The sequence below is a fragment of the Trichosurus vulpecula genome, chromosome 1 (assembly GCF_011100635.1).
Source record: "Trichosurus vulpecula isolate mTriVul1 chromosome 1, mTriVul1.pri, whole genome shotgun sequence".
Lineage (NCBI taxonomy): Eukaryota > Metazoa > Chordata > Mammalia > Diprotodontia > Phalangeridae > Trichosurus > Trichosurus vulpecula.
This window is the reverse complement of record NC_050573.1, coordinates 500479094-500623272: the sequence shown is the minus strand read 5'-3', so window position 1 is coordinate 500623272 and position 144179 is coordinate 500479094. Positions and strand designations below refer to the sequence as shown.

Sequence of the window (144179 nt, the reverse complement as noted above, 5' to 3'; positions counted from 1 at the left end):
TATATAAGACCCAAAACATGGTCAGGCTCATGTACTCTTTTCCTGACCTTTAGTCAGAGGGTTAGTCGTGGCTGGGGGTCTGTTACCCAGTCAGGCCCACAAAGACAAGAGTGTTTCCTGGTTTGAGGAGTGCCACTGGCTGATGCAGTAGGGATAAATAAATGAAGGAATAAAAGGAAATAAAATAATAAAGGAATTAGAGGCTAGGGTTCTAATATATTAATTAGGCAAACCTATTACAAAAGCATTTGAGTTAGGCCGTTATGACCACACGGTGCCTTAGGATAAGCGGGCCAATGGTCATTATAACCCCTTCTTTCTCAGGCTATTACCTCTACACTGGCTATAGTCCTCTGTTTCCTATGTGAACCCTTTGGTGAATGAAGCCTCAATCTTGTTTTACTCCAACTGTCTGCCTGCTTTCTCCTACTCACATATTGCTGAATGGAGCTGGAAGAAATCATGAAACTTCTGAAAACTGAGTCTTCTACAAAATTATATTACATAGTCTTCTATTCCTCCCTATCAATTAACAATCCCATTCCCCAAAGCAACTTTTCCAATCCATATCATCTCTACTCAAGTCTCCCATAGCACCCCCTCTCTCCACATTCTTGACTGAGGGCCTCATCTCATTGAAAAAATGGAGGCTGTTCGTCAAGATCTCCCCTTTTCCATCTCATCTTCTGTCACCCCGACATCTCTCCCCACCATCCTCTCCTTTACTCTGATCCCTGGTGAAGAGGTAGCCCTTCTCCTTGGCAAGGCACAATCTCTCTACATAAACCCTTGATCCCACTAACTCCCATCTTCTCCAGCAGGTTGGCCCCATTATCACCTCCACTTTCTCTCTTATCTTCAATATCTCCCTATCTACTGACACCTTCCTTGCTGCCTGCAAACATGATCAGGTTGCCTACATCCTTAAAGAAATCTCACCCAATCCTACCATCCCTGCTAGCTATCATTCTATATTTCTCCTCCCCTTTGCAGCTAATCTCCTTGAAAAAGCTCTTTATACTAGGTGCTTCCACTTCCTCTACTTTTTCTCTCTTCTAAACCCTTTGCAGACTGGCTTGCAACATTGTCATTTAATTGAAAGTACTCTCTCCAAAGTTACAATAATCTCTTGACACATATGTATATATGTATTATTACCTATACGCATAAGAGAACATCTATATATGTATTTTTATGAGTGTGTGTATGTGTCCATACAAATATAACACACATGCATATATACACACACTTGTCTCCCCCATTAAAATGTAAGCTTCTTGTGAGCAGGGATTTTTACATTCTTTGTACTTGTATCCCCAGTGTTCAGCACAAAGTAGGCACGTAATAAATCCTTAGTGATTGAGTGACGGATTGATGGATGTCAGCCAGTAAAAAGCTTGGAGATGTAAGATGGAGGGTCATTTATGAGGATTAGCAAGAAATTCCATTTGGATGAATATGAGAAAGGTTATAATAATGAATAAAATTGAAAGGGAAGTTGAATAGAGTTTTATTTGAAAATAGCTATGTCTTCCCTAAATTTTCTGTCCTCCAGGCCAAGTATTCCTATTTTATTTAAACAATCCTAACGTGGCATGAATGCGAAGACTCTTTACCATTCTAATAGCTCTCCCCTGGACAGTCACCAAGTTAATAACATCTTTTCTATAACGCAGAACCCAGAACTGAGTACAATATTTTGTCTGACCAGGATAAAGTACAGTAGGACCATTATGTCAATATTTCTGGACATTCTTAATGGAGATTGAGATCCAAATCAGAATTACATTGTTAACTCACATTGGGCTTACTGTTCACTAACCCCCAAGATGTAATCTTAATGACCAACCCAAACCCCAATGATAACTTCAACACCTTTGAGACGTCTTCATAATCTAGATTTTCCAACTTTCATCATTTTTGTTGCTTTTCAGGGGATTTTATCTAAGTGCCCATGCTCATTTTGAGCAACTGGGTCCAAAGTAATGAAAATGGTTTTTTTAAGTGTCACAGTGTTTAACATAGTAGAAGAATTTCCTGGTGGTTTCTGTTCATAAAATTCAAGAAAATAAATAGAGTTTGGACTTTACCAGCCTTACAACTGATTTATTTACTAAAATGTTCAGCCAGAGTGGACTAGATACTTCATGGGGCTGATCTGGGAGAAAAAAAATGTTCTTTCTTTAATCCACATGAAGAGTGATCAAAAGTTCAGTGACCAATAAATACTCTGGCCAAATTTCTGCACTCCAGATGAAAACTTCAGGCAAAAGAAAACCTGTAGCATATTAGACGTCCTGTAAAAGTTACATTTATGTGAAATTATTTGGTAGCCTTATGAAGGGGTGAAGTGGTGGGAGGAGTAAGGCAAAGGAGACCAGATGTGAACATAATCAGAAACACCACTACACTTGGCACTAAAGGATACCTTTGTTAGAAAGAGTAGCAAGGAGTCAAGGATTTTGTGAATCAAAATATGCCATCACCCTGAAACTTCTAAAGAAAATCTTTGAAAAGCAGAGTAAAAATACAACTTGAATGGGACTAAGCAAATGTAAAGTATGTTAACTACATATAACTATAACAGTGCATATTTAATGAAGAGAGTAAGATCCATAAATGAAGGAAGGTCCAAGTCACAAAATCTTAGAATTAGACACTATACCTTAGGGATGATCTAGGCCTTATTCATTATAATAAACCAAGGTAAATCAAGTCCAAGGTGGTATGTTTGCTTATAGGGCTACCACTTTTAGCTATACCCACACTTCTCTATAGTCCCAAAATATTTGAAATCCTAACCTAACATGGTAGCAATATTCCACCAAGTCCCCTCCTCAGTGAAATATACAGTCATTTGAAAGAGGTAAATCCAACCATCCAGATAGAAAAACAAAGTGGATAAAAAATGTAAGAAGTAGTTTGGAGCCAAAGGCCTTTTACTCCTTCCTTTGGCAACAGATCGAAGGCCCACAACTCAGTCCAATTTCAAATGGCAGTGGGCCAGAAGTAGGAGGTATGGCTAAAGACTACACAGAATATCTACTTTGTTGCCATAAATGCCCATAGAAAGGGGGTATTTTCCTCCTTGCATCCTCGAGCATTCTTAGGAGAGAGTAGGTTAAGGGGACAAGCTCCCAAACTTTAAATACTAGCAGATGCCAGTATTTACAACTTAGTATGGCTTGTCAGGATGATTTTTTCTTCAGTCACACAGTTCTCTGTCCCTCTACCAACCAATCACACACTTTCCCATCAGCAAAAACCTCCCACTTCCATTCTAGTCAATAAAAATAATTTCTCATTACAAAAAAATAAGGGCAGCTAGGTGGCACAGTGGATAGAGCGCCGGGGCTGGAGATAGGAAGACTCATCTTCCTGAGTGCAACTCCAGCCTTAGACACTTACTAGCTGTGTGATCCCGGGCAAGTTGCTTAACCCTGTTTGCCTCAGTTTCCTCCTCTGTCTGACCAGGATAAAGTACAGTAGGACCATTATGTCAATATTTCTGGACATTCTTAATGGAGATTGAGATCCAAATCAGAATTACATTGTTAACTCACATTGGGCTTACTCTTCACTAACCCCCAAAACGTAATCTTAATGACCAACCCAAACCCCAATGATAACTTCAATACCTTTAAGACATCTGTCTTTGCCAAGAAAACCCTAAATGGGGTCACAAAGAGCCAGGCACGACTGAAAAAATGACTTCAACAACAACAACAAAAAAAAAAAAGTCGAGGATCACCAATCTAGCTGATCCCATTAATTTTACCCATGAGGAAACTGAGGCCCACTGAAGCTAAGGAACTTGCTTACGGACACAAAAATACAGAGTTGTATTTCCTGGCCTCTTCCTGCCCATAGGGTGAGAGATACCATTTCACTGACTACACCCTCCTCCCTTCTCCACCATGACACAAAGCAGTTCACCTCCACATTGTCCTCTTCTCGTTATTCTTTTGCATTTTATCTTATTACTGATCTTGCCTTGCCAAGGCTCTGCCTTGGACTACTCTCACCATCTGCTCACTGTCTTTGTTCCTACTCACATGCTTCTGAACAAAGCTAGAAAAAAATCACAAAACCATGCTGACAAGATGTACTACGAACGTATGTCATGTAATTTCAACCGGGTCCTCACTGTGGCAAGACAATCCTTTCACACCTTCCTAATGGACTCAATATCCCATCACAACAGATTTTCTCAATCTTTTCGTCCCCGCTCAAACCTCCCATGGCTCTCCTTCCTCCAATCATTTCTGCTAAGATCTTTATATTGCTATATTACTTTAGAAATTGGGTCCAATACCTGAGAGCTCCCTCTTCTCCTCATCTCACATCACTCAGATGCTTTCTATGTCCATCTCCTCCTTCACCCCTGTCTCATATGATGAGGTAGGTGGACTTCCTCCTTGGTTATTTTTGGTGCGGGGGTTCTTTTGGCCTTCCTCCTTGACAAGGCTTACCCCTCTACTTGTAAAAACAATCCCATTCCCTTCCATCTTCTCCAGAAGACTTTCACATCTATCATCCCTACTTGCTCATTTATCTTCATTCTCCTCCTGTGTACTGGGTGCTTCTCTGTTGGCGACAGGCATGCCCATGTCTTCCCCTTCCTAAGAAAGCCTCACTTGAAGCAGTTCTTGTTGTGGGAGCAAAGAACTGGAAATTGAGGGGATGCCCATCAACTGGGGAATGGATGAACAAGTTGTGGTATATGATTATAATGGAATACTATTGTGCTACAAGAAATGATAAGCAAGACAATCTCAGAAAAACCTAGAAAGACTGACATGAACTAATGCAGAGTGAAATGAGCAGAACCAGGAGAACACTGTACACAATAATAGCAATCGTGTACAATGAACAACTATGACTGGCTTAGCTATTCTCAGCAATACGATGATCCGAGATGATACCAAAGGGCTCATGATGAAAAAATGCTATCTACCTCCAGAGAAAAAACTGATGGGAGTCTGAATACAGACCAAAGTACAGTTTAATTTTCTTTTCTTTATTGTTGGTTCATATTTTCTTACACAAAATGACTAATATGGAAATAAGTTTTACATGATTACACATGTATAACTCATCAGATTGCTTATCATTTTCAGAAGGAAAGAGGAAGAAAATTTGGAACTCAAACATTTTTAAAAGAATATTAAAAATTAATTTTACATGTAATTGGGGTAAAAATAAAATATTGTTTAATAAAATACCCCCCCAAAAAACAACCCTTACTTGATCTATCCATCCTCAATAACTACCATCCCATATCTCTCTTCCTTTTCATGGCTAAACTCTTTGAGAAGGCTTTCTACAATTGATGCCTCCACTTCCTTTCTTCTTACTCTCTTTACTCTCTCCAGTCAGGTAATCAACCTCACTATTGACCTCTCTCCAAAGTTACTAATGATCTCTTTATTCCCAAATCTAAAGGATCTTTCTCAATCCTCATTCTTCTTGACTCCTCTGCAGCCTTTGACACTGTTGATCATTCTCTTTCCCTTCTGGGTTTCTGGGACACTGCTCTCTTCTGGTTTTCTTCTGATCTTAACAACACTCCTTCTCAGTCTCCTTTGATGGATCTGCATACAGATCATACCCACTAATGGTGAGTGTCCCCGAGAGCTCTGTCCTGAGTCCTCTAGTCTTCTCTGTCCATGGTGATCTCGTCAGTTCCCATGGATTCAATTATCATCTCTGTGTTAATGATTCTCATATCTATTTATCCAGCTTTTGAGTTTCTTCTAATCTCCATATCAAGCTGCCTACATGACATCTTGAACTGGATGTCTTACACTCAGTACATTGAATACTGAACTTAATATCTTAATACAAGGAGGAAATGCAAAAGAAGTGGAGAAGAGTTTGATACTTTTAATTGAGCATATGAAAAGCAAAGGATGGGAAATTAACTCTGCAAAGATTCAAGGACCAGCTCAAACTGTAAAATTTGGGGGTATACAATGGAATAAAGGACTATAAGAAATTCTCCCCCAAGCTTAACAGAAGTTTCAAGATTTTCTTATCCCAACCAATAAGTAGGAGGCACAAAAGTTCATAAGACTGTTTGGATATTGGAGGCACCACATTCCACATCTTGAACAGATTTTGAAACCCCTATATAAAGTTACCAGGAAAAAATATGAATTTGATTGGGGATTTGAACAGAGTAAAGCTTTTGAAGAAGCCAAAGCTGCTATACAATTGGCTCTGGATTTATGGCCTATGCAAAGTGGCCTGGTGGAATTACAAGTGACTGTACAAGACGACTATGGGAACTGGAGCTCATGGCAGAAACAACAAAGCCAAAATGTACCCTTAGGATTTTGGTCAAGGAAACTACCTTCATCTGGATTACAATATACACCTTTTGAAAAGCAGTTAGCTGCATATTGAGCTTTGGTAGAGACTGAACAACTGACTCTGGGCTCTGAAGTGATATTAAGTCCCAGAATCCCAATTTTGACTTGGGTAATGAGTACCCCAGCATCTCACAGATTGGACATGTGCAAGAGGCTAGCATAATTAAATGGAAATGGTATATTCAGAATAGATCAAAAACAGGCAAAAGTGGAGTTTCTGCTCTACATGAATCTATAGCAAGCATTGACATTGATGGAAATGACAAACTCTCTGAACCAAAGCAACAGTTGATACAATCCTTGGTAAAATGGAATGACAGATACGGTGGATTGACTGAGGAACAGAAGAAACATGCATGGTTTACTGATGGGACAGCAAAATATTTGGGCCACAAAAGACATTGGAAAGCAGTAGCCTATAACCCATGTACTAAGAGAACTCTGGAAAGCACTGGGATAGGTGGAAGTAGTCAATATGCTGAACTGATGGCAGTACATCAAGCTATTAAAACAGAGAAAAGAGGACAGTGTCATATATTCACTGGTTTGTGGGCAGTAGCTAATGGGTTAGCTACATGGATGCAAATGTGGAAAAACCAAAATTGGGAAAATCATGGTAAACAAGTTTGGGGCAAAGAATAATGGGAAGATGTATGGGACATGTCTTTGGTTACTAATTTGTCAGTTTTTCATGTAGACGCTCACGTGGCCCTCACTACGCCAGAACGTGAGTACAATGCACATGCTGATTGACTAGCAAAGATTGCTATTGAACATATTGTCCCTATTCTGACACCAACTGATGATCTACCACTAGCAAAATGGGTCTACCAAATGGCCGGCAATTTAGGGGTCCAGGCCACACACCGGTGGGCACAAGATCAAGGTACTAGTATCTCTTATTCATTGTTAAAGCAAGTATCAGAGGAATGTCATATATGTCAATTGGAAAAGGAATGGACTGTTCCTCAGGTAGTAACTGGAGAAATAGCAAGGGGGAAAGTTCCAGCCAAGATTTGGCAGATAGATTATATTGGACCACTACCCCAAGATAAAAGATATAAATTTATATGTACTTGTGTTGACACCTACTAGTGGCTTGTCCTTTAAAGAATGCAACCCAGAAAAACACCTGTAAAACTCTAGATATTATAAGTCTATATTATAGAATCCCAATGAAGATTCAAAGTGATAATGGGTAACATTTCAAAGGTAATGAAATGAAGAGATATTGTGTATTGAAGAATATAAAGTGGATATATCATATTCCATGTTATCCAGAAGTATCTGGATTGATAGAAAGAATGAATGGATTTTTGAAAGAACAGTTAAGAAAATTAAGTTCTAATAATTCATATCAACGTTGGAAGGATAATTTGTTCACTGCTTTATGTAATTTGAATAATAGACCATTAGGAGGAAGTACACTTCTAGCCAGAATGATGACCCCAAATCTGCAAATTAGAAAACAGCAAACACATAAGATCCAAAATATTGAGTACTGGTCTGTGAGGGAAGATGTCCTGCCACTGTATCCAGGAACACCTGGTTTGGCAGGATATGACTTACATTGTTTAGATGACTTTTGGTTGGATAGAAAAGAGATAAGAAAAATCTCTACTGGGATATGTATGAGAATAACTAAGAACAATTTTGGAAGGATATTACCTAAACCAGGATTACTAGCTCAGGGAATATACATACTGGCTAGAGTGATCGATTCTAGTTATCAAGGAGAAATTATTGTGACACTCCAGAATTTAGGTGAAGAACCTATACAGTTGTGTAAAAATGATACAATAATTCAATTGATTATTATTCCTTGTGAAACAATACCTCTTGTGAAAAGTGATCCTCCTTCCAGAATAACTGTCAGAGGAAAGAAGGATTTGGTTCTACCGTAGAATAAAATTGGGAGCTAAAGTATGGGTAAAGGGGAAGCCGGACGATGTTCCAGAGACTGCAGAAATGATAGCACATGGGAAAGATAACACTGTAACAATAGTTTACCCAGGAAAAAATAGTTATGAAATTGCACCCTTGACTCATGTATTCTGTCATGAATGAGGCTATGATAGTCTCTTTGTTTCTTTTTGGTTTTTATCTATTAAATTTGTTTGTGAGATTTGTTTCCTCCAGGTTTAGTAGCATCCACATGCAGATGCTTGATCACTTAAGCCAGATGTCACCCTCTGAAGGGTTCAGATGTCACCTCTGGACCTGTTCACGACTGTGATGTGTCATCCCTGGACCCGGTGCCAACTGAGTTCCGGATGCCAGCTTGCTAAAGAACTGACCTATTGAATAGGACTCAGTCTCTTGGGGCAGGGACAGCTCTATGTCCAGTTTCAGCAGGAAGAAGCTTTGGAGGACAAGACCTTCATGCCTTACCACAAGATTTTGAGCCCCATTCATTCGAGGGTGGAATGATGGCATTGTTTTACATGCTTATTTTGTGTCATCCCTGTTATATTGTTGGGTAAAGTTCTGTTGACACCAGTTATCCCAGAATTCTCATTGCCCTGTGTAATGGAAAAGAAGATCTTGGGTCTGAATGTATTAGCAATTTAGATTTGAAGCTCTTTCCCACCCATTAATAGGCCATGTGACCTGCTTATGTCACAGGAAGCCTAAGTGGTGGAAGGAGCTTCCTGGCAGGAAAAGGAAGTTATGTCACAGGAAATGCAGAGGGAGGGGAAGAGAGAGAGAGAGAGAGAGAGAGAGAGAGAGAGAGAGAGAGAGAGAGGTATTATGGCTGTTAATGACTGTTGTGACTGTTAGAGCTGAGGTCATGAAAGTTGACCTCTGATATCTGAACAGACTGACACCTGTAATGTGAGTTTGTTTTTGGGAAGACCCCAGCAGGAGGTCTGAGAGGTTTTGGGATGGCGAGGCTCCATGCTGTGATATTATGTATTAGATGCTTCACTGCTGTGATGAATTGGGCAGATGGCTTGTGGGGTATAGTCCTCTGGTATCTGAATCAATGGTTTACTTCTTCTCTCTTCTATGTGGAGAGTCTCGTATACTTTGCGATATAGAACCACATAGGCATTTTGACAATTATCATCTACATTGTTATTACTGCCTTACTGACACACTGCCCTACTTTAATACTAGAGAATTGATACTGGTGGCCCAGTAGAGAGAACACTAGGCTTGGAGTAAGGAAAATCTGCGTTCAGGGACAAACTTCACAGGGTTGTTTTAAAGATCAAATGAGGTAATATTTGTAAAAGTGCTTAGCACAGTGCCTAGTCCATAGGTGCTACATAAATGCTTGTCCCCTTCCCTTTGTTCTCTCCCCACCTCTCACTTCAAAGACCAGAAGCTTCACTGAAATGCTTGCTTCTCTACATCACCTGCGTCTTGCTTACTTATGATCCATTAGGCTGTGTACAAAGACTCCAAAATTGTGGCTTTTCTACCTATCCAATTTAAGAGCTTATAAGAGTTATTCATTTTTTAAAACTCTCAAATCATAGTATCATTTCAGAATCCCCTCAGCCAGTACAAACCCTAGTTTTTTTAGACCAAAGTACAAGTCTCTGTCCTGTTTAATTCTATTCATTCCAAACTATTCATTGACTTCCTTCATTGCAATCATTCTGTATACAATTAATGAAGAGATATGAGTCATAGAGCACTTATGACCATAAGTACTGCATACTTATAAGACAAAAATCAAGAATTAGAAATAGCTTAAAGAAATAAATAAGGTAAAAAGCGTTTGCCAATTGCCAACATAGGGGAAACAGGGAGGAAAATGCAACATTCACTGTCCTTTTGTTAATTTCAAGAAGTGACCAGCAGTAGTATCAGTCCATGCCAGTTAAATACCCCTTTCTGTGAAGCATGAGTAGCCTAAGCCACAAGCAGGAGAGAGCTCTAGACTTACCACCACCCTCCAGTATTAGTCTCCTTTCAAAACACTCACTTGCTCCTCTCCAGACCTGATCCGAACTTCACACTCAGCTTCCTTAGTTCAGCTTTCTTTCAGTAAAGTCTTGCCAATCTTACCTTCCAGACAAGAGGAAATTACAATGTTACTTTCCAGATGTCCATGTAGACATGCTCTGGAATGTTTGTTGTCAAGACATTCTCTGTCTGCAAAGGAGCAGTCTGCCTCAAAGCCTGGCGATATTTCTCCCTGGGTTTGGAATTTAGCAGTTCCCTGCAAAATCACCCGGTGATGCACTGAGAATCTGGAATTAATATACCACAGCCTCAAACAGAACAAAGATGATTTATCTTGTGCTCCTGGTCTCTGGCATCTTAGCATTCTATCCAGAGCAAATATATGTGCGTATATATGTTGTATGTGTGTGTGTGTGCGTGTGCACATGCATGCATGTATGTGTCTATGCATTTCATGCAGGAGACATAACACAAAGCAAAGCATCATTTGATAGGCTGCTTCAGTGACTAAAAGTCTAAATTACATATAGGATATAATATATATGCAAGTCACAGTGGCACATGCATATCCCTATAACACTAGGCAATATGTATAACCTCAAGTAAAATTAAAGGATGAATAATATCAGTTGATCTGTAAAATAAAATGCGCAGCAATAACAAGGTATGTGAAAATCACTAAAAGCAAAGCTATGCATAGCCAGCAGACTAAGGTAGCTACAATACAGTTAAGATACTAACATAAAAGCAAATAAACATAAACCAAAAAAAATGAAGCAGAAGCACACTTAATATATGCAGTAATTACATATGCATAAATTAACCTATCCAATTACATTCAAGGCACACACACAATAAACATTAGCAACATTATATGGTTACACATACGTGTATACAACTGTTTCTCCAGTTTCCCCTGGAATATCATTGTCCAGTCATTGGTCAAACAATCCTAAGTATTCTGTGACCTATTGACCTGTCCACCCCTATACCTGAGCTACTTGATGGTTCAGCCTGATCATAATCTTCATCAAAACTATAGTCCCTCCTATCTCCAGCCATGAAGTCTCCACTTGGGTCATTCCTTTTCCCGCCTTTCCACCAGATACATGGATTCTCATGAGGGTAGATCTCAATGGTGGATGCCGAGCAGTCTCATCACTTCCTTCCCTTAATAGACCTCTCTCCAATCACAGATACTCTCCCTTCCCTCTTTACCATCCCAATGCCTCGCTCCAGATTTACCCACCCCTTCCACTGTACTCTCTGAAAAATCTGCTTGATAAACAGCATATTTGCTTTCATCTTTAAACTTTTTCTTTCTCACTCCTTTCATCTTTCGCACTCAATTTACCGCTGGCTCTCTTCTGAGGAAACTACCTCCCTGGCCTGATGACACTTTCAATCACGCCCTCTGACTCACTGGTCATGGCAAGAAAGTTGGAGTATTCTTTGCACCCCATTACTGTTTCCAGATTCTCCTTTTACCACCACCTCTTAGTATCCTCTTCTTTGAGCTCCATGATATTCAAATTTGTCACCCACTCCAGATCAAGATGGCCACTATCTATTGACCCTCTGAGATATTCTTCTTCTTCCTCATTGGGTTTCTGTCTGACTCACAATCTTTCTATCTCAGCTCCTGCCCTCATAATAGGGACTTCAACATACATACTGATGCTCCCTCAAATACCCTGACCTCCTAATTGCTGAATCTACTCGATTCTCAACACGCGTAAACAGTATGTACATGTTTTCTTCCCCATTAGGGTATGAGATTTTTGAGGCTAGGGACTGTGCTTTCATCTTTCTTGCTATCCCCGGTACTTAGTACAGTAGCTGAAACATAGAGCGTACTTAATAAATACTTGTTGACTGACTACTTATATGTGAACTTGTAGTGGGATGAGGCTAGCTAGCAGTGTTACTGTTAGGTAGGGTGTGTTTGTACCATTGAGTCCCTAGAGCTGACATCAGAAAACATGGTGCCTCTAGGTTCTGTCCACTTCCATCATTGAAACTGATTGTTGGATCAGAGCCTTTGAATGATTGGTAGGCAGTCTCTTTCACTCAAAGCATGCTGACATGAGTGTCCCTCACCCAATATACCTGATCATCAGGGAGTCCAAATGACTCATCTATTGAAAGGGTGCCTAGACTCCCCAAACCTAGTCTTAGAATGATTTCACATCTACTAACTTTACATCTACCAACGCTATCTCATTTGTTCTATAGACACCAAGATTTCTCAGCAAAACTGCCACTTGTTGAAAGTCTTGAAAACAAACTTGCACATCATACTATTACATAATTCCTTCAGTATGCTCCTGGACTGAAGTTGTAGCAAAGTGCTACCATTCCTTTAACTTTTCTCTCAGTGCACTGGTTATGAGTGTGTGCAATTTCTCCTTCCTCAATGATTCCAAGGCATGAGCCAATAGGCAGACATGTTTCATATGCAAATCACAACATAGGGAATAAAGCCAATGGCATCATTCCTGGTGAGATTTTATACATGTACTAAGAGAGCCATATGTTGGCTCCACTGAGATTTTTGTTCTTGTCTCAGTATCCCTAATGTTTATTCTTGTGCAGTTGAAATATTCAAGTTGCATGTCCCCTTGATGGTGGTAAAGTGTTATTTTTCTCCATCTTTATGCTAGCCAGATTGAACTGTAGTGTGCTTGGGCTTTCAAAGTCTCTGTTTTGGTCTGAATGGATCTTGGCAAGAAGGATTTCTAAACTAGGAAATACGTCTCCAACAATACTTTAGCAATCATGAAAGTTTTTTATTCCTGGATGGGTATGCCTATATAGTCAGTCACTCCCAATATATATCTTGTATTCTTACTATTGACTTCCAGAGACACCAACAAAGATAAGTTCCAAATGTCTGCTAGTTCTTATGTTCTCCAAATATGCTATATAAGTTGGTAGCACTTTTCTTTGTGTACAGCAAGCACAAGTCTCACACCGTTGTATGACTTTGGCCAATGAAATCAGTCGCTTGCTAGTTCTAGGGTCCTTTCTTGAACTATTCATGTCCAAAATCATCATGTAAACTTTTCATGGCCATAGAGAAATTTCCACTGGGCAGCACCACCCACTTTCTAGTACCACATGGGGAATTAGAGATGCTTTATTGCTGTAACCAGAATGGCCTTTGTTTTCTTTGACTCAATTTATCTCAGTGAGCTTTACTAGGTGCTAAGCCCCAGGCCCAAACCCCATTAGATCTTAATGTAATCCATGTGGACGTGAACCTCCCAGGGTCCTAAGGGGAGGGGCCAACTCAAGAACCAATCACCAGAGCCTGAGCTCTGGTGATTCAGACAATGTTTGATGATGTCTGAAGCCCTATAAGAAGGGAGGACAGAGCCATTTGTGTGGGGCTCTGGAGATGGTATTGATGAGGAGACTCCGGGCAGCTGTAGCTAAGGAGCCCTCCAGCTTGTAAACCCGGATGCTGAGATTTTGTTGAACTCTGGTAACTATGTGTTGGGATTGAATCAGACAAAGTCTATTGATGTTTGTAATTTGTTTGCATTTTGTTTTGAAGTTCAGGGTGCTGGTTTTTTCCCCTGAACTAACTGAATGATATTTGGATTAAAAGTAAGCTTGTCAACCCCTTCACCTTGCTTTCCTTAATTAAGTAGATCAAAAGAACCTGTGCTATTGGCAGCTTTCCAGGTGCTGGCTGTGGGTGAATCTTATACCCCCACAGAAGCTGCTAGCCGGATTGTTGAAACAATTGTGTGGCTCCAATTTCTGCTGTTGTCTCCATGGTGGTTTCATTTGATCTGCGTCTTGTGAGTTACCCTTCAGGTACATTGTACCTCCTATTCCTGCATTGAGAACCCAGCTGTCATCTTGTTAAGTTTCTGTCTAAATTGCTCCTTCCATTTTTCTGGTATCAGAAAATGCCCAGAGTCAAATTTCTCTAGATCTTCAAAGATTGACCTATCAGAACTAAGGTTTCCACTGACCTGTTGACACTAGAAAATTCTTTGGGAAACTCCAGGATTATTTCTGTGTATCTCAAGTAAGAGCAATTTTTGATAGTTTTCCAAGGCCAAATCCTTTTAGAGGCTATAAAGGCATTTTACTCAAATATTTTTCCTAACATGAATAGAACATATGCTCACTTAGACTCTTCTGTCCAAGACAGTACAGTTTATTCCCTCAATCTTCATTGTCCCCTCCATACAAGATCTTATGAATTCGGGAAAATTCCCATTAAGAACTACCTATGAGGTCGTGCCCATTGTTTACAGCAATTGGAGTAACCTCCCTCACTGGGCCCATCTCCTTTTCCTGAAGCTCGTCCTATAACCCACAGCTTAGGCATCCCCAGCACTAGTCTCTTCCAAATTGCATGTAGTCTGTGTGGGGCCATTGTCTCTGTAGTTGTAATAGAAGATAACTCTGTCTTTTCAGTTTTCTCCAGAGAGCAAAAAAGAAGAAGAACCTCAAGGGTAACTATGAGCAAACGTGGGAAAGAAGGGGATCTTGTTCAGCTGTGCCCAACTCTTAGGGATCCCATTTGGGGTTTTCTTGGCAAAGATATTGGGGGTTTTCCATTTCCTTCTCCACTTCATTTTCCAGATGAGGAACTGAGGCAAACAGGGTGAAGATTTGCCCAGGGTTATATAGCTAATGTGCCTAGGCCAGATTTGAACTCATGAAGATGAGTCTTCCTAGCTTCACACCCAGCATTCTATCCACTGCACCACCTAGCTGGCCCTTATACCAAATGCCAAATTGTACTACCAAACAATAACCATTAAAAAATTATTTGGTGCTAATTTCAAAAAGGAAATGTGGATCAGTAGAACAAATAAGGTACATAACATACAGAAATAACGAAACACAGTAATGTAGGGTTTGATAAACCCAAAGCCCCTGGTTTGACAAAAACTTCTGGGAAAATTGGAAAGTAGACTGGAAGAAATTAGATTTAGACCAACACTTCACATCACACACCAATATAAGCTCCAAATGAATACATGACCTACACATGAAAGGCACATCATAAACAAATCAGAGGAATAAGGAAGAAATTTTTATGGACCGATATATAGGGAAAGAATTAATGACTAAACAAGTGATAGAATCATACAAGATAAAATGGACAATTGTTATTATATAAAATGACAAAGCTTTTGTCCAAATAAATCTAATATGGCAGAAATTAAAAGGGAAACAAGTAATTAAGAAAAAAATCTTTGCAGCAAGTTGCTCTGATAAAGGAAATAAGAAGCAACTCCAGTATTTTTGCTAAGAAAACCCCAAATGGAGTCATGAAGAATTGTACATAACTGAAAATGACTGAACAGCAACAAAGCCCTGATAAAGATCTTATAACCAAGGTAAATGAGGAACAGATTCAAATTCCCAAGACATTCCCCAATAGATAAATGGTCAAAGGATATGACCAGGCAGTTTTCAAAGGAAGTAATCCAAGCTATCAATAACCATAATGAAAGCAAAATGCTCCAAATCACTAAATAATTAATAAAGAATTATTAATATAATGGTGACATATTATTAAGAAATACAAATTAAGGCAACTTTGAGGTTCCTCCTCATATCTCTCAGACTGGCAAAGATGATAAAAGAGAGAAATGATGAATGTGGAGGGGCTGTTTTGGGTACTATATGCTAGTGCACTGTGGATGGAGATGTGAATTGGTCCAGGTATCCAGGAAAGAAATTTGTAACTATGGCCAAAAGGTTACGGAAATAGGCATACCCTTTGGCCCAGTTATACTACTACTGAACCTATAACCCAAAGAAATCGAAGAACACACACACACACACACACACACACACACACACACATTTGTAGTATTCATGGTAGCCCAAATTGGAAATGAAGAGTATATAGTTCTATTGGTGAATGGCTAAACAAATCATGATAGGTGAATGTAATGTTATTGTTCTGTAAGAAATGGTGAAATGAACAGTTTTCAGAGGAAATCAGGAAGAGCACTATGAATTGATGCAGAGCAAAATGAACAAAATCAGAACAATGTATATAATGATAACAATATTATAGAGGGAAAAAAACTTTGAAAGACTTCTGGAACTCTGTTGGATATGATAAGAAGCCACTAATCCAAAAGAATGAAAATAAAACATTCTACTTGCCTCCTAAAAGAGGAGAAAAAATACACATTTTCGGACATGACCAACATGGGGATTTGTTTTGTGAGACTGTGCAGCTATGTATTGAAGGCTTTATTTTTTTGTATTTGTTCTTTTGTTTATTTGTTGGTGACATGGAGTAGTGAGGAGAATAAGATTTTAAAAAAAAAAGAAGAGGAAAAGGAAACCAAAGTGATATAAAAATGAAAATGTCAATAGCTTTTATTTGTGGGTGATCATAAAAGGAAACACAAAGGTAAAAAAAATAAAGCTAGAACTTTCCCCTTAGGCTGGTCATATGCCTCTGTTGCAAATCATCATTATTTCTCCAGAGAAGGAGAAGGGAGAATTCTCCCTCCCCACCTTGCCTCCCAGTGCTTCTTCTATATTCCAGTCTAAAAGTCCAAGAGAGAAAAAGCATATTGAACAGAGGCCAAATCATTTCACAACTCCTTTTTTGCTCTTCCAACAGTATTCTGTTCCCTGCTGCTCCCTTCCACCTCCAATCATCCCTAGTTTATGATCAAAAGATTCCCTGAACACTCTTTCAAGGTGCCAGGGCACGTGTCTATCTTCATGGAAGGTGCTCTTCCAACGAAGATCCATGCCCTATAACCTCATTGGGCTGATTAAGGGACTCATCAAATTAGTAGAGGGCTCCTCTGCTAGCCAGCCCTCCCCCTCACTACTGATTACTTTCCTCAATGAACTTACATTCATATTTGGGGAGGGGGGGTGGAAGAGGAAGATTTAAGATGCTCCCTGATAAGTAAATAGAAAATATATGCAAATAAATGCAAAGTAATTCTAGGAGTACAATTGAGGGAATTTGTAGGAGATTGTTCTTGAGCTGAATAGTGAAGAGAGCTAGGAATTCTGAGAGGTGGAGACAAGGAGGAAGAATATTTCAAACATGAAGTCTAGCCTTTGCAAAGATTGGGCGATGGGATGTATCTGGGGAACAAGTGGGCCAGTGTGGGATGGAACCTTGGTATGTGAGGAAGAATATTGTGAAATGGGTCTGAAATGACAAATTGAGTCAGACTGCATTGGGTTTGCCAAGTGAATTTGTATTTTATCCTAGAAGCGATGGGAAGTTGTAGAAGACCATTGATGAAATGGTCAGACCTGCATTTTAGGAATCAAACAGTCAACATGAATTTATTAAGTACCTATGTGCCAGCTAAGTGGCGCAGTGAATAGAGTGCCCAACCTAGTGTCAGCAAGACCTGAGTTCAAATTGGCCTCAGACACTTAGCATCCATGTGACCCCAGGCAAGTCACTTAATCTTTTTTGCCCCAGTTTCCTCATCTGTAAGATGATCTAGAGAAGGAAATGGCAAACCACTGCAGTATCTTTGCCAAGAAAACCCCAAATGTGGTCACAAAGAGTCAGACACAACTGAAATGACCGAACAACAACCTAATATATGCCTAGAACTGTGGGTACAGAGACAAAAACAAAAATTCCTGCCCTCAAAAGGCCTGTAGTCCCTCGAGGGAAACAATATGTACATGAAATGAGGGGAGGAGGGGTAATAAGCAGCAGGCTCCCCTGGTCTGCTTGGCTGACCTTCTGACTTGGCTACTTCTAGGGAAATGTGCCTCAGTTTGGTATGAGGCAGCAAATCCAGGGTGGTCTCTTGGTTTTACACCCTCTCCTTATGACAAGAGGATTAGAGTGCTGTAGCCCTTACAAAGGAGAGACAGCTTCTAGCTCCATCTTTTCCTTAGTCTCTGGAATGCAACTCTCACTCCTTCAGCTTCTGACTGGAGGTGGGGTTAGTGCCCTGGCCCCTAACCCTGACAAGGATGGCATCTGTAAAAAAATGGCAGCTACAGAGGGGCTCATCTAGGTGAGTTGAGCTTGAGTCTTGGGTCCCAGATTGCCTTTTATATTTTGGGTATTCATTTCCTGAATATAGGTGAGAAGACATTGATCCTGGGATGGTCAATCTCCAGCGTTGGAGGCAGACTTGTGAGAGCCAACTTACACCAGGAGGAGGTTCCACATCCCAGAAGATGACCAACACCAGGAGGAGGAGAAGGAGCCCAACCCTGGCCAGAAAACAGTGACCTAGAGGGAATTGTTTGGATAGGGCAAATCTGAGGTCAAATGTCAAAGATCAATTCTGCAGTCTGGCAAATTGCTTCAGGTACAAGTTTCAACATCCTAGAAGATATAGTAATTATATCACAGCCACCACTTGCCTCAAGTTTTTCAGATGCGTGCTTGTGTGCCTCTTGTGTTTAGCACTGCTTTTGTCCTATGCTTGATCTACGTTAGAATTTAAGTACCTTTCTAAGAATTTGAGGATCTTTCTACTCTTCTCTTTGGGAGACTCCCTAAACATGAACCACACTCAAGCTGTAAATGATTCTCTCTGGGGTGGAATTGTATTGAGATAATAAGACAAAAGAGTCTTTCACTGGAGCTCAAGATCCCCTAGTTTTAAACTCAGTCCATGTACACAGATACAAAGTTGAGAAGACAGTCTTAAAGGAGAGGGAGAAGGCCTGTGACCCAGCCCACATGGACCTAGCACCAGTTATTTAGTATTATATACAAATAAAAGCAGATACAATATATACGTAAACATGTATGTATAATTAGTATACATATATGTATAGTTATCTAATTAATATAATTGGTATATAATTATAATATGTAATTATAAATATATACCCATTTACGCACATGTTTATAATTAGTTGATTAGGATAATTAGTACATGTGTAATTAGTTAATTAGAAGGGAGTCACTAACAGCTGGGGGAGAGGGAATCAGGAAAGACCTCATGTAGGATGTAATATTTGCTCTGAGCTTTGAAGAAAACTAGGCATTCTAACAGGGAGAAGTGAGAAGAAATAGGCTTGGTGGGCAGCCTATTCAAAGGCACAGAGGAAGGAGATGGAATATTGTATGTGAAGGACAGCAATTAGACCAGTTTGGGTAGAATATGGTACACATGAAGGCAATAGGAAGCTACTGGAACTCAATGAATAGGGGAGCAATATGGTCAGACCTCCATTTAAGGAACATTACTTTTATAGCTATGTGGAAGATTTATTGGAGAGGGTAGGGGAATGGAGGCAGGAAGATCAATTAGGAGGCTATTGCAATAGTCTGGGTGAGAGGTATGGAAGGTCTGAACTAGGATAATGGCCCCGTGAGTCAAGAAAAGGGGAGGTAAATCAGATATTTTGTTGAGGTAGAACTGATAAGGCTTGAGAGCTGATAGCCAATAAACATTTAATTAAATACCTACTATGTGCCAGACACTATGTTAAGCACTAGGGATACAAAAAGAAGCAAAACACAGTCCCTGCCCTCAAGGAACCCACAATCTGATGTTTTCTAGTATATGGAGGGGGAGGGGTGAAGGACAGTGATGACTCCTAGGTTGCAAACCTGGGTCATCTGAAGGATGGCAATACCCTTAATGGAAATAGGGAAGTTAGGAAGAGTGAAAACTAACTTCCAAACAAATAGAAAGTTAATGTTCATCTTGTCCTAACTTTAAAGCAAAAGAAAATAGTGGGGGCACATATCTGTTTGCCTCAATCTGTTGTTATTCCTTTAACTAGAACAAATTTATGATCATTTATGTCAACCATACAGGAAAAGTGCCATTACTACTATAGTGGTTTAAATGAGATTTCCTATTACCAGAAACTAAGAATATGAATAGAAAATAATTTTCTTGGATTGTCATGAAATGTAACAGGAGACATAAATTTCTTTTACTGATTTATTTATACTTTATTGATCTCTGCTCCATATCAATGCCCATTTTATCCCTGGGTATTACCCAGCCAAATGTGGAGTAAGAACATTCAGTGGCTTTACGTGAATGTAATACCATAGTCTCCACAGAGATTAAGTACATTATTTAGTTCTGAATGCTCATAAATAATAAGATGAAAAACAATATAAGAGGATTTAGAGCTAGAGAGTATATTAGAAATTATCTGCCCTTAGGGATCCATATCATGTGGATTAAGATCAATGTTATTTAGTTAGTAGGGATTTGGCCTCAGAAAACAAAACAAAGTCACTGTTAGAGAATGTAATCTCCTTGAGGGCAGGGATTGCTTTTCATTTATGCCTTTGTCTCAATAACTCCAAGCACCAACGCACTTGCTCATAGTAGGCACTTGATAAAAATTTGTGAAATCAAGTCGAATTAAATATCATTCTTTGACCAAGAAAATAAAATTCCATACTCATATACTTTTCATTCAATGATCTGTAAACACTCTGCCATTTTTAATTAGGTCTCTGAGAAGCAGTCATGCATCTCTGTTTCGAAGAGCAGTCATGCATCCCTGTTTCGAAGAGCAGCTAAGTGACTTGCCCCATAGTGTCAAAGTGAACCATTAAATTCTTTAAGGGAGGGAGAGGAAAGTAATTAAAATTTTGACTATAAGAATTAGAAATATGACTATTTGACAATTTAGGGTCTGAATTGAGGTTTTGTAACCCAATTTGGAGTTTGGAGCTATGCATTTAGTATGGAACAGAGCTTGTCTGAAAGAAATAATAATCCCCAGGAAGATATATGCCTAGTAAAGGCAAGCTGGCATGTCCCAGTCCCGGAGGCCAGAGAGCAAACTGGTAGTCTTCTTTCCTTTCCCTCAGAAGGTAGTACATACCATAATTGACAGGAAAGCCACTGCCCAGGAGGGGAGTGAAGAAAGGGGAAATGAGCCCTTAAGGTCTTCAAAGAAAAAGATGATTGATAACTCCTCTAGCCTTGCTCACCCATATTGCCTGGTGGTTATGTTATTATAAATTCAATCAATAAACACTTAGTAACCACCTACTACATGCAGAGTACTGGGGATGCATAAAAAGGCCCTATCCTTGAGGATCTTACAATCTAATGGGGGAGACAACATGCAAACAACTACGTACAAACAAACTACATATTGGATAAATAGGAAACAATCAAGAGAGAGAAGGCACTAGAATTAGAAGGATTAGGAAGGGCTTCCTGTAGAAGGTGGGATTTTACCTTGGACATAAAGGAGGCCAGAGAAGCCTGGGGGGGGGGGGGTAAGAGATGAGGAGGGAGAGCATTCCAGGCATATGGGACAGCCAGTGAAAATGCCTGGAGTCTAGAGATGGATTGTCTTATTCAGGGAAGACAAAGGAAGACAGTGTCACTGGATCAAAGAGCGGATGGAGGGTCCAGGGGTGTAAAGTGTAAGAAAACTAGAAAGGTAGAGGTGGGCTGGGTCACAACTGACTCTGAGTGCCAAATGATGTTTGATTCTGGATGTGAGAGGGAGCCAATGGATTTTTTTGAGAAGGGGGAATGACATGGCCAAATCTGCCCTTTTAGCAGCTGAATGGAGGATGGACTGAACAGAGGAGAGACTTATGTCGGGCCCACCAAGCAACAAGGAATTGCAATTGTCCACACATGAAGAGAAGAGGACTTGTACCAAGATGGTAGCAAATTTCCTCTTTGCCTGTACCAAGATGGTGACAAATTTCCACTTTACCTGTATCAAGTTGATGGCAAATTCCTTTTGTCTCTCCCTTTTAGAATTCCTACTTTCATTCAAATTCTACCTCCTTCTTGAAATTATGTTTATTTCATTTATTTACCTGTGCACATGCTGTATCTCCCAGCAGAACATAAGCTTCTTGAGGGCAAGGACTACTTTTGTTTTTGTCTTTGTATCCTCAGCACTTGGTTCCATTACTAACACATCATAGACTCTTTTACTCCTTTCTTTTGAAGGTGGGAAGTCAGGGCAATTGGGGTTAAGTGACTTGCCCCAGGTCACACAGCTAGTAAGTGTGTCAAGTGTCTGAGACTGGATTTGAACTCAGGTCCTCATGACTCCAAAGCTGGTGCTCTACTCACTGCACCACCCAGCTACTCCCATATTGTAGACTCTTAACAAATGTTTGCTAGGTTGAATTGAGTCAAAATTGCCTTATCTAATATAGAATATTAGATCAATGTCAGATAGTAATATCTAACATTAGATGTTAACTGTTAGTACCATCTAATATATCTATTAATATCTAATATTAGATATCAATATCTAATATCTCTATTAACATCCAATTGATTGTGAACTCCATTAGGGGAGGGATTATGTCTTTCCAAAGAGTACCGTTGATAATGCTTTGCACATAATAAAAGTCACAGTCAAAAATATTTATTGAATAGTATTGAATTGCATGAATCTGCATGTAGTAGGTGCTAAATATTTATCAAGTGACCACCAAAAATCTATTTTATGGCCATTTAGTCCAACCTTCTAAAACACAATATCCTATACCAGGATCCTTCTTGGAAAGGAGGTAAGAGATTAAGAAATCAAAGAAAAAGAGGGTGATGGAATGCTCTGTGATTTCCTCAATGATCAAATCCTTAAATCCTTACTATTCTATCTTTGCGGTTACTGACCATCTCAGGCCAATCATGTATAAATGTGACTATGCAATATTGTACAACAGAAAGACCTAAGTTCAAATCCCATGTCTGCCACTTGACTTCTTATGTGACTTTGGAAAAGTCATTTTACTTTAATGGGTCTCAGTGTCCACCTTTGTAAATTGGCAGGATTGAACAAGATCTGGGGTTTTAGCCTTCTGTGTGTCATAGACAGACTCTTTGGCAGTCTGGTGAAATCTGTGGACCTCTTTTCTAAATAACTTTTTTTTAACATGCCTAAAATAAAATGAGAATTATTTTAAAATATATAATATACATATACATATACATACATACATGTGTATGTACATACAAATATAAAGTCATGGACCCCAGGACCAGATTACCTCTAAAGTTATTTCTAACTCTAAACCTGATGATCTCACCAAGACAGTATAGAACTGACAAGATAATGTGGTTAGCGTCAGGACAAACGCTAAAGCATTACAATTTGGTTCAAGAAATCAAGCAGGATATCACTTAAATCACAAGATGTAAGCCTGGACTTTCCCAATAACATGCTCTAGGGGAGGGGAAAATACAGGTGGCCAGCAATAAGCAATGATTGTATTTGTAGACAGAAGTTAAATGTTAGATTGAGCTGAATATTGGGGCAGATAGTACAGTACAGTGGATGGAGCACCCCAGATCTGGAGTCAGGAAGGCTCCATCTTCCTGAATTCAAATCCAGCTTCAGACACTAGCTGTGTGACCCTGGACAAGTATTTGAACCCTGTGTGCTTCAGTTTCTTTATCTGTAAAATGGGGATAATAATAGCATGTACCTCAAAGGGTTGTCGTGAGGATAAAATGAGATATTTGTAAAGTGCTTTATAAACATTAAAGCACTGACTTTTTTTTTTAATATCATCATTATTGTTAGGGACCACATTTCACTCCCTGTTAACCTACAGGGCCTGTCTCTAATCCAATTACACTAATAATCTCCTACTCAGCCTTCTCTCTCACATTCCCAACTTCCCCTATCTCAAGGTAGCTGTGATGAAACTACTACCAAGCAGCAGCCATTGGGAAAATGGTGGAAGGGAGGGGGGTGTAGCTGGAGCAGAGACTAGTAAAAGACTCGATCTCTCTTTCTATGAGGTCCACAAGATGAGGTAAGAGGGTATGGAATATGCAGATTTTATTACATTATCTTTCTCCTCCAACCTATCCCATTTCCAATCCATGACAGCTATTATTCTCAAGGATACCACTGTCCTTCCAAAGTTATCAACCTCAGTCTCACCTCCAACTCTCCCTCACTCCACCTACCCAATCAGTTGCCAAAGCATCTCTCTCATTTGTCTTCGCAACAGCCTAATTCAGACCCTACTCAACTCTCCAATGGACTTTTGCAATAGCCTTCTAACTGATCTCCCTGCCCCAAGTCTTCCTCCACTCCATCCTATCCTCACACAGCAGCCCAAATCATTCTAAAGTGACCATTTTTCTCTTATCATCTCCAGTATACTCCAATGTTTCTATTGCCCCTAGGATCATATTATTTCATTTTTATCTGATACTTTTAAAAAAACTTCTATTTCTGTTTATTAGCACTGTAGTACGTGTATAATTCATAGAAATAAATGTACATACATATTGGGCAAGCGCTCACAATTTTTTTTCCTGATTGGGGGGTGGTGGTGGAGGGCATTGTCCTAGCAAAAGTCTGCAGATTATTGTTCTATTGAAGGCAGGGACTGTCTTTTGACTCTTTATAGCGCCAGTGCTTTTGGCATAATGCCTGGCACATAATAGTAGTAAATAAATGTTTTTCTTAAAGCCACTACAACATTTCTAAGCCTCTCCCTAAACCTAACCACCAAATGCCCCTTCTCCGGAACTCAAAACAACTCCATTTCTCAGGAGCATGACCAAGCAACATACTAACCTAGAATAGAGCTAGATTTGACATCAAGGTGACTGAGTTCAATCCTGACCTCTGCCACTTACTACTATATGGGCATATATGGGCATGTCACTTCACCTCAGTGCCTCAGTTTCCCCAAGGTCCCTTCCAGCTGTAAAACTATGATTCTACAGAGTCTAATGGTAAGGCTTTACAGTTAACTGCTGATGGAGAGAGTGGGAGAGAAGGAAAGTCTTTTCTGCCTTTTCTAGAGCAGAATGAGATAGCCACTTCCATACTTTCAGATCCTCTCAGCCTTAGATCCAAAGCCCTGCAAGCCAGAATCCATCTTTTACATACCAGGACTCTGGGCATCTAAAACTCCTGCAATCAAAAACAGCTTCTTGTCACCTCTCTCCTAACAAGTTCCACCTTTCTGAGCAGAGAAAGGAGGTCAGGTGGAGGCGCCCATGGGAGCCAGGACCCCCAACAATACAAGTCAGGCAAAAGGGACTTAGCTGGAGACGAGGAGCCACCACTCCCAGCACTATCCCCATCCCTGAGCTCCCAGGCAGGGGCTGTGGTGGGTGTGCAGGGCATTGTAAGGGGCCTTTCAAGCAGATGGGAGGAGCTCTTTTCCTCCTAATGTGGACCAGAACCCTACACACAGACACAAGCAAGTACATTTGCATTTTCCTAGCACCCCATTCCCATCCCAGGGATGTGTGCAGAGTTTGCAACCAGAAGAAATCCAGAACCTCTCCAGGTCATCTGGAATGAAGAAACCAGGGAAAGGGAGGTAGAACAGTCCCAGATCAGATCCGGGGTGGGGTCACAGTTCATCCAAAGGCTGGCCACTTCTCATACCCAAATCCCTACAAAAGGTGACCCTCCTCAAGGCCCCCTCCTCCTTATCATCTCCTCACTCAATAAGTGCGGGCCAAAAACAGGCCCCAGACTGCCATAAACTGTGGGCTCAGCTCCCTGCGCCTCTGTAATATTAATGGCATCAAGGTTTCACACTGGTTCACCTGGCTTCACATAGCCCTAAAGTCAACCACCCCCCATCCCCCATTCAGGCAAAACCCACAACACACAGACACTCTCTGTCTCTCTCTGTCTCTCTCTCTGTCTCTCTCTCTGTGTTTCTGTCTCTCTCTGTCTCTGTCTCTCTCTGTCTCAGTCTCTCTCTCCCTCCCTCCCCCCCCCCCCCCCCCGCCTATCTCTCATCTCTCCCTTCTAATCCTCCGTGTCCCTTTCCCTCTCCCCCTCTCCCGCCACCCCGGCCAAGCTCCGCTAGCACAGCCGCATCTCCGAGCAGCAACACAAAAAACAAACTCTTCCTCAACCACCCCCCTTCCCAAGCCCAGTGTCGGTCCTACTCTTTTTCTTCTCCCCATTCCGGGGGTTCCCCCGGAGCCTAAAGAGTTTGCCCCTTTCCGAGCCCCTCCCTCGGACCTGGGAGCTGCGGTTCCCCCAGCCCTCACCTGACAGTCTCAGCAGCTGCGGCGGGACCTGGGGAGAGCCGAACCTCTCAGGAAACTTGAAGGTCCTGATGGGAGATTGCTTAGCCCTGGGTCTGGTGGCTCCTCTTTTATGCCAATGTCCCAGGCTAAGCCTGCCTGGTCCCACCTCTCATCTTAGCCACTGGCTGTGCTGGGATGAAGGGGTGGGGCCACTGGTGGGTCAGAGACTGCCTGGGGAGTGATGCTTCTGTGTCTTCCACCTGTCTGGTTTTGCTGTTGCCTTATGGGTGGAAACTCAAAGGGTTTGGGAGAGGTGAACAGGAGGGCTTTGGTGATCCTGTAGACTGCTTTATCTTACTTTGCCTGTAGAAGGTGAAAAGGGTCGAGCCTTCTCCTAAACAGCCTCTACCTGGCTGAGGGTTAGAGTTGGGAAGTGGGTGGAGGGAGGAAGGAATAGCCTTGTCACCATGCACCACTGAAACCAAAGGCTTAGCCGAGGTGACCCGGATAAACCACTTGAATATTCACTAATGCGTTGATTTCAACATTTAGAGAATAATTGTAGACTTAGAGCTGGAAGGAATCTTTCAGCCCTGAATTTTATGTATGAAGAAACTGAGGCTCAGGATCTAAGTAACTTGTCCAAGGTCAAACAGCAAAGGCAGCACTATGATTCAAACCCAGACCCTCTCACTCCAAATTCTGAGATTTTCTGTATGAAGACTCTAAGCCAGGACACAGGAATCTGAGTCCCCAGGGAATGCAACTGTGGAGGGGGATGATATCTGTGAGTAGACAAATAAAATATGCTCTAATTAATGAGAAATGCACCAGAGAGGTGTAACCAAATTGACCACTTTCTCAAATCGAGGTTTGGATGTGAGATTGGGTCAGAGACAGGCTTTCTTGTAGAGATGGCATTGGAAATGAACCCAGTGGGATGAAGAGGGTTTCAGTGGGCCATATGGTGGGGACAGCTTCTAGGCATAAGAAAAGGTGGGCAAAAGTTTGGAGGTGGAGGTGGGAAAGCCAGGCTTTTGTACTGGGAGCTGTCTTCTCCAGTAGATCCCTCTTCTCTCACTAATCTCCAGTTACTCCCTGTCCATTGGCTGCTTCCCCTGGTGACCACCAAAGTGCCTGTGTCCCTCTTATCTTCAAAACACCTAAGTGTGATTCCTGCCAGCTGTTATTCTATATCTTTCTCCTCTTTCGTGGCTAAACTGCTTGAGAATGCCATCTACAATTGGTGCCTCCATTTCCTTTCCTCTCACTCAGGTCTTAACTCCAAGCAGCCCGGCCTCGGGCCTCATCATCCAACTGAAGCTGTTCTCTCCAAAGCTGCCAGTGATCTCTTAATCTTGCCACATCTAACAGCCTTTTCTCAATCATTATCTTTCTTGACCTCTCTATGCAGCCTTTGACGCTGTCCGCCTCCCTCTTCTCCTGGATACTTTCTAGGTTTTCATGCCACACTGCTCTCTTTTGGTTCTCCTCACTGTCACACTGCTCCTTGTCAGTCTTCTTTGCCTGATCTTCCTACACTCCATGCCCTGAGAGGGTCCCCCAAGATTCTGTCCTAGCTCCCCTTTTCCCTCTTTACTGTTTCATTTGGTGATCTCATCAGCTCCCATGCTTTCAGTTATTATCTCTCTGTAGTTGTCTGTCAGATCACCTGGTCCAGCCCCAACCTCTCTGTCAGCTTTCAGTCTTATATCCCCAAATGCCTTTTAGATATCTTGAACTGGATCCCTTAGACATATTAAATTCCCAAACTGAACGCATTACTTTTCTCCCAAACCCTCCCCTCTTCCTAACTTCCATATTACTGTTAAGGGTTCCATTCTCCCATTTGCCCAAGCTCAAACCCTAGGTGTCATCCTCTACTCCTCCCTCTCACCTCCCATAGCCAATGAGTTGTCAAGTCCTGTCAGTTCTCCCTTCATAACATTTCTTACATATGTCCCCTTCTCTCTTCTGACATTGCCACCATCCTGGTGAAGGTCCCTTCTCCCTTCTGACATTGCCACCATGCTAGTGAAGGTCCTCATCACGTCAAGCTTAGACCATTGCAATAGGCTGATGGTTGGTCACTCTGCCTCAAGTCTTTCTCCACTCCAATCCATCCTCGATTCAAGCTGTCAAACTGATTTTGCTAAAATGTAGGGCTGACCATCTCACCCCACCATCTGGCAATAAATCCTCTGTCTTTTAAAAATCTTTCATAACCTGGCCCCTTCCTGCCATTCCAGGCTTCTTATACCTGACTCCCTCCACATACTCTGTGAATCAGGGACAGTAGGTTCCTTTGTGTTTTTTGAGCTCAACACACCATCTCCCAGCTCTTTGCACTTTCACTGGTTTCTTCCATGCCTGAAACTCTCTTCTTCATCTCTGATTCTCAGCTTCTTTCAAATTTCAGCTCAAGTCCCACTTTATGCAAGAAGCCTTTCCCCGTCTTCCTTAAACTTCTTTTCTCCTCTATGTGATTATCTCCAATCTATCCTGACTATATCTTGTTTGTGGGACAGGTAGGTGGCACAGTGGATAGAGCACTGAGCATGGAGTTGGAAGGACTCATGTTTCTGATTTCAAATCTAACCCTAGATATTTACTAGCTGTGTGACCCTGGGCAAGTCACTTAACCCCATTTGTCTCAGTTTCCTCAACTGTAAAATGAGCTGGATTAGGAAATGGTAAACCACTCCAGTATCTTTGCCAAGAAAATCCCAAATGGGGTCACAATAAGTTGGACATGACTGAAATGACTCAAAAAGGCAAGACAAGATCTTTTGTTTCTACCTAGCATGTTATCTCTCCCATTAGAATGTGAGATCCTTGAGAGCAGAGACTCATTTTTCCCTTCTTTGTATTCCTGATGCTTATCACCGTGTTGTATATGTTGTATATGCTTAAGAATTGCTCACTGGGGACTCCTTTACTCAACTTCAAGAGCTAAATCAGTGGTGGGACTTTGCATGTGAGGAAGCTCCCTACACTGAAGCAATCACACATCAGGACCAAAACCAACCAAACAAGCCAAACTCTGGGCTCAAGATAGTGCTTTGTACTAGGTAGTGGTTTCCTATATATGTTACAGGAATAACATCTGTAGGTGCCCACCTGGGCTAGGCTAGGTTTTCCCTAAAAGGTATTGAAAAGGTCCTTGATACCGAAATGGTGACAGCCTAGAATCCTGTTATGTAAATATCTGGGTGGCAGAGTGGGTAAAGCCCTGGACTTAGAGTCAGGAAGACTTGAGTTCAAATTCTCCCTCAGATGCTTACTAGTTGTGTGACCCTGGGGCAGTGGCATCCTTTGTGTTTCTTCAGCTCAACACAAGTCACTTAACCTTTGTCTTCTTTAGTTTCCTCACCTGTAAAATGGGGGCTTATAATGGCATCTACCTTGCAGGGCTGTTGTGAGGATCAAATGAGAAAATATGTGTCAGTGCCTCACACATAGTAAGTGCTTGATAAGCACTTGTTCTCTCCCTCCCCTGATCATTTACGTACAAAAGCCCAGTGAAGGAGAAGACAAAAATGGAATCACTTTGCTTGTCAGGCTTAACAGAGGCATCTCACCTGCAAGACACCTTGGAAAAGTCAGAGACTATGAGGTCACACCCCAATAAATCAATGTCATATCCATGATGAATATTCTTTACATGCTCTCATTAAGTAAACATTTTGTGAAATGTTAGTTGGTCTGTGAGTGATTCATTTCCCGAGCTGCCAGATTGGCCTGAGAATATTTGTCTCAAGTTGGATGGATTGCATTAGACTGAATTCATCATGGCTGAAGTGGGGGAACGGCCATGTGGAGGAAGTAGATCCCTGGGTGATGGGATGGCCTAATGCATTTTACTGCCTCAAGCCATGGAGTTTCTGTCATGCTTATGACTGAATACCATAAGGGACCCTGCAGTGAACCAGGGGGAATGGAAAATAATCTATCTGTAGGCATTTATTCACTAGAGAGAGATGTAAATGGGCTCTGAGTCTTTGAGAACCATACACTAGAAAATTTCACTGACAGACAACATGGAGGGCTAGAGATTTTCTCTGATCCCTTAGACCTCTCCAACTTCTCCAGAACAGAAATTATGTTCCAGTGATAAAGAAACTTAAGTTGTCTCCATAATTTAGTTTACCTAGAATTGAAACCAACAAAGAAACCCATGAACTGATGTCTTCCCTGAGCTCACTCATCATCCCTGTCCCATTCACTTGTCATGCTACTGATCCACACGAGCTCCTAAGAAAACCCAGACATTCACCCTATCTTCTCTCTCTCTTTCTAGGGCCATTGAGATCTGGGCTCCAGGCTAAAGAAGCCAGCTCTGGCCTGGACAGAGAGCCAGTGAGCCTCTGCAGTACCCCTTATAACAGAAGGTCATTGGGGCCACAGCCAATGCTGGGGTTGGGAGCATTCTGCAGGACAGCCAAGAACAGAGGGAAAGGGATAGATGTCCAGGCTTGAAATAGAGTGCAACAATACATCAACTTCTGGAAGCCCAGATGGCAGATTAAGAAGTAAGTCTCTCTCATTCTCCATTGTTGACCTCTGAAAGCCCAGAAAATATCACCCCAGGAAAAACCCTGGAACACCTGAGCCAGCATAAAAGTGGGGTGCAGAAGTCATTCAGCCCAGAAAGCTTGGGGGACTAATAGGAAAGGTCCCTATCATTCTGGGGGAAGGGGAGCAGTACAGGATGGGAGGTGTCCCAGCAAGTCAGCAGCCAGAACCACCTCTGCAAACCAAGGGGAGATCTTGAGCCCCAGGGTGGTGGAGCAGGCAAGCAACAACACCAGAACATGCTGAATACCTCAGCACAGGAAGGGGAACCAGCTCTGAAAACAACCCTGAGCACCTGTGGGCAGGTGGCCTCCAGTAACCAAAACTCAGGTGCTTCAGCACAACTCCAGGAGGCACAATTTCAAATGTCCTCCAGCAGTCAAACCTTCCAGTGCTTTAAAGAAGCCCAGGTGAGTAGGCGTCCTCCAGGGGCCAGACTCCCCATCCCCACCTTGAGAGCTCCAGTGTTGCTGATCCCAGCTGAGCACTAGGTAAGCTGCCTGACCCCTACAGCCTCCAGCTGCCAGCACCTGAGGCCCCAGCACACAAAGCCAGTGACGAGGTCCTAGGCTTCCAGCACAAGAAGCTTGGGCCAGTGCCCCCTGAGCTCCTGCTAGAGAGCTCAACTTTAAAAGCCAGGAAATAGGCAAACACCATGAGCAAAAAACAGAGATGGACAATGACCATAGATTCTCATTAAGGGGACAGGGTAGATGAAAACACATATTCAGAAGAGGACAACGTTGTCAATATACCCACATCTGAAACCTCAAAGTGGGATATGAATTTGTCTCAAGCCCTAAAAGCCTTCTTGGAAGAGCTCAAGAAGGATTTTAAAAGACAAATAACAGAGGTAGAAGGAAAATTTGGATAAGAAGTGAGAGGTGTGCAAGAGAGAGTCAATAGCTTGGGAAAGGAAAGAGAAAGATTGATTCTAGAAAATAAGTCCTTAAAAAATACAATCGGCCAAATGGAAAAGTACACTGACAAAAACATCTCCTTAAAAAGCAGATTTGGCCAAATGGAAAAGGAGGCACAAAAACTCACTGAAGAGAACTCCTTAAAAAAAATAAAATGGGTCAAATGAAAAAGGAGGTACAAAAGCTAATAGAAGAAAAAATTCATTAAAAATTAGAATTGGCCAACTGGAAGCTAGTGACTCTATGAGACATCAAGAATCAATCAAATAGAAACAAAAGAATGAAAAATAGAAGAAAACATAAGATGCCTCGTTGGTTAAAAAAAAACTGACCTTGAAAATGGATCCAGGAGAGACAATTTAAAAAATTATTGGTCTACCTGAAAATCATGAGGAAAAAAAGAGCCCAGGCAGCATTGTTCAGGAAATCAACAAGGAAAACTGCTTTGAGATTGGAGAACCAAAGGATAAAATAGTCTTCAGAAAAATCCATCAATCACCTCCTGGAAGAGATCCCAAATTCAAAACACCAAGGAATATTCTAGCCAAATCCCAAAATTACCAGGTCAAAGAGAAAATACTGCAAGCAGCCAGAAAGAAATTATTTAAATATCATGGAACCACAGTCAGGATTATGCAGGACCTAGAAGCTTCTACATTAAAAGATTGAAGGGCATGGAATAGGATATTCCATAAGGCAAAGGAACTTGGATTAAAACCAAGGACCAAATACCCAGTGAAACTGGGCACAATCTTTCAGGGGAGGAGGTGGACATTCAATGAAATAAGACTTCCAAAACATCCTGATGAAAAGACCAGAGCTCAACAGAAAATTTGATCTTCAAATACAAGACTCTAGGGAGGCATAAAAAGGTGAACAGGGAAGAAAAAAAACATTATTAATAAGTACAAACTGTTTACATTGCTACAAGGGAAGGTGACACTTGTAACTCATGAGAACTGTTTCTTTATTATGACATTTAGAAGGGGTATCCATACACCGAGGGAATGGGAACAAGTTGACTTTGATGTGATAACAAAAAAATCTAATAAAGTGGTGAAAAGGGATTGTACTGGGAGAAGAGGAAAGGAGGAGACAGACAAAGGTAAATTACATCACATGAAAAGGCACAAAAACCTATGACAGTAGAGGGAAAGAAGGGAGGGAGATGAGCATTGTTTGAACCTTACTCTCATGAGATTTGGCTCAAAGAGAGAATAACACAATCAGATAGGTATAGAAATCTTGCCCTATAGGAAATTAGGAGGGGAAAGGGGAAAGAAAAGGGAGGAGGTGGATAGAAGGGAAGGAAGAAGTACTAAGGGAAAAGGGGAAGAAAAGGGAGGGGGCTGATAGAAGGGAGGCAGTAGTCAAAAACAAAACTTTAGTGAGGAGGGAAAGGGAGAAAGGAGAGACAAAAACAGAAACAGGGTGGAAAATAGGCTAGAGAGAAAGACCCAGATAGTAATCATAATAAACATGAATGGGATGAACTCTCTCATAAATATAGCAGAGTGGATTAAAAACCATAATCCTACAATACGTTGTTTACAAGAAACAAATTTGAAGCAGAGGAATATACACAGAGTGGAGGAGAATATGTTATGCTTCAGCTGAAGTAAAAAAAAAGAAAAAACAGGAGTAGCAATCCTGATCTCAGATAAAGAAAAAAACAAAAATAGATTGAATGAAAAGAGATAAGGAAGTGTAACACCAATGTGATACTTATAGCAGCTGCTATGAATATGCATGCGAATTTCCAGGGTTGTTTTGCAAAATATAATAAGCTCTCTCCCTCCAAGACAAAGCCAAAATATTTATTCAGATACCAGAAAGCAAAATATAGCATGGTGATAAAAATGTTTGTACACATCACCAATCCAGGGAGCACTGACCTCTTAAAGGTTCTTTAAGTTCCCCTAGGCAAACAAGTTCCCCTAGGCAAGTTCTTCCCTCTGCCCATTTCTCCCTCTGCCCATTTCTCTCTCCACCCATACCTCTCCCTCCAAGCAATACAACATATACTGTGTCCAATCAAAGACTCTTGATCAAAGGCACTTGATTGGCTTAGTGCCCAGAAGCTTGGAAATCAGCACTTAATTGGAAAGGTGTGGAAATCCCTGTAGCCCAGAACCTAATTGGTTTTGCATCAGGGCTCCACAGAAGACCTATTAATGGGCAAGGAAGTTCTTATACCCCATTAGCCTTACAGGAAGAAAAATACATACTGCTAAAATGTACCACAGACAATGAAGAAATGTCATTACTAGCATCCAGATTCTTAGAGGAGAAGTTAAGGGAGTTACAGGAAGAAATAGACAACAAAACTGTACCAGTGGAGGACGTCAACCTCTCAGAATTAGATAAATGTAACCACAAAATAAATAAGATAGAAGTTAAGGAGATGAATAAAATTTTAGAAAAGTTAGATATTGTTGGTCTCTGGAGAAACTTGAATGGGAATAGAAAGGAATATACCTTTTTCATGGTGGTTTATGGCACCTACACAAAAATTGACCATGTATTAGGGCTTGAAAACCTCACAATGCAATGCAGAAAGACAGAAATATTAAATGCCACCTTTTCAGGTCATAATACAATAAAAATTACATGTAATAAAAGGCCATGGAAGGACAGACTAAAAATTAATTGGAAACTAAATAATCCAATCCTAAAGAATCAATTGGCCAAGCAATGAATCATAGAAACAATCAATGACTTCATCCAAGAGAATGACATTAATGAGACATCATACCAAAACTTAAGGGATGCAGTGAAAATGGTTCTTAGGGGAAGGTTTTTATCTCTAAATGCTTGCATGAATAAAATAGAGAAAGAGAGATCAATGAATTGGGCATGTAATGAAAAAACCTAGAAAGAGAACAAAATAAAAATCCCCAAGTAAATACAAAACTAGAAATTCTCAAAAACCAAAGAAGAGATTAATAAAATTGAAATTAAGAAAACTATTGAACTAACAAATAAAATTAAGAGCTGATTTTATGAAAAAAGTAATAAAATAGATAAACCTTTGGTTAATTTGGTTAAGGAAAAGAAATAAGAAAAGCAAATTACGAGTATCAAAAATGAAAAGGGGGAATTCACTACCCATAAAGAGGAAATTAAAACAATAATTAGGATTTATTTTGCCTAACTGTGTGCCAATAAATCTGACAATCTTAGTGAAATGGATGACCATTTACAAAAATGTAAATTGCCCAGATTAACAGAAGAGGAAATTAAATAAATAACTCTATTTCAGAAAAAGAAATTGAACAAGCCTTCAATGAACTCCCTAAGAAAAAAATCTCCAGGGCCAGATGGATTTACAAGTAAATTCTATGAAACATATAAAAAACAAATAATTCCAATACTATATAAATTATTTGGGAAAATAAGTAAAGAAAGAGTCCTACCAAATTCTTTTTATGATATAAATATGGTGCTGATACCTAAACTGGAAAGGGCCAAAACAGAGAAAGAAAATTATAGACCAATTTCCCTAATGAATATAAATGCAAAAATTTCAAATAAAATTATTAACAAAAAGATTACAGCAACTTATCTTGAGGATAATATGTTATGACCAGGTAGGATTTATACTAAGAATGCAGGGCTAGTTCAATATTAGGAAAACTATCAGCATGATTGACCATATCAACAACAAAATTAAAAGAAATCATGTGATTATCTCAACAGATGCAAAAAAAGCTTTTGACGAAATAGAATACCCATTCCTATTAAAAACACTAGAGAGCGTAGGAATAAATGGAATCTTCCTTAAAAATGATAAGTAGAAGCTGTATAAAACCATCAGCAGCCCTTATGTGTAAGGGGAATAAGCCAAAAGCATTACCAGTAAGATCGGGGTGAAACAAGGATGTCCATTATCACCACTGTTATTCAATATTGTAGTAGAAATGTTAGCTTTAGCAATAACAGAAGAATAATAAATTGAAGGCATTAAAATAGGCAAAGAAGAAACAAAGCTATCACTCTTTGCAGATCATACGATGGCATACTTAGAGAATCCTAGAGAAAGAAGTAAAAAATTACTTGAAATAATAAGCAACTTTAGGAAAGTTGCAGGATATGAAATAAACCCACATGAATCATTGGCATTTCTATCTATTACTAACAAGGCCCAATAGCAAGTGATAGAAAGAGAAATTCCATTTTAAATTACTATAGACACTATAAAATATTTGGAAGTCTACCTGCCAAAACACACCCAGGAACTATATGAACACAATTACAAAACACTTTTCACACAAATAAAATCAGATGTAAATAATTGGAAAAATATCAGTCTCTCACGGGTAGGCCAAGCTAATATAATAAAAATTACAATCCTACCTAAATTAATTTACTAATTCAGTACCATGCCAATCAAACTACCAAAAAATTATTTTACAGGGCTAGAAAAAACAATAACAAAATTCATGTGGAAGGACAAAATGTCCAGAATATCCAGGGAATTAGTGAAGAGAAATGCAAGGATAGGTGGTCTAGCTGTACCAAATCTTAAATAGCATTATAAAGCAGCAGTCATCAAAACTACTTGGTACTGGCCATGAGACAGAGCACTGGATCAGTGGAATAGGTTAGGTACACAGGACACAATAGTCAATGACTATAGTAATCTACTGTTTGATAAACTCAAAGATCCCAGCTTCTGGGATAAGAACTCACTATTTAACAAAAACTGCTGGGAAAACTGGAAAATAGTATGGCAGAAACTGGGCATAGACCAACACCTTACATTGTATACCAAGATAAAGTCAAAATGGGTACAAGATTTAGATATAAAGGCTCATACTATAAGCACGAGGAGAGCAAGGAATAGTTTACCTGTCAGATCTATGGAGAAGGGAAGAACTGATGACCAAAGAAGGGATATAGAACATTATGAATTACAAAATGGATGAATTTGGTTACATTAAATTGAAAAGTTTTTGCACAAATAAAACTAATGCAACCAATATTGGAAGGGAAATATAAAGCTGGGAAACCATTTTTACCACCAGTATCTCTGATAAAGGACCTCATTTCTAAAATACACAGAGAGCTGAGTAGAATTTACAAGAATACAAGTCATTCCCTAAATGTTAAATGGTCAAAGGATATGAACAGGCAAATTTCAAATGAAGAAATTAAAGCTATCTATAATCATATGAAAAAATGCTCTCAATCACTATTGATTAGAGAAATGCAAATCAAAACAACTCTGAGGTACCACATCACACCTATCAGATTAGCTAACATGACAAAACAGGAAAATGATAAATGTTGGAGAAGATGTGGGAAAATTGGAACACTCATGCATTGTTGTTGAAGTTGTGAACTGGTGCGACCATTCTGCATAGCAATTTAGAACTATGCCCAAAGGGCTATAAAACTGTGTATACCCTTTGACCTGGAAATACCACTTCTAAGCCTGTATCCCAAAGAGATCATAAAAATGGGAAAAGGACCCACATATACAAAAATTTATAGCAGCACTTTATGTGGTGGCAAAGACCTGGAAATTGAGGGGATGCCCATCAATTGGGAAATGGCTAAAAAAGTTGTGGTATATGAATGTGATGGAATACTATTATACTATAAGAAATCATGAGTAGGCTGACTTCAGAAATACCTGGAAAGATTTATATGAAGTGATGCTGAGTGATGTGAGCAAAACCAAGAGAACAGAGGACACAGTAACAGCCACATTGTACGATGACTGATTTTGATAGACTTAGCTCTTCTCAGCAATGCAAGGATCTAAGAGAACTCCCAAAGGCTCAAGAGGGCAAATTCTGTCCACATCCAGAGAAAAAATTTTGGAGTCTAAAAGCGGATGAAAGCATACTGTTTGCTCTTCTTTTCTTTTGTTGTTTTGTTTTGTTTCTTCATTCTTGTGGTTCCTCCTTTCAGTTCTAATACTTCTTTACATCATGAATAATGTGCGAACATGTTTAATATGAATGTATAAATAGAGCCTATAAAACAGATTGCATGCCATCTTAGGGAGGGGGGAGAAGATGAATGGGGAGATAATTTAAAACTCAAAATCTTATATAAGTGAATGTTGAAAACTAAAAATAAACAAATTAATTATATATATAAAAGAGAAATAAGAGTTCAACACCACATTCCACCCCGCCCCCATCCTCGGCTACCTCCTCCCAGAAACCCAGAGACACAAATTACAAAAATCAATCGCATTGTATCAGTCCTCTGAATTGCCAGTGCCTGGCCAGAGAACTGAGGAGCAAAGGAAGCAGACTGTATACCAGCATAGGACATTGTGTGTGTGTGTGTGTGTGTGTGTGTGTGTGTGTGTGTGTGTGAGTCTATGTGTATGTGTGTTTGTGTATGTTTCATAAGTATTCAGCATCTAGCTGGGGCCAGTTCTATTCATCCAAATGTCATGTGAGACAGAGACCTGGGCTAGTGCACTATGAACTGCCCAGTGTAGAAAGAGGCTGAGACATTTTGAGATTCATTCCCCAAGGAACCTACCATCAGAGAAGAATGAGCAAGAGAGTCAGAAAGTGAACAATAAGGGGAAAAAAAGATTGAAATTACCAAAGTTATCAGAAAGAGGAAAACTCAAAGCCCTTGAACATAAACAGATAAATAACCAAGGAAAACAAAAACAGTAGAAAGAAATATGACCTTCAAATCTAGAAAACTAGTTCATACCTCTATGAATAAATGTTGCAAAATAAAGGAAAATTATCTTGTTTGATGAAGCAGAAAAACCTGTGGAATTTGAGGCGAGCGAACATCAAAACACAGCACACAATTCTTTGTTTTTGTTTTTTTGGTTTTTTTTTTGCAGGGGGGAAGGCAGAGCAATTGGGGTTAAGTGACTTGCCCAAGATCACACAGCTAGTAAGTGTGTCAAGTGTTTGAGGTCACATTTGAACTCAGATCCTCCTGACTCCAGGGCCAGTGCTCTACTCTCTGCACCACCTAGCTGCACCACAGCACACAATTCTTGAATGATTTAAAAGAGAAATGAAAATTTTGAGAGCAGAATTCATGGGCTGCACAGTAAAAATAACAAACACACTAGAGATCCTGGAATCTGCAATGGCAAATCTCACCGAAGAAATAAAAGAGAGAACAATAACTAGGGAATGCAAAACACTGAAGTGGAGGACAATCGAGAAGAAGAAAAGATAAAACGATAACATTAAAAACATTCTCACTACCCATGCAAAACATACTGATTTTGAAGAAGGGCTACATAGAAACAACCTAAGGATCACAGATTCCAAAGAAGAATATGACAGGACAAAAAACAATTAGCAGTATAAAGAAGGAAATGATAGAAGGGAGTAGCCAGAACTTCTGAGTATGGAGAATGAAATGCCAATTGAAAGAATTCATAGAGTGCCTCCAAAACAAACAAACAAACAATAAAACCCAAGCCTCCAAACTTGAAGACACGTGATGGTTAAATTTAGCAATCCCATTCAGAAACAACAAGTTCTATAAGCAAAAATATGAGAAAGACCTAGAAACATAAAGGAAAAGAAACACAAATGACACAAGACTATTTTGCACCCATTAGAAGATGCAGGAGAGAATGGAATAACGTGTTCCAAAAAGCAACGCAGCTCAGGATGCAGCCCAGGGTGACTTAACCTACAAATATGAGTTTACTCATAGATTTAAAATGGTGGATGTTCAATAATAAGTATTTGAAGCATTTTTTAGAAAGAAACCTAGACCTGAAGGTACTATTTGCTTCTCAAATATCCCAGAAAACAGGAATTCAGGAAGGATGAATAAATGCAGCAGAGGGAACTTGGTGATATGTCTCCTACAGGTGAATTGAGGATTTTTTCTGAGGGACTACATTAGAAAATGGGCAGTCAGGTGGCACAGTAGATAAAGCACTGGGCTTGGAGTCAGGAAGACTTAAGTTCAAATCCCGCCTCAGATACTTACTAGCTGTGTGACCCTGAGTGAGACCTTTACCTCTGTTTGCCTCAGTTCCTTCATCTGTAAATTGAGCTGGAGAAGGAAATGGCAAATCATTCCAATGTCTCTGCCAAGAAAACCCCAATAGGGTCACAAAGAGTGAGACACGATTGAACAACAACAATATTACAAAAATGGGAGGATGAATGAAAAGGGAAGAAGGGAGTGTGTGATATGCAGAGGTCAAATCAAATTGAGGCTTAGCAATGAGGAGATAGTAAACCTGATGGTCTTAAGAAGAGAAGAACCTGCAGGGGAGTGGGTGAGGAGTTTAGGAAAAGGATTGAAAAGGGAGAGGGAAAGGAGGGAGGCCTTTAGTAGTGGGTGGGGATTCCAGTGATGAAGGCTTCTCTGGGTGAAGAGAGATATTCTGTGAAGGGAGATGGGAACCTTGTACTGAGGGTGGTCTATAGCATTTGGTGCTTGAAAAGACCACCTGTTCTACCTTGGGAGGGAGGCAATTGGAAATCCTGAGGGCAACTGGCGCCTGAGAGAGTTGAGAAGATTTTGAAGCCAATGGAGAAACAAAGGTAAATAGGGGAAAGGGATAGTTCTGTGGCAGGCTGCAAAATCAGCATCCCTACCATGTGGAAGTTTCTTCTCTGTCTCATGGAGGAATTGTCTATGTTCTGGGAGTAAGGCACAGTGGAAAAGGGGAATCTTCTGGGTAATCTCTACAAGGTGGTGGCTGAAACTGCCAAGAGGGGAATAGCTCAGAATGGACACCTTAGAATTTATGGCTTCATAAGGAATACAGAGAATAGAGAGGGACTAGATAGTTATAGAGGCTAGAAACCAGAGCATGAGGGCCTAGAGCAGACAGAAAGAGAAGATGAATAATGAAGGGAGTGAGAGAAACCCTCTCCGGAAAGGGAGGCCAAAAACGACATATGAAAAAATAATGAACAAGACAAGCTGGAGGGGAGGAGAGGAAGTGGGAATGTATTTGACTGAGAGAAAAAAGAGAAGAATTAAACGATCACATAAAAGCAGGAAAGAAATTGGAACTAATTAGCAGGACCCCAAAGAGAGAGGGGTAACTAGTGAGAAGAGAGTAATCACCAGTAATCACCAGAGAGCCATTGGGAATAGGACACCTTAAAATGGATAAACCAAAATAACTTAAGGAACATAATACTGTGCTTACAGCAGAAGAAGGTAAAAAATTATACCTCAAAAAAACCCATATTAGAGACCAATGGAGGGGAATACAAACATAATGTTAACAATTTTAAATGTGAATTTGAAGATTAGATAAGAAAACTAAATCCAATAATCTGTTGCTTAAACGAAACACACTTATAAAACAAAGATAAACACAAAATAAAACTATGGGGATGGAAAAAAATTTAGTATGTTTCAAGTGAATCCAAAAAGCAGAAGTTTCAATCATGCTCTCTGACAAAGCAAAAGCAGATATTCAGAAAATTAAAAGTCATAATAAACAAGAAAACTTCATTATGTTGAAAGGAATCATAGACTGTTGCCTGGTTTCTTAACCAATATTAGCAATCAATTTATGTGCTCCAAATGCCCTACGATTCAAATTCATAAAGGAAACATTAGCCGAGCTACAAGAAAACTTAGACAGTAGCGTAGTTCCATATGGCAACTTCTCCATGGTGCTTTTGATATATCATTGATTGACATAAGAAATTAAATGGGAATTTGGGGAGAGTTTTGTGGAAGCTGTAGAGAACACACAAAGGTCAGTAGATGACACAGAAAACTTTTATAATCTCAGAAATGCATGAAATATATGTATAGTATTTGCATAATATCCACGTATTTACCTTTTAATATTATAATAATTCAGACATCTTCTCTGGTTTGAAGGGAGAGCCAAAAAATTTTACATAGATTTTCCAGATCGAGGAGGCACTGTGCCCCTAACCCCAGTGATATGGTAGGGATACTTGTAGTGACAGGAGACTAAGATATCCACACCCTTTAAACCAGAGACACCATTTGAGAGGCCAGTGAAGGGCTGTGAACCTACTTGAGACTCTTTGATACAGGACACTGGGGGAAGCACTTGGAGGGGCAGTGTCTGAGTCTCTCTGGTATTCTAGAGACTTTCCCAAAGTTGGGGATATGGACAAATGGGCCAATTGCACTCTATTTGATTAGCTGAGGACAGGGATGTGCGGTGTCCGTTTCAAAATAGAAGCAACTGTTTCTCTCATCCCAGAACTCTCTCAATGGAAATTCTAGGAAGGGGCAAACGAGAGACCTTTGGGGAGTGACCACTGGCATGGCCCTGGATGTCTCCTCACCCCACCCCCAACCCTGGCAGAAATGGTGACTGCTCTCACTGGGAAGTTAGAGCAGAAACCTTGCATTAAATGCCACTCTGGTCACCTCTTGTTTTGTGTCTCATTCCCTATTTATATTGCGATGAAGAAAATCTCAAGAGGGAGAAGAGACAGTCACTAAATGATGAAGCAAAGACTCCAGAACAGTGAAGCAAAGGAGAGTCGAACATAATTAAATACCTTTAGTTTTGTAATCTAGTCACCAAAATGCACACTCAATTTCATGGCAGTGGCTAACTCGATAACTTTCCATCAACACATGATATTTCAGGCACTAACAACTGCCATGCACTATTAACACTAGGACTATTTTCTTACGGTTACCCTTTCCACATTGAGATTTTCCCCACTGCGATTTTGATATACTGTGAGTGGGCATAAGAAATTAAACAAGAATTTGGGGGAGTTTTGCAGATCCTGCAGCCAACATGCAAAAGCCAGCAGATGAAACAGAAAGCTTTAGAAACTCAGAAATATATAAAATATATGTATAGCATTATATAATATAGCCTAAGATCAACTACTTAACCCAAATTTAACAATAAGGTAATGTAAGCATCCCACAAAAGAAAAAGAAAAAAAAAAGCTCTGACTTTTTCCCTGCTACAAAGGGAGGGTCAAAAAATTTTACGCAGATTTTCAAGATCTTGGAGATGCTACTCCCCTAAATCCCTCAATGCGGAAGGGATAAGTAGCATTACACATCTGTGTAATTGCCTTATGTTCACTTTTTCTGTGAGAACATCCAAAGTGTTTATTCTGTGTCTTCTGCATGCTGGATTCTGTGCTAAGCACTTTTAAAAGCAAAACAAACTGACCATCTGTCCTAAGGCACTCTCTGATTCAAAGAAACATTAGGGAGATATGATCAGCTGAACTATGAGACAAAATAAAATTCCTTAGCTTCTGTCTGACTTAGAAGTGTCCTTTTCCTCAAAATGATTACCCTGGAAGAGCTGACCCAGGGACTCTAAGAACCCCCATCTCTAATTGGGAATGTTTTTCATCCTCCGCCTTTGTCCAACTCCAGAGTGGGATTTCAGGCCATAGCACTGATGCATAGGGATGTGGAAGAGGTGGAGATGGGCCCAAAACTTAAACCACAAAGCCTGCTCTTCTTTTTCTCCACTGCTCTGGTTCCCAGTGCTAATGCTGGGCTGATTTTAGTCTCCTGTGAAAATGCTGTTTTCTAATTTTTACCACAGAGCCCCCACTACCACCTATCTCCTGAGGAAAAATGCCCAAGATTCCCAGAACTTACTTTTTCATTGAAATGTGACTCACTTCTGTTCTTTCCAATAGCCAGATAACCTAGTATTAGCTACATGGAAATATTTCTTTTTAACCACTGCCTACCTCAGTCTGCCCTCCCTTCTATCAGCCCCTCCCTTGTCTTCCCCTTTTCCCTTCCTACTTCTTCCCTTCCTTCTATCCACCTCCTCTCTTTTCTTTCCTCTTTCCCCTCCTTTTTCTTATAGGGTAAGTTAGATTTCTATACCTAGCTGATTGTGTTATTCCCTCTTTGAGCCAAATCTCATGAGAGTAAGGTTCAAACAATGCTCATCTCCCTCCCTTCTTTCCCTCTACTGTCATAGGTTTTTGTGCCTTTTCATGTGATGTGATTTACCCTTGTCTGTCTCCTCCTTTCCTCTTCTGCCAGTACAATCCCTTTTGACCGCTTTATTAGATTTTTTTGTCATCACATCAAAATCAACTTGTTCCCACTCCTTCGGCGTATGGATACCCCTTTAAATGTCATAATAAAGAAACAGTTCTCATGAGTGACAGGTAACATATTCCCATGTAGGGATTGTAATGGCAAGCAAAGTAGGACTTTTTGTTGTCTTTTGTTTTAGAGTGCTTCTCAGCACTAAGGCAATCAAGTGCTTTTGTTTGAGTCTTGCCTTTGCTTGTAGGAAGGCCCATACGCTTTTGCTAATTAGGTCACCAGAGGTATGAAGTCCTTGGACCCTGAAAAAGGGTAGATATACTCTGAGATTAGTATTTTGTTTTGGGGCTGTGATTTGACCAGAGGAGACTCTGGGTAGCCCTTAAGGAGCCCCTGGGCTTTGAAAACCCAGATGTTGGTGCTTCTCTCTCTCTCTGGTAACTATGTATGTATTGCTATGGACAGACAGAAGCCCTGTCTGCTGATTTGTGTTATTTGCTCTGTTTATATAATTTTGGCTTGTAATTTCTGTTTGTGTTTTTTCTGAAGTTCAGGGTGCTGATTTTTTTTCCCCTGAACTAAGTGAATGATATATGTATGTTTAATTAAAGTAAGGTTGTTAGCCCCTTAAAGTTGCTTTCCTTAGAAAAGCAGATCAAAGAACCTGTGCTAGATCAGACACCTGTGTGCTGGTGTTATTGGCCTTACACAGCCACAGTAGCAGCAAGTAGCATTGATGTTACAGGGATGTAAATAGTTTGCCCTTATTGAATAACATGTTGTTGTTTTTTCTTTCCTCTTTACCTTTTTATGCCTCTCTTGAGTCTTGTATTTGGAGATCCAATTTTCTGTTGAGCTCTGATCTTTTCATCAGTAAGGTTTGGAAGTCCCCTATATCATTGACTATCCATCTCCTCCCTTGAAAGATTATGCTCTGTTTCTCTGGGTAGTTGATCCTTGGTTTTAATCCAAGTTTCTTTGCCTTGTGGAATATCTTATTCCACACCCTCCAATCTTTTAATGTAAAAGCTGCAAGGTCCTGCATAATCCTGATTGTGGTTCCATGATATTGAAATTACTTCTTTCTGGCTGCTTGCCGTATCGACTCATTGGCCTGATAATTCTGGCAATTGGCTACCATATTCCTTGGCATCTTCAATTTAGGATCTCTTTCAGGAGGTGATTGGTGGATTCTTCTGATGACTATTTTAAATTCTGGTTCTAGGATGTCAGGGAAGTTTTCCTTGATGATTTCTTGGAAGACACTGTCCAGGCTCTTTTTTTTATCATGGCTTTCAGGTAGAGCAATACTTCGTAAATTATCTCTCCTGGATCTATTTTCCTGGTCAGTTGTTTTTCCAATGAGGCATTTTACATTTTGTTCTATTTCTTCAATCTTTTGATTTTATGTGATTGATTCTCAATGTCTCATAGAGTCATTAGCTTCTACTTGTCCATTTCTAATTATTAATGCATTGATTTCTTCAATTAGCTTTTGTACCTCCTTTTCCATTTGGCAAATTCTACTTTTTAAGGAGTTGTTTTCTTCAGTTGACTTTTTTTTTCCACTCGGCTAACTGTATTTTTTAAAAACTTGTTTTCTACAGTCAATTTTTGTCCTTCCTTTTCCAAGCTATTGACTCTCTCTTGCACACCTCTCATTTCTTTCCCCAATTTTTCTTCTACCTCTCTTGTTTGACTTTTAAAATCCTTCTTGAGGGGCAGCTAGGTGGTGCAGTGAGTAGAGCACCAGCCCTGGAGTCAGGAGGACCTGAGTTCAAATCCAGCCTCAAACACTTGACACATGTGCTAGCTCTGTGACCTTGGGCAAGTCACTTAACCCCAATTGCCCTGCCAAAAAGCGAAATAAAATAAAATCTTTTTTAACTCTTCCAAGGAGGCTTTTTGGGCTTGAGAGCAGTTCACATTCCCTTTTGAGATTCCAGATATGGGTATTTTGACAACATTGACAACATTTTTGAATTTGTGTTTTGATCTTTCCTGTCCCCATAATGAGAATCTATGGTCATTGTCCATCTCTACTTTTTGCTCATGGTGTTTACCTATTTCTTGGCTTTTAAAGTTGAGCTTTCCTGCTGGAGCAAAGGAGACACTGACCCAAGCTTCTTGTGCTTTGTGTGCTGGCAGCTGAAGGCTGAAGGGGTCAGGGAGTTTACTTGATGCTGAGCTGGGGTCAGTAACACTGAAGCTCTAATGGTGGGGGTGGAGAGTCTGACCCCTGGAGGACACCTGCTCGTCCAGGCTGCTCTGTTGCACCAGGAGGTTTGTCTGCCGGAGAATGCCTGCCTGCCTGAAGTTGTGCTTCTTAGAGTGAGGCTGAAGCCAAGGGATGTTTGGCTGCTGGAGAACATCTGCCCTCAGGTACACATGATGGCTTTCAGAGCTAGAATTTACCAGTTCCCCTGCCTTTGCCAAGGCACTAGCGGGGTCCTGGTAGTGGTGCTTGCCTGCTCCAACACCCTGGTGCTTAGGATCTCCCCCTGATATGTGAAGGTAGGGCTTGCTAGGATGCCTCCCATCCTGTACTACTCCCCTTCCAGCAGAGCAAGAGGGACCTTTTCCTTTCATCCCCCAAGCTTTCTGAGCTACAAGACTGGTGCACTCCATCTTTCTGCTGGCTCAGCTCTTCCAGGAATTTTCCTGGGGTGATATTTTATGGCTTTTTAGAGGTTGATGAGGGAGAGTGAAAGTGATTTGCTGGGTACACTACCATCTTGACTCCCAGAAGATCCTCTGGAATTCTTATTTGAAAGGAGCTATTCTAATTTTGCTGTTACAAATGAAGAGACGAAACAGAGGATCCCAAGATGATAGATTTAGAGCCAGAAGGGACCTTGAGAGGTCATGTAGTCTTATCCCCTCATTTTGGAGATGAATGCAAATGGAAGGCCCCAGAGACATTGTCACTTATCTAATGCCCCACCTGTAGGACATGGGGATGAGGTGGGTTGTGGTCCATGAGGAATTCTTGGCATAGATACTGAAGTGGTTTGCCATTTCCTTCCCCAGAAGATTAAGGCAAATAGAGGTTCAGTGACTTGCCCAGCATCACACAGCTAGTAAATGGCTGAACTGGATTGGAATTCAGTTCTTCCTGACTCTGTTCTATCCACTGAACCACCTAGCCATCTCCAAGGCAAACAGAGGATGTCACAGGCCCAGGGTCATGCACTTAGTAAGTGTCTGAGTCCAGATTTGAACTCAGGTTTCCCTGACTCCAGACCAAGAACTCTATCCACTGTGCCATCTAGTTGCCTCTAAGCCAGGGCAGAATATACATTTATGTGGTGCCTACTGTATACCAGGCACTGTCAAGCACTTTGCAAATGTAATCTCATTTGATATCCCAGCAAGATGTTTTCCCCATTCCACAGTTGAGGAAACTGAGGCAAATAGGGTTAAATGACTTGCCTAGGGTCACATTGCTAGTAAGTGTCTGAGGTCACATTTGAACTCAAGTCTTCCTGAGTCCAGTCCTAACCCTCTTATCACAGCACCACCTCACTACCTCATACATGGCAGAGCCCAGATGAAAACCCAGATCACTGAGACTCTAAATCCTGAATTATACAGTTCTCACATTGTATTTTTGCCCATTCTGTGACAGAAGCAACAAGACAATTAATTGGAAGTCATAGGATCACAGATTTAGAGCTCAAAAGGACCTTAGAAGTATCTAGTCTAGTCCCTTCACCATATTCCAGAGGAGGAGACTTGAAGCCCAGAGATTCAGCCACTTGTCCAGTCAATGCCCTTAGTGCCCAGCAGAGGCTAGACTGAAGAGCCCAGCCCCTCTGATTCCACAGGGAGCATTCTCTGAACCAAGGCCTGTCCTATCAGACAAGTCACTTTGGGCAGTGGCTCTGCTGAGTCTCATGAGATTCCTCATCTGTAAAACAAACAGATTGGAGCTGATCATTCCCAAGGACTATTTGAGCTCTGAAGGTGATGGTGCTTTGTTTTCTCTTCCACTCCTTATGGCAGAATGCTCTTGTTCCTGCTGACTGCTGTTACTTAGCTTGGTATGGTGACTGACTGCTGGGCCTGAAGTTGAGAAGACCCAAGTTCAAATCCTATAGTGGATACTTTATTAGTGAGGTGACCCTAGTCAAGTCATTTTCTTAACCTCTTTTGGCCTCAGCTTCCCTCTGTAAAATGGGGATAATAGCACCTACCTCACAGGGTGTCATAGAGTCATTTCAGTCCAGTCCTACTCTCCATGACCCCATTTGGAGTTTTCTTGGCAAAGATACTGGAGTGGTTTGCCATTTTCTTCTCCAGTTTCTTTTACAGATGAGGAAACCGAGGTAAATAGGGTTAAGTGACTCACCTAGAGTCACACAGCTAGTAAGTGTCTGAGGCTGGATTACAATTCAGGCCCTCCTGACTCCAGGCCTAGTGCTCTATCTACTGCACTACCCAGCTGCCCCTCACAGGGTGGTAACATTATATCCTTACTTCTCACCTGGGTGCACTACTCTGGGGCTTCTCACTTTTCTACCATGCTCCTAAGTCAAATACCTTCCCTTGCACTCTTCCTACCCCTTTTCCACCTTACGTTTGTCTTGTCTTCGCTAATTAAGATTGTAAACTCCTTGAAGGTAGGGCCTGTCTTTATTCTTACTTATATGCCCATCACTTAGCCTGGCACATAGTAGATACTTCATATTTACTGATTAACTGAATATTAAGAATTTTGGCATCCTTTTAAAGTATTACATAAATATGAACTATGTGACCTTCTAAGATTCATTCCAACTCTAAGATAAAAATTGTCATTTTACTCAAAGACCTTAAGTTGGTGATAGAAAAGATGCAAAAAAAATCATGTTTAATAGCAGCTTTCATTATAAAATTATGGTTAGGTCATCTTGAAAAACTATGAACTGAAAGATGGCTCATGTCAGCTCTATGTCACTTTAAGCCCTATACATCTATTTTTACAATTAGATCTAAACCATATTGAGAGTCAGGGAATGAACCTATATATTGATTACCAATGACTCCTGAAAATTGGCATATACTTTCTTATGTTTTGCTTTTCAAGGGACTGAAGTAATGTCAAAGCCACACCCAGACCTATTGATTTGCACTTCAGTCAGTATGTTACAATGAAGTAGGGTAAATATGTTGGATTAAATCCCAGAAACCATCTGTAGCCACTGACTGACTCTCCATCCTAGGAACAAAAACTAAAAACCTAACTCTCTTCTCTCCTGTTACAACACTGAAGGGATTCAGCTCTCCCAAAGTTCATATACAGTTAACCAAGTTTTATTTTAAAAGGAAAAGCTTTATAATGCAATTTTAAAGTGAAAATTTATAAGTTTTTGAAATAAGCAATATTACAAGCTATTTATAACAAAGTGGTATTTACATCTTACAAAGGTAAAAATGTCAGAAGAAACTCAAATTACAACTTGGGTCCTGGGCGATTCAAGTGTGTGATCCCAAACGATGGTCAAGTCCCATGTCTCTGTGAAGCGGTCCTCCTTCAGTCACATCATACTTCAGGATAGGTGGCTGCTGTTGCTATTCCACAGTGGTTATTCTTGTTCCTGGCCATTAAAATGTAACCATTGTCTCCCCAATCTTCACCCCAGCTGAAAAGAACACGAAGTATTAGGTTTCAGAGTACCATTCAAAAACACATTTTAACTTTAGGGGTGCAAAGCATCCTGATACATAATGTTACTGAATTCAGAAAATGAGGTGGACCTTTCAGAAAGCAATGAAAATACTCGCTGCTGACAACTTTGTGGTCGTTTAGTGTAATCAACTTACTTGTGGCCAACTCTTCATGACCCCATTTTTAGGTTTTCTTAGCAAAGATACTGGATGGGTTTGATATTTCCTTCTCTGGCTCATTTCCCAGATGAGGAAACTGAGGCAAACAGGGTTAAGTGACTTGCCCAGGGTGACACAGCTAGGAAGTGTCTGAGATCCTGTTTGAACACAGGTCCTCCTGACTCCAGGGCCAGAGCTCCCTATCTCTAGGGCCACCTAGCTGCCATATTCCTGACAACCACTCACTCAACAATAAGCACGCTCAGGTTTTCCGAGTGAAGTGCTTTTCCCTTAGCAGTTTGTAAGCAAATCTGACAATAATTGTGACAATAGCTAGACAACAGGAAATCTTTTGTATTATCAAGTCATCAGTGGTCATGAAAACTATGAGGAACCACTGGGGAACTCTCAATCTACTCTGGATCCTAAAACCAGGGCCCCTTCTACCCACGAACATCCCTTCTCCATTTCATGGGATCCCAGGAACTCCACCCTTCCTCCTTTTCCCTCTTTCTTCAAAATGAAATAACTAGAAACTGGCAACAAGCAGGTCAGTGACATTTCAGGCAAGACATTGGTTTACCTGTTCTTGACAATCCAGTAGGTCATTCCATTTTCTTCAGCAACCCCATAGCCCACAGCCAGCACAGCATGATTGAGCTCGTGCCTATCACATTCTGGTTCATAATAAACACCTAGGATATTCAAGTGAAATATGAACTTGAAAAATTTTTAACTAGTGAATAACAATAATATGGTTACTACATTGTTACACAAATAATGAAGAAAAAATGCTTACCAGAACCATAGAACCGGAAGGATATATGTGATGCAGCGATAGCAACAGAGATGGGCCCCACGGTTGCCACAGCCTTTGCAAGAGCACCTTCGTGCCCTGATGGGATGTTCACATATCCAGTGATATTAGCAGTGGAGTTTTCTGGCCGATAGTGACAGTCACCATCCTTTTAAAATGAAACAGATAAGAGGTTTGGTTTACTATTATCAGTGGCATTGCCCAGATGAATTTAAAATTGATGGTCATGAAATTAATAAATCTATGGGCAATGTTCTCCCATCAATTTATCAGATGAACAGCTCAAGAAGAGAGCTGGATGTCGGCGAATAAAGGACAATTTGAAAGTCACGTTGAAAGAAGGCAGCATAGTGTAAATCAGAGGGCTGATAACATTCCTACACATCTCTCCTAAGTCAATGTACATCCCGCATGGATTCTAATGTATGGTTCAGTGGCCCACATTTCTACTTGGGTTTGATACCACTGGCATAAAACAACCAATTCATTAACAACTCTAAGAGCCTACTAGATGTAGCATAGCCCAATGAGACCAAGGTTCAAATCTAGCTCTCCCCTTACAAGCTATGTGATCATGAGACTGAGGTGGAGAGGTTATCAGAAAAATCAAGATAATAGCTCCCCCAGACAGGGCTGTTTGAGGATCAAATGAGATTAAAGGAATAACATGCTTTGTAAACCTTCAGGATGATCTAAATGTCAGTAGCTGTTGTGCAATATTAGATTCAATTGTCATTTAATTCCCTGCTCTTAAGGAGGCACTTCTGGGAGCTAGGGGTCAGGGAGGCCAGAATGGGTTCAGGGTCAGGGAACCTAGGTCCCAATCCAGACTTTGCCACTTACTACTATGTTTGTGATCTTGAACAAGGCACTGTAAAATGAAGATGTCTGACCAAATGATCTGTAATGTGTCTAAGACAACAGAGTCCATATACTTCCTAAGATGTCTTCTCAGTGGGTGATTGTACACATAGTGAAGGCAACTCATTTTAAGTGTTAATGTATCTTGGATTCAGCTGTAGAATTTTTTTTAGTTAGGAATGTGGGGATTTAAGTCCTCAGTCTTTGCAGCCCTCCTCAACACCCATCCCCCAAACTGAGACTCTCCTCTCAAATATAGCTAAACCAAAATAATGGGGAATCCAATAACTATATTTACCTTTCCTTCATAGGGATAGGATTCCTCTGTATCAATGCCTCCATTTTCCTTCACATAGTCAAAGGCAGTAGTAATGTAGCCACCATCACAGCCTCTGTTGCCTTCCCTCCAAGCACAGTCAACCAAATTTTGTGGACTAAGTGAAACAAGTTGGCCTGTCTTACGGAACCACTGGCCTTCCAGGGAACCAGTTGCACTAAAAGCCCAGCAAGAACCACAGAAACCCTGAAAAAGTCAAAAGGAAGTACTGATTAGTTTACAAGATAATCTTAGTCATCTTTATAAGACAGATCTAAATGGTTTTAAATATGGAAGGGAACTCGGTCACAGATCTGAGATGAAGTCCTGTTATTTTTATAATCATAAGCATTTATAAATCATAAGCTTCACTGAGTTTTATCTGAGTTATCTATGGATTAAGCCTAAGCAACTTTTAATACCTGATCCTTAACAGGAGTTACATAGCCTTCATTTCTCCAGTCTACAGAATCAGGGATCTGTTCAAAGAGAGGTTCACCAAACAGAGTTCCTTTGGTCTTCCCTTGAAAATTCTCTTGGGTAAAGCTATTCATCATTTGTGTGAATTCCTCATTGAGCTAAAGTGAAGAAAAAAGTGGTTTATATTAAGTACATTGGGAGAAAAAGATAACTGACTATTCTGTATTAACATCAGGTCGTTACAGCACACTCACCACATCTCCAAACTTGTTCATTGCCATCTGGTAGGTGTGTTTACCAGCGCTGTACTCCTGATTGTGCCTTTCAATCATTCTCAAATTCCTCTCCCACATTGTTCTCCTCCAGGTTTCTTCCTTCTGGAAGCAAGTACAAAAATGTAAAGTTCAATAAGCTTCCACTTATATTATTACATATTCAAGTAAAACTATGCTCAGACCAAATGTGCTATCAATAATTTGGTTTGCAGTTGGCATGGTGACAACATCCAAATATTGCCACCCCAGAAGAGTTTCTAAGGTCTGATGCTGCAGACATCTCTACCCTCTGAAATTTTGTGGGAAAAGCAGCAATCTTGAGCAAATGAAGTTCTTATCCATATATCCCCTGGATTTGGGGGAAAGGCCATTTCATTAGTCCACCTTGAACATGTTGCACTCAACACAGATGGGGAAAAAAATAGTTTGAAGGTTACCCCTCCATAGGTCCTTTTGTGTTGCGTCTTCCATTGTTCCCATTTGGCGTCTAAAGTTGGATCAAGTTGTGGAGCAGCAGCTGCTATCCCTAAGCACAGGGAAGCTAAACACAGGTAGAAATTCATGTTTCAAACCTTAAGGGGAAAAAGGAAGAAAGAGATAAAAAGTGTGTATGATTAAAAATCAAGCCAAACCACAAATCCAAACTCTTGTTTCTTTGGAAAATAAACACAATCTTCCCAGTGGAAATACAAAATTCTTTTCACCAAACATTCATATACTATCTAGTTATGTGCTAAGCATTGTGTATGGGGTGGGGTGGAGTGAGGGTAAATACAAGAGATGTAATGCTGATCTAGAGTTTTTCAGAGAGTTCAGATATGGATACAAAAACATTAAAACCAGAGACAATGCTCCATTAAGTGCTAACATTAATAGCACAAACAATAAAAACTGACGCCCAGTTCAAAAGCAGTAACTGGTTTTAAGAGGTGAAATGTGCCCCTAAATTATATGGCGATGTTTTCCCAATGATATGTGACCACTTGCCCAATATATATGTACATTTATTTCAATAAATTGTATGTGTACTACAATGCTAATAAACAGAAATAGAAGTTTTTTTTAAAGGATCAGATAAAAACGAAATAATATGATCCTAGGGGCAATAGAAACACTGGAGTATACTGGAGATGGTAAGAGCAAGATGGTCACTTTAGAATGATTTGGGGTGCTGTGTGAGGTTAGGTGCTAGACCTAGGGTCAGGAAGAGCTGAGCTGAAATCCTGCCTCAGATACTTAGTGGTAGTGGTAAGGCTGTAGGCAAATCACTTAACCACTCTTAGCCTCAGTTTCTTTGTCTATAACAGCACCTACCTCAAAGGGTTGTTGTGAGGCTGAAATGAGGTATTTCTAAAGCTCTTCGTAACCTTAAAGCACTGGCTCTTTTTTATTATCATCAGTATTGTTAACCACTCAGAAGCTGAGGTACCACATTACACGCCCTGACTGTCAACCTACAAGGCCTGTCTCTAATCCAATTACACTACTAATCTTCTCCTCAGCCTTCTCTCTCATGTTCCCAACCTCCCCTAACTACTACCAAGCAGCAGCCATTGGGGAAATGGGGGAAGGCAGGGAGTTGTAGCTAAATCAGAGACTATGAAAAGACTCTATCTCTCATCTTGATTCCCACAGGATGAGGTAAGAGGGTATGGGATATGCCGATTTTATTGCATTATCTTTCTCCTCTACCCCATCCCATTTCCAATCCATGACAGCTATTATTCTCAAGGATACCACTGTCCTTCTAAAGTTCTCAACCTCAGTCTCATCTCCAATTCTGCCTCACCCCACCTACCCAATCAGTTGCCAAAGCATCTCTGTCATTTGTCTTCACAACAGCCTAGTTCAGATGCTGCTCAACTTTCCAATGGACTTTTGCAATAGCCTTCTAACTGATCGCCCTGCCCCAAGTCTTCCTCCACTCCATCCTAACCTCACACAGCAGCCCAAATCATTCTAAAGTGTCCATTTTGCTCTTATTATCTCCAGTATACTCCAATATTTCTAGTGCCCCTAGGATCATATTATTTCATTTTTATCTGATACTTTAAAAAACTTCTCTTTCTGTTTATTAGCACAGTGGTACGTACATAATTTATTGAAATAAATGCACATATATATTGGACAAGTGCTCACTAATTTTTTTCCTCTTTGGGGGTGGTGGTTGTCCTAACAAAAGTCTGCAAATTACTACTTTATTGAGGGCAGGACTGTCCTTTGACTCATTATAACCCCAGAGCTTAGCACAATGCCTTGCACATAAGAGAGACTAAATAAATGTTTTTCTTAAGGCCACTAAAACATTTCTAAGACTCTCCTTAAACCTAATCACCAAATGCCCCTTCTCCAGAACTCAAAAAATTATCTTACTTAAGAGCATGACCAAGCAACATACAAGCCTAGAATAGAGCTAGATTTGACATAAAGGTTCAATCCTGACCTCTGCCACTTACTACCATATGGGCATATATGGGCAAGTCACTTCACCTCAGGGACTCAGTTTCCCTAAAGTCCCTTCCAGCCCTAAATCTATCATCCTATAGAGTCTAAAGGTAGGGCTTTACAGTCAGATGCTGATGGAGGGAGTGGGAGAGGAGGAAAGCCTTTTCTGCCTTTTCTACAGCCGAGTGAGATAGCCACCTCCAGATTTTCAGATCCTCTCAGCCTTAGATCTAAAGGCCATGTAAGTCAACATCCATCTTTTACAAATACAAGGATATGGAAGCAGGCCACACAAACTCTAGGCATCTAAATCTCCTGCTTCCAAAAACAACTTCTTGCCCGCCTCTCCACCTAACAAGTTCCACCTTTCTGAGCAAGGAAAGGAGGTCAGGTGGAGGCGCCCATGGGAGCCAGGACCCCCAATAACAATGGCCAGGCAGGAGGGACTTGGCTGGAGGCCAGGAGCCACCCCTCCCAGCACTATCACCACCCCCCAGCTCCAGAACATTAGCTGAGGGGTGTTGGCAGGGACCTTTCAAGCAGGCCAGGAGGAGCTCTTTTCTTCCTCTGGAGCAACCTTACACACAGACACAAGCAAGTGCATTCACACTTTCCTAGCCCTTCACCCCCACCCTAGGGATGTCTGCAGAGTTTGCAACCAGAGGAAATCCAGAACTGCTCCAGGTCATAGGGGATGAAGAAACCAGGGAAAGGGAGGGAGTACAGTCCCAGAGCAGATCCAGGAAGGAGTCACAGTTCATCCCGAGGCCGGCCACTTCTCATCCCCAAATCCATCCTCAGTGCCCCCTCCTCCTTATCATCTCCTCTCCCATTAAGTGCAGGCCAAAGCAGACCCCAGACTCCATAAGCTGCAGGCTCAGCTCCCTGCACCTCTGTAATAGTAATGGTAACCAAAATAAAGGCAAGCATTTCTTAAGCACTTTTTAAGATCCACAGAGGACTTTACAGATGCTCCCCCATTTGAACTTCCCCACAACATTCCTTGGAAATAGATGCTATTAATTTGTCTTGGTTTCACGGCGGTTTCACATTGGTTCATCTGGTTTTACAATGTCCTAAAGTCAACCACACACCCCCCCAATCCAAATACACACACACACACACACACACACACACACACACACACACACGCACACACACACCCAACACAGCCGCATCTCCCAGCACCAACAGCAACAACAAACTCTTCCTTAACCATCCCTCTTCCCAAGCCCAGGCTCTGTCCTCTTTTTCTCCTCCCCTTCCCCCGGGGTCCCCTGGAACCTAAGGACTTTGCCCCTTTCCGAGTCCCTCCCTCAGACCTGGGAGATGCAGCTCCCCCAGCCCTCACCTGAGCTTCTCAGCAGCAGCGGGACCTGGGGAGAGCTGGACCTCTAAGGAAACTTGAAGGTCCTGATGGGAGATTGCTTAGCCCTGGGTCTGGTGGCTCCTCTTTTATGCCAATGTCCCAGGCTAAGCCTGCCTGGTCCCACCTCTCATTCTAGCCACTGGCTGTGCTGGGATGAAGGGGTGGGGCCACTGGTGGGTCAGAGACTGCCTGGGGAGTGATGCTTCTGTGTCTTCCACCTGTCTGGTTTTGCTGTTGCCTTAGGGGTGGAAACTCAAAGAGGTTGAGGGGAGGTGAACCAGAGGGCTTTGGTGATCCTGGAGGCTGCTTTATCTTACTTTCCTTGTAGAAGGTGAAAAGGGTCAAGTCTTCTCCTAAACAGCCTCTACCTGGCTGGGGGTTAGAGTTGGGAAGTGGGTGGGAGGGAGGAAGGAATGGCCTTGTCACCATGCACAACTGAGATCAGCGGCTTGGCTGAGGTGACCCGGATAAACCACTTGACTATTCACTAATTCACTGATTTCAACATTTAGAGAATAATTGTAGACTTAGACCTGGAAGGGATCTTCCAGTCCTACATTTTATGTATGAAGAAACCTAGGCCCAGGGTCTAAGTGACTTGTCCAAGGTCAAACAGCAAATGGCAGCACTATGACTCAAACGCAGGCCCTCTCACTCCAAATTCTGAGATTTTCTGTATGAAGACTCTAAGCCAGGAGATTTACAAGACAGGGATCTGAGTCCCCAGTGAACTAAACCCTGGAGCGGAATGATAGTTATGGGCAGAAAAATATAATATGCTCTAATTAATGAGAAATGCACCAGAGAGGTGTTACCAAATTGACCACTTTCTCAAATCGAGGTTTGGACGTGAGGTTGGGTCAGAGGCAGACTTCCTTGTAGAGATGGCATTGGAATTGATCCCAATGGGAAAGAGAGGGTTTCAATTGGTCATGTGGTGGGGATAGCTTCTAGGCAGAAGAAGAGTGGTAAAAGCTTGCAGGTAGAAAAGCCACCCTTTTGTACTGGGAGCTGTCTTCTCCAGTAGATCCCTCTTCTCTCATTAATCTTCCGTTGCTCCCTTTCTACTGGCTGCCTCCCCTGGTGACCACAAAAGTGCCTGTGTCTCCCTTATCCTCAAAACACCTGCACATGATGCCTGCTAGCTGTCATTCTACATGTCTCCTCCCTTTCAGTTGCTAAACTGCTTGAGAATTCCATCTACAATTGGTGCCTCCATTTCCTTTCCTCTCAATCAGGTCTTAACTCCAAGCAGCCTGGCCTCGGACCTCATCATCCAACTGAAACTGTTCTCTCCAAAGCTGCCAGTGATCTCTTAATCTTGCCACATCTAACAGCCTTTTCTCAATCATTATCTTTCTTGACCTCTCTATGCAGCCTTTGACACTGTCCGTCTCCCTCTTCTCCTGGATACTTTCTAGGTTTTCATGCCACCCTGCACTCTTTTGGTTCTCCTCACTCTCACACTGCTCTTTGTCAGTCTTCTTTGCCTGATCTTCCTACACTCCTTGCCCTGAGAGGGTCCCCCAAGATTCTGTCCTAGCTCCCCTTTTCCCTCTTTACTGTTTCATTTGGTGATCTCATCAGCTCCCATGCTTTCAGTTATTATCTCCCTGTAGCTGTCTCTCATATCACCTGGTCCAGCCCCAACCTCTCTCTTAGCTTTCAGTCTTACATCCCCAAATGCCTTTTAGACATCTTGAACTGTATCCCTTAGACATATTAAATTCAACATGTCCCAAATTGAACCCATTACTTTTCTCCCAAACCCTCCCCTCTTCCTAACTTCCATATTACTGTTAAGGGTTCCATTCTCCCATTTGCCAAAGCTCAAACCCTAGGTGTCATCCTCTACTCCTCCCTCTCACCTCCCATAGCCAATGAGTTGTCAAGTCCCGTCAGTTCTCTCTTCATAACATTTCTTACATATGTCCCCTTCTCTCTTCTGACTATGCTACCATGCTGGTGAAGATCCTCATCACCTCAAGCTTAGACCATTGCAATAGGCTAATGGGTGGTCACTCTGCCTCAAGTCTTTCTCCATTCCAATCCATCCTCAATTCAAGCTGTCAAACTGATTTTGCTAAAATGTAGGGCTGACCATCTCACCCCACCATCTGGCAATAAATCCTCTCTTTTAAAACCTTTCATAACCTGGCCCTTCCTGCCTTTCCAGGCTTCTTAGACCTGACTCCCTCCACATACTCTGTGAACCAGTGACAGTAGCTTCCTTTGTTTTTCTTGAGCTGAACACACCATCTCCCAGCTTTTTGCACTTTCACAGGCTGTCTTCCATGCCTGAAATTCTCTTCTTCCTCATGTCTGATTCTCAGTTTCTTTCAAATTTCAGCTCCAGTCCCACTTTCTGCAAGAAGCCTTTCCCTGTCTTCTTTAAACTTAATTCCTCCTCTATGTGATTATCTCCAATTTATCCTGACTATATCTTCTTTGTGGGGCAGCTAGGTGGTGCACTGGATAGAGTGTCAAGCCTGGGGTCCACACTTCACATCTGACCTCAGACACTTCCTAGCTATGTGACCCTGGGCAAGTCATTTAACCTTGTTTGCCTCAGTTTCCTCATCTGTAAAATGAGCTAGAAAAGGAAATGGCAAACCACTCCAGTATCTTTGCCAAGAAAACTCCAAATGGGTTCATGAAAAGTTAGACATGACTGAACAACAACAACATCTTACTTGTACATAGTTGTTGGCAGGCTATTACAAACTCTCTACCCTCCATTAGACTATGAGCTCCTTGAAAGCATGGACTGTGTTTTGTTTTCTTTTGTTTTATTCTTAACTTTCTTTGTATCCTCAATGCTCAGCTTAGTGCCTTGCATGTAGGAGGCACTTAATAAATGCTAGTTGGTGAACTGACTGGGACTCTGCTAGTTTCACTGGAATTTAGAACACACAGATAGTAGTATGAGAGGAGGAAATTGAGGGGATTAGAACAGCAAATGGTAGTGGAAATTGAGAGAACCACACTGACTCCAATTCTGGAGCTAGCTCAGTTCCATTTCTATTCCATTATGGGCCTAGTTCAATTTCTGTCTTGTAAGAAAACTTTATTCCATTGTGTGAATTGTGAGAGATTTTCATTGCATTATTTGAACCTAATCCTGTGTGGCTAGGAAGCTGGACCTCCTCTCCCTACTGCTTAGAGACCCTTAGCTTGAACAAATTCTAGGTCTTCCTGACCAGAAAGCTCATGCAAAGATTGATGCAAGTTCTCTCACAATTTTACATTTCAAGCAACCCCTATGTCTTATCTGAAAACTGGCTCTGTTTTGGTCAATCAGTTATTGCTTCCATGTTCCTTTGATTGAATACTGACACTTGAGGGGAGTGGGACACCTCTTATTCTGATTTCAGGGAATTGTACCTGTTTGATCTCCCCCTCCCAACTTGCAAAGTCCCCAATCTTTCCTCCCATTAGAAATCAGAGTGCCTGATTTTGTATCCTGGTTAACTGTTTTCTTTTAGTTATTTGGTCTAATTTAATAAATTATTTTTAAAGCGTAAAAGCCTGTCTCCCCTTGTATTCAGGGGTCCATTGCCAAAGTTGAGGGACCTGGAACTTATTTGTTAAACAATTGGCATGTGTTCCTTGATAAAGTCATACAGGCAGAAGTTCAAACCTTTGCTTCCCCAGTCGTTTCATCTCTCACCCACCAGGGATAAGATTGGATTGCCAATCAGATTGTGGAGGGCCTTGAAGGCCAGATGAAGTGGAATCCATTTGAAAAAAATAATGAATCAAGAGAGTCCAATGACTCAAGTCATATACCATAATATCTCCTTGAGAACAAGTCACTTGTACTCTCTGTGGAAGAAAATAAACTTCCTTATCTATTAAATTAGACGGTTCGAATAGATAATCTAAAGTCTCTTTTAGACTAAAAAATTCTATAAGGAATTGTATTTCTTAGGTAATTGGGAATCACCAAAGTTGAGGAAAGCATAAAGAAAATTATGAGTCTTTAGAACGGGACTGGCAAGGAGGGGATTGGGGGAGAAATATTGCAGAGAGGGGATGAACAGGATTAAACTGACCAGATGGGGAAGATAAGGGAGAGAAAAAGGTCAAAGGTTACACTTTAAATGCAGGTTTGGAACATGAAACACTGGTTGAATGACAATGACAGTCAGGAGGAACAGCATTTTGGGGAAAAATTCTGAATGTGGGTTTGACGTGGTTTTAGATACAGTTAGAGGAGAGCTGCCTCCTCATTGGCATACCTGCCTCTGATTTCCCTTCTCTTTCTTCATTGTTCTTCATAGCTCCTTTTTGCTATTATTATTATTATCTAATATTATTTCTATTATTATTATTATCTGCCACCTAGCTGCCAATCTGATATTCCTAAAGTGCATATCTACCCATGTGAGAGAACTTAATATTACGCCATCATGCTAATGACTAATTATTACTTTGTAGATACCCTTTCCCTTCTATTTTGGTTGAGACCCATCTTCTGAAAAGGTCAGTCACAGTGTCTGAAGGGTTGGTGGAGTGATGAGATTACTCCTAGCCCCCAAGGCACCTCCTTCTTTGGTGGGTAGGGCAGGACTCACCTCTCCCTCTTAGAATGTGAATTCCATTCAAGGCTGAGCTCAGGTACAACCTGCTACCTGACCCTGATCCTCCTAGTTATTAGTGTTATCTACACCCTCATACCCCTATGCAGCCTATGACCAAATACCTAACCCAAATTTTGCAATAAAGTAATGTAAATACCCCAACAAAGAAAAAGAGAAAGGTTTTGACTTCTCTGGTATGAAGGGAGGGTCAAAAAATTTTATGCAGATTTTCTAGATCTTGGAGGCTCTGTGCCCCTAAGCCCGTCATTGTGGAAGGGATAAGTGTACTTATGTGTTGTGAAATTAAGAAGCATTAGAAGCCTGAATCCTTGCCCTGTGTTCAGTGCGCATTATTTCATTCTTTCTGTGTGAACATCTAAGTATTTATTCTATGTCTTTTATGTGATGGATTCTGTGCTAAGCACTTTTAAAACCAAAACAAACTGACTAAGGCACCGTCTGATTCAGAGAAACATCAGGAAGATATGACCAGCTGAACTACAAGGTAAAGTAAAAATCCTTAGTTGCTGTCTGACTCAGTGTCCTTTCCTCCCTGTGGTTACCCTGAGAGAGCTGACCCAGGGACCCTAAGAACCCCCATCTCTATTGGGAATGTTCTTCATTCTCCCCTTTGTCCAACTGTAACCTAGGACTATCCTAACTTTGATCCAGAGTGGGTTTTCAGGCCATTGCACCGATGCCTGGGGAGGTGGACAAGGGGGAAATGGATCCAAAACTCAGACCTCAAAGCCGTTTCTCCTTTTTCTCCACTGCTCTTGTTCCCGCTGCTAATGCTGGGCTTATCTTAGTCTCCAGTGAAAATGCTCTTTTCTAACTTTTACCACAGAGCCCCCACTTCCACCTGTCTCCTGTGGAAAAACGTCCAAGATTCCCAGAACTTACTTTTTCATTGAAATGTAAGTGACTGACTTCTGTTCTTTCCTATAGCCAAATTACCTCATGGAAATATTTCTTATGAGATCTATGTGAACAGAAAAGTGGCTCTGGAGTGAAAAAGATTAGGAACACTTTTAAACCCTTATCCAAGGTAGAAATGGGGGCAGCTAAGTGGTGCAGTGGATAGAGCACCAGCCCTGAAGTCAGGAGGACCTGCATTCAGTTTTGGATTCAGCACTAACTAGCTGTGTGACCCTGGGCAAGTCACTTAACCCTGATTGCCTGGTGGGGGGGAAGTAGAAAAGTAAATAAACAAGCTCATCCCCAAGGCTTACAAAAGAAAGGAAACAGAATGACTTTGGAGTCAACTCAGAACCTAGAAGTATCTGCCAGATTTGATGGTAGCAGGAGACCTTGCCCCTCTGGTTCCTGACCCTTACTCTCTCTACCTTCAATCCCAAAACTCTGAGCTCATTTTCCATTCCTCACACCAGAGTCCTTATATTACCTGGCTGATGAGAAACATCAACCTCATTCTCCATTGGAGCAATAGAAGACACACATTGCTGGTATCCCAAGTTGAATAGCTAAATGCTTTCCTCCATAAAAACATTTTACTTAAATAAGCAATAAAACAATCTAGGTTCCTCTATCTATTACTTTCTAATTCTATGAGTAAAGAAATCTCATTTTATACCTCTGAGCCTCAGTCTTAAATCTGTTAATACCTGATCTTAATACCTGTCTTAGAGGCCACTGTGAGGATTAGATGGTGCTCAGCAAACCTTAGAGCTATACATAAATGTAAGCTGCCATTATCACTAGAGCACTGTATTTCGGCTCCATTGTGCACAGTCTGTTTCTTCTGCTTTTAGCTTTACCCCAGGATTATAACCCATGCTTCTCTTTCCTTTTTTGTGGATCCTGTGAGGTCACAATTATTCTTCTTGCCATAAAATCTCCAGTTCTGACGCCACGAGGGAAAGTTTAAAAAAATTGAATAGAGAGTTAACATTAAAGGATATTTGTCAAACTTTATTAGTGTAGATGTGTCATTTCCAGGAACATGGTGATGAGCGTTTATTTAAAGGAAGACTCTTACAAGGTGGAAATATTCTGTTAAGAGACACAAGTACTTCACTCTAAGCTTTAACAGTATAGTTGAGCATTTAAAGAAATCTGAGCACAACAGCAATAAAATTAAAGAAATATCAACTGGAGAAAAATATTGGTGGCAAACAGGAAAGGTATAAACTTGATATCTAAAATAGATAAGGAAATATTTTTGAATAAAATATCAGCCATAGGTTAGGTGCACAAGACATAGTAGTCAATGATTATAGCAATCTACTGTTTGATAAACACAAAGAACCCAGTTTCTGGGATAAAAACTCACTGTTTGACAAAAACTGCTGGGAAAACTGGAAAAAAGTATGGCAGAAACTGGGCATAGATCAATGTCTGATATCGTATACCAGAATAAAATCCAAATGGGTACATGATCTAGGTATAAAGGCTGATACTATAAACAAGTTAGAGGAGCAAGGAAGGGTTTATCTGTCAGATTTATGAGGAATGGAGGAATTTATGACCAAACAAAAGATAGAGAACATTATGAAATACGAAGTGGATAATTTTGATTACATTAAATTGAAAAGTTTTTGCACAAACAAAGCTAATGCAACCAAGATTAAGAGGAAAGCAGAAAACTGGGAAAGAATTTTTACAACTAGTTTCTCTGATAAAGGCCTCATTGCTAAAATATATAGAGAACTGAGTATAATTTACAAGAATAAAAGCCATTCCCCAATTAATAAATGGTCAAAGGATATGAACAGGCAATTTTCAGAGGAAGAAATTAAAGCTATCTATAGCCATATGAAAAAATGCTCTCGATCGCTATTGATTAGAGAGATGCAAATCAAAACAACTCTGAGGTACCACATCATACCTATCAGATTGGCTTACATGACAAAACAGGAAAATGACAAATGCTGGAGAAGATGTGTGAAAGTTGGAACACTAATTCATTGTTGGTGGAGCTGTGAACTGATCCAACCATTCTGGAGAGTTATTTGGACTATGCACAAAGGGAAAAATGAGCGTACCCTTTGACCCAGCACTATCACTTCTAGGGCTGCATCCCAAAGAGATCATAAAAATGGGAAAAGGACCCACATGTACAAAACTATTTATAGCAGCTCTTTTTGTGGTGGCCAAGAACTGGAAATCGAGGGGATGCCCATTAGTTTCTCTATTTTATTCATGTAAGCATTTAGAGATATAAATCTTCCCCTAAGAACCATTTTCACTGTAGCCCATAAGTTTTGGTATGTTGTCTCATTATTATCATTCTCTTAGATGAAGTTATCAATTCTTTCTATGATTTGTTGCTTGACCCTCTCATTCTTTAGGTTGAGATTATTTAGTTTCCAATTAATTTTTAGTCTAGCCTTCCATGGCCCTTTGTTACATGTAATTTTTATTACATCATGATCTGAAAAGGAGGCATTTAATATTTGTCTTTCTGCATTGGATTGTGAGGTTTTTATGCCCTAATACATGGCCAATTTTTGGTAAGTGCCATGAACTACTAAGAAAAAGGTATATTCCTTTCTATCCCCATTCAGTTTTCTCCAGAGGTCTATCATATCTACGTTTTCTAAAATTCTATTCACCTCCTTAACTTCTTTCTTGTTTATTTTGTGGTTAGATTTGTCTAGTTCTGAGAGGGGGAGGTTGAGGTCCCCCACCAGTATAGTTTCATTGTGAATATCTTCCTGTAACTCCCTTAACTTCTCCTCTAAAAATCTGGATGCTATACCACTTGGTGCATATAGGTTTAGTACTGATATTACTCTATTGTTTATGGTATCTTTTAGCAGAATATAGTTTTCTTCCTTATCTCTCTTAATTAGATCTATTTTTGCTTTTGCTTTGTCTGAGATCAGGATTGCTACTGCTGCTTTTTTTACTTTAACTGAAGCATAATATATTCTGGTCCAGATTTTTCCCTTTACTCTGTGTGTATGTCTGCTTTAAATGTGTTTCTTGTAAACAATGTATTGCAGGATTGTAGTTTTTAATCCACCCTGCTATCTGTTTCCATTTTATGAGAGAGTTCATCCCATTCACATTCACAGTTATGATTAATATCTGTGTCTTTCTCTCCATCCTATTTTCCCATCTGTTTATGCTTTTCTTTCTCCTTTCTTCCTTTCCTTCCTCACTAAAGTTTTCCTTTAGACCACTGCCTTCCTGAGTCTGCCCTCCCTTCTATCAGCCTTCTCTCTTTTTTCTCTTTTTTCTTATTACTTCTTCCCTCCCTTCTATCCACTCCCTCCCTTTTCTTTCCCCTTTCTCTTTGGACTTCCTATAGGCCAAGTTAGATTTCTATACTCAATTTACTGTGTTATTCCACCTTTGAGCCAAAACTGATGTAAGTAAGGTTCAAACAATGCTCATTTCCCTCCCTTCTTTCCTTCTTCAGTAATAAGTCTTTGCACCTCTTTATGTGATATAATTTACCCTCGTCTGCTTCCTCCTTTCCTCTTTTCCCATTACAATCTGTTTTCACCACTTAATTAGATTTTTTATCATCACATCAAAGTCAACTTATACCCAAACTCTCTGTCTATGTATACCCCTTGTACATGTCACAAGATACAGTTCTCAATAGTTACAAGTGTCATCTTCCCTTGTAGCAATTTGAACAGTATTTCCATCATGTTGCTGTTGTTTTTTTCTTTCCTGTTTACCTTTTTATGCCTCTCTTGAGTCTTGTATTTGAAGATGAAATTGTCTGTTCAGCTACGGTCTTCTCATCAAAAAGGTTAGGAAATCCCCTATTTTATTGAAAGTTCATCTCTTCCTCTGAAAGATTATGCTCAATTTCACTGGGCTATTGATCCTTGATTTTAATTCAAGGTCCTTTGCTTTATGGAATATCATATTCCATGCCCTCCAATCTTTTAATTTAGATGCTTCAAGGTCCTGCATAATCCTGACTGTTGTTCCATGATATTTAAATTGTTTCTTTCTGGCTATTTGCAGTGCGGTATCCTTGATTGGATAATTCTGGCATTTGACTACAATATTCCTTGACATTTTCAATTTGCAATCTTTCTGAGGAGGTGATTGGTGGATTCTTTCAATGACTATTTTACCCTCTGGTTCTAGGACCTCAGGATAGTCTTCCTTGATATTTTCTTGAAAGATGCTGTCTAGGCTCTTTTTTTTTTTTGTCCTACTTTCAGGTAGACCAATAATTTTTAAATTATCTCTCCCAGATCTGTTTTCCTGGTCAGTTGTTTTTATCAGAGGTATTTTATGTTTTCTTCTATTTTTTCATTCTTTTGTTTTTGTTTGATTGATTCCTTATATCTCTTAGAGTCATTAGCTTCCTGTTGGCTAATTCTAATTTTTAATTAATTGTTTTCTTCATTTAGATTTTGTACCTACTTTTCCATTTGGCTCATTTTACTTTTTAAAAAGTTCTTCATTGTACTTTTTTTCCCATTTGGCCAAATGTATTTTTAGGAGTTGTTTTCTTTAGTGTACTTTATTAGCATTTGGTCAGTTGTATTTTTCAAGGACTTGTTTTCCACAGTCAACTTTTGTCCTTCCTTTTTCAAGCTGTTGACCCTCTCTTACATACATCTCATTTATTTTCTTGATTTTTGTTCTATCTCTCTTATTTGGCTTTTAAAATTCTTCTAGAGCTTTTCCAAGAAGGATTTTTGGACTTGAGACCAGTTCGTATTCCCCTTTGAGGGGAATATTGGCTATATTTATAATGTTGTCCTCTTCTGAATTTGTGTTTTGATCTTCCCTTTCCCCGTAGAAAGAATCTATGGTCATTGTCCCTTTCTGCTTTTTTGCTCATGATGTTTGCCTGTTTCCTGGCTTTTAAAGTTGAGCTCTCTTGGGGAGAAAATTTGTAATTCAAACTCCTGTGAAAATCAATGCTGAAAACTAAACACATCAAATAAATAAAAAAAAAGTTGAGCTCTCTTACAGGAGCTCAGAGGGCACTGACCCAAGCTTCTTGTGCTGGGAGCCCAGGACCTGGTCACTGGCTTTGTGTGCTGGGGCCTCAGGTGCTAGCATCTTACCTGGTGCTGAGCTGGGATCAGCAACATTGGAGCTCTCAGGGTGGGGTTGGGGAGTCCAGACCCTGGAGGATCCCTATTCATCCTGGCTTCTTTAAAGCACTGGAAGGTTTGGCTGCTGGAGGATGACTGCCAATCTGGAGTTGTGCCTCCTGCAGTCGTGCTGAAGTACAGGAGATGTTTGACTGCTAGAGGAAATCTGCCCACTGGTACATGTGATGGCTTTCCCAACCTGGTATCTTTTGGTTCTCCTGCCTGCGCTGAGGCACTCAGGGGTCCTGGTGTTGGTGCCTGCCTTTTCCACTACCCTGTGGCTCAGAATCTCCCCCTGGATTGCTGAGGTGGGGCTTGCTGCTGGCTTGCTGGGACACCTCCCATCCTGTACTGCTTCCCCTCCACCAAGATGAGAGGGGCCTTTCCCAATAATCCCCCAAGCTTCCTGGGCTACAAGAGTGTTGCAACCCACCTTCCTGCTGGCTCAGCTGTTCCAGGGATTTTCCTGGGGTGACATTTTCTGGGCTTTCAAATGTCAATAAGGGAGAATGAGAGCAACTTACTTCTTACTCTGCCAGCTTGGCTCCCAGAAGTTTATATTTTATCCCTTAGTACTTTAATATTTCAGACATCTTCTCTGGTTTGAAGAGAGGGCCAAAAATTTTACATAGATTTTCCAGATTGAGGGAGTACTGTGCCCCTAACCCTGATGTAGTAGGGATGCCTGTAGTGACAGGAGACTAAGATGCCCATACCCTTTGAACCAGAAACTCCATTTGGGAGGCCATTGAAGGCTGTAAACCACTTGAGACTCTTTGATGTGGTACACTGGAGAAGCACTTGGAGAGGCAGTGTTTGAGTCTCCCTGGTATTCCAGACAGTTTTCCAGAATTGGAGATAAATGTGCCAATTGCACTCTATTTGATTAGCTGAGGACAGGGATGTGCTGTGTCAATTAAAAATTAGAAACAACTGTTTCTCTCACCCCAGAACTCTCTCAATGGAAATTCTAATAAGGGACAAGTGAGGGACCTTCAGCTGATCATATCTTCCTGGTGTTTCTCTGAATCAGAGAGTGCCTTGGGGCATTTGGTCAGTTTGTTTTGCTTTAGAATGTGCTTAGCACAGAATCCAGCACATGGAAGATACAGAATAAATACTTTTGATGTTCTCACAGAAAGAATGAACTAATGCACACTGAACACATGGCAAGGGTTCAGACTTGTAATGCTACTTAATTGTATAACTTATTAGTACACTTATCCCTTCTACATTGAGGACTTGGGGGAACAGCATGTCCAAGATCTAGAAAATCTGCATAAAATTTTTTGGCCGTCCCTTTGTACCAGAGAGGAAGGCTGAACTATTTTTCTTTTGCTTTTATGGGGTGTTTACAGTACCTCATTGTAAAATTTGGGTTAAGTATTTGCTCATAGGCTTTATACAATACTACACATGTATTTTATGCATTTCTGAGTTTCTAAACATTTTCTGTGTCATCTGCTGGCCTTTGCATGTCCTCTGTAGCTTTTGCAAAACTCCCCCCAAATTTCCATTTAATTTCTTATGCTGACCTACGATATATCAAAACTGCCATGGGTAAAGTTGCCATATGGAATTGTATTGTGTTATTGTCTAAGTTTTCTTGTAGCTAAGTTAATGTTTCCTTTATTAATTTGGATCCTAAGGCATTTGGAACACATAAATTTATTACTAATATTGGTCAAGAAACCAGACAACCATCTATGGTTCCTTTCACCATAATGTTGTTCTCTTGTTTATTTTCCCTTTAAATTTTCTGAATATTTGCTTTCACTTTGTGAAATAGAATGGGTGCAACTTCTGCTTTTTTTAATTCACTTGATACATAATAAATTTTTTTCCATCCCCTCAGTTTTATTTTGTGTATGTCTTTGCTTTATAAGTGTGTTTCTTTTAAGCAACAGAATATTGGATTTTGTTTTTTTATCTAATTTTTTAATTCACACGTAAAATAGTTAACATCATGTTTCTATTTTTCTCCATTTGTCTCTAATATTGAGTTTTTTCAAGGTTTAATTTTTTTTTTACCTTCTTCTGCTGTAAACACAGTATTATGTTCCTTCAGTTTTTTTTCATTCATTTATTTTAAGGTGTCCCATTTGAATGGCTTTCTGTATCAGTAAGGCAGGATTCATGATATCGATGGTGACCATGAATATGCCTGTATAGTTTGGAATCACAAAATATAAGACTATATAGAAGGCAGAAGAAGTAAAACATTTATTCAGACAGCAGAAGATCAAATCCCCAAACCAATAGTTCCACTATGACATAGCAACAATTATATCCCAAACCCAGTAAGTCCACTTTAATGTAACAGTAAGGAAATTAAAACCCAATATTGCAGCAAGGAGCCAAGCCATCCAGTAACCATCCCCTCTGCTAGGGCCTTCCTGTAAACACTCACTCATGAATCCTAACTGTCTACTTGCCTTCATCCTCTCCTCCCGAAGTTCTGAAAGCTTTCAGTTCTCAGAGCCCTTGCAGTTCTCTCTCTCCATCTCTTTGTCTCTCTCTTAGCTCTTCCAGTTCTCTGTCTCTAGCAGCTCTCTCTTCTCTTGAAGTTCTGTCTTCTTTGAAGCTCTCTCTACTTAATGGCTTAATGGCTACCCTCAGGGTACATATACCTTGTTTAGAGCCCAAGGTTTTCATACCTAATCAACAAAAGAGTGTGAGTCTGAGACTTAGCACCCAATCAGCAAAATGAGGATGTGGGCCTTCCTACAAACGAGCTTCCCCTAATCAAGCTTCCCTTAACTAGCTCCACCTGAGGCCTATTAAGGAGATGAATGCAAGGGGAAGATCTTTAATCATGATTAGCACCACACTCTCTTCCTGTCACTGGTGATTTCATTCTTCCCATTAGCTGAAGAAAGGTAAAATAGAGAAAACCCAAGGATCACAGATTCCAAAGAAGAACATAACCAGACCAAAAAAAAAATTAACAGTATAGTGTAGGAAATAATAGAAGGGAGCAGCCAGAACTTCTCAATATAGAGAATGAAATGCCAATTGAAAGAATTTATAGATTGCCTCCAGAAAAAAAAAAAACCCAAGGCTCCAAACTTAAGGATACATGATGGTTAAATTTAGCAATTCCATTCAGAAACAGTAAGTTTCTTTCTTTGGGGTTTGTAATGGTAATCCATTAATAGGCACATGTGACCTACTTATGTCACAGGAAGCCTAAGTCACATGTGGGGGGAGGAGTATGCTGAAATCGTAGGACTGGAAGAGTGGAGCAGGAAATGCTCAGAGCAAGTTAGAACCAGGGGAAGAGGACACAGGCAAGGAGTGAGCTAGGATTTGTGAGTGTTTGTGGGAAGGCCCCAGCAGGGTAGAAGGCTAATGAGATGGCATGGCTCCCTGCTGTGATATTGTATCTTAAATTCCTTGCTACTATGATGAAGTGGACTTACTGGTTTGGGGATTTGACTCCTGCTGGGATGGGTTGGACTTACCGGTTTTGGGATTTGGTTCTCTGGTGTCTGAATAAATGTTTTACTTCTTCTGCCTTCTATATAGAGAATCTGTTATATTTTGCAATACAGAAATACACAGGCATATTCACAACTATCATCAACGTGATTATTGCCTTGCTGATGCAGGTTTTTGCGAATTAGTTCCAGTTTCTTTCCTGCTTTTATGCAATTATTTAATTCTCCTCTTTTTTTTTCTCTCAGTCAAATAGATTCTCACTTCCTCTCCAGCCCTTCATTATTTTTTCACATGTCATTTTTGGCATCTCTTTCCAGAGCTGGTTTCTCTCACTCTCTTCATTATTCATCTTCTCTTTCTGTCTGCTCTAGGCCCTCATGCTCTGGTTCCTAGCCTCTATGACTATCCAGTCTCTCTCTGTTCTCTCTATTCCTTATGAAATCCCAAATGGGGAGGATTCTGGGAAGATGGCAGAGTAGGTCAGAAAATTCCAAGTTCTCAAAATTTTCCCCCACAAAAGAGTTAAAATAGCACCTTAGGGGAAACAAAGTATGGGTAGAAACAAAGAAGAATTGGGGCACAACCAGGATCTTCCTAGGACAATTTGAGAAGATCAGAAGAAAAATCCCAGGACGAGGCTTGGTCCCCAGGAGAAGTAAACATCTTCAGGCTAAGTTAACAACAAGCTGCAAGCCACTTAAACAGCTAGTGGCAAGCCCTGGGGTTAGTTGGTTTAAGAGGCTGCCTTGGCTCCAGCCACAGGAACTTTTCACCCCGGGATAGTGAGAGGACTTGGGCATTTGAGCCCAGGAAGACTGAGGGCAGCTCTGCTGATATGGAATGCCAGACCCAGCTGTGCTGCAAAGAGTAATGGAGATGAGAAGGAACCAGCATACTGCCGGTGAGTGCAGAAGCAGTGAGACAGAAAGCCCCTGGCTTTGGGCACTTATCAGAGGTTGGAGGTTTGGCTTTGGTTGCAGGCTAGAGGGGAGAACTGAAGATCTGGGGCAAGAGGCACCATTTCCCATACCCCAGGGTTAGAAGTGATTACAAAAATCAAGTTATTACCACCAAAAAATGCACAGGCAAAGGAGAAAGAATCCAAACATAAAGACTTATTACGGGAATAGAGATGGCTGGGATTCATCTTCAGAGGACAATATTGAAGTAAAGAAACCCCCAAAGAGTAATGTCAAAGGTCACCTGCTCAAAAAGAATTTATAGAAGATCTTTTAAAAGACTTTAAAAATCAAATGACAGAGATGAAAAAAAACTGAAAAAATAAAAATAATCCAAGAAAAACAAGAAGGTTATGCGAGGAAAGTCAACCAATTAGAAAAGGAGATCCAGAATCTTAAGGAGGAAAATGACACCTTGAAAATTAGAATTGGGCAAAGTGAAGCCAGTGAAATTATAAGAGATCAAGAAATAAACAAAACATGAGATTTGGAGAATAGATCAAGAAGAGAAAATATAAAAATAATCAGAATAACTAAAAGTTACGATCAACAAAAGAATCTTGATATAATAATACAAGAAATAATTAAAGAAAATTGTCCTGGAGCATTAGAACAAGTCAGGAAAGAAGAAATAGAAAAAATCCATCAAACACTACTTAAAAGAGATCCTATGAGGAAAACTCATAGGAATATCATAGTCAAATTCTGAAACCCTCAGTTCAAAATAAAATATTAAAAAGCATCAAGATTAAAACGATTTAAATATGATGGTGCCACAATTAGAATTACACAAGATCTAGCAGCAGAGACATTAAAGGACCACAGGTCTTGGAACACAATATATCAAAGAGCAAAAGACCTGGGGCTCGGGCCAAAAATATCATACCCTGCAAATTTAAGTATTATCTTGAATGATAAAAGGGACATTTGATAAACTTTCAGACTTTCGAAACTCTGTTAAAAAAATCCTGACCTTAATAGAAGATTTGACATACAAGAACCAAGAGAAACACAAGATACTTACCAAAGACTGACTATAAGGAATTCATAAACAGACTGTTTACCTTTTATACAATGTAAAATGTATGTCTAAGATTCTTATTAATAATTGGTGAGTTCATAAGGAATGGGGGGGATAAACCTGACAATGACATGAATTTAAAAAGTAAAACCATTTAGAAACAGTTAAAAAGAGTAACTATTTTATACAAATGAGGTGCAAGAGGAAGAAAGAATACAGAGGAATTAGATGGAGGAGGAGAGCTGGTAGTTCTGGCAACCTACTGTCATTGGGAATGGGTTTAAGAGGGAACAATACATATCAATTTAGAAGAGTATAAAAGTCTTCTACATTTAGAAGAAATAAAATGGCAGGGGTATAGAGAGGAGGGAGAGGACAGAGCGATTTTTAGAGGGGAGAATGAAGGAATAGGTAAAAGGGAGTATGGGAGGGTGTTTAGATTTATGAGAATGGGAGGATAGGGAGGGATCCTTGGAGGGGGGTAGGCAAGTAATAGGAGGTCAAGGTAGTCATAAAGTAGAGGAATCAGGAGGGATAGGAAACAAGAGATATGCACAAATATAAAAACAAAAATCAGGAGCAGAGCATGTTGGGGAAAGTATATGTCTATATGTGTATGTATATATCTATAGCTTTAGAGAAACATATCTAAACTTTATTGTCGCCTTTGGGGGTGGGGTGGGAGAGGGAAAAAAAGAACAAAGTATAAAAGCACACAACAGAGAACAAAAGAAAACTCACAAGGAAACAGAAAAATGGACATTTCTCAACACAACATGTATTATTTATCACATAGACTTTCTTGAAATGAAAATCTATTGTTATGTATTTTGAATCCCCTCTTAAGTTCTGCTTTGCATAGGACATGCTTTTTTTCTTTCTTACTTTGTATTTAAGTTTCAATATTTAAGTTTATGATATGTTTTGTTCCTTTTCTATATTTTGTATTTGTGTTCTGGCCCTTGAGTCTAAAATAAAATTAAATGTAAAAAAAAAAAGAAAAAAAATTTAAAAATGAAATCATAAATTCTAAGGTATCCATTCTGAGCTTCTCCCCTCTTGGTAGTTTCAGCCACCACCTTGTAGAGATTACCCAGAAGATTCCCCTTTTCCACTGTGCCTTATTCCCAGAACATAGACAACGCCTACATGGGACAGAGAAGACATTTCCCACAAGGTAGGGACCTTGATTTTGCAGCCCACCACTGATATATACCTTTCCCCTAGTTACCTTTGTTTCTCCATTGGCTTCAAAACCTTCTCAACTCTCTCAGGTGCCAATTGCCCTCAGGATATCCAAATGCTTCCCTCCCAAGGGAGGTAGAACAAATGGTCTTTTCAAGCACCAAATGCCATAGACCACCCTTAGTACAAGGTCCCCATCTCCCTTCACAGAATATCTCTCTTCACCCAGAGAAGCCTTCATTACTGGAACCCCCTCCCACTACTAAAGGCCTCCCTCCTTCCCTTCTCCCTTTTCAATCCTTTTCCTAAACTCCTCACCCACTCCCCTGCAGGTTCTTCTCTTCCTAAGACCACCAGGGCTATCTTCTCCTCATTGCTAAGCCTCTATTTGATTTGACTTGTGCACATTACACGTGCGCCTCTTCCCTTTTCATTCATCCTCCCATTTTTGTAATATTGTTCAATCGTGTCCAACTCTTTGTGACCCTATTGGGGTTGTCTTGGCAGAGACACTGGAATAATTTGCCATTTCCTTCTCCAGCTCAATTTACAGATGAAGGAACTAAGGCAGAGGTAAAGATCTTACTCAGGGTCACACAGCTAGTAAATATCTGAGGCACGATTTGAACTTAGGTCTTCCTGACTCCAGGTCTAGTGCTCTGTCCACTGTACCATCTAGCTGCCCATTTTCTTATGTAGTCCCTCAAAAAAATATCAGCAATTCACCTGTAGGGAAGGTATCACCAAGTTCTTTCTGCTGCATTTATTCATTCTTCCTGAGTTCCTGTTGTTTAGGATATTTGAGAAGGACATAACACCTTCAAGTCATGTTTCCTTTCTAAAAACTGTTTCAAATGCTTATTATTGAATGTCCATCATTTTAAATCTATGAGTAAGCTCAGATTTGTAGGTTAAGTCACCCTGGGCTGCATCCTGAGCTGTATTGCTTTTTGGAACACGTTATTCCATTCCCTCCTGCTTTTTCTAATGGGTGCAAAATAGTCTTGTGTCATTTGGTTTTCTTTTCCTTTGTGTTTGAAGATCTTTTCATCTTTTTGTATGTAGAACATGTTGTTTCTGAGTGGAACTGCTAAATTTAACCATCATGTACCTTCAAGTTTGAACCTTGGGGTTTCTTGTTTGTTCTTTCTGGAGACAATCTATGAAATTTTTCAACTGGCATTTCATTGTCTATGCTCAGAAGTTCTGGCTGCTCCCTTCTATTATTTCCTATATTATTTTCTATTATTAAATTAACTAATTTTTTTAGCCCTGTCATGTTCTCCTTTGGAATCTGTAATCCTTAGGTTTATTTAAAGTCAGTATGTTTTGCTTGCATAGTGAGAATATTTTTCTGTTAATGTTACTTTCTTCTATTAATTAATTAATTCTTCTATTTTCTTCTTCTCCATTGTCCTTCACTTCAATGTTTTGCGTTCCCTAGCTATTGTTCTCTCTTTCTTTTCTTTGGTGAGATTTGCCATTGCAGATTCTAGTTTCTCTAGTCTGTTTATTATTTTTGATGCACAGGCCATAAATTCTATTCTCATAATTCTCATTTCTATTTTAAACCACTTAAGAATAGTGTACTATGTTTCCATGTTTTCCTCATTTTACTTTCTTTTGCTGCATTTATTCGTAGATGGCTGAACTAGTTTCCTAGATTTGAAGGTCATATTTCTTTCTACTGTTTTTGTTTTCTCTGGTTATTTATCTGCTTATGTTCAAGGGCTCTGAGTTTTCCTCTTTCTGATGGCTTTGGTAATTTCAGTCTTTTTTCCCCTATTGTTCACCTTCTGACTTTCACTCATTCTCCTCTCATGGTAGGTTCCTTGGGGGATGTATCTCAAAATGTCTCAACCTCCTTCCATACTGGGCAATTCATCATGAACTGGCCTAGGTCTCTGCCCCAAATGACTTTTGGATGAACAGAAGTGGCCCCAGCTGGATGCTGGATGCTGGATACGCGCACGCGCACGCGCTATGTCTGTGCTGGTATACTGTCCTGTTTCCTCTGTTCCTCAGTTGTCTGACCAGGCACTGGCAAGTCAGAGGGCTGATCCTATGGGATTGATTATTGTAGTTTGTTTCTCTGGGGCTCTGGGAGGAGGTGGCAGTAGATGGGGAGAGGGATGTGGTATTGAGCTCTGTTTCAAGTCCAGACATCCATCCCTTTCCCTCTGTTCCTGGCTTTCCAGCAGAATGCTACCAACCCTAGCATTGGCTGTGGCCCCAGTGACTTTCTATTATACAGGGTACTACAGAGGCTCACTAGCTATCTGTCCAGGCCAGAGCTGACTTCTCTAGCCTGGAGCCCAGATCTCCATGGTCCTGGAAAGAGAGAGAAGATAGGGTGAATGTCTGGGTTTTCTTAGGAGCTCATGTGGACCAGTAGCATGACAAGTGAGTGGGACAGATGTGATGAGTGAGCTCAGGGCAGATATCAGTTCATGGGTTTCTTTGTTGATTTTGATTCTAGGTATCCTAAATTATGGAGACAACTTAAGTTTCTTTATCACTGGCACATAATTTCTGTTCTGGAGAAGTTGGAGAGGTCTAGGGGATCAGAGAAAATCTCCAGCCCTCCATCTTGTCTATCAGTGGAATTTTCAAGTGCATGGTTCTCAAAGATTCAGAGCCCATTTACATCTCTCTCTAGTGAATAAATGCCTACAGATAGATTATTTTCCATTCCCCCTGGTTCACTGCAGGGTCCCTTATGGTATTCAGTCATAAGCATGACAGAAACTCCATGGCTTGAGGCAGTGAAAGGCATTAGGCCATCCCATCACCCCGGGATCTACTTCTTCCACATGGCTTCAGCCGTGATGAGTTCAGCCCAATGCAATCCATCCAACTTGAGCCAAATGTTCTCAAGCCAATCTCGTGGCTCAGGAAATGAATCACTCACAGACCAACTAACATTTCACAAAAGGTTGGATATGACATTGATTTATTGGGTGTGACCTCATAGCCTCTGACTTTTCCAAGGTGTCTTGCAGGTGAGATGCCTGTGTTAAGCCTGATAAGCAAAGTGATTCCATTTTTGTCTTCCCCTTCACTGGGCTTTTGTACATAGATGATCAGGGGAGGGAGAGAACAAGTACTTATTAAGCACCTACTGTGTACCAGGCACTGACACATATTCTCTCATTTGATCCTCACAACAGCCCTGCAAGGTAGATGCCATTCATTATAAGCCCCCATTTTACAGGTGAGGAAACTGAAGAAGACAAAGGTTAAGTGACTCGGTGTGTTGAGCTGAAGAAACACAAAGGTTGCCACTGTCCCAGGGTCACACAACTAGTAAGCATCTGAGGGAGGATTTGAACTCAAGTCTTCCTGACTCTAAGCCCAGGGCTTTACCCACTCTGCCACCTAAATATTTACAGAGCAGGATTCTATGCTGTCACCATTTCGGTATCAAGGACCTTTTCAATACCTTTTAGGGAAAACCTAGCCTAGCCCAGATGGGCACTTACAGATGCTATTCCTCTAACATATATAGGAAAGCACTACCTAGTACAAAGCATTATCTTGAGCACAGAGTTTGGCTTGTTTGGTTGGTTTTGGTCCTGATGTGTGATTGCTTCAGTGTAGGGAGCTTCCTCACATGCAAAGTTCCTCCGATGATTTAGCTCTTGAAGTTGATTAAAGGAGTCCCCAGTGAGCAATTCTTAAGCATATACAACATGCCAAACACTGTGATAAGCACCAGGAATACAAAGAAGGGAAAAATGAGTCTCTACCCTCAAGGAGCTCACATTCTAATAGGAGAGATAACATGCCAGGTAGAAACAAGAGATATTGTCTTGCCTTTTTGAGTCATTTCAGTCATGTCCAACTCATTGTGAACTCATTTGGTATTTTCCTGGCAAAGATTCTGGAGTGGTTTGCCATTTCCTTCTCCAGCTCATTTTACAGATGAGAAAACTGAGATGAATGGGGTTAAGTGACTTGCCCAGGGTCACACAGCTAGTAAATATCTGGGGTTGATTTAAAATCACAAAGATGAGTCTCCAGACCCAGTGCTCTATCTACCGCTCCACATAGCTGCCCCACAAACAAGATACAGTTAGGATAAATTGGAGATATCAACAGAAGGCAGGTGCTATAATCAAGAGCTATTCATAAAGGCTTCTTCTATCAAGATAGGGGTTTTGTTGAGACTTGAAAGAAGCCAGAGAAGTCTGGAGATTGAGAAAAGGGTGATGAGAATTCTAGGAGTGGGAACAGCCAGTAAAAATGCAAAGTCAGGAGATGGCATATGATGCTTGAGAAATAACAAGGAGCCTAGTGGCACTGTATCACAAGCATATGGAGGGAGTCAGGTATAAGAGGCCTGGAAAGGTAGGAAGGGGCCAGGTTATTAAAGGTTTTAAAAACCAAACAGAACATTTTATTTTTGCTCCTTGAAGTAAAAGGGAATCACTGGAATTGATTGAATCGTGGGTGATATGGTCAGACTCGTGTTTTAGGAAAATCATTTTAATAGCTGAGTGGAAGATGAATTGGAGTAGGGATACTCTTGAGGGAGGGAGACCAACCAATAAGCCGTTGAAATGGTCTAGATGAAAGGTGGTAAGGGCTTGCATCAGAGCGGTCACAGTTTCAGAGAAGAGAAGGGGGAATAATATGAGAGATTTATGAAGGCAGAATCTGTAAGACTTAATAACAGATTGGATATGGGGGAGTGAGAGAATGAATGAATGAACAAAAGAATGAAAAAAGCATGTATTAAGTGCTTACTATTTTCAAAGCATTTGAGATATAAATAGAAAAGCAAGACAGATTCTGCTCTCAAGAAACTCCCATCCTAATGGAGGAGATAACACATGGAAGGTTTCAGCTGCCAGTCAGATGCAAAGGTACCATGGTCCTTAGGGCAAAGTGGCAAACAGAAGATATTGCCTCTTCTTTGATGTCATTCCCACTGGTAAAATTACCAAGTTTTGATGCTAAAGCATTTGACAGTGTCAAGGACTTTGATGACAAGGACTTTATTTTTCTGGGACTTGGCTATCTGTGGCTGTAGCACCTACAGGAGCAGTGGCCAGGCTTCGTCTCCATAGAATTGCTTTCTCAGTGTGATGGCTTCAGGCACTTGGAAGCAAACACAGAAATTCCCACGTCTCTGGGGCCCAGGGTTATGGGCTGCCTCTATCACAATCTGAGGAGAGATGATAATCTCAGTAGTGTTGTTGGCAGTTGTCTGGTTTTCCTAGCACCCGCAGCCTCATATCTTCAAGGATATAGCCCATTGCCTAGATGAGTAGATATGAGAATCAGCAGAGAGATAATCATTCAAATCATGGGAGGTGATGAGATGACCAAGTGAAATATGGAGAAAAGAATAGAGAGCCCATGAGAGAACCTTGGTGGATATATTCTGTAAGAGCGACCAGCAAAGGAAACTAACAAGAGACAGTCAAACTCGTAAGTGGAGAACCAGGAGATCATCACTAAAACCTAGAGAGTATGAAGGATATGAGAGTGATTGAGGGTGTCAAAGGCTGCAGAGAGGTCAAGGGAGAGGAGAACTGAGAAAAGTCGCTAAAAGTTTTAGTAATTAAGAGTTCATTAGTAACTTTGGAGACAACGATTTCAGTTGAATGATCATGTCAGTTGCCAAACTGCTCAGAGTGAAAACAGTGAGAGGAAAGGAAGTGGAGGCAGCAGCTATAGATGGTCTTCTCAAGGAGTTTAGCCATGAAACAGTCGAGACATACAGGACAATAGGTAGCAGGGACGGACACATCAGGCAAAAGCTTTTTGGAAATTAAAGAACCCTTGAGTGAGTCAAGTCAACTAATATTTATTAAGCACTTTCTATGTGATAAGGCAGTGTAAACTGAGGATAGTAAAGGTAAAAGGTAAAAGATAGTCCCTGTTCTCAGGGAGTTTATAATCTGATGGGGAGACACCATGCAAACAACTATGTTCAACATGCTATATAGAGATAATTTGGAGATCGTAAGCAAAGGGCAGGCACTAGCATTAAGAAGGATTGGGAAATCTATGACTAATGACCAGGTATCATGTGCTGGGAATTCAAAGACAAAAATCAGGTTGTCTTCCACCTGAAGGATCTATCTGACATTTAATGGGATGTGGTTTAGGGGCAGATATAGATGTATGTGAAGATAGTTTCAAAATATTTACAAAATAAATATATACAAAGCAACCTTGAAAGAATGTAGGGGTATGAGGGTACAGATAACACTAATAACTGGGAGAATCTGGGTCAGGTAACAGGTTGTACCTGAGCTCAACCTTGAAGGGAATTCACATTCTAAGAGAGAGAGAGGTGAGTCCTGCCCAACCTAGTAAAGAAGGAGGTGCCTTAGGGGCTAGGAGTAATCTCATCACTCTGCCAACCCTTCAGACACTGTGATTGACCTTTTCAGAAGATAGGTCTCAACCAAAATAGAAGGGAAAGGGTATCCATGAAGTAATAATTAGTTATTACTTTATGTTATGTTAGTTATGTTGCCAAATGCTTTCAATGAAGATCAGTGCTACTGCACTGATAGTAAATTCTTCAATTTGAAAAGGCTACAAGACCAAAGTAGAGGGAATGTTGGTGCATGATTTTCTGTTTACAGATGATTGTGCTCTCAATGCAGCCTCTGAAGCTGAGATGCAACAAGGTATGGATGGATTCTCTGCGGCTTGTGCTAATTTTGACCTAACAATTAACAACAAGAAAACACAGGTGCTCCATCAGCCACCACCACACCATCCATACGTACATGGAACCATCAGTTACAGCAAATGGAGAAGTTTTGAAAGCTGTGGATAAGTTCACTTACCTTGGTAGTGTACTTTCCAGGGATGTACACTTTGATAATGAAGTTGACTCATGCATTGCCAGAGCTAGCTCAGTGTCTGTGAGGCTCCAAAGGAAAGTATGGGAGAGAAGAGGTATTAGACTGATTACCAAGCTGAAGGTCTACAGAGCCATTGTGCTGACCTCATTGTTGTATGCCTGTGAAACGTGGACAGTCTACCAGTGACATGCCAAGAAATTGAATGGCTTTCATTTGCATTGTCTTAGGAAGATTCTGAAGATCACCTGGCAGGATAAGGTACCAGACACTGAGGTCCTTACTCAAACTAAACTGCCAAGCATTCAAACTGCTTCAGAGAGCGAAGCTCCAAGGGGCTGGCCATGTTGTTCAAATGCAAAATGTATGCTTGCCAAAAAGACTGTTTTATGGAGAACTCACACAGGGCAAGCGTTCACATGGTGGTCAGAAGTGATACAAGGACACTCTCAAGGTCTCTCAAGAAGTTTGGAATTGATTGTGTGACATGGGAGACGCTAACACAGGACCGCTCAGCATGGCATGCCCACATCGGAGAAGGAGCTATGCTCTATGAGCAAAGCAGAATTAATACAGCTCAAAGGAAACACAGGAGGCACAAATTTAGAATATCCACCCCAAATGTTCACATGGACTATTTATGCCCCACCTGTGGTAGAGCATTCTGAGCTCATATTGGTCTGATCAGCCATAGTTGGACACATTGAAACTTGACTCTAGCATATTGGTGTCATTTTGGTATTCTTCAAGATCAAAGGACAACAACCAATTAGTTAGTAGCATGATGGCATAATATGAAGTTCTCTCACATGGGTAGATATGCGCTTTAGGAATATCAGATTGGCAGCTAGGTGGCAGATAGATAAAGAATAATAGAAAAAAGGAGCTATGAAGAACAATGAAGAAAGAGAACAGAAATCAGAGGCAGGTATGCCAATGAGGAGGCAGCTCTTCTCTCACTCTATCTAAATCCATGTCAAACCCACATTCAGAATTTTTCCCCAAAATGCTGTTCCTCCTGACTGTCATTGTCATTCAGTCAGTGTTTCATGTTCCAAACCTCCTTTTAAAGTGTAACCTTTGACCTTTTTCTCTCCCTCATCTTCCCCATCTGGTCAGTTTAATCCTGTTCATCCCCTCTCTGCAATATTTCTCCCCCTATTCCCTCCTTGCCAGTCCCATTCTAAAGACTCATAATTTTCTTTATGCTCTCCTCATATAATTTCTCTGCTCAACTTTGGTGATTCCCAATTACCTAAGAAATACAATTCCTTATAGAATAGAATTTTTTTAGTCTAAAAGAGACTTTAGATTATCTATTCGAACTGTCTAATTTAACAGATAAGGAAATTCATCTTCTTCCCAAGAGAGTACAAGCGACTTGTTCTCAAAAAGATACTATAGTGCATGACCTGAGTCATTGGAATCTCTTGTTTCATTGTTTTTTCAAATGGACTCCACTTCATCTGGCCTTCAAGGTCCTCCACAATCTGATTGGCACTCCAATCTTACCCCTGGTGGATGAAAGATGAAATGACTGAGGAAGCAAAGGTTTGAACTTCTGCCTATATGACTTTATTAAGGAATACATGCCAATTGTTTAACAAATCAGTTCCAGGTCCCTTAACTTTGGCAATGGACCCCTGAATACCAGGGGAGACAGGCTTTTATGCTTTAAAAATAATTCATTAAATTAGACCAAATAACTAAAAGACAACAGTTAACCAGGATACAAAATCAGGCACTCTGATTTCTAATGGGAGGAAAGATTGGGGACTTTGCAAGTTGGGAGGGGGAGATCAAACAGGTACAATTCCCTGAAATCAGAATAAGAGGTGTCCCACTCCCCTCAAGTGTCAGTATTCAATAAAAGAAACATGGAAGCAATAACTGATTGACCAAAACAGAGCCAGTTTTCAGATAAGACATAGGGGTTGCTTGAGATGTAAAATTGTGAGAGACCTTGCATCAATCTTTGCATGAGCTTTCTGGTCAGCAAGACCTAGAATTTGTTCAAGCTAAGGGTCTCTAAGCAGTAGGGAGAGGAGGTCCAGCTTCCTAGCCACACAGGATTAGGTTCAAATAACGCAATGAAATTCTCTCACAATTCACACAATGGAATAAAGTTTTCTTACAAGACAGAAATTGAACTAGGCCCATAATGGAATAGAAATGGAACTGAGCTAGCTCCAGAATTGGAGTCAGTGTGGTTCTCTCAATTTCCACTACCATTTGCTGTTCTAATCCCCTCAATTTCCTCCTCTCATACTACTATCTGTGTGTTCTAAATTCCAGTGAAACTAGCAGAGTCCCAGTCAGTTCACCAACTAGCATTTATTAAGTGCCTCCCACATGCCAGGCACTAAGCTGAGCATTGAGGATACAAAGAAAGTTAAGAATAAAACAAAAGAAAACAAAACACAGTCCATGCTTTCAAGGAGCTCATAGTCTAATGGAGGGTAGAGAGTTTGTAATAGCCTGCCAACAACTATGTACAAGTAAGATGTTGTTGTTGTTCAGTCATGTCTAACTTTTCATGAACCCATTTGGAGTTTTCTTGGCAAAGATACTGGAGTGGTTTGCCATTTCCTTCTCCAGCTCGTTTTACAGATGAGGAGACTTAGGCAAACAAGGTTAAGTGACTTGCCCAGGGTCACACAGCTAGGAAGTATCTGAGGTCAGATGTGAAGTGTGGAAGGTGAATCTTCCTGACCCCAGGCTTGACACTCTGTCCACTGCACCACCTAGCTGCCCCACAAAGAAGATATAGTCAGGATAAATTGGAGATAATCACATAGAGGAGGAACTAAGTTTAAAGAAGACAGGGAAAGGCTTCTTGCAGAAAGCGGGACTTGAGCTGAAATTTGAAAGAAGCTGAGAATCAGACTTGAGGAAGAAGAGAATTTCAGGCATGGAAGACAGCCTGTGAAAATGCAAAAAGCTGAGAGATGGTGTGTTGAGTTCAAGAAACGCAAAGGAAGCCACTGTCACTGGTTCACAGAGTATGTGGAGGGAGTCAGGTCTAAGAAGCCTGAAAAGGCAGGAAGCGTCCAGGTTATGAAAGGTTTTAAAAGAGAGGATTTATTGCCAGATGGTGGAGTGAGATGGTCAAACCAACATTTTAGCAAAATCAGTCTGACAGCTTGAATCCAGGATGGATTGGAGTGGGGAAAGACTTGAGGCAGAGTGACCAACCATCAGCATATTGCAATGGTCTAAGCTTGAGGTGATGAGGACCTTCACCAGCATGGTGGCAATGTCAGAAGAGAGAAGGGGGCATATGTAAGAAATGGTATGAAGGCAGAAGCCTGCCTCTGACCCAACCTGACACCCAAACCTCCACTTCACAAAGTGGTCAATTTGGTTACAGTTCTCTGGTGCATCACTCATTAATTAGAGCATATTATATTTTTCTGTCCATAGCTGTCACACCCTTCCACAGTTAGGTTCTCTGGGGACTCAGATCCTTGTCTTGTAAATCTCCTGGCTTAGAGTCTTCATACAGAAAGTCTCAGAATTTGGAGTGACAGGGCCTGGGTTTGAGCCGTAGTGCTGCCATCTGCTGTTTGACCTTGGACAAGTCACTTAGATCCTGAGCCTCAGTTTCTTCATACATAAAATGCAAGGCTGGAAGATCCCTTCCAGCTCTAACTCTATGATTATTTTCTAAATGTTGAAATCAATGAATTAGTGAATATTCAAGTGGTTTATCCGGGTCACCTCGGCTAAGCCATTGGTTTCAGTGGTGCATGGTGACGAGGCTATTCCTTCCTCCCTCCACCCACTTCCCAACTCTAACCCCCAGCCAGGTAGAGGCTGTTTAGGAGAAGGCTCGACCCTTTTCACCTTCTACAGGCAAAGTAAGATAAAGCAGCCTACAGGATCACCAAAGCCCGCTGGTTCACCTCCCCCAACCCCTTTGAGTTTCCACCCATAAGGCAATAGCAAAACCAGACAGGTGGAAGACACAGAAGCATCACTCCCCAGGCAGTCTCTGACCCACCAGTGGTCCCACCCCTTCATCCCAGCACAGCCAGTGGCTAGGATGAGAGGTGGGACCAAGCAGGCTTAGCCCAGGACATTGGCATAAAAGAGGAGCCGCCAGGACCCTCAAGTTTCTTTAGAGGTCCAGCTCTCCCTTTAGAGGTCCCGCTGCTGCTGAGACGCTTGGGTGAGGGATGGTTGAGTCGCTGCTCCCAGGTCCGAGGGAGGGGCTCAGAAAGGGGTTGAGTCCTTAGGCTCCGGGGGACTTCCGGGAAGGAGAGAAGAAAAGGAGGAGGAGACCGATGGTGGAGGAAGAGTTTGTTGTTGCTGTTGCTGCTGGGAGATGCAGCTGCGTGAGCAGAGCTTGGCCAGGTAAGGGGATGGGGGCTGGTTGAGTATGTAAGGATGTCACCTTTCCCAGAGACTCCGTGAAAACAGCATCTACGTCCCAAGAAGGTTGTTAGGAAACTCAAAAGGGGGAGCATCTGTAATGCCCTCTGCAAACCTTAAAAAGTGTCAAAGAAATGCTTGCCTTGATTTTGGTTACCACTACTCTTACAGAGGTGCAGGGAGCTGAGCCAGCAGCTTATGGAGTCTGGGGTCTGTTTTGGCCCGCACTTCATGGGAGAGGAGATGATAAGGAGGAGGGGGCACTGAGGATGGATTTGGGGATGAGAAGTGGCCAGCCCTGGGACGAACTGCGACTTTCTTCCCGGATTTGATCTGGGACTGTTCTCCCTCCCCTTGCCTGGCTTCTTCATCCCTGATGACCTGGAGCAGTTCTGGAGTTCCTCTGGTTGCAAACTCTGCAGACATCCCTGGGGTGGGGGTGAAGGGCTAGGAAAGTGTGAATGCACTTGCTTGTGTCTGTGTGTAGTAAGGTTCTGCTCCAGAGGAAGAAAAGAGCTCCTCCTGGCCTGCTTGAAAGACCCCTTACAGTGCCCCACAAATCCCCCACAGCCGATGCCTGGAGCTGGGGGATGGGGATAGTAGTGCTGGGAGGGGTGGCTCCTGGCCTCCAGCCAAGTTGCTTCTGCCTGGCCGTTGTTATTGGGGGTCCTGGCTCCCATGGGCGCCTCCACCTGACCACCTTTCCCTGCTCAGAAAGGTGGAACTTGTTAGGAGAGAGGTAGGCAAGAAGCTGTTTTTGGATGCAGGAGATTTGGATGCCTAGAGTTTGTGTAACCTGCTTCCATATCCTTGCATTTGTAAAAGAAGGATGTTGAGTTACATGGCCTTTAGATCTAAGGCTGATAAGATCTGGAAGTCTGGAGGTGGCTATACTCACTAGGCTGTAGAAAAAGCAGAAAAGACTTTCCTCCTCTCCCACTCCTTCCATCAGCAGCTGACTGTAAAGCTTTCCCTTTAGACTCTATGGGATGATAGATTTAGAGCTAGAAGGGACCTTAGGGAAACTGAAGCTTTGAGGTGAAGTGACATGCCCATATATGCCCATATGGTAGTAAGTGGCAGTGGTCAGGATTGCATCTGGCTGTCAAATCTAGCTCTGTTCTGGGCTGGTTTGTTGCTTGATCATGCTCCTGAGAAATGGAGGTGTTTTGAGTTCTGGAGAAGGGGCATTTGGTGATTAGGTTTAGGGGGAGGCTTAGAAATGCTGTAGTGGCTTTAAGAAAAATATTCATTTAGTACTATTATGTACCAGGCATTGTACCAAGCACTGGGGTTATAAAGAGTCAAAACACAGTCCCTGCCCTCAATAAAGCAGTAATCTACAGAGTTTTACTAAGATACCCCCAACCCCATCAGGAAAAATAATTGTGAATACTTGCCCAATATATGTGTACATTTGTTGCTGTAAATTATACATGTACTACTGTGCTAATAAACAGAAATGGAAATTTTTTAAAGTATCAGATAAAGATGAAATAATTCAATCCTGGAGGCAATAGAAACACTGGAGTATACTGGAGATGGTAAGAGCAAAATGGTCACTTTAGAATGATTTGGACTGCTGTGTGAGGATAGGATGGAGTGGAGGAAGACTTGAGGCAGGGCGATCAGTTAGAAGGCTACTGCAAAAGTCCACTGGAGAGTTGAGTAGGGCAGGCTGTTGTGAAGACAAATGAGAGAGATACTTTGGTAACTGATTGTGTAGGTGGGGTGAGGCAGAGTTGGAGGTGAGACTGAGGTTGAGAACTTTGGAAGGACAGTGGTATCCTTGACAATAGTAGCTGTCATGGTTTGGAAAGGGATGGGTTAGAGGAGAAAGAAAATGCAATAAAATCTGCATAACCCATACCCTCTTACTTCATCCTGTGGTGCTCATAGAAAGAGAGATAGAGTCTTTTACTTGTCTCTACTCCACCTACAACCCCCTCCCTTCCCCCATTTTCCCAATGGCTGCTGCTTAGCAGTAGTTTCATCACAGATGCCTTTACCTGGGGGATGTTGGAAAAATTCGAGAGAAGGCTGAGTAGGAGATTATTAGTATAATTGGATTAGAGACAGGCCTTGTAGGTTGACAATCAGGGACTGGGATGTGATTTAACCTCAGCCACTGAGTGGTTAGCCATAATGATAATAAAATAGCTAGTGCTTTAAGGTTTCCAACGTGCTTTACAAATACTATCTAATTTTATTCTCACAACAACCCAGTGAGGTAGGTGCTGTTATTATCCCCATTATTATCTCCAGATAAAGAAACTGAGGCTAAGAGTGGTTAAGTGATTTGGTCTGAAGATAATTTCACTTGAATGTGTAATAATCTAATCAGAAGCCTATTGAATGTTACATCTTTGTACTTGCTTTCAGAAGAAACATAATCGGAGGAGAACAACATGGGAGACAAATTTGAGAATGATTGAAATGCACAATCTGGAGTACAACGCTGGCAAATATAGTTCCTGGATGGAAACAAGTTTGAAGATATGGTGGGTGTGTTGTAAGAATCTGATGTTAGGGGAGCAGCCAAGGTGGTGGTTGGAAAGCAAGGACTTGCTTAAGCTCTCCCCGAAATCCCTCCAAACACCTGTAAAAAATGGCTCTGAATGAAATCTAGAGCTGCTGAACCCAGGAAATAACAGAAGGAAGCAGGTCTCCAGCCCAGGACAGGGTCAAGGGAGAAAACTGAATAAAAGGGGATAGGATACAATGGAGGAAAACATAGTTAGTCTTTCACAACATGAATATTGTGGAAGTGTTTTACATAACGATACATGTGTGGCCTATGTTGAATTGCTTGCCTTCTTAAGGAGGGTGTGTAGGAAGGGAGGAGGGGAGAGAATTTGGAACTCAAAGTTTTAAAATCAGAGGCTTAAAAGAAAAAGTTATTTTTCCATGCAACTGGGAGATAAGATATATAGGGAATGGGGCATAGAAATCTATCCTGCCCTACAGGAAAGTAAGGGGAAAGGGGGTAGCAGGGGGAGTGGGGTGACAGAAGGGAGGGCTCACTGGGGAATGAGGCAATCAGAATATATGCCATCTTGGAACGGGGGGGAGGGTAGAAATGGGGAGAAAATTTGTAACTCAAAATCTTGTGGAAATCAATGTTGAAAACCAAAATATTAAATAAAAAATTGGGGAAGAAAAAAAAGAATCTGATGTTAATACTGAGTAGTCAATTATCTTTTGCTCCCAATAAACTTAATATAAACCACCTTTTTCTTCATTTTAGACCAATAAGGAATTCAGACAAGTGATGAATGGCTTTACATGAAAGAGATTTCAAGGGAAGACCAAAGGAACTCTGTTTTGTGAACATCTCTTTGAACAGATCCCTGAATCTGTAGACTGGAGAAACGAAGGTTATGTAATTCCTGTTAAGGATCAAATATTAAAAGTTAAATATTAAAATATTAAATATTAAAAGCTTAATCCATAGATAACTCAGATAAAACTCAGTGAAGCTTATGATTATAAAAATAATGGGACTTCATCTCAGATCTGTGAGTTCCCTTCCATATGTAAAACTGTTGAGATCTGTCTTATACAGATGACTAAGATTATCTCGTAAACTAATCAGTGCTTCCTTTTGACTTTTTCAGGGTCAGTGTGGTTCTTGCTGGGCATCTAGTGCAACTGGTTCCCTGGAAGGCCAGTGATTCTGTAAGACAGGCCAACTTGTTTCACGTAGTGAACATAATTAGGTTGACTCCTCTTGGGATGATGGCAACAAAGGCTGTAACAGTGGTTTAATGGATAATGCCTTTGACTATGTGAAGAAAAACAGAGGCATTGATACAGAGGAATCCTATCCCTATGAAGGATAGGTAAATATAGTTATTGAATTCCCCATGCTTTTGGTTTAGCTGTATTTGAGAGAAGAGTCTCAGTTGGGGGATGGGAGTTGAGGAGGCCTGCAAAGACTGAAGACTTCAGTCCCCACTTTCCTTACTAAACAAAATCTCCAGCTGAATCCAAAATACATTAACACTTCAAATTAGTTGCCTTCACTATGTGTACAATCACCCACTGAGAGGAGATCTTAGGAAGTTGTAATCTGTGTTGTCTTAAACATTTTATAGATCATTTTGTCAGACTTCTTCATTTTACAATAACTTTTTCAAGATCACAAACATAGTAATAAGTGGCAAAGTCTGGATTGGAACCCAGGTGCCCTGACCCTAAATCCATTCTGGCCTTTGTACCCTGTCCATATACCTCCCTGACCCCTAGCTCCCCAGGTGCCTCCTTAGGAGCAGGGAATTAAATGACAATTGAATCTAATATTGCACAACAGCTGCTGATATTTAGATCATCCTGAAGGTTTACAAAGCATGCCATTACCTCAATCCCATTTGATCCTCAAACAGCCCTGTCTGGGGGAGCTATTATCCTTACTGTTCTGATAATTTCTCCACCTCAGTCTCATGATCACGTAGCTTTTAAGTGGAGATATAGATTCGAACCTTGGTCTCATTAGGCTATACTACAGCCAGTAGGCTCTTAGAGTTGTTAATGAATTGGTTGTTTTATGCCAGTGGTATCAAACCCAAGTAGAAATGGGGGCCACTGAACCATACGCTAGAATCCATGCAGGATGCATGTTGACTTAGGAGTGATGTGTAGGAATGTTACCAGCCCTCTGATTCACACTATGCTGCCTTCTTTCAATGTGACTTTCAAATAGGTCTTTACCCATTCCCATCCAGCTCTCTTCTTGAGCTGTTCATCTGATAAATCAATGGGAGAACATTGCCCATAGATTTATTAATTTTGTGACCATTGATTTTAAATTCAACTGGGCAATGCCACTGATAATATTAGACAAAACCTTTTATCTGTTTCATTTTAAAAGGATGGTAACTATCTCCACTGCTAATGTGACTGGACATATGAACATCCCATCAGGGCAGGAAAGTGGTCTCACAGCTGCTGTGGCAACTGTAGGGCCCATCTCTGTTGGATGCAGCACATGCATCCTTCCAGTTCTATGAGTCTGGTAGGTATTTGTTCTTCATTATTTATGTAACAACGCACTTAACCATATTATTGCTATTCACTAGCTAAAATTTTTCAAATTCATATTTCACTTGAATATCCTAGGTGTTTATTGTGAACCACAATGCGGTAGTGAAGAGCTAGATCATGGCGTGCTGGCTGTGGGCTATGGTATCAGTGGAGAAGCTGGAGACAAATACTGGATTGTCAAGAACAGGTAAAGCAATGTCTTGCCTGAAATGTCACTGACCTGCTTGTTGCCAGTTTCTGGTTATTTCATTTTGAAGAAAGAGGGAGGAGGAAGAAGGGTGGAATTCCTGGGATCCTATGAAATGGAGAAGGGATGTTCATGGGTAGAAGAGGCCCTGGTTTTAGGATCCAGAGCAGATTGAGGGTTCCCCAGTGGTTCCTCATAGTTTCCATGACCACAGATGATTGATAGTACAAAAGATTTCCTGTTGCCTAGTTTATTGGACTGTTCTAATACAGTTATTGTCAGACTGACTCATATGGTGCTATTAGAAGAGCACTTCACTTGGAAAACCTGAGCGTGCTTATTGTTGAGTGAGTGGTTGTCAGGAATAAGGCAACTAGGTTACCCAGGAGGTAGGGAGCTCTGGCCCTGGAGTCAGGAGGACCTGTGTTCTAATAGGATCTCAGACACTTCCTAGCTGTGTCACCCTGGGCAAGTCACTTAACCCTGTTTGCCTTAGTTTCCTCATCTGGGAAACAAGCAAGAGAAGGAAATGGCAAACCCATCCAGTATCTTTGCCAAGAAAACCTAAAAATAAGGTCATGAAGAGTTGGCCACAAGTAATCATTTACACCACAACAAAGTTGTCACCAGCAAGTATGTTCATTGCTTTCTGAAAGGTCCAACTCATTTTCTGAATTCAGTCACATCATGTGTCAGGGTGCTTTGTGCCCTTAAAGTAAAAACGTGTTTTTGAATGGTGCCCTGAAACTTAACACTTAACTATCTTTTCAGCTGGGGTAAACATTAGGGAGACAATGGGTACATTTTGATGCCCAGGGACCAGAACAACCACTGTGGAATAGCAACAGCAGCCACCTATCCTGAAGTATGATATGATTGAAGGAGGCCCGCTTCACAGAGAGATGGGACCTGACCATCATTTGGGATCAAACACTTGAATCGCCCAGGATACAAGTTGTAATTTGAGTTTCTTCTGACATTTTTACCTTTGTGAAATATAAACACTACTTTGTTATAAATAGCTTGTAATATTGCTCAATTCCAACACATGTAAATTTTTCTTTTAAAATTTTATGTATAAAGTTTTTACCTTTTTAAATACCCCTTGATTTGCTTGCTATGTATGAACTTTGAAAGACCTGATTTCCTTCAGTGAGTTAAATTTTATAGCAAGGGAGAAGAAACTTAGGTTTCTAATTTTTGGTCCTAGGTCAGGAGTCAGTCAGTGGATACAGGTAGTTTCTGGGATGGACTCCAATATTTTGTACCCTACTTCATTACAACATACTGATTGAAGTGCAAATCAATAGGTCTGGGTGTGGCTTTGACATTATTCAGTACCTTGAAAAGCAAAACATAGGAAATCATATGCCAATTTTCAGGAGCCATTGGTAATCGATGTATTGGTTTGTTCTATGACTCTCAAATCTGTTTTTACTCTAAAGGTAGAAATAGATGTGGAGGCCTAAAGCTGACATGAGCCATCTTTCAGTTCAAAGAGTTTTTCAAGATGACCTAACCATAATATTATCATGAAAGCTGTTACTAAACATAATTTTTTTGCATTTTTTCTATCACCAAATTAAGGCCTTTGAGTAAAATGACATTTTTTTTTCAAATTAGAGTGAATCTTAGATGGCCACATTCTTAATATTTATGTAGTACTGTCAAAGGTTGCCAAAGTTCTTTTAAATGTTTCTTACATTGAGTTAATCAGTAAACATGAAGTATCTACTATGTGCCAGGCTAAGTGATGGGGCTATAAAAAAGAATAAAGACAGGCCCCACCTTCAAGAGGCTTACAATCTTAATTAGGGAAGACAAGACAAAAAAATGGTGGAAAAGGGGTGGGAAGAGTGCGAGGGAAGGTATTTGACTTAGGAGCATGGCGGAAAAGTCAGAAGCCCCAGAGTAGTGCACCCAGGTGAGAAGTGAGGACATAATGTTAACTCATCTGATCCTTACAGTCCTGTGAGGGGCAGCTGGGTAGTGCAGTAGACAGAGCACTAGGCCTGGAGTCAGGAGGGCCTGAATTCTAATCCAACCTCAGACACTTACTAGCTGTGTGACCCTAGGCAAGTCACTTATCCCTGTTTGCCTCAGTTCCTCATTTGAAAAATGAACTAGAGAAGGAAATGGCAAACCACTCCAGTATCTTGGCCAAGAAAACTCCAAATGGGGTAATGGAGAGTAGGACTGGACTGAAATGACTCTATGACACCCTGTGAGGTAGGTGGTATCCCCATCTTACAGAGGGAAGCTGAGGCCAAGAGAGGTTAAGAAAATGACTTGACTAGGGTCACCTCACTAATAAAGTATCCACTATAGGATTTGAACTTGGGTCTTTTCAGTTTCAGGCCCAGCAGTCGGTCACCATACCAAGCTAGGTAACAGCAGTCAGCAGGAACAAGAGCATTCTGCCATAAGAAGTGGAAGAGAAAACAAAGCACCATCACCTTCAGAGCTCAAAGAGTCCTTGCGAATGATCAGCTCCAATCTGTTTGTTTTACAGATGAGGAATCTCATGAGACTCAGCAGAGCCACTACCCAAAGTGACTTGTCTGATAGGACAGGCCTTGGTTCAGAGAATGTTCCCTGTGGAATCAGAGGCACTAGGCTCTTCAGTCCAGCCTCTGCTGGGCCCTAAGGGCATTGACTGGACAAGTGGCTGAATCTCTGGGCTTCAAGTCTCCTCCTCTGGAATATGGTGAAGGGACTAGACTAGATACTTCTAAGGTCCTTTTGAGCTCTAAATCTGTGATCCTATGACTTCCAATTAATTGTCTTGTTGCTTCTGTCACAGAATGGGCAAAAATACAATGTGAGAACTGGATAATTCAGGATTTAGAGTCTCAGTGATCTGGGTTTTCATCTGGGCTCTGCCATGTATGAGGTAGTGAGGTGGTGCTGTGATAAGAGGGTTAGGACTGGACTCGGGAAGACTTGAGTTCAAATGTGACCTCAGACACTTACTAGCTATGCAACCTTAGGCAAGTCATTCAACCCTATTTACCTCAGTTTCCTCAATTGTAAAATGGGGAAAACATCTTGCTGAGTTATCAAATGAGATTATATTTGTGAAGTGCTTAACAGTGCCTGGCATATAGTAGGCACCATATAAATATATATTCTGTCCTGACTTAGCGGTAACTAGATGGCACAGTGGATAATGCTCTTGGCCTGGAGTCAGGAAAATCTAAGTTCAAATCTGGCCTCAGACACTTACTAGGTATGTGACCCTGGGCCTGTGATGCCCTCTGTTTGTCTTGGAGATGGCTAGGTGGTTCAGTGGATAGAACACTGGGCCTGGAGTCAGGAAGAACTGAATTCAAATCCAATTCAGACACTTATTAGCTGTAGGATGCTGGGCAAGTCTCTGAACCTCTATTTGCCTTAATCTTCTGGAGAAGGAGATGGTAAACCACTTCAGTATCTATGCCAAGGAATCCTCATGGACCACAACCCACCTCATCCCCATGTCCTAGAGGTGGGGCATTAGATAAGTGACAATGTCTCTGCAGCCTTCCATTTGCATTCATCTCTAGAAGGAGGGGACAAGACTACATGGCCTCTCAAGGTCCCTTCTGGCTCTGAATCTATCATCTTAGGATCCTCTCTTTCATCTCTTCACTTATAACAGCAAGATTAGAATAGCTCCTTTGAAATGAGAATCCCAGAGGGTCTCATGCGAGCCAAGATGGCAAAGTAAGCAGTAAGCTGCTCTCAGTCTCCCTCATTGACCTATAAAAACCCTGAAAATATCCCTCCAAGAAAATTCCTAGAAGAGCTGAGCCAGCAGAAATATGGGGTGCAGCATTCTTGTGCCAAGGAAACTTGGGGGATGAACAGAAAATGTCCCACCTGCTCTGGCAAAAGGGGAGCAGTATAGGATTGGAGGCGTCCCGGCAAGCCATCAGCAAGCCCCATGTCCACAAACCGGGGGAGATCCTGAGCCCTAGAATGATGGAGCAGGCAAATGACCACACCAGGACCCCTGAATGCCTTGCAAGGCACAGGCAGGGGAGCCAGTGGACTCCACATTGGAAAACCACCATGTACACCCCCAGGCAGGTATCTTCCAGCAGCCAAACCTCCCCTGTGCTTCAGCACAACTCCAGGAAGCACAGCTCTAGGCACTCAGGCATACTCCATCAGCCAAACCTTCCAGTGCTTTAAAGAAGCCCAGGTGTCCTCCAGGGCCTAGACTCCCCACCCCCAACATGAGAGTTCCAGTGTTGCTGACCCCAGCTCAGCACCAAGTAAGCTGCATGACCCCTACATCCTCTAGCTGCCAGCACCTGAGGCCCCAGTACACAAAGTCAAGGACCAGGTCCCTGGCCCCCAGCACAAGAACCTTGGGTCAGTGCCCCCTGTGCTGCAGCAGAATAGCTGCCAGGAAATAGGCAAACAACATGAGCAAAAAGCAGATATAGACAATGACCATAGATTCTCATTATGGGTACAGGGAGGATCAAAACACCAATTCAGAAGAGGACAACATTGTCAACATACCCACATCTGAAACCTCAAAGGGGAATATGAACTGGTCTTTTGTCCAAAAAGCCTTTTTGGAAGAGCTTAAGAAGGATTTTAAAAGTTAAACAAGAGAGGTAGAAGACAGATTTGGAAAAGAAATGAGATATATTCAAGACAGATTCAAGAGCCTGGAAAAAGAAAGACAAAAAAAATGGATTATAGAAAACAAGTCCTTAAAAATTAGATTTGGCTAAGTGGAAAAGAGGGCACAAAAACTCACTGAAAAGAAGAACTTAAAAAGTAAAATGGGCCAAATGCAAAAGGAGGTACAAAAGCCAATTGAAGAAATCAGTTTGTTAACAATTAGAACTGGGCAAGTTGAAGCTAATGACTCTAGCAGACATCAAGAATCAGTCAAACAAAGTCGAAAAATGAATAAATAGAAGAAAACAAAATACTTCATTGGAAAAAGAACCGAGCTAGAAAATAGATGCAGGACAGATGATTTAAGAATTATTAGTCCACCTGAAAGCCGTGAAAATAAAAGGAGCCTGCACTGCATCTTTCATGAAATCATCAAGGAGAATTGCCCTGCGGTCCTAGAACCAGAGGGTAAAATAGTCATCATAGAATCCACCAATCACCACCTCCTGAAAGAGATCCCAAATTGAAAACACCAAGGATTATTGTATCCAAATTCCAGAATTATTAGGTCAAGGAGACAATACTGCAAGCAGCCAGAAAGAAACAATTTAAATATCATGGAAGCATAGTCAGGTATACACAGGATCCTGAAGCTTCTACGTTAAAAGATTGGAAGGCTTGGAATAGGATATTCTGTAAATGAAAGGAGCTTGGATTACAACCGAAGACCAACTACCTAGTAAAACTGAGCAGAATTTTCAGAGAAAGAGATGGAAAGGGGGACTTCCAAACCTTCCTGATGAAAAGACAGGAGCTCAACAGAAAATCTGATCTTCAAATATAAGAATCAAGAGAGGCATAAAAAGGTAAAGAGGAAAGAAAAACAACACGTTATTCAATGAGAGCAAACTGTTTACATACCCACATGGGAAAATGATACTTGTAACTCTTGAGAAATGTATCTTTATTATGACATTTAGAAGGGTATACATAGAGAGAGGGCATAAGAATAAGTTGACTTAGATGTGATGATAAAAAGTCTATTTAAGTGGTGAAAAGGGATTGTACTGAGAAGAGGAAAGGAGGAGGCAGAAAAGGGTAAATCACATCACAGGAAGAGAAGCAAAGACCTCAGGACCAGAGATGAGCATTATTTGAACCTTACTCTCTTCAGATTTGCCTCAAAGAAGGAATAACATAGTCAGGTATAGAAATCTAACTTACCCTATAGGAAGTAGGAGGGGAAAGGGGAAAGAAAAGGAAAGGGCGGGATAGAAGGGAAGGCAGATTGAGGGAGTCCTGGTCAAAAGGAAAACTCTAGTGAGGAGGGAAAGGGAGAAAGGACAGAAAAAAGCATAAACAGGGTGTAAAATAGGATTGAGAGAAAGACACAGATAGTAATCTTAACTATGAATAAGAATGAGATAAAGTCTCCCATAAGCCGGAAGCTGGTAGCAGAGTGGATTAAAAACCATAATCCTCCACCTTCATTTTATAGTTCAGCTGATCATATTTTCCTCACGTTTTTCTGAATCAGAGAGTGCCTTAGGGTAGATGGTCAATTTGTCTTGCTTTTAAAAGTGTTGAGCACAAAAGCTGGAGCCATGATGGTAGAGTAGAAACAGGGACCTCATTGAGCTCTCCCCGCCCAAATGCCTCAAAATATCTGTAAAAGTGACTCTAAACAAATTCTAGAGCAGCAGAAGCCACAGAATGACAGAGCGAAGCAGATTTCCAGTCCAAGACAATCTGGAAGGCAGACAGGAAGGGTCTATTGCACTGTGCTCAGAGCAGAGCACAGCCGGGCCTGGGCCACGCCAGCACAGATGGAACTAGAGCAGACCTCAGCACACCGAATCACTGGCAGCTGCGGTGGTTTCCCGACTTCTCAACCCACAAATGCCAAAGATAGCTTCAAAGGTCAGTGGGTGAGAGAAGAGCCCCAGCCCCAGTCTCAGACCAGCAGCAGCCACTGCTACAGTGGCAGCTGCTTCTAGAGCTCTCAGCCTACAGATGGTGGGAGAATGAAGCAGCTGATGTGGGTTGCAGTCCTGGGTGATGGTCCTGGGGTGAGGAGGAGTGCTGATGTGACAGAGCTGATGTGTGGTGGCTGAGGAGAGAGTACTCTCCTCACGGTTCCAGGGCAGAAAAGAGTGCTTGTGGTTGCTCATGGACCAGAGCACAGGCCAGGAAAGGAGTAAACACCTCTCTTTTGATCACACCTCTCTGGAGGAACTGATAAGTCACAGGTGCCTAAAGATATCTCTGAAAACAGCTGCACAAAACCCCTGAAACTTGGGGCAGTATACTCTCCACTTAACAAAGAGTCCAAAAGTTAAATAATTGGCTGGGAAAATGAGCAAACAGGGGAAAAGAATAAGACTATAGAAGGTAACTTTCTTGTGAAAAGATGTTTTTTTACACACTTAACTGACAAGGAAGATCCAGGCATGCAGCCAGAGGAAGACAAGGTCAAGGCTCCTATACCCAAAGCCTCCAAGAAAAATATGAATTGATCTCAGACCACGGAAGAGCTCAAAAAGGGTTTGGAAAATCAAGTATGAGAAGTGGAGGAAAAATTGGGAAAAGAAATGAGAGCGATGCAAGAAAATAATGAAAAATGAGTCAACAGCTTGCTAAAGGAGACCCCAAAAAATGCTGAAGAAAATAACCCCTTTACAAACAGACTAACCCAAATGACAAAGGAACTCCAAAAAGCCATTGAGGAGAAGAATGCCTTGAAAAGCAGAATTGGTCAAATGGAAAAGGAGGTCCAAAAGGTCACTGAAGAAAATAATTCCTTAAAAATTAGAATGGAGGAAATGGAAGCTAATGACTTTATGAAAAATCAAGTAATTATAAAGCAAAACCAAAAAAATGAAAAAATAGAAGACAATGTGAAATATCTCATTGGAAAAACAACTGACCTGTAAAATAGGTCCAGGAGAGATAATTTAAAAATTATTGGACTACCTGAAAACCATGATCAAAAAAAAGAGATTTGACATCATCTTTCAAGAAATTGTCAAGGAAAACTGCCCTGAAATTCTAGAACCAGAGGTTAAAATAGAAATAGAAAGGATCCGCTGATCACCTCCTGAGAGAGATCCCAAAAGGAAAACTCCTAGGAATATTGTACCCAAATTCCAGGGTTCCTACATCAAGGAGAAAGTATGATAAGCAGCCAGAAAGAAACAATTGAAGTATTGAGGAAACATAATCAGGATAACACAAGATTTAGCAGTTTCTACACTAAGGGATTGGAGGGCTTGGAATATGATATTCCAGAGATCAAAGGAGATAGGATTAAAACCAAGAATCACCTACCCAGCAAAACTGAGTATAATATTTCAGGGGAAAAAATGGAATTTCAACGAAATAGAGGACTTCCAAGCATTCTTGTTAAAAAGACCAGAACTGAATAGAAAATTTGACTTTCAAATACAAGAATCAAGAGAAACATGAAAAAGTGACAAGGAAAGGGAAGTCATAAGGGACTTATTAGAGTTGAACTGTTTACATTCCTACATGCAAAGATGATATTTGTAACTCAAGAGACCTTTCTCAGTATTAGGGTAGTTAAAGGGAATATATATGTGTGTGTGTGTGTGTGTGTCTGTATATGTGTATATATGTTTATGTATATGTGTATGTGTGTATGTATATATATGTGTGTGTGTGTGCATATATGTGTGCGTGTGCATGCGTGTGTGTGTGTGTATGTAGAGAGAGGGCACAGGGTGAGCTAAATATGAAGGGATGATACCTAAAAAATAAAATCAAGTGTTGAGAGGAACGTACTGGGAGAAAGAAAAAGGGAGAGGTAGAATGTAGTAAATCATCTCACATAAAAGAGGCGAGAAAGAGCTTTTACAATGGAGGGGGAGAGGGGAGAAGTGAGAGGGAGTCTTACTCTCATCAGATTTGGTTTAAAGAGGCAATAATATGCACACTCAAATGGGTATGGAAATTTATCTTACCCTACAGGAAAGCAGAGGGGAAGAGGATGAGAGAAGGGAGATAATAGAAGGGATGGCAGATTGGGGGAAGGGGCAATCAGAAGCAAACACTTTTGTGGAGGGACAGGTCAAAGGAGAGAACAGAATAAATGGAGAGTGGGACAGGATAGAGGGTAACATAGTTAGTTTTTCACAACACGACTGTTGTGGAAGTGTTTTGCATGACTACACATGTATAACCTATATTGAATTGCTTGGTTTCTCAATGAGGGTGGGTGGGGAGGAAGGGAGGGAGGGAGGAAGGGAAGGAATGTGGACCTCAAGCTTTAAAAATGAATGTCAAAAATTGTGTTTACATGCAATTGGGATAAGATATACAGGCAATGGGGTATAGAAATCTATCTTGCCCTACAGGAAAATAGAAGGGAAGGGGATAAGAGAAGGGGGTGGGAGGTAACAGAAGGAAAGGTAGATTGGAGGAAGGGGTGATCAAAATGCACACTATCCTGGGGTGGGAGGAGGAGAGAGATGGGGAGAAATTTTGGAATTCAGAATCTTGTGGAAGTGAATGTTGAAAACTGAAAATAAATAAATTTATATTTTAAAAAAGTGTTGAGCACAGAATCCAGCACATAGAAGACATAGAATAAATACCTGGATGTTCTCCCAGGAAGAATGAACACACTGAAGACACGGAAAGGGTTCAGACTTCTAATGATACTCAATTTCACAACATATTAGTACACCTATCCCTTCCACAATGGGGGGGGCTTAGAGGCCCAGTACCTGAAAGGTCTAGAAAACTTGCGTAAATTTTTTTGGCCATCCCTTTGTACTGGAGAAGAAGTCTGAACATTTTTTTTTCTTTTATGGGGTGTTTACGGTACCTTACTGTAAAATTTGGGTTAAGTATTTGGTCATAGGCTATATTATAGAACACTATAGATATATTTTATGTATTTCTGAGTTTCTAGACTTTTTCTGTGTCATCTGCTGGTTTTCACAGGTCAGCTGCAGCATCTGCAAAACTCCCCCAAAATTCCCATTTAATTCTTTATGCCCACCCAAGACATATCAAAACTATGATAGCGAAAATCACAATGTGGAAGGAATAAGTGTAACAAACCAGTCCTAGTGTTGATAATGTGTGGCAGTTGTTAGTACCTGAATATCATGTATTGATGGAAAATTAACAAGTTAGCAATGGCCATGAAATTGAGTCTGCATTTAGGGGACTAGATTATAAAACTAAAGGTATTTAATTATATTCAACTCTTCTTTGCTTCACTTTCCTGGAGTCTTTGCTTCATCCTTTAGTGACTCTCTTTTCTCCCTCGAGCTTTTATTCATTGAAATATAAATAGGGAATGAGACACAAAACAAGAGGTGACTAGGAAGGCATTTAATGCAATGCTTCTGCTCTAACTTCCCAGTGAGAGCAGTTATCATTTCTGCCAGGGTTGGGGATGGGGTGAGGAGACACCTGAGGGCCATAACTATGAGATGAATTATAAGATAAAGTAAAAATCCTTAGCTGCTGTCTGACTCAGAAGTGTCCTTTCCTCCCTGTGGTTACCCTGGGAGAGCTGACCCAGGACCCTAAGAACCCCCATCTCTATTGGGAATGTTCTTCATTCTCCCCTTTGTCCATCTGTAACCTAGGACTATCGTAACTTCGATCCAGAGTGGGTTGCCAGGCCATTGCACCGATGCCTGGGAAGGTGGACAAGGGGGAAATGGACCCAAAACTCAGACTCCAAAGCCATCTCTTCCTTTTTCTCCACTGCTCTTGTTCCCACTGCTAATGATGGGCTTATCTTAGTCTCCAGCGAAAATGCTCTTTTCTAATTTTTACCACAGAGCCCCCACTTTCACCTGTCTCCTGTGGAAAAATGCCCAAGATTCCCAGAACTTACTTTTCGTTGAAATGTAAGTGACTAACTTCTATTCTTTCCTATAGCCAAATAACCTAGTATTAGCTACATGGAAATATTTCTTATGGAATAATGTGAACAGAAAAGTGGTTCTGGAGTGAAAAAGACTAGGAACACTTTTAAACCCTTCTCTAAGGTAGAAATGGGGGCAGTTAGGTGGTGCAGTGGATAGAGCACCGGCCCTGGAGTCAGTTTTGGACTCAGACACATAGTAGCTATGTGACCCTGAGCAAGTCACTTAACCCTGATTGCCTGGGGGAAAGAAAAGTAAATAAGTAGGCTCATCCCCAAGGCTTACAAAAGAAAGGAAACAATGATTTTGGAGTCAACTCAGACCCTGGAAGTATCTGCCAGACTCGATGGTGGCAGGAGACCTTGCCCCTCTGGTTCCTGACCCTCACTCTCTATACCTTCTATCCCTATGCTCTGAGCTCATTTTCCATGCCTCACACCAGAGTCCTTATATTAACCACCTGGCCAATGAGGGAGAAACATCAACCTCATTCTCCACCGGAGCAATAGAAGACAAACATTGCTGGTATCCCAAGTTGAATAGCTAAATGCTTTCCTCCATAAAACATTTTTACTTAAATAAGCAATAAAACAATCTAGGTTCCTCTATCTATTACTTTCTAATCCTATGAGTAAAGAAATCTCATTTTATACCTCTGAGCCTCAGTCTTAAATCTGTAATACCTGATCTATCTATCTTAGAGGCCACTGTGAGGATTAGATGGTGCTCAGCAAACCTTAGAACTATACATAAATGTAAGCTGCCGTTATCACTAGAGCAATGTATTTCAGCTCCATTGTGCGCAGTCTGTTTCTTCTGCTTTGATCTTTACCCCAGTATTGTATACCATGCTTTTCTTTCCTTTTTTGTGGATCCTGTGAGGTCACAATTATTCTTCTTGCCTTAAAATCTCCAGTTCTGATGCCATGAGGGAAAATTTTTTAAAAATTGGATAGAGAGTTAACATCAAAGGATATTTGTCAAACTTTACTAGTGTAGATTTGTCATTTCCAGGAACACGGTGGTGAGTTTTTATTTAAATGAAGATTCTTATAAAGATGAAAATATTAAGAGACACAAGTACTTGACTCTAAGCTTTAACAGTATAGTTGAGCATTTAAAGAAATCTGAACACAACAGCAATAAAATTAAAGAAATATCAACTGGAGAAAACATTGGTGGCAAACAAGAAAGGTATAAACTTGACATCTAAAAGAGATAAGGAAATATTTTTAATAAAATATCAGCCAGTGAATTTTTATGAAGCTGTAATTGTAATAATGATAACATTTAGATGGGTTTGCTAAGCTTTTACAAATATATCATTCAAGCCTCACATCAACCCTGGGAAGTAGATGCTATTATTATCCCCATTTTACAAATGAAGAAACTGAGACAGAGGTTAAATGATTTGCTTGGGGTTATACAGCTAGTATCTGATGCAGAATTTGAACTCAAAATCTTCTGGACTAGAGTTCTGTCCACTACCTAGTCACCTACCTGCCTCTTAAAAGCAAGGTCTTACTTTGAAAATCCTTGCTGCATAACGTATGCTTTGTTCAAATTTAACATGGAATTCTCATGTTATTTTTAAAAAATTAATTAATTTATTTTTAGTTTTCAACATTCACTTCAATAAGTTTTTGAGTTTTAAATTTTTTCCCCCTCCTTCCCCTCCCACCTTGCCAAGATCATGTGCGATCTTATACTGGCTCTACATATACATTCATGTTAAATATATTTTCACATTAGTCATGTTGTAAAGAAGAATTAGAACTAATGGGAGGAATCACAAGAAAAGAAACAAAGTGAAGGGGAAAAAAGAGCAAATAGTATATTTGGATCTGCAGTCAGACATCATAATTCTTTCTCTGGATGTGGGTAGCATTTTCCATCATGAGTCTTTTGGAGCTGTCTTAGATCCTTGCATTGCTGAGAAGAGTTAAGCCTATCAAAGTTAGTCATTGCCCAATATTGTACTGCGCACAATGTTTTCTTGATTCTGCTCCTTTCACTCAGTATCAGTTCATATAAGTCTCCAGGTTTTTCTGAAATCTTCCTATTCATCATTTCTTATAGAACAATATTATTCCATTACATTCACATACCATAATTTGTTTAGCCATTCCCCAATTGATGGGCATCCCCTTAATTTCCAATTCTTTGCCACCTCAAAAAGAGCTGCTATTAATAGTTTTTTACGTGTGGATCCCTTTCCCTTTTTTATGATCTCTTTGGGATACAGATCTAGAAGTGGTGTTGCTGGGTCAAAGGATATGCACAGTTTTATAGACCCTTGGACATAGTTCCAAATTGCTCTCCAGAATGGTTGGATCAGTTCACAACTCCACCAACAGCGCATTTTTTTGTTCCAATTTCCCTACATCTTCACCAACATTTATTATTTTCCTGTTTTGTCATGTTAGCCAATCTGATAGGTATGATGTGGTACCTCAGAATAGTTTGATTTGCATTTCTCTAATCAATAATGATTTAGAGCATTTTTCATATGACTATAGGTGGTTTTAATTTCTTCTTCTGAAAACTGCCAGTTCATATCATTTGACCATTTATCAATTGGGGAATGACTAGTATTCTTATAAATTCAATTCAGTTCTCTATGTATTTTGGAAATGAGGCCTTTATCAGAAACACTGGCCATAAAAATTGTTTCCCAGCTTTCCGCTTTCCTTCTAATATTGGTTGCATTGGCTTAGTTTGTGCAAAACTTTTCAATTAAGTATAATCAAAATCATCCATTTTGCATTTCATAATGTTCTCTATCTCCTGTTTGGTCATAAATTCTTCCCTTCTCCATATATCTGACAGGTAAACTATTCCTTGCTATCCTTGTTTGCTTATAGTATGAGCCTTTATATCTAAATCATGTGCCCATTTTGACTCTGTCTTGGTGTAGGGTGTAAGATGTTGGTCTATGCCTAGTTTCTACCATTTTATTTTCCAGTTTTCCCAGCAGTTTTTATTAAATAGTGAGTTATTATCCCAGAAGTTGGAGTCTTTGGATTTATCAAAAACTATATTACTATAGTCATTGACTATTGTGTCTTGCATTCCTACCTAGTCCACTGATCCACTACTCTATTTCTTAGTACCAAGTTGTTTTGATGATTGCTGTTTTATAATGCAATTTAAGATCTGTACAGCTAAGCCACCTTCCCTCGCATTTCTCATTAATTCCCTTGATGTTCTGGACCTTTTGTCCTTCCAGATGAATTTTGTTATTTTTTTCTAGCTCCATAAAATAATTTTTGGTAGTCCAACATTCATTATTAAAGACACAATCAGTTAATGTAGGCAATAATATATTGAAAATAACATCTGCTTTGGTTGGACTAATTCTTTTAAATCGACAAATAACATTTCTGGTGCAGGAACTGATTGCATTTCTTACTGGCTATGCTTAACAACTGGCTTGCAAAATTCCAAAAAATGTGACCATTGGCTTTGTAAAGCTTGTACTATTGCAATAGACTTTTAATTGGTATCCCTGCCTCAAGTCTCTCCCCACACCAATCTCAAATCCAATGGTACCCTATCACCTCCAGGATCAAATATAAACTCCTCTGGTTTTTAAAACCCTTCACATTTGAAGACTTTTTCCTACTTTTACAAGCTTCCTGCACTTTATTCTCCTCCACACACTCCACAATCCAGAGACATTGGCCTTCTATTTCTCCCTTATGTCACTTCATGTGTTGACTCAATGCCTTTTCACTGACTGCTCCCTGTGGCTGTTGCTGCTGTTTGTCCTTTGTTCTGGAAGAAGACAATGACGTCAGGAAGACAATGCCCTGACCTTCGAGTGAATTAGATTGAAGTGAGAGGGCTGTGCAAAGCCATCAGCCTCACTCACTCACTGGGTCCAGTGGCAAAATATAGATCAGGACCACTGGAGAAGGCCCTGGATGCAATGGGATATCTTTTTAAGCTAAGGTCTTTAAGAGTCTCAGTTTGACTGAGGCAACACCCATTCAGTGATTAAGGCTAGGTAAGAAATGAGGCAAGGAATGGCCTCTTTTACCTGGTCAAAAAAAAAAATCAATCTGGGAGAGGAAGACCCTCAGGATTTCTGAACAAAACAGGATCAATTGCCATTTACACTCACTCACCCAAACAATGACCAAGTGATGCTTGGACTGGGACCTATTGTTGGCCAGTCAATGATAGCCAGTGATTTGGGTTTAAGGCATGGTTCTTAAGAAAGAAATCTAGCCTGTAAACCCTAAGATATCTTTCGAGGTTTCATGGATCAAAATGCATATTCCTTTGGGCAAAGCACCCGCAGGTAAGAGTATGGCAGTTTTGAACTATATATGTGTGTGTGTCTATGTGTGTCTTTCTTTGCATGTGCATATATGTAATTTATATATTTGTATGTACATATATACACATGGACATACACACATATATCTCTATATGAATACATGCATACATATGCTTAATAAATGCTTGTTGATACTCTTCCTAAATCCAGGTAAGAAATAAGGACTTGGATTTGGGTGGTGGCAGTGAGAATTGAAAGGAAAGTGCTCGTTTGAGAAATAATAAGTTAAGTTTGGAGTTTGGCAAGTTAGTTGAACTTGGCACACTCGGGCATGAAAATGCCGTGAGAACTAATTTTTTAAAAATCTCGCTTGAAACCGTGGCAGCTCCAATCTAGGACCAGCATGACAGCAGCATCTGTTTCTCCCTCATTAGCGCTGCGAGACAGAGAGGCGCCAGACTAGAGCCCAGTTACCTCCCTTTCTTTGCAAAACTGCACCCTGGTACCCTCTCTTAGGACACGTGGGGTCTGCCCACCCCTGCTATTCTTGCCCAGAGAGTCTAATGGAGCCGAGAAGGGGCGGGGCTCTGGAGGGACCAGAAGAGCGCCAAATAGAGACCTTTCTTTCACTGCAAAACTTGCGCCCTCGTGCCCGCTCCCCGGTTGAGTGGCTCCGCCCACACCGTCATTTCAGCCAATGAGCGGAGATCGGTGGAGGGAAGGCGGGGCGCCAAATAGAGATCTCACATAGGGAAAACTCGCTCTTGCCCTTTCCGGGAGCGAGTCGGCTCCGCCTACAACTGCCATTCCAGCCTATAGCGTCCGGAGGAGCAGGAAAGGGGCGGAGCAAAACTTGCTTCCTCGTGCCTGGTCCTACACCGAGTCGGCTCCGCCCACCCTCTCCAGCCATTCCCGCCTATAGAATCTCAGTGGATGGAAGGCTCTAGCCCTGGACTGAAGAAGGTCTCATTTGGATGTTCGGCTGCTACTTGAGGATTAGTGCCCGCGCAGGTACGGGACCGGCCGGCTTTGGGGCTCTCCTAGCTGTGCGGGCTGAGGCTAAGGCCTGGTCTGGGGAGCCGCGTCACGTGGTCTACGCGCGCTCTTGTCTCTGGGAGGTCTCCGGGGGTCCCGGGGTCCTAAGAGGTTGGGGGGTGTTGCAGTAGAGAGGAGTAACTAACGGGCCTCCCGTAGGAAAGGGTAGGGGTCTCAGAGACACACCCAAACACCCCAACCGAGATTTCTCGTCCTCTCTCGGTGTCCTGCGCAGGAGGAGGGTTCCCTTCCCCAGCCCGACCCCAGGTAAGTGTGGCCCAGTGTCCGCGCCCGTTGGCAGGGCTGCGCACCCAGACCTTAGGCGAGTTCAAAACCCTGAACCCCATCCTCCCCTGAATTCTGGGGAGCTCTCCTTGCAGTCCGGATGTAACTCTGGGGCGGGGGTTCTGCACGTGGGAGCTGAATTTGTGGATTTGTTGTTATTCATATTTAGATACTGTATCTCACCAGAATTGGTTTCCTTTGCAATCCTGTGTATTTCATTTCGTGCATTAGTTCAGAGAATTAAGTTCGCCAAAGATATACACACACACACACACACACACACACATATGGGTGTGTGTGTGTGTGTGTGTGTAACCTCCATCCACTCCCCCAAAAAGGGGACCCTCTAGGGGATCTTCGATGACTGAGACTCTAGGGAGGTAGTAGAGAAAGGACTTGGCCCTTCTTTGCACATCTGGCACCTGGTGGGACTGGAAACACCAGTTCGGGCTCCTTGTTTTACTAGCGAAGAACCAGATTGGCTCTTCGTGAGCGAGCTGATTTCCGCTCTTTCCCCTAAGCCAAGGTCAAATACATTAAGCCAAAGATTACCCGTGCCCGGAAAGATCACAGGGTCGTGATGAATGAGAGTGTCGGGGTCTTTCACCTGGCTTGGTTTCTTTGCGTATGGGAAAACGGGAGGAAGTTTTCAGAGGGGTGGGTTTCGTACTTTTTCTTTTGTTTTTTGTTTTTTTGTTGTTTTTTTTTTTTAAACTGAGGGGAAAGCGTGTGCATGTGTCTTCTGGACTTCTGATCTTTTGTTCCCCGGGGACAGGCTGCTTGTCTGAATGTGGACAGTACGGGAGTAGACTGAAAGAAGACTGGCTTTGGAATCCTGCCTCTGGCACTTCGTAGCGGTGTATCTTACCTGAGCCTCTCTGCTTAGATCTACAGATGCGCTGCAGTCTGGGTTGGGGGTAGAATTTTCCTACCGGGAAGAAATTCCAGGTGCTTGCTATCTATCCCCCAGAACCTGGTTGTGTTCTTGTAGTAGACTACTAGAGAATCGCATGGTTTAGAGCTGGAGGGGATCTCGGATCTTTTAAATCGATCCACTCATTTTGTAGATAAAGAAACTAAGGTTACACAGGAAGTGACAGGTGATGTTTGAATCCTTGTCCTTGGACTCCAAATCCCTGTGCTTTTCTTGAATGAATGATCCCCTCTCCCTGAACTTGTGTATTGTCTTCTTCAACCCTGTTTTGATCCTTCCGAATTGCGTTTGTATTTCTCCTTCCCCTCTATCTGTACGAATTGAGTTTGACCTTTGAGTTTTAACATTTCTGTGGTAACTTTCCCCCCAAGGAGCTCAACAGAAGTAACTCAAGGCAAAGTATTTCACTGAATACTTGTTTAAATTATGAAATACTCACCTTCAAAGTGCAACTCTCTTGAGGTCCTATTAAACTTTTATTTCAGGGGAGGAAGCTTAGGTATGGTGTTTCAGAAAAGCAGGTGGATATGAATACAACTCATAAATCCTGTGTCTGCTGCTAGTAGATAACTCTAGTACACAAGTTTTCAGTAGTTAGAGGGACTGGGGCTGAGCTGTGAATAGTGATGTAGTGAGTAATTAAGTCCTTCCTTTCCTTCCTCCTTCCTTTTTTTCCTCTCCCCTTCCCTCCTCTTCCTCTGTCCACATGGGGTATCATACCCTTACCTTTGGGTGCTCCGCCCAAAGGAATGTAAATTTTGATCACGGAAACCTCACAAAATATCTTGGGGTTTACAGGCCCGATTTCTTTCTTAAGGACCATGCCTTAAACTCAAATCACTCTGGTTCTCGTTGACTGGCCACTTATAGGTCCCAGTGCAAGCCTCGTGGTTTGGGTCCTGATGGCTCAGAGTAAGCGTGAATAGCAGTAGTTTTCTCTTTTGGCCAGAAACTCTGACTTTGCACAGTCCTCCCTCATTTAAATCCAATTCACTTGCAAGTCATAACATCACCTTCCCGATGTCGTGGTCTTTTTCTAGAAGGAAGGACAAACAACAAGTCCTGGTGTCAACTTGAAAGTTACTAGGTTTGATTAGATTTGGTGGAACAAAGGATGATATTGGCAAATTAAATTGATGCCCCTTCCTCCATCCTTGCATGTTGACAACTGCCCCAAAGTTTTGAGTCTTAAAAGTTTGCCTAGGTCAAATGACTTGGCCAGAGGCATATAGCCAGTATGTGTCAGAGTCAGGACTTGAACTCAGGTTTTCCTGACTCAAGTAATAGCTTCTTGTGTGCTCTCAGTACCCACTATTGCCTCTCATTAACTTTCTCAGATCCTTCTTAATTCTTCTTTGAATATATTCTCATCCAGTGACATTGATAAGATGTTCTTTGTCATGAAATCAACGGACTTGTCCAAGAGAGAAATAAATAGCTTTGTGGGAGTGAGTTAGGAAACAGGCTATTGGAACAGAAGCCCTTTAAAGACAGGTCTGCCACTTGGCAGAGGGCATTTCCCAAATGGACTTTAGTTATTTGGTGGCTGGGAAATGCTGCTTTTGCACTTTCCATGTTTTTTGACCTTGAGTAGTTAATGTTCAAACATAAGTTTTTATGTTCTAGGATTGGAGTGTTTTTAGCCACCGTAAGAGGCAAGCTTCACTAGGTCTGTGATCTTCACATGGATTTGATTGGCAGAATGTACGTGTGTTAGCAGAAACGAAGCTTCTTGGGTTGCATTGCCCATGCTTGAGGGCCGAGCTCGAGTTGCTGCAAATAAGTTAGGCATAGGACCAGCAATGATATAATTCCAAGCCCTGCCTTCTCTTTCTGGAACATGGGCTATATTTAACTCTTTATACTGATAGGAAATACATTCATCAACGGAAAGTAATACCTCTCTGTTACTGGAGTTAAATTGATCAGTAATTCCTGAAGATTTGTGTTTTTCTGGGGTGGCTGGGTTTATGACGCTGCTAATAAGAAGGTAGGCCCAAGGTCAGACTTAGCCTTTTGGTTTTTTGTTACTGTCAGAAAATAAGCGGAATCAAATAATAACCTTGATATTTATTACGTTATTCAGTCCTTTGTAACTGCATGTTTGCCTAGCAAATAGTTACTTACAGGATCAGAGATTTGCAATGAAGCAGCTCTAGGAAGTATGTACTTTCCATTTTACAGATGAGGAAAATTGAGATCCAGCCAAACGACTTGCTTTAAAGGGGTGGTTGGGTGATGTAGTGGATAGAGGGCTGGGCCTGGAAGCAGAGAGAGTTCAAATCCAGTTTCAGAAACTTACTAGTGGTGTTACCTGGCAAGTCACTTAACCTCTGTTTACCTTAGTTTCCTCCTCTATAAAATGGTGATAAATAGTAATACCTACCTCCCAGGGTTGGCATGAGGATCAGCTGAGATAACTGGTAATTATAAAGCACTTAGCATGGTGCCTGATAAGCGTTAGCTATTATTATTCAAAGTTACACAGCCCAGAAATGGTGGATTTGGGATGGCCTAAAGTCCACTTAAACTTCTTGCATAACTTTAGCAAATAAGCTGTCCTTTGAGCATTTATGTAAGACTTCTGTCTTGGGTGAAAGTTATTCAAAGTTCATTACAATAATTATTTGCTGGAAAAAGTAGCTGCCAAAGGTACTTTTTAAAAACAACCCATAAAGCTTATAGTGTATTAGAAGACAAGCTAATTCCTAGAATCTTTACCCCTGCAGAGAGAATATTCATGATAGTAAATCCCATGTAAAAATAAACTGAGGATTTCCAGGTCAAAGGTTGACCAGATATCTGTTTAAAGATTAATCTGACAGAGTCTGAGAAAGCCGCTCCAATGGAACAAGCCTTGAATTAAGAATGGAGGACCCGCATTCAAACTGTGCCTCTACTGCTCATTTAGCTGTGTGCCTTTGGGCAAGTTATTTAACTTTTCTGGGCCTCAGTTTTGTCACCTGTAAAATGAAGGGTTAGAACTAAATGACCTCTAAGCCCCTTTTAAATGTTTAAGTGTGACATGAAGGCTGGATTGGAGGGGGGAAGGGAATGGCCCCATGAATAACTTTTAGGATGTTGCTGTAATACGGTCGTGTCTGACTCTGTGACCCCATTTGGGGTTTTCTTGGCAAAGATACTGGAATGGTTTGCCCTGTCCTTCTCCAGCTCATTTTACAGATAAGGAAACTGAGGTAAACAGGGTTCAGTAACTTGCCTAAGGTTACACAGGTAATGTCTGGTGCTGGATTTGAACTCAGGTTAGGCCTGACGCACCTCATAACCGCGCGCCCTCCCCGCCCAGGCCTGCCCCGCAATAGTCTAGGCAAGTGATAATAAGAACATTAAAGTGGAGACAAATAAATGCGAGAGATACTGTAGATATATTTAAAAATTATTTATTGTGGGGAGATCCTGTTGGTCACTGCTTATTGCTTTCATCCACCATTTTCCTCACCCTCCACCTTCCTGGTGTCATGGTCTTCTACCAGAACAAAGGACAAACAATAACCTGTGAGTAGTAGGAGCTGCCCAAAGGATACCCAGCTGGCCAGTTCCCTCCTTCTTTCCTTCCCTCTCTCCCTTCCTCCCTCTCTCCTTCTTTCCTTCCCTTCTTTCCCTCTGTTTATATGGGATATCATACCTTTGCCTGCAGGTGCTCTGCCCAAAGAAATGTAAATTTTGACCACTGAAACCTCGAAATATATCTTGGGGATTACAGGCTTACTTCTTTCTTAACGACCATGCCTTAAACCCAAATCACTCTGGCTCTCATTGACTGGCCAACAATAGGTCCCAACCCAAGTCCTCACTTGGTCATTGTTTGGGCGGATGACTCAGAGTGAGTGTAAATGGCGGTTGTTTCTGTTTTGGGCAGAAACTCTGAGGGTCTTCCCCTCCCACACTGATTTGTTTAACTAGGTAAAAAAGGCCATTTTTTCCTTCATTTGTCACCTAGCCTTAATCACTTCTATGGGTAATAGATACTTCAGGCTGCTATCTGGGCCTCCCTGATCATCTTTTTTGTAGAGTAAACCTGCCCATTCTTTTAGCTGATGCTTATCTAACACATTAACAATAATCAGGTCTTAGCCCTAAAGGAGCCTATCCTATAGTTTAATTGAGGAAAGGAAAAGTTAATTACCATTACAAGTATGGTAATAGCCTCAGTAGGACTATTATGTATAGGAATTTAGAGAAAGGAATTTATGATCCTTGGGCTTGGAGGGTGAGGAAAAGTTTCTTGAGGAAGGTGGAATTTAAAGATAACATTGTGTATGGGAAAGAGCCCTAGCCTTGGGGTTCAAATCCCAGTTTATTAGCTATGTGACCCTTACACCTTTCAGAGCCAGAGTTTCCTAGAATTGCTAATCTCATAGGATTATTGTAAAGAAAGAGCTCTTGTTTTATCAGTGAGAACTATTATGTTATTAACCTATAGCTTGTTTAATAAGCTCCATTTGTGTGTCAGGTCCATCATAGGGAGGCAGTTGGCAAGCATTTTTGAAATGAGAACAAGTTTTCATTCAGCATGTTTTTAAGAAAGGAAATACAATGGACCAGGAAGAGTTTTCACTGTATTTCATTTTGAAGATTTGCAAATTCATTTTTTTTTTAACTTTTACCCTCCTCCCCCGGCCCTTTCAGTTTTAGGAATCCCTAGACCAGAAGTATGGCCTCAAAAGTCAATGGAGATAACCATAATGGTAACCTCTGGGAAGCTCACAAAGATATGCTGACACAGCCGCTGAAAGACAATGATATAGAGGTGAGAGACCACTTGGTAATAATGGATTCTTATGCTGGAGAACACCTGTGTACAGGAATATGCTTGTCCTTATCATTGTCTACCAAAAAGGATTTTTTTTCCTTGGGACAATAATTTATAATGCTTGTTCTTTGTGAAATTCTGATTTTTGGTGAAAATTCAAATGAAATAATTTATGTAAAGGGCTTGCAAATCTCAAAGTGCTATGTAAATGCTAGCTATTATTGCTAATATTATTGCTTTCATTATTATTATGTTGGGACTTTTGCTTAAAGACAGGTTTATTTTTATTGAATTTATTGAATTAACTTTATAAAAGACAGCCTTATAAATGATACCTAGGCTGGAGGTATGTGAACACAGCAGGTTGTTGAAGAAAAAAATATTAATAATAAGACTGTACTTTGAGATTTGGGCTCAATTCAAATTAATCTATATCTAAGCTATTCAGAAAGTTGAGCAACACCAAACCTGGAAGTCTAGGGGAAAATGACTACATAATAATAGCCAACATGTATATGGTGATTTGCATATCTTATTTTGTTCTCACAATAATCTTGTGAGACTAGATGTTATTAACATCCCCATTTTACAGATGAGGAAACTCAGGCTGAAAGAAGATAACTTTACCGAGAAGATGACTTACCCAAGGTCCCCCAGATAGGAAAAGTCTCAGGTCGGATTTGAACTGAGGTCTTGCTGATTTCCAAGCCTAACACTTTATACAGTGGGCCGCCAAGCTGCCTCTCTAGATCACAGAATCATAAAATGTTTGGGTTTAGAATGAACCTTAGAGATTATCTAATCTAAGATCATTTACAGATGAGGAAATAGCCCCGGAGAGGGTGAAGGACTTGCCAGATGTTATATAAGTAACAGCAGCCCCAAGATTAGAATTCAAGCCTCCTGTTTCCTACTGTGTATGTTTTTTTCCCTTATATTCAAAGGATTCCTTTCATATCAAATGCTAATGTCCTTTAAAGGTCAAGATCCTGAAGGGCTGTAATTTAGAAGTACTCTCATCATAATGATATATTAAGTATAAATATATCGGGTTTATACATAATATGTATAACATATAATTATAACATATCAAATAACATCGATGAAATATAAATAAATGCCCCCATAATGATAATCATCATAATCTTATTTTATTTTTCTCCCTCAGCTCATTTTTAAACTCTTGGTTCTTTCTTAGATAACAAGTGCAAGTCACATCTTCCCCCTTAGGATGGATTGTATTGGGCTCTTCTTTGATTGGGTTTGACATGACTAGCCACCAGAGCCCCAAAATGGGACCTACAAAAAATAGGACCTACTTCCTTAACCCTTTAACTCTTAAGATACTGTTGCTTTGGGGGAAGCAGACTTGTAGATTGGAAAATTCAACTTGTTTAATAATCTGTTTTACTCTCAACAGGTATATACAATCATTAAGAAGGAAAATCATCGCCAGAAGACCGGGTTAGAACTAATTGCTTCAGAGAATTTTGCAAGCCGAGCGGTTCTGGAAGCTCTGGGTTCTTGCTTGAATAATAAGTATTCAGAAGGATTCCCAGGTCAGAGGTATGTGAACAGAGCAGGTTGTTGAAGAAGAAAAAATATTAAAGCTATACTTTGAGATTTCGGCTTAATTTGACATTAATCTATATCCAAGCCCCTTCTGGCTTGAAGAGAGAATCATCCAACCTGGCATACTCTCCTATGCCCTCTCACATGACTTCGCCCCAGGATTTCAGGTAGCATTTATAGGAATCTTGAACGGGGAAAAAGATATCTTAAAATTCAGTTTGGGTTAACACACCAGAAAGTTGAGCAACCTAGACACTATCCCATTCCTATGAAGTTAAATAAAGATACCTTCTCCCTCCCATTGACATCTTAATCTTTTCTTACTGGAAAAAACGATAGAGGCCATGAGGCGAACCAGATCAGAGTTAATGTCTTAGGGTACCACACTTAATCTGCTGCCCTAAGAAAAACTTTTTGTCCCAAGGGCCTTTTCCAAGGATTTTAGAAAGGACTTTAGAGGAATATGTGATTTCTTCATATTTCTAAAGAAACTGAAAAGGAGATTTTTCATAATTTTCCCCAATGCTTGAGGTTTACTCCTCAAGAAGTAAGGGAATCTGAAAGTTTGAATTCTTGTAGAATCAACACAGCTGAAATCTCCAGAGTAAGACCTCCAAGCCTTTGACTGAGCTATGGCTCACCCCACTCCTACTTTCAGAAGTTAAGCCTTTACTATCATTCTATGGTGTGGTTGGCCTGCTTAGAGCAGATTTTAAGATCTCAGTTCATTCTTACCATAATTTTCCTGTCCTCCAGAATGATAGAAGCCAATGAGGAGGACGAGGGCTGGTTTCTTGTAGTCACTCTGAAGAATGGATTCTGTTAAGGCATAACCCCTAGGAAAGTTGTGGCTGCTACCTGGTCAGTCGACTTGATGAGGGTTGGAGAAAAATGAAGCAGCCTCTTGTGGTAGGGGCTGCTTTCCAGCTCTTAACTTGCAGTGGTTTCTCTCTCCGTCCCCAATTATGTTCGGTTCTCTGGAGATTGCTGCCCACCAGGAAGCAGATTCCAGTTACTGATAAAACATTAGCTTCCCAGGGATAATCATCTCATTTTACAGATGACAGAACTGAGGACCAGTCATTTCAGATTTAACCTAGGTGACTTGGTCAGTAACCAACTTGGGATTTGAACTCAGGTCTTCTAACTCCTAAGTTCCCCCTTTATTCTACTGCCACACTCTGCTTCAAATGGGCATGGAATTTAGGAACTGTTCCCTTGAGAGAGTATTGGTCTTTTCATTCCTTCCTTCTCAGGTTGCCATTGCTTGAACTCCCTAAACATGTGTGCTCTCTGTACTCACCTTAGACATTCTACCAAATCCTGGGATGTTTGTAAGACTCTTCCTCCTCGTCAATCCTCTAGGTATTATGGCGGCACCCAGTTTGTGGATGAATTGGAGATTCTGTGTCAGAAGAGGGCTCTGCAGGTCTATGGCCTGGACCCACAAAGCTGGGGGGTCAATGTTCAGCCGTACTCAGGTAACTACCATGTCTGTGTAGTTCTGTCCAGCTTAGAACTGTATGGATGGACTTATGCCCGCCGTGCCCTAGGAAAGGAGTTTGAAACACCAACCCGAGACTGATTCTGGATGTGACATTGAAATAGGCACAGCCCTTTCCCCACTGTGTTCAGCACATTTCCCCATTCCTGACCCATGTACTCATGCCCCTCGGTGACTGCAGGCTTTCTCAGCTTGTCCTCCCATGGCACTGCCCTGACTCCACTTTATCTCTCAAAACCTTCCTTATTTATCTCTCCAGAGGAGCTCTTGGTTTGCCCCCAAAGGGATCCGATCATTCATTCAAACTGAGGTGTGAATAACCAGTAGGTCATTGTGTTACCCCTCACAAGAGAATTTAACAATGAGCAAAGTTAATGGATTCTCTGGTGATAGAATTTCAGACACCAGTGATAGACTTGCTCATAAGGGAGACTTTTCGGGATGGGGGGAAAGGCTGGTTTCCTGGTCTTCCTAAAACGATACCACAGAAAAAGCTTAGAGAAATAAAGCCACCCTGGGGTAAGAAAGTTGGTTCCCAGTATCTGGGGGAGGGAGGCTGCTGTCAAGGTTGAAGGCTTAATTTCCAATTGGTGGCATTGAACCTGGGCCCTCTGACAGCAAAGGTCATCTGCTCTCTGTTCTAGGTTCTCCTGCGAATTTTGCAGTGTACACAGCCCTGGTGGAACCACATGGAAGGATTATGGGTCTGGACCTGCCTGATGGGGGTCACCTTACCCACGGGTTCATGACAGATAAGAAGAAAGTCTCTGCCACCTCCATCTTTTTTGAGTCCATGCCCTATAAGGTAAAGGAGGGAGGCTTTGTTTCCTAGGAAGAGTTTCTAATGAAACCTCTAATACTGTGTAATGAAAGGTAGTGAGTCCACACGTCAGTCACCAAAGACAGTCCTTGTTTTTCGGCGGCTTCTCATTCTTCACGTATCAATAGACGTGATGTAATAAAGACCCACCTACAAGTTACATCGTAACACCTTTGAATGTTCATTCATCAATTTCCAACAGCATTTAAAGAGACAAATGACACCATTGCACCTACAGACGAGATTTCATGATGTCCTAAATCTCTTAAGACCGCTTCTGGTTTAGTGATTCTGTGACTCTCTATCAGCGATGCCTTTGTTGGTCCTGAAGAAGTCGGCTGAAGATGATGAGAACTTCTCACTATAGTTCTAGCTTGTATTGAGCGAATGTTCTCTTCATGACTTATAAACTCCTTGTTGCCCCTGTCGAAGGGTCATGTTATGATCTAAATTTGATCCGATGTGACACTTTTGGTTAACTCATAGCCAGAGATACAACCCTAGAGACAAAGTATTGCTTTTTCTGGCTGAGACTTTTTTGTGGCATTAAGAAACAAGTGTTCTCTTGTTGGCTAATCCACTACATAGAAGGTAACGATTTTAGTAAATTGGCTTCTTTCCTATACCTCTGATTTGCCTGGTTATTTCCTTCCCATTCCCTTAAGCCTCATTATTAGTCACCTTAATTTGCCTTTTGGGACCAGAGAAGAAAACGTGATTGTATTTGCACATGTTTGAATAGAGGAATGTCCCTTGATCGGTAGAGCAGGCCTGCACAACCTGCAGCTCACCCAAGGACTTCTTCTACATTTTTCATGGACCGTGTGAAATCTTTCCATGTGCCCATAGGCTCCAAGCTGTGCTGGCCTGTTGTAGAGGAATGAATCTCATTAACAACAACAGAACAGATATCTCCTCACACTTTTCCTCATTTCCTTCCCTGTTGCAATAATTTTGGACTTCTGTGACTGCTACCGTGGCACCAGCCTGTTAGCTTCCCCCTGTCTTTCAGCTTTCTTTGGTGTGTTGTCTTCCCCTATTAAGTTGTAAGCTCCTGGAGGACAGGGACTGGCTTTTTCCTAGTTTTATGCTCAGCGCTTGCCATGCTGCCTGATAGTAGGCACTTAATAGATGCTTATTGACTGTTTACTATTGTGGGATGAGTCTAAGGGGGAGAGAGGAACTTTTTGGTTTAACTTAACTGGTTTTATCTGATTATTCTTCTTTCATAGGTAAACCCAAATACCGGCTATATCGACTATGACAAACTAGAAGAAAATGCCCGCCTCTTCCACCCAAAGCTGATCATTGCAGGTGATGTCACCTTTTGATAGAGAACCATATGACATGACCTTCTGTCAGATTAAGCCCTCTCCAGTCCCATTTAGATGCTGAGGCTCTTCCTTGGTTTCACAGAGTTCCTTGAATCTGAGCATAATCTTGCCTTCGTTCTAGCACAGAGCTATTATTAGATTTCCTGCAAACTCCTCAGAAATCTAGAGGAATTTGGAGCCCAGAGGCCCAGTAGGTTAAATCCTGGAGAGATTTTCATGTCTGAGGTGAAACATCATTGCATCCCATCAGGAGCAACCTTGTGGATGAAGGGTTGGAGCTGCTCTGAGGTTACGTTTAGTAATGGTAGATTATTGGCAGTCTAAGGACTTAGTAACTAGGAGTATTCTCGCTGCGTTTTCCAGTCTTCCGTAGTCTTAGTGCCTTCCCTTTACTGACCATCTCCAGTTTGTACTGTATATATCTTGTTTGTACATAGTTATTTGCATATTGTCTCCCTGATTAGACCATGAGCTGCTTGGGACCTGGGACTGTCTGTTGCCTTTCTTTGTATCCCTAGAGCTTGGCATGGTATCTGGCATATGTTGTTATTCATGTCTGTCTCTTCATGACCCCATTTGGGGTTTTCTAGGCAAAGATACTGGAGTGGTTTGCCATTTTATTCTTCAGCTTGTTTTACAAATGAGGAAACTGAGGCAAACAGGGGGAACCACTTGCCAGGGAAACACAGCTAGTACATGTCTGAGGCCAGGTTTGAATTTAGGAAGGTGAGTCTTCCTGACTCCAGGCCCAGTGCGCTATCTCCTGCACCACCTAGCCGTCCCTATCTGGCATATAGTAAGTGCTTAATAAATGCTTATTGACTTCAGATCATAGCACATATTGGGCATCCCCTGCAAAATTCAGCTGAAGTCAGCTTACATTTATTAAGCCTTTACTCTGTGTAAGACAAAAGTGAAACAGTTCCTGCCCTTAAGCAGATTACATTCTACTTGTTCAATAAAATATATAGGGATGAGTATATGTAATTTAAAGAAGGAACATAGGTCAGAAAAGGCCTTATGTAGAAAGTGGTACCTGAACTATGTTTTAGAGGAATCCAGGGATTCTGAGAGAGACGTGTGTGTGTATGTCTGTATATGTGTGTACACACATACACACATATACACATATGTACATATATATTACAGACATAGGGTCAGCCTTCACATATATATATATGCATACACACACACACATATACACACACACATAACAGACATAGGGAGCAGCCTCCACAGAAGCACAGGGGTTGGAGGTAAAATGTTATATACTGGGAGCAGTCAGGCCATTTTGACTGAGAAACAGATTATGTAAAGGGTAATAATGTGAAATAAGACTGGAATAGGTAAAAAAAAAAAACTTTGGTAACAAGCTGAGGGTTTTATATAATCAATAGGGAGCCACTGAAGATTTTTGAGTGGTGAGGTGACCTGGTTAGATTTGTGTTACAGGAATATCAGTTTTGCAACTGTAGGGATTAGAGAAGAGAGAGGCTACAATCAGGGAGGCTTACTCATTGCACTGTCTTGATTGAGAGCAGATGACAATCTGAACTAGCATAGAGGCTGTATAAAGTGAGAAGTGGGCACAGATATGACATAATGTGGAAGGTAGTAAGACTCGGCAACTGATCAGAGATGGGAGGTGAGAGAAAAGCATGAGACAAGGGTAAGAGACTCTGAGGTTGCCATCCTTGGTGCCTGGAAATATGGTGGGACCCTTAACAGAAAAAGGAAAATTTAGAAGAGGGATAGGTTTAGGAGAAAATATGAGTTTGAGTCCAAGATGTCTATAAGATATCCACCAGACTGCTGGTCATATGGGCCTAGACTTTGAGAGAGAAATTAGGCTCGATATATTGATCTGAGAGGCATTTGCATAGAATTGTGATTGAACCCCTGGGAACTAATGAGATAGCCAAGAGAATATAAAGAGAGAGGAAGAGAGAGCATAGGACAGAGACTTGAGGAATTTCCAAACTTTTCAACCAGAAAAGTATGACAATCTAGCAAAGGATACTCAGAAGAAAAGGGTAGGAAGCCAAGGTATCAGCTTCAGAAACCAAGTAAGCAGAGTATCGAGGAGGAAAAAACTTAGCTAACAGTATTGTTGAGAGGTCAATAAGACCTTTGGATTATCAGTAAAAAGATTGTTGGTCACCTTGGGGTCAGAAGTGAATTGGTGGGGAGTAAATGGCATGTGCATGTAGACAAACTCTTTTTGGAAATTTGCCTATGAAAGGGAGAAAAGTGAGAGGACAACAGCCAAGAAAGATCAAAGGAACGGGGGGAAGAAGGGAGTGTGTCTGTAGATGGCCAGGAAGGATCCAAAGCACGAGGAAAGATTGAAGGTGAGAGAGAGGGAGAGGAATCAAGGGGCCAGGAGGATGGGAGTAAGAGGAGAGGTAGAGCAGATGACCTTCAGCAAGAAGGGACCCTTCCTTGTTAGCTATTGGAGCAGAGGAGGGACAAGTGGGCCGTGGTGTTGGCTTCGAGATGTGGAATGGGGATGAAGCCTAAGCTTGTGATGGCCTTGATTTTCTAGTAGAGTGGATGAGAGGAGAGGGGAAGGGGCTTGAGGACAGAAAGGTTTGGAGTCTAGAGAACAGTAGAATCAACCATAAAAGGCTATTTGTGCAGCAGTGGGATTAGGTCATTGACATAAGACAGCACACGTTTGTAAGGAATCCAGCAGGGCTGTTGTGCCTGTAGCATTCAGGACAAGGTGAGTAGGACTACAGAAGTTGGGTGATGATGGGCAGCCTAGGGCTGTGGTTGGGCAAGGCATGAGTGGTAATAGGATAAGGGGACAAGGGAACCAAGGGTAAAGGATCTTGTGGAGTTGAACTAGTGAATGGTGGGGACAGAAAAGTGAGGCCATAAGAAGGAATAGGGAATAGAGGAAGGTGTGGGGTCCCTGGTGAGCTAAGTGAGAATGAAGAATGAATCTAGGAGGAGGGAAGGTGAAGGACAAGTGAAAGGATTAGAGTTTGCGATCCAGGGAAAGAATGATCTGGATCCTGGAGGTTCAAACAGGTTATCAATGAGATCACAGGTGGCCGAGGTGGAGCAAAGGTGCAGATCGTGGTGTTTCTGGTGATGGGTTAGGAAGCCGCGGTATTGAAGGTGATATAAAAGTATACGGTGAAGTCCCCAAACATTTAGGCAAAGGGTGGAAGGGCATTCTGGGGGCTGGTTACTTAACTCCTTTGGGAAGGAGGGAGATGATTTGGGGGCTGGTGGTGTCTGTGGCCAACATCTGGACAGTGATAGAGCTCGATGGAGAGTTGGCTCAGGAGGGCCGGCAGAAAGAGTGTGCCCACTCTGCCCTGCCCTGGTTGGGCACATCAGAAGAAGCACCCAACCCATCTCATTAACCTTGCTGGGCTAAGTCTCATCATCTTTAGTGCATTGACTAGATGACCTCTGACTTAACTTCCAGGTAACCTCTAGTTCTAGTTCTGTGGTTCTATGACATGGTATGTTATAGATGAAATGTACTTTGGAGGGAACCAGCTATACCTGAGTGAAAGAAGATGGAAGGAGTGTGAGGCAGAGAGACATAGGAGAAGGAAGCTGGCTTAATAAAAGAACAGGGGTTCCAGAGGGTACAATGAAAGACAAAATAGGATGAGGAGCTGAGAAAGGTAGGGCTTACCTGGATGGGGATTAAAGAGCGGGAGCAGCTAGGTGGTACAGTGGTTAGAGCCAGGCCTGGAGTCAGGAAGACTGATCTTCCACAGTTCAAATCTGGCCTCAGACACTTGCTAGCTGTGTGACCCTGGGCAAGTCACTTGACCCTGTTTGCCTCAGTTTCCTCATCTGTCAGATGAGCTAGAGAAGAAAGTGGCAAACCACTCCAATATCTTTGCCAAGAAAACCCCAAAATGGTCATGAAGAATCAGACATGACTGAAATGACTGAACAACAATAACAGCAAAAATGCAGGCAGGGCAAAGGGGTTTCCCCCAGGCAGCCAGCATCTGACTCAGGGGAATCAGGAGAGAAGGAAGTGGGAGACGTGGAACAAGGGAGGCAGCAGGGTACATAAAGAGAACACTGGCTCCCAGGTGGGACAGCCTGGTTTCAAAATTCCACCTCTGATGCTAACTGCTCCAGAGACCTTGAGCAAGTCACTTATACACCCTGAGACTCAATCTCCTGTTTAAAATGATGTTGTGGCCCCTGAGATCCCTTCTAGCTTTAGATCTATGATCCCAGATGGGCATTTTTTCTGACCTGGGAGAGGTAAATTGCATTTGATTTTGGCACCTGCCATCAAGGGTCCCCGTGATGACTTTTTCTCTTTGAAACACAGTAGAAGAAGGGAGATTGCTTGGGCATCAGAAGGGTAAAATATCAGACAGGCAGATCTCCAGGGGTCTAACCAAAGCTGCCCCATACGTGGAGCATTTGGCTTTTGCTTTCTGGTGGTTCTGAGTGTCCAGTGGCACAGGTTGGGGAGCATTTGGATAGATCTTTTGGACTTGGTAAAATAATGTTCTCCAGATGCGTTATCTTATCTTTATTCCTAGTGGTTTGGGGTGTGGGTAGCAGTAAAGGCCAAGCTTTCAGAAATACTTATTTTTAAATGCGACACTGTAGTCAAGCACTCAGATTGGATCTCAGCATGCCAGTGCTTTCTTAAACGTAACACTTCCTTTGTTTTCATCCTAGGAATCAGCTGCTACTCCAGAAACCTGGACTATGCCCGCATGCGGAAGATTGCAGATAATAATGGGGCATATCTTATGGCTGACATGGCCCACATTAGTGGACTGGTGGCCGCTGGGGTTGTCCCCTCCCCCTTTGAACATTGTGATGTGGTGACCACCACCACGCACAAAACCCTTCGAGGTTGCCGGGCTGGCATGATCTTCTACAGGAAAGGTGGGAATCATTAAAACAAAAACACACTGGCATTTCTGCCTAGCTTATTTAGACCCAGCCCCTCTTATGAAGGACCTGTGATCCTGTTACCTCAGTAGGGATAGAAGCTCAGGAGGGTGTGGTCAAGAAAGATGCCCCAAGGAAGCTCTGAGCCACTTGAGTTCAAGCCACCTTGACGATGTTGGTAGGCCTACAAAATAAAGCCCATACTTCTTAAGTCTGGCCTCTATTTCCCTCTGTGATTTGGTTTCAGTGGATCTTCAGCCTCCTCTCCAGCTTCTTCCTGTTGTCTACCCTGTAATCCAGCCATGGGACCACTCCTTGTTCCCTGAACTGACCTTGTACCTTCATACCATCCATACCTTTGCCTATGCTATTCTCCCTTTCACCTTTTAAAATCTTATTTGTCCTTAAAGGCCTAGCCCTAACCTTTTCCCTGAAGGCTTTCCCAACCCCTCAAGCTGGAAGTGATCTCTGGGCTCCCGGTGGCACATCATTTTTCATTTCTTCTGTTCACACTAATCACATTCTACCTTGTACTGTAGTTATTTATCACTAGACTGAATTCCTCTGTATCCTTTGTGGGATCCTCTGGATTGTAGATGACGAATAAATCCTTCTAGAATTTATTATAATGGCTACTGCTTAAGGTTAAAATGACTGCCTGTGGAGTAACCAGTCAGTACCAAAGAGAAGAGCACGAGTTCTCTCTCACCTCGACCAGATTTCTCAGCTATCTGAGTGTGATCATTCCTCTTCTGAAACGACATCTCACTGCCTGGTCCTCGCTAGCCCATCCCCTTTGCAGAAAGCTTCAGTGCTTTGGAGTTTTCTAAACCGTTTGAACTCAGTGAGAAAAGAATCAAGGGACGGCAGAGTGATTTTCATCCTCATTTTTTCCTTCTCTAGGAGTGCGCAGTGTGGACTCTAAAACAGGCAAAGAGACAATGTACAACCTGGAGTCGCTCATTAATTCAGCCGTTTTCCCAGGACTACAGGGAGGGCCTCACAACCATGCCATTGCAGGTAAAACTTAAAGATTAGAGCCCCCTTGTGGCCATGTGTGGTGGTGCATTCCACGGTCAGGAGCACACGTGTACGACAGACATCATGGTTCTCTTAACCTGTTCGTTTTCTTGATCCCCTCCGACCTCTTCACCGGAAGAAAAGCGTCAGGATTTCTAAGCTATCTCCATGGAGGGCAGCCTGTTGTACAGACCTCTTGGATTCACTTCTGCCTTTTCCCTAGGTTCTGGAGTTGAATTTTGAGGGCTGTTAATGAAACTGACTTAGAGGAAGGCTTTGTTTTTCCTGTTTGTTTTGCCTAGGCGGGCTTTATAGGGAAGGATATAGCCCATATTGATAAAAGGACACAAAGTGTTATAGGAGCAGTGAGCTTGGCACTATGATAAGGAAAGAATGGACAGTGGTATGTGTGATTAGGTACACTTTAGCTTAATTGTTTTCAGGGAACATACTTTTTGGGGAAGACAAGGAGATAGTTTGGGAAGTATCTTTTATAAAAAAGAAATTAAAAAAGAAAAGAGGGAATTAATTAGTAGTGATGGTTTGGAGCAGGACCCCAGGCTGTGGAACCACTTTTGGAAAGGAAAAAGACATGACTTTGAATACAAGAGCCATATGTGGGACAAGTTTTTAGCAGAGTTAAGGAGTTTGAAAAGTTTTTCTGCAATTTTTACCCCACTTTTTTCTGTGTTCTTGTTTACTTTTTAGTGTATCTGCCTTCCAAGGACCTATATATCCTTTTTAGAGAAAAAGGCATTTGATATAATTAATTCCTGCTAAGATGCTAAAAAAAATTTTTTGGAAATTGTAGCTAAGTGCCAAAATTTTAGGTAGGAGCAGTAGGTGAATTGGGCAGCTAGGTGGCATAGTGGATTGAGTACTGGGCCTGGGGCCTGGAAGACTCATCTTCTTGTCTTCCAATCTGGCCTCAGACACTTAGTAGCTGTGTGACCCTGGGCAAGTCACTCGGCCCTGTTTGCCTCAATTTCCTCATCTGTAAGATAAGCTGGAGAAGGAGATAGTAAACCCCTCCAGGATCTTTGTCAAGAAAACCCCCAATGGGGTCACAAAAATTCAGACACAACTGACACAGATGAACAGTTGGCAGGGGACGTTTTCTGAGGGATAAAAATGAATTAGGTAGTTTCCAGTGTCTCAGTGAATTAGCAAGCGTTTGTTAAGGCAGGCCATGTGCTGGGAATTACAAATGCAAAGAATAAACAATCATTTCTCTCAAGGAGCTTATATTGCTTCTTGATTACAAGTACACATTCAAGTATATAAGGAATAAATATGGGGAGAAGAAATACAAAGGAGAGAAGAGAGAGAATCAGCATTTGAGGAGGGTCAGGAAAACTTTCACAGAAAAAGTGGTACTTGAACAGCATCTTGGAGGAAGGGAAGGATTCTGTGAGAAGTGAGTAAATTCCGGGTATGAGGCATAGCCTATGCAAAGAACAGGCAGATGGAAAATGGAAGAGGCTGGTGCACAAGGAATCAAGAGTTTACAGCATACACAAGAGGAGGGTTAATGTATAATAGTTTAGATCATATACAAGATGAGGGTTAATGTACAGTGAGGCTGGGAAGATATGTTGGGGACTAGATTGTGACAGGCTTTAAAAGCTAACTAGAGGAGCTGTAGCTGATCCTAGAGTCAGTAGGAAGCTCCTGAAGTTTATTGACTAGAGGAATGACATGGTCAAATCTGTGTTTAAGGAAAATCCATTTGGCAGTTCTAAAGAAGGTGGAATGGAGAGAGCCTTGAGGCAGGGTGGGAAGCCATTGTAATAATCTAGGCAAGAGGTGATGAGGGCCTGAACTGAGATGGTGGCTGTGAGTCTAGAGAAGAGGTCAGATGCAAGAGATGTGGATGTAGAAACAGCAAGATTGGGTAACTCAGTTGATTGTGTGGTATGAAGGAGAGGGTGGATTCAAAGAATACAAGCCTGGAGGATTGGAAGGATGGTAGAATAGGGAAATTTGGAAGAGGGATAGGTTTGGGAGAAAAGAGAATGAATTCTGTTTTGGCTATGTTGAAATTAAGATGTCTCTTGGACTGGGAATGAGGAGTGTCCAATAGGCAGTTGATAACGTGGAATAGGAGCTTGGGGGAGAGACTGGTGCTAGATATACAGATCAGTTAAACCCAAGGAAACTGATGAGATCACCCAGGAAGAGAAGTTAGACAATTGAGGGAAGAGGGCTTAAGACAGAACTGTGGGTCCACCCACAATTATGGGATATAAGGAAGATGATGGAGCGAAAAGGTGGGGAAGAAAACCAAGAGATAGCAGTGTTATGAAAAACCCGAGGAAAAGATGATAAGTGGGGTAGCCACCTATTCTGTCTGTAAGTTCAGCCCTACTGCTAACTAGCCAGTTTATAAACCTCGACATAAACTACACTGTATAGAAAAGAATATTAACCTCAGAGCCTGGGAGACCCGGACTTTAATCTAAAATTGTATGGGAGAGTTCAGTCCAAGGGGAATGGGAGTATCTCAAGAATGAAATGCTGAGAACATGAACACAAATTTCTGGAAGGGAGTGTTTTAGACATCTCAGGGGCTCTTAGCTTGGGGTTTCTCAACTTTTTTGACATGTATTTCAGTATAATTGGTTTCTTTTTTATCCTGGGGTATTTATAAACATTATTCTGAGAAAAGGGTGTGCCAGAGGTGTCCATGACCCTAAAAAGGTTAAGAACCCTTGGTCTAAAGAGACTGGTATGGATGTACCTCTCGGGCACTCTTGACCCATCTTAGATTTTTAAAAGGCATGCCTAGAAAGAAGGTGGACATTGAGGCAGGTAACTGAGTTCAGATACAAAGGATAGTGTCAGGAGCTCAGAATGTGCTTAGGCTGGTGGTGAATGCAACGGATAACCAAAAAGACTCTTTTTAGTCATATTGGGAGCAAGGGGAAGATCAAGGAGGGGATGGGACTACTGTTGGGAGTAGTTGGGATGCTAACAAACACTGAACAGAAGGTGGAGCTACTCAGCCATGAATATGTTTCTATTTTCTTTATGGAGGAGAAAGTGGCTCCAAATCAACCAACAAGTGTTTATTAAATGCCATTCAGTATGCTAAGTGCTTGAGATACAAAGAAGGGAGCTTATATTCTAATGGGAGAGACAACATGGAAATTAGAGCATACAAGATAAATTCAGAATAGATGGAGATTGTTGTTTGTCCTTTGTTCTCGAAGAGGACTGTGATATCATTAAGGTGATGCCATGACACGCAAGTGAATTGGATTTAAGTGAGGGAGAGAAAATGAAGGGAAGGAACAAACATTAAGTGCCTATTATGTGTCAGGTACTGTTCTAAATGTTTTAGGAATATTATCTCATTTAATCTTCACAGTAACCTTGGGAGGTAGGGGCTCTTATTTCCATCCCCATTCTACAGATGATGAAGCCAAGGCAGTTTTAGATGAAGGGACTTGCCTGAGGCTGAATTTAAACTCAGATCTTCCTGACTCTATGCGCAGCAGCTCTATCCATAGTGCCATGGAGCTGCTCGGTTGGACCTGCTGACCTCTTAGGTGCTAGGATTTGATCTGGATGAGACAATCCTTAGATCTCCTTGGTGTAGCTCTGTGACCCTGCCTCAGGACCCTCCAGGGCAGGGCTGGCCTGTGCTGGATGAAAATGAATGAAAGCTTTGCTTAGTAATTGTGCGTTTATAAATATGGATTTGAAGAGAATAGTCTAATGGAAAGGTGTAGCAGCCCATCCTTGCTGGTTAGACTTTGTTCCTGGGGGTGGGGCTTGGGGGGAAGGTATAGATAAGAGTTATCTTGGAAAGAGTTATCTTAAAAAGGTTTTTACCCAGTTGTTGTCTCTTCCTGACTAGGAATCGCGGTAGCTCTGAAGCAAGCCTTGACACCTGAATTTAAGGCTTATCAGCAACAGGTGGTTGCCAACTGCAAGGCCCTGTCCGATGCCATGACAGAGCTGGGTTACCACATAGTAACAGGTAAGTACTTGGCCCTGGGTCTGTCATTTAACGTGGGACAGCTGGGTGGTCCTGGAGTCAGGAAGACCTCCGTTCAGGTAAGTGCCTCAGCTGTGTGACCCTGTTTCCTCAATTTCCTCATCTGTAAAATGGGGATGATAGCATTTACATTCCAGGGTTGTTAGGATCAAATGAGGAAATAATTGTAAAGGACTCAGCACAGCACCTGGCACATAGTAGGTGCCATATGAAGGTCAGCTATTATTATTGTTAGGGCCAGGTAGGTGGTGAAGTAGATAAGAGTGCGGGGTCTGGAATCAGACCCGACTCAGGCACTTACTAGTTGTGTGACCCTGGGCAAGTCATTTAACTCTGCCTCGGTTTCCTCATCTGTCAGAAGGAAATGGCTAACCACTCCATTATCTCTTCCAAGAAAACCTCAAATGGGGTCCCAAAGAGTCAGACACAACTGAAAACAACTGAACCACAAAATTGTTATTATTTATTAGCAGTTCTCCATTCATTCTGATGGCAGAATCAGAGCTGTCCCTAGGACAGTGGTTTCCAAATTTTATGTAGCAATGCCCCATTCTTTTTATGAAACACCACCTAACTCTTAAAACATCCAGCAAAAACAATGTATAAATAACCTAAATGACTGCTCGACTGTCCTCGGGTCATAGGAGCACAGATTTAGAGATGGAAGAGGACTTTGAGGATATCTAGTCCAACCCTGTTGTTTCACTGTTGAGGAAACTGAGGCTTCTCAGAAAAGGTCATTGGCTTTCCCAAGGTCGCACAGTGAGGGGCAGAGCTAGCATTTGAACCAAGATCCTCTAACTCCAAATTTAGCACCTTTCCCACTATTCCACCTTGCCTGCCAAAGACAAAAAGAATCGTGGTGGCTGGGGATTGCTGAAGGTGGTGTTAAAGCCAGCTCCTAAGGAGAACAGTGCTATAGCACCTGCCCACTAGGGAGCCCCGCCCCAGGCCTCCTCACCACCACCAAAGGGTAGGATTGGTGGGGAACATCCTGTGGGAGCTAGGAGCACTTTAAGAACTTCTCACTTCTCTCTGGTGGATGGTCCCAGTCATTATCTCACCCAGGGATCTCCCCAAGGAGGATACCTGGGCCATGCATGGAGCTCCCAGGGGTGTGAGGGGAGACTCCCCACTACCTACAGTCAAGTCCTACGAAGGGAAGCAGATTTACCATGTTGATTCCACTTTGGCTTACTTTTATTTGAACTTATGTCTTCACTGAAAAAAAGTAAATCTATTTATATAGTAGTTGTGCTCACATATGGTCAATACTTTTTTTTGGCAGGGGGTGGGGCTGTCAGTTGGGGTTAAGAGACTTGCCCAGGGTCACATAGCTGGTAACTGAGGCTAGATTTGAACTTGGGTCCTCCTGACTTTAAGGTGGGTGCTTTATCCACTGCACCACGTAGATACCCCTATAATCAGTAATTTTGACTGGCACTTCAAATCCTTCCAGAGGGTCTTGTGTCTCTTCTTCACCCTATACTCCAGTTTGGAAGATGATGGCTTACAAGGACCCAGTAGACACTAGGGATGCAAAGATTAAAAAAGCAATCTACCTTTGAGGAGCTGACTTTCCACTTGGGGCAGACAGAAGCAGCTAGGTGTGGAAGTGGAGCAAGTGCTGGGCCTGGAATAGGAAAGATTCATCTTCCTGACTTCAAATCTGGTCTCAGACACTTACTAGCCGTGTGACCCTAGGCAAGTCACTTAACTCTGTTTGCCTCATTTCCTCATCTGTAAAATGAGCTGGAGAAGGAAATGGCAAAACAACTTCAATATCTTTGCCAAGAAAATGCCAAATGGGGTCTGCTTTATTTTAACAAAATATTTGTATGTTTTATTTATAATTTGCTGACAATAGAATGTTGAGTTTGGGGAACAATTTTCAGTAGTTTATTTTGGCCTGTGTGAAGGATGAATTGGAGAGGAGAGAAACGGGAGATACAAAAATATATATTAGACACAAGCCTGTTATAAATGGTCCACGTGAGTGGTGGGGATTAAATCCTGAACTACTAGGTGATGGTGGTATTAGTGAAGAGAAGGGATTGAATGTGAGATCTTCCATGGAAGCAGAAGCAACAGGAATTGGCAGCAGAGGTGACCTTATGAATTAGGCTCATTAGGAACAACAAAAATAGTGAAATTTGCAGAAGGGGTCGACCCCACTTTTGGGAGGGAAGATGGCTGAGTCGAGCTTTAGACATGTTTAGTTTCCTTTTTCTGGAAGTGTATACTGTGATAAAAAGCATTTATTAAGTGCCTGCTGTGTGCCAGCAGCTAAGCACTGGGGATACAAGGAAGATAGTCTCTGTTCTCAGGGAGTTCAGTCTAATGGAGTAGACAGGATGGGAGAAATACTGTCTTTATGTACAAAGAAGATACATAAAAGATAGTAATAAAGAGGAAAGGCTTCTCATAGAAGATGAGATTTTAGCTAGGACTTGAAGGAAGCCAGAAGGCAAAGATGAAGGAGAGTAGTCCAGGTATGAGGAACATGCCCAGAGTCTGGAGAAGGAGTGTCTTGTGTGAACTACCCCAAAGAGGTCGATGTCATTGGGTAGCAGAGTACATGGAGGAGAGGAAGGTAGGAGCAGGACAAGTTGTGAAGGGCATTGAATATCAAGCAGAATTCTGCATTTGACGCGGGAGTTTATTAATTGGGGGAGAAGGTGGCGATGACATGGTCAAATCTGCTTTTTAGGAAGATCGGTTTGATAGCTCAGTGGAGGTTGCACTGCAGTAGAAAGGGAGACCAAGCAGAAGGCTATTACAGTAGTCCAGGTGTGAGGTGAGGAGGGCATGTACAAGAGTGATGGCAGCATCAGGAGATAAGGGGCCATATACAAGAGATATTCCAGAGATAGAATTGTTGGAGAAATGGCAGTGAGGCCACTTTTCTGCCATTGGGTTAAACATCAATTTCTCAAAGAGCAGGCCAGCATGGAAAGAACTGTAACTTTGCAGTCAGGGGTTCAGATCTTGTCTCTGTCACTACCTGTGTGACCTTGGACAATTTAGCCTCTCTTCAGTTTCCCTATTTATAAAATTTATGTCTTGGACTAGATGACCTCTAAAGTTCCTTCTACCTCTAAATCTATGATTCCTCCAGGTTTCCTTTACACAGAGGAACTCAGCTTATTTGAGAGCTGATCTGGAACATCACTATGAATTTTTACATATCAAAATTGTTTTCCCCAGGTGGTTCTGACAATCACTTGATCCTCGTGGACCTACGAAACAAAGGCACAGATGGAGGAAGAGCTGAGAAGGTGCTAGAAGCTTGTTCTATTGCTTGTAACAAGAACACCTGCCCAGGTAAGAGTCCTCTATAATCTAAATGGAGGAAAAAACCACATCCTTTCCCCCTCAATCTTCCCAAAGACTGTTGTTTTCTTTAAGCCATAGAAAGTACATTGTTCAAAGAACTTACTAGAATTGGCTAGAGGTCATCTAGCCTGTCCCCTTGGTTTTACAAATGAGGAAAGGGGCTCAGAGAGACATAAGGTATTGTGGCACATTACTAAGTAGCAGAGTAAGGTTCGAACCCATATTTGAACCCAGTGATTCCAAATGCATTTTACTGTTATGTGTCATATCTTATAACCTAGCATATAGAAGGAATTAGGCACATTTCTGAAAGTATGGTGTTCTACCACTAGGTATAATGAGTGTGACTTTTAGTTCTATGTAGGGAAGAATGTTCTTTAAAAAATCAATTTCACAAATCTGTCCAACGAGGAATGAGATTCTTCAAGAAATCAAACTCCTTGTCAGCTGGTTGTTTTTCAGCAGGTAGGATTCTACGATGTGTTTTCATGCTATGATGAGGGTGTTCAGACACTTTCCACAATGGGAGACAATCCACAGTGCCTCCCTATATCCATTTCCTTCAGAATGAGCCCTAACCCAACCAGGGAAATTTTCAAAAGTTAAGCTAGAAGACCAAATTATTCTAAGGGTTAATGGGATACTTGAGTTTTCTTCTGCTTAGAAAGTTTTTGTAGCCACTTGGGAGAAGGTAGCTAGGGTATTCTTGATGATTTGTGGGTTGTGATGATCTAAGAATTATGTTAAACAAAATACTGGCTTGCCCTCCATAAGTATCACATAGCAGGGAAATAACCTTTGGTGTGTCTAGCCCCAAAGTAACTTTTAAGCCAAAGCTAAGCTCATTGTAATATTGCTTTTTCTAGCTCTTCCCCATTACTGATTTCAGGAGCTCTGAGAACATTGGTTGTTTCAAAACCATTTACACAGCTGTATTAAAACACAGATGGGCTGAGCCAGAATCCTTACTGCAAGTCATCACCCTCAAGTAGGGTTTTTAAATACTCGTTGGTTTGGCAAGTGAACAGTTCATTGCTCTCTTGTTATTTCACAGGAGATAAGAGTGCATTGAGACCTAGTGGACTGAGGCTGGGAACCCCAGCTCTCACCTCCCGAGGACTACTAGAAAAAGATTTCCACAGAGTAGCCCATTTTATTCATGAAGGTAAGAATGAGGTATTGGGACATTACTGGCTTTGTGGATTGTGGTCACTTGGGCTCAACAAACCCCGGCCACACAGCCTTGGCTCCCACTAACTTCTCCGGTTGTTCAAACAGTGGATAATACTGTTCACTGAGGACTGACTTCAGGGTTCCTCAGGCTTCTTACATGAAGTGGTACCTGCTGAAGGTGTAGGGGAAGGGCTGGGTTGATGACCACTCATGTGACATGATTCAGCAATCGAAGTTCTCAGAGTGTAGCCCTAAGACCCTTTCGGGGGTCCAAGAGGCCAAAACTATTTTTATAACATAAAAACATTTTAATTTCCAACATAGTAAATACTGATAGATACCCACATTAAATAAAGCTCTTTGGAAAGTCCTCACACTTTAAAAGTATAAAAAGGCCCTGAAACCAAACAGTTCGAGAACTACTGCTCTAGAAGTAACACTCTCCTGGCAACATCAGCCTTTCCACAGGATTTTTAAGACTCTTGTTCAGTTGTGTCTGACTCTTAGGGACCCCATGGACCATAGCGTGCCAGTGCTATTCATGGTATTTTCTTAGCAAAGAAACTGGAGTGGTTTGCCATTTCCTTCTCCAGTGGATTGAGATTAAGAGATTAAATGATTTGCCCAGGATCACAGAGCTAGTAAGTATCTGAGGCCAGATTTGAACTCAGGTTTTCCTGACTGCAGGCCCAGTGTTCTATCTATCCAGTGCCTTAAGGCCCTTAAAAGATTCTAATGTGGGTCTAGGCCTAAGACACATGAATTCATTGCCTTTTTCTTTTCCTTAAAAGCCAAAAACCAGGCTGGCACCTACATTTAAAATACATTTGCTAATTCCTGCTCTGAATTGAAGTTTCAGAACGATAAGCAGATTTCTTCTGATGCATCTGGGGTGTCACCCTTTGACCCAGCAGTTGAGTCTGAGCTATTGAATTGTTGCTGAGGCATAAGTGGTAGAAATCACTTAGTTGTCTTCTCCATTTGGTATATATTCACCTCAGCCAGCTTGCTTTAAGGTCTAGTCTAGTCTAGCCCCTTCCTCCCCTCACTTTACAGATGAAGGTTAGATGACTTACCTGTGGGTAGTCAAAGGCAAAGATTGACCCCAGGTCTTTTGATCACAAATTGGGCTCTTTCCAAGGGATCACACGGCCCTTACTCTCCCTTTTGATGTGTAGGTTCACAAGGTTGAAGTCATCAGAGACTCCTGGAAACCTAATTTTGATATGCAAAAACTCCTCACTGATGACTCAGTTGAGTCAGCAGTTCCCTCTGTTAAATGCTTTTTAATTAAGTAGGGTGACTCTTATGGAGAGGCACACTGGCTTTGGCATCAGGGCTTTGGTTTTACTCTTGGTTCTGCTACTTTGTATGGCCTCAGGCATCTTTTCTCTTTTCTTCACTCTGCTGCTTCATTCACACAGTGAGGATGGACTAAATGATCTCTAAGGTTCCTTCCATCTTTAAATTCTGTGACTTGCCAAACTTACATGGGGGTTAAATAATTACCCTCTGCTAAATGCTAAAATAAAAGCAGGGAACTCTGGTCACATAGTGAAGTTGTCAGCTGGGCCTGCACCAGTGTTTAATCATCTTGGTTTATGGACATCCGAGGACTGTCCTGTTCCTGTTCCTATTCCTGAATCCGTATCTTTGGTATGGAGGGTGCATTACTGTCATCTGGATTTGTGTGTTTTGATGTGTAACTTCATTGTAGCATATGCCTTATAAAAATGTTTTCAGCTTCTTGGTAAGCAGAGTAGCTTCATTATTGTGATGTTATCTCTGCAGGAATAGAACTGACTCTGCAGATTCAGAAAGACCTTGGTCCCCAGGCCACCATGAAAGAATTCAAGGAGAAACTTTCAGGGGATTCAAAGTATCAGGGTCTTATCAAGAACATCAGAGAAAAGGTGGAGAGCTTTGCAACTGTTTTTCCCTTGCCTGGGATTCCTGATTTTTAAAATGAGACTGGACATTGTCAGTAGTCTCTGAGTTTCAGAGCCACATTGGAAGTATTTAGCTTGAAGGCTACCCAGGTGCCAAAAGCCCCCTTTTAAGGCAGGAAGGAGAATGTATAATTGGGAGGGTGGCTAAGGGAGTAGAAGGTTAGGGTTTGGGGGTTTTTTTTGGGGGGGGGGGGGTCTTTTTAATGAGCTTTTCTAACATCCCTACACTGAAAAAATTACCGTTTAGCAGTGATTGAGGACTTGATCGTGTACATCTCCAAAGGATGGTGCACAAACCACACCAAATCACGTTTTAAAAGTTCATTGTTAGTCGTTTGGGGGATACTTTACTAATTAGTGAATTTATTTTGAATCTTATCTAATTTTTGTGTAAGATCGGAGTATCCTATAGCCATTTGTCCTTCATTCAAATGAACAGTGATGTAATTTAAAAGTATTACTTACTGGAGCAGCTCAGAAAACACCCATGTTAATAGTTTGTAAAAGTTGCTCCATCTCAGTGTCAATGTTGTTCGGTAGAATGCCAGAAGAACTGAATCATGTCCGTTTTAGTTTGAGAGAAAATTATTGTGAAGCTTCAGCTAAGTATAAAATTACAAGCCTGACAAGTTTTGTGTCTGTTACGATATTATGTAGGAGCTCAAAGTGCCTTATAAATGCTGTCTTTAATCCTCAGTGCTTTGGAGAGGTAGGTGGCAAATGTGACCTTTGTTTCCAGAGGGACAGATCACATATGAGGGATCACTGGCTGAGTCGTGGTACTTGGCAATGACAGCCTTCTATTCCAGTGTGAGACATTAGTCTAGTCCCTACAATCAGGGTACCTGAAGCTGTTGCCTTCCCAAAGAAACTATTTTTCAAACAACTGAGTGCAAAACAGTAATGACCATTTTTAATAAGCACAATAAAATTAACCACAGAATGTGACAAGAATTATAGCTTTAAAAATACAACCAAATTTGTATTTCAAAAATATCTGAACTCAAATAAATTAATTTTTTACAGTACATTTCTCATACTATTCATTTGGCATTAACTCATACTTGTGCAGCAACACCTCTAAAATGATATTACAGACATGCCAAGTGTACTACTTCCATTGGGCACTTGTTTAAACTACCGCTTACACAATGGTCTGTACACACACTTACAGATACAAACAAGTGAACATGCAATAATAAAAATAGTTTTTCTTTAAAATAAGTGAGAATTCATCACAGCCCATGTTCCTCACTGCAGCCTGAAAGGCAGCATTTATCTCGACCCAATCAGTATTCCCAACTCCTTAGTGTTTGAATTGTCAGGGTGAGATTGTACCCTGTACCTCTGCCTTCTCACATAAATCAGCCCATCACCCTGTGGATGACCTGATTCACCAGTTTTTCCCATCTTTGCTTCCATCTGGGATCTGACATCAGTAGTGAATTTTTGTACAGTGGTCTAAAGTGCACACACACACAACGGCAGCACTTCCTTCTGCCTAGGGGATGAACATATTCTTTACAGGACTGGCATTGACAGTTGGCACTGCCAATTTGGAAGAGTTCATTTCTTTCACTTCAGTAAAGGAACAAGCTATTGACTGTAGGCCTGGGCCCAACAGTTCGGGTTACTTGGCCTCGAGGTACTCCTGTCCTTTTCCCAGTCTCATGAACTCTGACTTTTAACTATTCCTGCCTGCCTTCCCTTACCAGAAGCATAACAGAACATAAAAATATTCAGAGTCATGACCACAAGCTTCTCAAAGCAGAGACAGAGGCAACTTAAGGTGTTGGAAATTTCAATTGTATTACATCCCAATTTAGGAGCAGGGAAAACACTGTTGCCCTCCCTCTTTTTACCTGTGGAATGAGTCCTCTTATTTCCTAATACAAAGCACAATATTGGAGGAAAGCCAGAAAACGAGTTCGACTTAAAGCATAAATCAAGACATCCTTTCTGAACTCCTAGGGAGGCAAACTTGAGAAAAACTACTTGACCTCAACTCTTTTAGTGACCTTCCAAAGGCTGCTCTGATGAATTCAATTAGTTTGAGAAGGTGTGCCCAGTTGTTGCACTGACAGACACCACAAAGATAACACTAGGAACTATGACCTGACATGCAACACTGAGGGTTTGCTAGGAGGATACATGCTCTTGGTATTGACAAAAAACCAGATTGTTCCGAAAGCAAGCAATCATTTTTCCTTAGAGATGCTTCATAGAACCTTAGCAGCCCTGGCAAGCATGCTAAAAACTTGGCCCCCTCTCATCTTAAAATGGGATCAGGTTATTCATTTAGTTTTGAATTATATTATATTCCAAATAAAGATTTGTCCATATACATGAATAGAAATTTAAAAGTATGCTTTGAAAATTACATGTTCCAATTGGGTTGATGGGAGACTGTAATAAATCTTTAAAACTGAGAAATATGTGAAACCACCCAACTTTTCCTTGCTAACATTTATGTAAAAAATGAAAACTTCCAAACTACCAACTCCAGGTGGGGAACACTTGGTTTGGGGAAGCGATGAAGCAGGAGATGGATTAATATGGCTTAATACATGCCTTTTGTTTGAATTTTCTTAACAGGGATTTTAAAACATGTACCTATCAGACTTCACAAGTCTGATAATCAGGTTTATAATTACCTAATTCTTGCCTTAGTTATTTTTCCCCCAAAAGGTGATATAAAACAGAAAATACTAAAGATTTAAACCTCAAACTTAAAAACAAAAGCTGTGTCTGTTACCTGAAAACAAAATCTTGGCAACAACAACAAAGATTAAAAAGTGGGGTTAATATTACCTAGTTTCTGGAATGTGATTAATTACTTAAATTTGAGTTTTCTTTTTAAATGTTTTCTATGATACTGTGTTGATTAAAAGAAAAAAACCTGAAGCATTTTATCTGAGTATTTATAACTCTTACATCCTCCCCTAATTAAAAAAGGTGTCTAATAATTAGATTCAACTTTCTGAAATGGAAAAAAAGTCTTAACATAGGTCTTATAATAGAGTGCATTTAAGATAAATTCCATTTTATGGGGATTTTAAACACCTATGCCCAAAGCTGTAAACAACCCCTGGTGATTTTTTTCAAAACCTGTTGAAAATGAAATTCTTTTACTGAATATTTTTGAAATTCATACTCCCCAAAATTATTTTCCAGTTGAAATACTGCCCCAAAACTTAAGTCAGTCTACCTTTCTTAAGGATGACTTCTGTTCATTTTTTTTAAGAGGCTTTTAGAGTCACAAGCTTCATATGGGAAAAAGGGTGTCCTATTCATTGTCGTGGTTTTTCCTACTTTACCATCCAGAGTTTTGGTTAACACCTTCCAAAATGCCACTTGGGTCAAGATTGTGAAAGAGTCCCTTTCTCCACTCCTACCCCCCAAACCAAATCTGACTTAAGCCAGATGCATCACACAGCAGAAATGGATCTGCTGCCTTTACCCATTTTCTAGGTGAAGCAGTTATTTATCACTTCCCTTTTGCCTCCAGAGAGTCCTGCAGTAGAAAGTTTAAAATTAGAATGGCAATGGCAGCTCTGATGATACTTTGCTGTTCTTTCATCACTCTTTTCCTTTAAAGAGAAACTCTACAGCTGCCTCCTCCATGGATGAAAAAGCACTGTTTGACCACCCAGCTAAGATAACACCGGCATTCGACAGATTTGAGAGAAAAGGCTTTTCCCCAAGTAGGGCTATGAGTAAGATTTATGACTCACATTTCAAAGGCACCAGGAAGCTCCTTTCCTATGCTTTTTGCTATGGAAGTGTGCAGTGGAAGAAGGGGGTGGGGAGGGGGAATAACCTGAAAAAATCCAAGCTGCTCCATCATGAAAACGTCCCTAGGTTTACTGGTTTGACAAGCAACATTACACTGGGAGATGAGGAAGGGAGAGGGTGTGGTTGTCCTTCCCCTCTCTTATACAGAACAGCTAGGGGAATGAGAGAGAAAAACAATAAAAAACAAATTCTCATTCTCTTTGGGAGATGGCAGAGCATACAGGCCATGGTATTGAACCTTCATGGAAAGCAGCAGAATAAGGGTCTGGCTTCAAAGCAACACTTGGGTTGGGACACTAGGAACTCTACATCAAACTTGAAAAGCAGAAAAACACAAACATACCACCTAAGAATCCTCCACTAACATTGGCTCAATGGCACCACCACATTCAAGTGCAGAATTCGGGGTTGCTTTTATATCTATAATCACATTTTTTTTTGTGGAATAAATTAAAAACAGTAAAATCTCATGGCTGGAAATAAAAACAGCATTCTTTGAAAACATTTAAAATTTCAAGGTTGCAAGAAAACTCTTGTCTCCATATTCTGGTGGTGAAGATGAAAGCCAAAAGTAACATCTAGTCATGAGATTAAATGCAACCTTCCCCACCACCTTTTAAAAACTAGCTATAAATCCCCTGTGGAGATGGAGGACACACTGAGAACAGAAACAGGTCAAGAGGTAGGCACTATCCTCTCCAACCTATCACCATCATCAAAGGATGGGCTATCTAAACCCATTTTCGAAATGTTTCTTCAATCTGGCCAAAACTAATTCAGGGAATTTTAGAACACAAGAAAACTGCTAGTAACAAATCACTGAAATGAATCAGAGCCCATGGTCCGGCTAGCAAATCACACCCTCTGAGAGGCAGTAAAGAAGTTGTGAAGGCTTGATGGATGAAAGGATTTGGAATTGAGAGTGGTGATCCACACAGTTTTAACACTTCCCCAGAGCTTTGCAATGACAGCAGCAAACTAGATCCTGATCAGAGAGGCCAGTAGAACAAAACCATGTTAATTGCCAGTCACTGGATTGATGGTACTGGTCGAACTGGTAACTTTGGCCCCACCCCTTCCATGCCCTCTGCCTTGCTCGTTTGTCCTGGAACCCTTCACTGACACACTGCATACCTAAGCTCAAAAAGTCTGGGAACATCTCCCCTACCTACCCTCCCCCCCAATTAAGATTGAATAATGAAACAGGCAGAAAAGGCACAGATGGATCTCTCTATGGGCATGAGAAACAACTAAAGGTTCTAACACACATTCATCATCACTCAATGGGGGCTGCTTGAGACATTTTCTCAAACTGCCCAGTTTGTAGCTGCTTTCACTTCTCCCATCTCAGGGGCCAAGGAACAATCAATTTCTGGGGACTACAGTTAAACACCTCCTTTAAATACAACAGGCTCCAGTGATGTCAGATAATTACAGGGCCACTGTCAATTACCTGAGATCTTAATGAAAAGACATTAATGTGCAAATTAATGTATTAAGTTTCTATTTGCTATAGTTGATTTCCCTGCTCATTTTGCCCCTCAATGTGATGAAGGTTTGGCTGGGTTCCTTTTGGGTTTTCTATCTAGAGCTGTGTAGTCCTGATGTAGCTTAGTTAAGTTTTTTTCAATATCAAGGGGCATTTTGACTTAAAGGACCCTTGCCCCCATCAATGTAAAATGAAGAGCTATTTTGAATCCAGGAGCCTGATCACAACAAACAACTGACACAACAAAGAACCTAATGGTAGCTGACTGCCCCCTTAAACATCTTCAAGGAAAGCTTGGCTGTGAAAAATATCCCATACTTCGTTCCTGAGTGTCAGGAACCTCTTAGACACCTGCATTTCCCCAGCTGGAGAAGCCCTGATGCTACTAACATTTTTCACCATCTAATTTCTTTTCCAATGAATAGCAGAAATACAAAGTCAAGCTCAGGCAAATGTTTGGTCATCCCCATTGCACCCTCTGACCCTAAGTCATGTATGTTTCTGGGAAACATACCTGGGAAACAGCAGGGAACAGGCCTAGATTTTGTACAAAAAGCTGGGAACATAGTCAAACCTGAGCAGTGAGTGATTAGGCCTGACAGGCTCTTGGATGTATTGCAGCTTGAGCAGCTCAGCCAAATATTGCACCACTTTGACATCCTCATTCACCAGGCCCAGGTGCAGCTTCAAGAAGTTCACCTGTCGGCCTACCACAGACTGTTCTGTCTCCTTCTCGTTGATGGGTAAGTGTAGGTGATGACAGAAAGCATAGAGAAAGGCCTTAGAGCATAGTTGGGTCAGGACGCTCTGCACATGCATGTAGTAGGTGCTCCCCCGTTTGATCTGTGTTCGATGATCTGCCAGGCGGGGCACCAAAGTGCCTCGGTAGAGTGGGCACCGCAATGTTTTGTTGTCCAAATCTAGTATGCTAGTGTAACGGCTGTATCGGTTCAGGGAATGGAGGGTGTTGACACCAGCTGGAGAAACCACTCTGAAATAGATAGGCAAAGGTTAGTAAGGACAGTGAGACCCAGGAAAATTAGGTGATTTGGGCATCTTCAAGGACCTCTTTCCTCTAAACTGTTCCAGATTTAAAAATTTCTCCAGAAACTAGTTTATCATTGCAGTGAGCTTCTATAAATTCTTGTCTTATAGAGCTGAGTAACAGGAGCTATTTACATAAGAAATGTAAATAGTTTTCTTTTTTTTAAAGATTTTACTGACATGCTATTAAATACTTTAGATCACTCAACTTAAGGGAGCAAGTACTGGCTAATGTAACCTCTCACAATGTTTTCCACCTTTGAGATCTTTATATTTCTTTATGCTACTGATCCCCTGAGTACATCCAATTTCCTTAGTCACTTACCCATAAAAATCTTCAATACTTCGATGATTGCAAAGGTAGAATTAGAATCATGGCATTTGAAGATTATAGTATCTTCAAATAGTGCTTAGTGTCAACTATATGCCAGGCACCGGACAATGCTAACACCATCTTTACCTCCTCAGCACTTACCAAGATCATCCCTCTCATTTCACATTCTACTCTGCCCCTAGTTGTGCGTCTCTTCTCTGCCTCCACAATTCTAAGTCTCTCCCATGAGTCATCTTCCATGGGAAAACAACCTCTTGCCCTTAAAATATCACTTTGAAGTAAAAAGGCAGGAATGAATATCTCCATTTTGTAGATGGGTGAACTGAAGCTCAGATTTGGAATAAACTTTTCCAAAGTCCCACAGCTAGTCAGGACAAAAGCTGGGACTAAAACCCAGGTCTTGACTCCCACAATTCTCACAACACAGCTGGTCTATATCCAGATTAGGCATTTCTTGTTCTCACTCCATAAACATCTTGTCCCATTAAAAATCAGAGTCCATACCTTTCTTCCCTAAGAGTTTTGGGAATTCTTCAAGTTGCCTTTCTTTGACAATTCCCCTCCCTTATGATGAGTACTAATCTCTCTTTAGCAAACTCTTTTAAACCCTTCTTCAAGCTGTTTTTCCTAAAGAGTCTTTTTAATAGTTAAGACAAAAAAAAATTAGAGAAACCTAAACACTATCATCTGTCTACCTCTGCATCCGATTCTTGTACTTTGTATTCCATCTCTGTCTTATATCATGATCCTAATATTAAAGCTTGTTACACATGCCAATAAAGTTGTCAAATTTCACTAATTTGGGAGGGGGGAGGGAGAGAGAAGAGAGAGATTACAGTGAAAAGTCTGAATAATATTTGTCCTGTAAATTTGACAAAGTACTCCCAAATAGAAGTTCTACTGGAATGAACATATAAGAAATATTTATAACTGGCAGTACTGTTGGCAAATACTCAGTGTGCTAAAGAACTTAAAAGTAATTATTTCAACTAGGTAAAACATGTTCTCTGCATTAGCCATGGAATGAAAGGCTAGGTCACCTGGTAAAAGAAATTTTAGGCAACAGCCAAGCAGGTGAGAAAGGTATTGGGGTGAGGGTGATTTGGGGAAGGGACCTTGCCAAGGCCCTTAAAATCATACCCAACTGGCAGCTATTACTTTGTCTACTGTCTTGAGACAGACCTGCTTAGGAGACCATATGAATATGTGCCCATTATCAACCTTATTAAGTTGTCTCTAATCATTTACCTCTGTAAGCCAATAAGTTTCCACTTCTGAAAATCCATTATGTGCAAAGGGGAAGAGACCCAGTGTTTCACAGGCTTGGCATATTTGCCATAGTTGGGAACAAAGATGGAGAGAGCTGTTACGAGCTTCTTCACTATTGCTTCATCTTCCCCCAGGACAATAAGAGTTCTCCCACTAAGCAGAGAATAAATTGCAGGGTGTGCAAAGGGGTACTGCCTAATGAATTTTAAGGCATTCTGCCCAGCCTTTTTTTTATGCCTCTCTGAGAAGAGGCCAATGTGATGGGCAGGAGAAGGAGTCCTATCCGAACTGGTGGATGCTGTACTGCTTATGTAGCTGGTGGAGTCTCCATATTCATTAAGGCTGATCTTACTGAGATCCCTGCTGCTTCTCAGGCAGCTTGGGTCCAGGTCATAAGGAGAAAGACCTGTTGTGTTCTCCTGGAAAGAAGAGTTGATATCATCCACTGAGAAATCCACATGAAATCCTTGCTGCCTCTCCTTGTAACGCTGCGGAGGAATACTGACCACTCCATCTTCATCGAACTGCTTTTGTGTTTGGTCAGAATTTGGTATGAGGAGACTTGAACTCTCCTTTCCAATACAACAAGCAGAATCTGTTTGTGCTAAAGTGTTTTCTGAACTGCCCTCTGTCTCACCAAGATCCTGTTGGCTGACACTTGCACTAAAGTGAATAGCTCCTTCATCATCATCTGCATAAGGCTCTTCCACATAAGGTTCTTCATTAATGGCACTTGGGTAACTTGCCTTAAAGTCATCAGGGATCAAAGCCTCTGAGGGACAAGTGCTAAGAACCTCAATACTGTCCTCACTGATAGTTCTTCGGCTGACTGCTTTGCTCCGGACCACCTGAGGGCTCAATGGGACAGTCAAGCTTGCCTGACTGTCTGACTTAGATAGAACAGAAGCAGACTTTTCAGTGCCCAAAACTTCAATGCTTTCACCACTACTGATGCTTCCTTTCATATCCATGTCAAGGTAATCCAAGTTCTCCTGATGATCATAAATGCTAGATTCTGTCACCTCAGACTCTTTGAATTCATCTCCAACTTCCTGCTCCATCTTGATAAGTACAGACTCCACACTGGACTTGAAAGATCCCACATTAATTAACACTTTAGGAATTGGACAGTCTTCCAAAGATCTGGAGTGCAGCTTGTCCTGACTGTACTCCATGGGTGTATTATCCTGTTTCTCTACTACTTTATCATCTAAAATCACCAAGTCTTCAAAGAGGAAGTTAGTTATACACTGTTGTTTCAAAAGGGCTCTGTCAATCTGGCTGGTCAAAAGGTAGCATAGATCTCCTCTAAACATATGTTCAATGTGATTCAACTGAGCCAGTGTCTGGGTGAAAAACTCAGTGTCACAAAGTTCTTCCAAGGTTTTCAGCTTCTTGTCAAAACATTTAGCAGACTTTGCCTTGATGAGTTTGGGGGTATATGAGGTTCTTCGCCTATAAAGATTTCTTTCAGCAGGCTCATCAGGGTTAGAGGTAGTGGATGCCTGGTCAGCTGATTGATCCTGGGCACACTCTGGCTCACAGGGATAGCAGTCTGATGCCTTCAGTTTTCGGTGAGGATAAGATCTGATTTGCTTTAATAGGTCTTGGTGTTCAATAATGGATTTTTCCACACTGGCCAATTCATTGGCCTTTTCAATGGCCTGAGAGGAGTAAAACCATTTGTCACTGGCTTTTTTCTGGATCTCTGTTTCAGTGTGCAGCACAGTCCTAGTGTAATCCAGATCTTTCAGTTTCTTTTCAAGTTCATTTGCAAAAGCTTTTCTATTGCCTTTCTTCAAGCACTCTGAAGCCTTGGAAAATTCAGCTGAGAGCTCTTGGAACTGTTGCATGATTTTATGTTCATCAGTAGAAATATAGGCCATGCAAAATGGCCTCACAAAACCCCGGGCCTCCAGATCATAAAGGGTGAGATGGTGCACATAAGCAAAGGCTCCTTCCTTTGAATCCCCGAGAACAACCTTGGAGTCTTCCACAAAGTTCAGCTTGGGGTAGGCACAGCCAGATGGATGCCCCACAAAGGAGGCCTGGTAATCCACAGACATGATCCGGAGAGAGAAGTAATTGAGATCAAAAGTTCCAAAAACTTTGGTATCATCAGGGATGGTCAGCAAGGGCTGGGGTCCCACCTGCTCAGAGAACTCCGAGATGAGAATGAAATCCCGAGAAAATTTGGCCCCCGACAGCTTAGACCACGGGTTGGTTCCCTGGTTTGCAAAGGGGAACAGGGGCACGGAGTACTCCTCTGGCAGGGCCGGCTCATTGTAGGGTTCTTCCTCGTATTCTTCCTCTTTGGTAAAGGCCACCACATCAGGGGCGCTGATCATATTTCCAATTATGGTAAAAGGGCATGAGGGAGGAGAAGTGAAAACTGAGAAGTCTTTCAAAAGCACAAGGAGAACTAACGAGCAGAGGTCTCCGGGGGCAGGGGGAGGGACTCACGGGAGCTCCTCCGCCACCGCAGGCTCCCTCGGCGGCAGCCCCAGGGTTCTCGTCCCCCGCTGCTCACAACATCCGGTTCCTCCAGGGGCTTCGATGTCCTCATCCAATCGGGTCCCTCGTGCCTCGGGGTCCCCCGAGGCCGGGTTCCGGGACAGTCTGTTGACCCCAGCCCCTGGTGGGGCTAGAACCGGGGAAGTTAAAGTCTCGTCCTCCTCTCCTCACCCCCGCGGCTAACTCACCCTTAGCCGGCAAAGCGGGACCCAGGAAATAAGAGGCGAGGTCGCCTCCGTTCACACCTACGCCGCCGCTGCCCCAAGTGGGCTCCCCGGCCTGAGGCTGCGGGCGGCCGCGGAGGCCGGTCAAACGTTGCCGCCGTCCCCGCGACTGAAGCTCGCAGGAACGAAACCGTCCCGGATTCTCGGACGCCACAGTATCCAGCCAGCTACTGCGGGGCCGCCATCTTGGCATCACATGACTCACAGAGCAGCACCTTTGTGAACCGGAAGCACCTGCGTATAGCTCCTCGCGGAAGAGCATTATGGAAGGAAAAAAGCAGAAGGAAAGAAAACGAAAGCGATAAAGCGTTAAGTGGGCCGGGCGGGAAAAGGACTGGGAACCAATTGGAAAATGTTCCTATGGGCGGGAATTCCTAAGGAAGAGAAAAAGGGCCTATCCGCCGCTGCGCCCAGGCTT

General features: G+C 41.5%; 2 protein-coding genes and 2 pseudogenes across 5 annotated transcripts; 2 read left to right on the top strand and 2 right to left on the bottom strand.

Annotated features, from left to right (window-relative positions):
* Nucleotides 1-49198: 49198 nt before the first annotated feature.
* LOC118853971 lies at nt 49199-62000 on the bottom strand (annotated as a pseudogene).
* Nucleotides 62001-88225: 26225 nt separating this feature from the next.
* LOC118856090 lies at nt 88226-90499 on the top strand (annotated as a pseudogene).
* A 14778-nt stretch (nt 90500-105277) lies between these two features.
* On the top strand, nt 105278-135999 carry SHMT1 (serine hydroxymethyltransferase 1). 4 transcript variants are annotated; one of them, XM_036740022.1, is made up of 12 exons: nt 105278-105468; nt 111362-111482; nt 112906-113051; nt 114423-114538; nt 115206-115366; nt 116614-116695; nt 121393-121605; nt 122515-122631; nt 126494-126616; nt 129842-129958; nt 131025-131135; nt 132935-135999. In XM_036740022.1, the coding sequence occupies exons 2-12, from the start codon at nt 111387-111389 to the stop codon at nt 133105-133107; spliced, it is 1455 nt and encodes a 484-aa protein (XP_036595917.1). In that variant the 5' UTR covers nt 105278-105468; nt 111362-111386; the 3' UTR covers nt 133108-135999. The 4 variants fall into 4 exon arrangements, with proteins under 4 accessions (XP_036595917.1, XP_036595923.1, XP_036595936.1 ...); XM_036740028.1 differs by lacking the exon at nt 105278-105468 and adding an exon at nt 105553-105759; XM_036740041.1 differs by lacking the exon at nt 105278-105468 and adding an exon at nt 106354-106434.
* Nucleotides 133984-143966, bottom strand: SMCR8 (SMCR8-C9orf72 complex subunit). Its single transcript, XM_036740013.1, has 2 exons — nt 141003-143966; nt 133984-139367 (listed from the first exon to the last, which is right to left on the bottom strand). The coding sequence occupies exons 1-2, from the start codon at nt 143369-143371 to the stop codon at nt 138914-138916; spliced, it is 2823 nt and encodes a 940-aa protein (XP_036595908.1). The 5' UTR covers nt 143372-143966; the 3' UTR covers nt 133984-138913.
* Nucleotides 143967-144179: the final 213 nt, after the last annotated feature.

Excerpts from the sequence above, each read along its gene's own strand:
- SHMT1 (XM_036740022.1), top strand. The coding sequence starts at position 111,387 with ATGGCCTCAAAAGTCAATGGAGATAACCATAATGGTAACCTCTGGGAA. Across the intron at positions 122,632-126,493 it reads TCACAACCATGCCATTGCAG|GAATCGCGGTAGCTCTGAAG; the intron begins GTAAAACTTAAA and ends CTTCCTGACTAG. Across the intron at positions 131,136-132,934 it reads AGCCCATTTTATTCATGAAG|GAATAGAACTGACTCTGCAG; the intron begins GTAAGAATGAGG and ends TTATCTCTGCAG.
- SMCR8 (XM_036740013.1), bottom strand. The coding sequence starts at position 143,371 with ATGATCAGCGCCCCTGATGTGGTGGCCTTTACCAAAGAGGAAGAATAC. Across the intron at positions 139,368-141,002 it reads AAACTTATTGGCTTACAGAG|AGTGGTTTCTCCAGCTGGTG; the intron begins GTAAATGATTAG and ends TATCTATTTCAG.